The following is a 144,179-nucleotide window of genomic DNA, read 5'->3' as shown; positions in this document are numbered from 1 at the left end:
GAGCCGAAGGCAGCGGCTTAACCCACTGAGCCACCCAGGCGCCCTTAACTTTTTTTTATTAAGATTTTATTTGTTTATTTGACAGACAGAGATCACAGGTAGGCAGAGAGGCAGGCAGAGGAGGAAGCAGGCTCCCCACTGAGCAAAGAGCCTGATGCGGGGCTCGATCCCAGGACCCTGGGATCATGACCTGAGCCGAAGGCAGAGGCCTTAACCCACTGAGCCACTCAGGCGCCCCTATTTTTAACTTTTTGAAGAACCTCCATACTGTTTTCCACAGTGGCTGCTCCTGTTTGCATTCCCACCAACAGTGTAAGTGTTCTCCCCTTTCTCTGCATCCTCACCAACATCTGTTGTTTCCTGAGTTGTTAATTTCAGCCATTCTAACAGATGTGAGTGATAGCTCATTGTAGTTTTGCTTTGTGTTTCCCTGAGGATGACTGATATTGATCATCTTTTCATGTGTCCATTGGCCATCTGTATGTCTATTTATGTCTTCTGCCCATTTTTTAATTGCATTATTTGATTTTGGGGTGTTGAGCTTTATAAGTTCTTTATATATTTTGGAAACTAACCCTTTATCAAATACATCATTTGCAAATATCTTCTCCCATTCTGTAGGATGCCTTTTAGTTTTGTTGACTGTTTCCTTTCTGTAGAGAAGCTTTTGATTTTGATGAAGTCCCAATAGTTTTTTGTTTTGTTTTGTTTTGCTTTGCTTTTGTCTCCCTTGCCTCAGGAGACATATCTAATAAGAAGTTGCTCAGGTTGATGTCAAAGAGGTTACTGATGTTTTCTTCTCTCAGATTTCAATGGTTTCAAGTCTCACATTTAGGTGTTCGTCCATTTTTATTTTATTTTTGTATATGTTGAAAGAAAGTGGTCCAGTTTCATTCTTTTGCATGTTGCTATCCAGTTTTTTTATTTTTTATTTTATTTATTTAATTTTTTTGCTATCCAGTTTTTTTTAAAGATTTTATTTATTTATTTATTTGACAGAGATATATCACAAGTAGGCAGACAGGCAGGCAGAGAGAGAGAGGGAAGCAGGCTACCCGCTGAGCAGAGAGCCCTATGCGGGACTTGATCCCAGGACCCTGAGATCATGACCTGAGCTGAAGGCAGCGGCTTAACCCACTGAGCCACCCAGGTGCCCCTGTTTCTATCCAGTTTTATCCATACCTCTTATTGAAGAGACTCTCTTTTTCCCATGGGATATTCTTTCCTATTTCGTTGATTAGTTGACCATAAAGTTTTGGTTCCTTTTCTGGGTTTTCTATTCTGTTCTATTGATTTATGTGTCTATTTTGTGCCAGTGCCACACTTTCATGATCACTACAGCTTTGTAGTGTAACTTGAAGCCCAGAATTGTGATGTCTCCAGCTTTGTTTTTCTTTTTCAAGATTGCTTTTGTTATTGGGGTCTTTTGTGGTTAAATACAAATTCTAGGATTTTTTGTTCTAGCTCTGTGAAAAATACTATTGGCCTTTTGATAGGGATTGCCTTAAATCTGTAGATTGTTTTGGGTAGTATAGACATGTTAAAAATACTTATTCTTCCAATCCATGAGCATAGAATGTTTTTCCATTTCTTTGTGTCATCTTCAATTTCTTTCATCAAAGTTTTATAGTTTTCAGAGTATAGATCTTTTACCTCTTTGGTTGGGTTTCTTCCTAGGTATCTTACAGTTTTTGGTGCATTCATAAATAGGATCAATTCCTTGATTTCTCTCTCTGCTCCTTCATTTTTGGTGTACAGGGTTGCAACAGATATCTATACATTAATTTTTTATCCTGTGACTTTACTGTATTCATGTGTCGGTTCTAGTAAGCTTTTGGTGGAGTCTTTTGGGTTTTCTACATAGAGTATCATGTCATCTGAAAAAGTAAAAATTTGACTTCTTTCTTACCAGTTTGGATGCATTTTATTTCTTTGTCTTTTCTGACTGCTGTGGCTAGGACTTCCAGTACTATCTTAAATAACAGTGTTGCAAGTGGTAGTTCCTGTCCTGTTCCTGACTGTAGAGGAAAAGCTCTCAGTTTTCCCCATTAAGGATGATGTTAAGTGTGCGTTTTTCATATATAGCCTTTATTATGTTGAGGTATATTCCCTCTAACCCTACTTTGTTGAGGTTTTTTATCATGAATATGATAATGTCAATTTGTCAAATGCTTTTTCTGCAACTATTGAAAGGATCATGTGTTTCTTATCCTTCTTTTATTAATGTGGTGTTATAGGTGGATTGACTTGAGAATATTGAACCACCCTTGCAGTCCAGGAATGAATGATTTTTTTAATGTACTGCTGAATTCAATTTTCTAGTATTTTATTGAGAATTTTTGCTTCCATGTTCATCAGGGATATTGGCCTGCAGTTCTCTTTTTTAGTGGAGTTTTTATCTGGTTTTGGTATCAAGGTAATGTTGGCTCATAGAATGAATATGGAAGTTTTCCTTCCTCTTCTATTTTTTGGAATAGTTTGAGAAGAATAGGTATTACCTCTTCTTGAAATGTTTGGCAGAATTCCCCTGTGAAGCCATCTGGCCTTGAATTCTTTTATTGGGAGATTTTTGATTACTAATTCAATTTCTTTGCTGATGATCAATCTGTTCAAGTTTTCTATTTCTTTCTGTTTCAGTTTTGTTAGTTTATATGTTTCTAAGAATTTATCCATTTCTTCTAGGTTGTCCAATTTATGGGTTTATCCTTTTTCATAGTATTCTCTTACAATCATTTGTATTTCTGTGGTGTTGGTGGTTATTTCTCCTCTCTCATTTGTGGTTTTATTAAATTTGGCTCTTTTCTCTTTTCTTTTTGATAAATCTGGCCATGAGCTTACCAATTTTATTACTTTTTTCAAAGAACTAGCTTCTGGTTTTATTGATCTGTTCTACTGGGTTTGTTGCTGCTGCTGCTGTTGTTGTTTCTATAGCATTTATTTTCGCTTTAATCTTTATTATTTCTCTTCTTCTGCTGGCTTTAGGCTGTGTTTGTTGTTCTTTTTCTAACTCCTTTAGGTGTACAGTTAGGTTGTTTATTTGAGATTTTTCTTGCTACTAGAAGTAGGCTTGGATTGCTCTATACTCCCTTTTAGGACCACTTTTGTTGCATCCCGAAGGTTTTATACCATTTTGATTTCATTTTCATTTGTTTCCATATATTTTTAAAAATTTATTCTTTGATTTCCTGGTTGACCCATTCATTGTTTAGTAGTACATTATTTAATCTCTATGTATTTGTGGTCTTTCCAAATTTTTTCTTTTCAAATTTTTTCAAGTTCCATAGCATTGTGGTCAGAAAATACTTATGGTATGATCTTAGTCTTTTTGTACTTGTTGAGGCCTGATTTGTGACCTAGTATGTAATCTGTTCTGGAGAATATCCCATGTGGACTTAAAAAGAATGTGTACGAACTGCTTTAGGAGGGAATGTTCTGAATATATCTGTTAAGTTCATCTGGTCCAGTGTGTCATGCAAAGTCATTGTTTCCTTATTGATTTTCTGCTTAGATGATCTGTCCATTAAAATAAATTGGGTGTTAAAATCCCCTACTATTATTGTATTGTTATCAATTAGTTCCTTTATGTTTGTTACGAATTGTTTATATTTGGGTGCTCCCATCTTGGGGGCGTAAATATTTACAATTGTTATATCTTCTTGTTGGATAGTCGCATTTGTTATATACAGTGCTCTTCTTATCTCTTGTTACAGTCTTTGCTTTAAAATCTAGTTTGTTGGATATAAGGATTGCTACTCTGGCCTTCTTTTGACTTCCATTTGCATGATAAATGTTTCTCCATCTCCACACTTTCTGGGTCTAAAATGAGTTTCATTTTAAAAAACAAGATGGGTCTTGGGTTTTTTTTTTATCCATTCTGACACCCTATATCTTTTGATTAGAGTGTTTAGTCCATTTACATTCAGAGTAATTATTGATATATATGTATTTAGTGCCATTTTATTACCTGTTTTATTGTTGTTCCTGGAGATTTTCTCTGTTCCTTTCTCATCTTTGTCACTTTTGGTCTTTCTTTTCCACTGAAAGTGTCCCCTTTAATATTTCTTGCAGGTCTGGTTTAGTGATCATGAACTCCTTTAGTTTTTGTTTGTCTGAGAAACTATTTATCTCTCCTATTCTGAATGATAGCCTTGCTGGATAGAGAATTGTGGGCTACAGATTTTCCCATATAGCACTTTGAATATATCATGACACTCTCTTCTGGTTTGCCCAAGTTTCTGAGGCGATATCTACAGGTAGCCTTATGGGTCTTCCCTTGTAAGTTAGGGACTTCTTTTGTCCTTCTTTTAGGATTTTTCTTTATTACTATATTTTGCAAATTTAATTACAATATGTCTTGACCTGCTTTTGTTGATTTTGGTAGGAGTTCTCTGTGCCTCCTTGATCTAGATGTCTGTTTCTTTCCCCAGATTAGGAAAGTTTTCAGCTATGATTTCCTTAAATAAATTTACTACCCCCTTTTCTCTCTTCTTCTTCTGGGTCTCTTATCATATGAATGTTATTGTGTTTGATGGAGTTAATGAGTTCCCTAAGTCTATTTTTGTGTTCCATAATTCTTCTTTCTTTTGTTGAGCTTCATTATTTTTCATTCTTCTATCTTCTATGTCACATAATTATTCCTCTGCTTCTTCCATCCTGGTGCTCATTGCATCCAGTCTTTTTTGTATATGTGCTGCTGAAGCGAGCATGCATCCAGTCTTTTTTGAATCTCAGTTATTGTATTTTTCATTTCTGACTAATTGTTTTTATCTCTTTTATCTCTGTGGTAAGGGCCTCCTGAAGTCTTCCATTCTTTTCTCAAGCCCAGCAAGTATCCTTATGATTGTTGCTTTAAATTCTCCATCAGGCATATTACTTATATCTGTTTTTATTAGATCTCTGGACATGACCTTCTCTTGTTCTTTCCTTTGGGATGAATTTCTTTGTCTTGGCATTTTGTCTAAAGTCTCTGTCTTCACCTTTGTGTTACAAGAATCCATTACATTTCCTCCTCCTGAAAGTAATGACTTTATGAAGAAGAGGTCATATACTGTCCAGGGCCTGGCACTTCCAGGAGTTTTTCTGGTGTGTACTGTGTGTACTGTGCTATTGTGTTTTTGCTGCTCTATCCGTCAGGTCAGTCATCTGCAGAGAAGCTCCTTGTCTGCAGTGAGCAGTATTTGGTTCTTATCCACAATGTGGTAAATTTTAACTAGGTTTCCTCTGGTCTGCTTGTTAAATGAGACCTGATGCTACTTCCACTTGAACCAAATCCTTGCCAAACTTTCTGGTCGGGAGACATGGTGTGGTCAGTGGATTTCTGCTGGTCTTCTGGGAAAGGGGCTTGCTGCACTGAGACTGAGGTACACTTGACCAGCAGTACCAGTAGAGCACAAGGGAGTGGGACCCAGTGTAAGGGTGTGTCAGTGCTGTGCTGTTTACTGAAGGTGTTTCCACATTTATGTTGAGAGGCGGGGGAGGGAAATGGTGCCAGCCAACTCCTTTGTCCCTGGAGAGGGGTCTCTATGTTTACTGCCCTGCATCTATGCTGAGATGTGCAGAAGGAAAATTAATGGCACCACCAGCTCTTTTGTCTCCAGAGAGGTATCTCTGTGAATGCCACACCTCACAGATATGCTCCAAGAAGAAAGAACAATATCCCACTTGTGTGCCACAGGCATTCCTCAGATAGTGCTATCTGTCCCCTGGGTTGTCTGCTTACCTTCTCTCCAGGAAGAGGGCAGTGACCTCAGTGCTCTATCCCAGCCAAGCCCACTAACTTTTAAAACTCAAGTTTTTGAGCCCTGCAAGTTGCAGAAACTCACAAAAATCATCCCCTCTTATTTTCCCAGTCAAAAACTTTAAGGATGTAGTCTCCTTGTGTGTATCCCAATGTGCTCCACTCTCTCTTGCTTTTCTCCTCAACTATGGTTCCCAACCCTCCACAACACCTACAATCTGTTTCTTCCCTAAATCACATCTCTTCACTTCCCACCCTCCTTGATGTGACCTCCTCTCTTCTTCTAGTTATACAGTTTGTTCTGTCAGTCCTCAGGTTGATTTCTTGAGTATTCCAAATGATGTGATAGTTATCTGGTTGTGTTCAAGTGATGAGATAAACCTTGGGTCCTCTTACTATGGACTTTGGACAGTTTTATTATAATGTGCCTCATAGGTATCCTTGGGTTTTTCTTAGTTGAAATAGTTTGAGCTTCTTTAATTTGCATGTTCATTTTTTCCTCAAATTTCAGAAATTTCTGGCTATTTTTTTCTTGAGAAAAACTTTCTGACCTTTCTCTCTCTCTCTTCTCCTTCCAGATCTCCAAAAATGCATATATTAGTCTGCTTATTGGTTCCCTATAGGTCCCCTAGGCTATCTTTACTTTTCTTCATATTTTTCCTTTTTGCTCTTTTCACTCAATGATTTCAACATCTTCAGGTTCACAGATTCTTCCTTCTGCTTTTATGAAGTCTTCTGTTAAACCTCTCTAGTGGATTTTCAATTTGGTTATTGTATTTTTCAGTTTAAGAATTTATATTTGGGTTCTTTCTTATACTTTCTATCTCTTTATTGATATTCTCATTTTTGTTTATGAATCCTTTTCCTGATTTTTTTGGTTGTCTGTGTTCTCTTTTACAATATTAAGCATATTTTAAATGGTTATTTTGAATTCTTTGTCAGGTATTGTATTAATCTCTGATTATTTTGGATCATTTCTGGAGATTTATTTTGATCTTTTGATTGGACCATGTTTCCCTATTTTTTTGTGTACCTTGTGATCTTTTGTTGGGATTTTGGCATTTGAAAAAAACAGTCACCTCTTCCAGTCTTTATAGACTGCCTTCACGTAGGGGAAGACCATGACCAACAAGCCCAGCTGGAGATTCTGGGACCTCTCAAAATTTCTCTGGAGATATGTCTTCTTTGAGTTTGTGCATGTGATTGTCCAGTTAAGAAGTCTTGTTCCAGGGCACCTGGGTGGCTCAGTCAGTTGGGCATCTATCTGCCTTTGGCTCATGTCATGATCTCAGGGTCCTGGGATCAAGCCCCACATCAGGTTTCCTGCTTGGCAGGGGATCTGTGCCTCCCCTTGCCTCTGCTCCTCCCCTCACTTTGCTCTCTCTCTCTCATGCTCTCTCTCAAATAAATAAAATATTTTAAAAAAAGAAAAGAAAGAAATCTTGTTTCTATTTCTTTTCATGAGTCTATAATCTCTTTCTCTTGCTGCTATTTTCCTGAGGTAGTGCGGTCTCCCTAGTGCTGCAACATCTTGACGCTTGCCTTTCTTCTCAGCGGCTTCCAATCTATCAAGCAAATATGCCACTAGTTTGCATCAGCACTTAGTCAAGTGAAACAGTATATTCCCTCAAGGAGCCCTATAAAATCTTCAGACATATGTTCCAATTTTCTTTTTCCTTCCTGAAGGAAAAACTAGACATTGGGAATTTTCTCCCAATTGCACCATGCTGTGGGATGAATGCCGTGGGTAAGGAGGAAACTAGGGCAGGCAAAATGCAACAAACTTTCCTACACCCTTCAGTGCGGCTCTCTGGGCTTTGTATTAGCCCAGGTGCTGCAGCCTCTTAACTTAGCTTTCTGGAGATCTGACAAAAGCAATTTGATCTGTATATTGTTGTTAAGTTGCTGTCTCTGTGGGAACAAAGGCCTCGGGCTTCCTATTTTGCCATCTTACTTTTGTCCCTCCCTCTAGAGCTTTATTTTGAAGTATAATACAATATGCTTTTTTCTGGACTGAGACTAATTTTGCTCACTTTGTGGCAACCAAAAATTTACTAAACCATTTCAATTGCAAATAAGTGATCAAATTGGGGTGTTGTCATTCAGCTTCACAAAGACAATGAGAAATCATTATTTTGAGAAGATACATAAAGAGAATTCCCAGAGAACAGAGTATTTATTTTATGTCTATGTTTGTTGCTGCTGTTGCTTTACAGTCATATAAACTTGTGAGCACAGTCTATCTGGATTCTCTCTCTCTCCCTCTTTTTTTTTTTTTAGGATTTATTTATTTATTTGAGAGAGAGAGAGAACACACATGAGCAGGAGGAGGGTAGATAGACAGGGAGAAAGAGAATCCCAAGCAGACACTACACAGAGTACTGAGCCTGATATGGGACTCAATCCTACAACCCCAAGATAATGACCTGAGCCAAAATCAAGAGTTGGACATTTAACTACTTGATCTACCCAGGCACCCCAGACTTCTAGACTCTTTCCCAAGCTCTACCACTTATTAGTTGAATATTCCTGAGCAGATCGTGTAATCTTTCTTGCTATGGCCTCCTCATCTTTAAAATGATAATAATAAAATACCTGTTTTATAAGGTTGAGGATGAAATTTTATGCTTTGGAAAGTACCTGGCAGAGGATAACTGCCATGTAAGTACAGTTAGTTGACCTCTGAACAAGGTGAGGGTTAGGGGTGCCAACCCCCTACATAGTCAAAACTCCTGACTCCCCCAAAACTTAACTACTAATTACCTACCACTGAACAGAAGCCTTATTGATAACATAGAAAACCAAGTAACAAATATTTTGTATATTATATATGTCATATGTTATATTCTCACAATAAAGTAGTTTAAAGAATGTTATCAAGAGGGGCATCTGGGTGGCTCAGCCATTGGGCGTCTGCCTTCGACCCAGGTCACCATACCAGAGTTCTGGGATCAAGCCCTGCATCAGGCTCCTTGCTCTGCAGGAAGCCTGATTCTTCCTCTCCCACTCCCCCTTCTTGTGTTCCCTCAAACATTATCTCTTGCTGTCAAATAAATAAAATCTTTTTAAAAAAGAATGTTATTAAGAAAAGCATAAAAGTAAATACATTTACAGTACTATACTATATTTATTTTTAAAAATCCACATTTAATTGGACTTTGGCACTTCAAACCCATGTTATTCAAGGGTCAATTATACTTTTTATTGTTCTTGTTACTGTTTTGATTCACACAGAAAAAAAAGTACCTGAAAAAGTGAATTTAAAATTGCTTTTTAACTTGGGGAGAAGGAAACTGAGAATCTGTGATATCCATTGTGTTCTTTTCTCAAGAGTGCTTTTAATTTTAAAGTATTCTCTACACCTAACATGGGACTTGAACTCATGACCCAAAGATCAAGAGTCACATGCTCTATGCACTGAGACAGCCAGGTGCCCCTTTGCTCATGAATTTTTTTTCTTTTTAAATTTTTTTTAAATTTTTTATAAACATATATTTTTACCCCAGGGGTACAGGTCTGTGAATCGCCATGTTTACACACTTGACAGCACTCACCAAAGCACATACCCTCCCCAATGTCCATAACCCCACCCCCCTTCTCACAAACCTCCTCCCACCAGCAACCCTCAGTTTGTTTTGTGAGATTAAGAGTCACTTATGGTTTGTCTCCCTCCCAATCCCATCTTGTTTCATTTATTCTTCTCCTACCCACTTAAGCCCCCATGTTGCATCACCACTTCCTCATATCAGGGAGATCATATGATAGTTGTCTTTCTCCACTTGACTTATTTCGCAGAGCATGATATTCTCTAGTTCCAACCATGTTGTCGCAAATGGCAAGATTTCATTTCTTTTGATGACTGCATAGTATTCCATTGTGTATATATACCACATCTTCTTTATCCATTCATCTGTTGATGGACATCTATGTTCTTTCCATAGTTTGGTTATTGTGGACATTGCTGCTATAAACATTCAGGTGCACGTGCCCCTTTGGATCACTACATTTGTATCTTTAGGGTAAATACCCAGTAGTGCAATTGCTGGGTCATAGGGCAGTTCTATTTTCAACATTTTGAGGAATCTCCATGCTGTTTTCCAGAGTGGTTGCACCAGCTTGCATTCCCACCAACAGTGTAGGAGAGTTCCCCTTTCTCCACATCCTCGCCAGCATCTGTCATTTCCTGACTTGTTGATTTTAACCATTCTGACTGGTGTGAGGTGATATCTCATTGTGGTTTTGATTTGTATTTCCCTGATGCCGAGTGATATGGAGCACTGTTTCATGTGTCTGTTGGCCATCTGGATGTCTTCTTTGCAGAAATGTCTGTTCATGTCCTCTGCCCGTTTCTTTCTTTTTTTTTTTTTTAAAGATTTTATTTATTTATTTGACAGAGAGAGATTACAAGTAAGAAGAGAGGCAGGCAGAGAGAGAGGAGGAAGCAGGCTCCCCGCTGAGCAGAGAGCCCGATGCGGGACTCGATCCCAGGACCCTGAGATCATGACCTGAGCCGAAGGCAGCGGCTTAACCCACTGAGCCACCCAGGCGCCCCCCTCTGCCCGTTTCTTGATTGGATTATTTGTTCTTTGGGTGTTGAGCTTGCCAAGTTCTTTATAGATTTTGAACACTAGTCCTTTATCTGATATGTCATTTGCAAATATCTTCTCCCATTCTGTCAGTTGTCTTTTGATTTTGTTCACTGTTTCCTTTGCTGTGCAAAAGCTTTTGATCTTGATGAAATCCCAATAGTTCATTTTTGCCCTTGCTTCCCTTGCTTTTGGCGATGTTCCTAGGAAGATGTTGCTGCGGCTGAGGTCGAAGAGGTTGCTGCCTGTGTTCTCCTCAAGGATTTGGATGGATTCCTTTCTCACATTGAGGTCCTTCATCCATTTTGAGTCTATTTTCGTGTGTGGTGTAAGGAAATGGTCCAATTTCATTTTTCTGCATGTGGCTGTCCAATTTTCCCAACACCATTTATTGAAGAGGCTGTCTTTTTTCCATTGGACATTCTTTCCTCCTTTGTCGAAGATTAGTTGACCATAGAGTTGAGGGTCTATTTCTAGGCTCTCTATTCTGTTCCATTGATCTATGTGTCTGGTTCCATTGATCTAAATGTCTGTTTTTGAGCCAGTACCACACCATCTTGATGATTACAGCTTTGTAATAGAGCATGAATTCCAGAATTGTGATGCCACCAGGTTTGGTTTTCTTTTTCAACATTCCTTTGGCTATTTGGGGTCTTTTCTTGTTCCATAGAATTTTTAGGATTAGTTGTTCCAGCTCTGTGAAAAAGTTGATGGTATTTTGATAGGGATTTCATTGAATGTACAGATAGTTCTAACTAGCATAGACATTTTCACAATATTTGTTTTTCCAGTCCATGAGCATGGAAAACTTTTCCATTTCTTTGTGTCTACCTCACTTTCTTTCATGAGTGAGTGTTTCTGAGTTTTCTGAATACAGATCCTTTGCCTCTTTGGTTAGGTTTATTCCTAGATATCTTATGGTTTGGGGTGCAATTGTAAATGGGATTGACTCCTTAATTTCTCTTTCTTCTGTCTTGTTGTTGGTGTAGAGAAATGCAACTGATTTCTGTGCATTGATTTTATATCCTGACACTTTACTGAATTCCTGTACAAGTTCTAGCAGTTTTGGAGTGGAGTCTTTTGGGTTTTCCACATATAGTATCATATCATCTGCAAAGAGTGATAGTTTGACTTCTTCTTTGCCGATTTGGATGCCTTTAATTTCCTTTTGTTGTCTGATTGCTGAGGCTAGGACTTCTAGTACTATGTTGAATAGCAGTGGTGATAATGGACATCTCTGCCGTGTTCCTGACCTTAGTGGAAAAGCTTTCAGTTTTTCTCCATTGAGAATGATATTTGCAGTGGGTTTTTCATAGATGGCTTTGATGATATTGAGGTATGTGCCCTCTATCCCTACACTTTGAAGGGTTTTGATCAGGAAGGGATGCTGTACTTTGTCAAATGCTTTTTTTTTTTAATTTATTTATTTATTTTTATTTTTATTTTTTTTCCCAATTTATTTATTTTCAGAAAAACAGTATTCATTATTTTTTCACCACACCCAGTGCTCCTTTTTCAGCATCTATTGAGAGTAGCATATGGTTCTTGTTCTTTCTTTTATTGATGTGTTGTATCACATTGACTGATTTGCGGATGTTGAACCAACCTTGCAGCCCTGGCATAAATCCCACTTGGTCGTGGTGAATAATCCTTTTAATGTACTGTTGAATCCTATTGGCTAGTATTTTGGTGAGAATTTTCGCATCTGTGTTCATCAAGGATATTGGTCTATAGCTCTCTTTTTGGATGGGATCCTTGTCTGGTTTTGGGATCAAGGTGATGTTGGCCTCATAAAATGAGTTTGGAAGTTTTCCTTCCATTTCTATTTTTTGGAACAGTTTCAGGAGAATAGGAATTAGTTCTTCTTTAAATGTTTGAAAGAATTCCCCCGGGAAGTCGTCTGGCCCTGGGCTTTTGTTTGTTTGGAGATTTTTGATGACTGTTTCAATCTCCTTACCGGTTATGGGTCTGTTCAGGCTTTCTATTTCTTCCTGGTTCAGTTGTGGTAGTCTATATGTTTCTAGGAATGCATCCATTTCTTCCAGATTGTCAAATTTGTTGGCGTAGAGTTGCTCATAGTATGTTCTTATAATAGTTTGTATTTCTTTGGTGTTAGTTGTGATCTCTCCTCTTTCATTCATGATTTTATTTATTTGGGTCCTTTCTCTTTTCTTTTTGATAAGTCTGGCCAGGGGTTTATCAATTTTTTTTTTTTTAGATTTTATTTATTTATTTGACAGGCAGAGATCACAAGTAGGCAGAGAGGCAGACAGAGAGAGAGGAGGAAGCAGGCTCCCTGCAGAGCAGAGAGCCCGATGTGGGACTTGATCCCAGGACCCTGAGATCATGACCTGAGCTGAAGGCAGCGGCTTAACCCACTGAGCCACCCAGGCGCCCGGGGTTTATCAATTTTATTAATTCTTTCAAAGAACCAGCTCCTAGTTTCGTTGATTTGTTCTATTGTTTTTTTGGTTTCTATTTCATTGATTTCTGCTCTGATCTTTATGATTTCTCTTCTCCTGCTGGGCGTAGGGTTTCTTTCTTGTTCTTTCTCCAGCTCCTTTAGGTGTAGGGTTAGGTTGTGTACCTGAGACCTTTCTTGTTTCTTGAGAAAGGCTTGTACCGCTATATATTTTCCTCTCAGGACTGCCTTTGATGTGTCCCACAGATTTTGAACCGTTGAGTTTTTATTATCATTTGTTTCCATGATTTTTTTCAATTCTTCTTTAATCTCCCGGTTGACCCATTCATTCTTTAGAAGGATGCTGTTTAGTCTCCATGTATTTGGGTTCTTTCCAAACTTCCTCTTGTGGTTGAGTTCTAGCTTCAGAGCATTGTGGTCTGAAAATATGCAGGGAATGATCCCAATCTTTTGATATCGGTTGAGTCCTGATTTAGGACCAAGGATGTGATCTATTCTGGAGAATGTTCCATGTGCACTAGAGAAGAATGTATATTCTGTTGCTTTGGGATGAAATGTTCTGAATATATCTGTGATGTCCATCTGGTTCAGTGTGTCATTTAAGGCCTTTATTTCCTTGTTGATCTTTTGCTTGGATGATCTGTCCATTTCAGTGAGGGGAGTGTTAAAGTCCCCTACTATTATTGTATTATTGTTGATGTGTTTCTTTGATTTTGTTATTAATTGGTTTATATAGTTGGCTGCTCCCACGTTGGGGGCATAGATATTTAAAATTGTTAGATCTTCTTGTTGGACAGACCCTTTGAGTATGATATAGTGTCCTTCCTCCTCTCTTATTATAGTCTTTGGCTTAAAATCTAATTGATCTGATATAAGGATTGCAACTCCTGCTTTCTTCTGATGTCCATTGGCATGGTAAATTCTTTTCCACCCCCTCACTTTAAATCTGGAGGTGTCTTCGGGCTTAAAATGAGTTTCTTGGAGGCAACATATAGATGGGTTTTTTTTTTTATCCATTCTGATACCCTGTGTCTTTTGATTGGGGCATTTAGCCCATTAACATTCAGGGTAACTATTGAGAGATATGAATTTAGTGCCATTGTATTGCCTGTAAGGTGACTGTTACTGTATATTGTTTATGTTCCTTTCTGATCTACCACTTGTAGGCTCTCTCTTTGCTTAGAGGACCCCTTTCAATATTTCCTCCAGAGCTGGTTTGTTGTTTGCAAATTCTTTCAGTTTTTGTTTGTCCTGGAAGCTTTCAATCTCTCTTCTATTTTCAATGATAGCCTAGCTGGATATAGTATTCTTGGCTGCATGTTTTTCTCGTTTAGTGCTCTGAAAATATCATGCCAGCTCTTTCTGGCCTGCCAGGTCTCTGTGGATAAGTCAGCTGCCAATCTAATATTTTTACCATTGTATGTTACAGACTTCTTTTCCTGGGCTGCTTTCAGGATTTTCTCTTTGTCACTAAGACTTGTAAATTTTACTATTAAGTGACGTGGTGTGGGCCTATTCTTATTGATTTTGAGGGGCGTTCTCTGAACCTCCTGAATTTTGATGCTCGTTCCCTTTGCCATATTGGGGAAATTCTCCCCAGTAATTCTCTCCAGTACACCTTCTGCTCCCCTCTCTCTTTCTTCTTCTTCTGGAATCCCAATTATTCTAATGTTGTTTCGTCTTATGGTGTAACTTATCTCTCGAATTTTCCCCTCGTGGTCCAGTAGCTGTTTGTCCCTCTTTTGCTCAGCTTCTTTATTCTCTGTCATTTGGTCTTCTATATCGCTAATTCTTTCTTCTGCCTCATTTATCCTAGCAGTGAGAGCCTCCATTTTTGATTGAACCTCATTAATAGTTTTTTTGTTTTCAACTTGGTTAGATTTTAGTTCTTTTATTTCTCCAGAAAGGGCTTTTATATCTCCCGAGAGGGTTTCTCTAATATCTTCCATGCCTTTTTCAAGCCCAGCTAGAACCTTGAGAATTGTCATTCTGAATTCTAGATCTGACATATTACCAATGTCTGTATCGGTACTGCCTCTTGTTCTTTTTTTTGTGGTGAATTTTTCCACCTTGTCATTTTGTCCAGATAAGAGTATATGAAGGAGCAAGTAAAATACTAAAAGGGTGGCAACAATCCCAGGAAAATATGCTTTAACCAAATCAGAAGAGATCCCAAATCGTGAGGGGGGAGAAAGGGGATAAAAAGAGGTTCAAAAAAAAGAAAGGAAAAAAAAAGGAATTAAAAAAAGAAAATGAATAAAGAAAAGTATGAAAAAGAAAAATATATATATTACATAAACTAGTTAAAGAACATTAAAAATGAAAAGGGTAAAAGTTTAAAAAAAAATTTAAAAATTTCAAAAGACTTTAAAAAAATTTTAAAATTTAGCAAAAGAAGAGGAAAAAAATGAAAAAGAAAAAAATTACTTTAACTGCAAGACTAAAAAATCACAGGGAGAAAGCCATGAGTTCCGTGCTTTGCTTTCTCCTCCTCTGGAATTCCGCTGCTCTCCTTGGTATTGAAACCGCACTCCTTGGTAGGTGAACTTGGTTTTGGCTGGATTTCTTGTTGATCTTCTGGGGGAGGGGCCTGTTGTAGTGATTCTCAAGTGTCTTTGCCCCAGGCGGAATTGCACCGCCCTTACCAGGGGCCAGGGTGAGTAATCCGCTCGGCTTTGCTTTCAGGAGCTTTTGTTCCCTGAGCGCTTTCCGTAGAGTTCCGGAGGAGGGGAATACAAATGGCGGCCTCCTGGTCTCCGGCCTGGAGGAGCCGAGAGCCCGGGGCCCCACTCCTCAGTGCGCCCTCAGAGAACAGCGCCCAGTTACTCCCATCTGCCTGACCTCCCGCTGCGCTCCGAGCTCACCAAGCCTGCGACCGGTTCAAGGTAACTCTGAACTGCGAGCTTACTGTCGGCTCTGTCTCTGCAGCCAGCTTTCTTGCTCCAATACCCGCAAGCTCTGCGACACTCAAACACCCACGATCCTTCTGTGACACTGCGGGACCTGAGGTCACGCTGAACCCGCGTGGGCTTCACCCCGGTTTAGTTAGCCTCTGGAGCGATGTCCCTCAGTGGAACAGACTTTTAAAAGTCCTGATTTTGTGCTCCATTGCTCCGCCGCTTGCCGGGAGCCGGCCCCTCCCCCCGGGGTTTATCTTCCTGTTGCTTTGGATTCACTTCTCCGCCAGTCCTACCTTTCAGAAAGTGGTTGTTTTTCTGTTTCTAGAATTGCTGTTCTTCTTCTCTTCGATCTGCCGATGGATTTGCAGGTGTTTGCAATCTTTAGATAAGCTCTCTAGCTGATCTCCTGCTAGCTGAAGTAGTCTCAGCCTGCTACTTCTCCGCCACCTTGACTCCTCTGCTCATGAATTCTTAATTTTTTATTTACATTAAAGAAAAGAATGTTAGTATAAATCAAATTGTGAGACAACTGTATATATCCAATTATATTTTATGTAAGCTAATCTTGAAATCAGTTTACTTTGCTTAGTATAAGTTAGTGGAATGGATTCACCAAGAATAATATGCATCAAGGAAGGAGAAGAATGGGTCATATGGTATGAAAATGTGGTTACAATTGGTAGATGTTAATAATATTGTTAAATTCACTAGACGTTCTTTGAGTGTCAATCATTGTTCTAGGTACTTGTGGTTAGTCTTTCAGTGTGACAACACATTTGGGAGTAGATAGTAGTATTATCTCTATTTTTCAGATAAAAGAACTGAGGTCCTATGTGTGTAAACTCTCTGACCAAGATCATACAACATGTCACTGGCAGAACCAGAAAAATCAAAGTATGGATCATTGAGAATTAACTTCTACATGGTGAAGAAAACAAGAATGTCATTAATTAGGAAAAAATCTATATTTGAGGAAATTTAAATGTAATCTAGCCAAATCACTAAGATATTGGTGTCTAGTTGATTATAGATATTTTTCTTTTTTTCTTAAGATTTTTTATTTATTTATTTGACGGATAGAAAACACAAGTAGGCAGAAGTAGGCAGAGAGGCGGGCAGAGAGAGAGGAGGAAGCAGGCTCCCTGCCAAGGAGAGAGCCTGATGCGGGACTTGATCCCAGGACCCTGGGATCATGACCTGGGCTAAAGGCAGAGGCTTAACCCACTGAGCCACCCAGGCGCCCTATGATTATAGATATTTTTCTTCAAGTTCAAGTACATAAATAACTGGATGCATAAAATTAATGCCTTATTATTTCAAAGGGGCTGGGTTTTTTTTTACACGGTATGCGTATTTTTAGTTTTCAGGACAGTTAATATTGTCAAGATAACTTGATATTTTTCTGCAAACTGAGGTAAATACTCCTAAAAGTAGTCTTTCCTTTTCTTTTAATTTTTATGTGCTCATTTATTTTTTAAAGCTGTTTATGTATTTATTTTAAAGTAAGCCCTACACTCAACGTGTGGCTGAAACTCATGACGCTGGGATCAAGAGTTAGCATGCAGTACCAGCAGAGCTAGTCAGAAGCCCTGATAATCTTTCCTTTGAATGGATGTGTTGCTAGTAATATGTCATTTGAATCCTCTGCCCTTTTTTAAGGAGTCCTTGTAGTTGTTTCAGAACAATCCTGACTTCATGTAGGTATGGGAATGTGTGTACATGCGCGATGTGTGTGTGCGCGTGAGTGTGTTACAGAGAGTGAGAGAGAAAGTCATTCTCACCTGAAGGCAACCTCCCATCCAGGGGATATTAGGCAATGTCTGAAGACATTTTTGAGTGTCACAACTTGGTGGAGAGTGTTCTTTGTCAAGAACCATAGTAGAGAGACGCCTGGGTGGCTCAGTTGGTTGAGCAGCTGCTTTTGGCTCAGGTCATGATCCCAGCGTCCTGGGATCGAGTCCCACATCAGGCTCCTTGCTCAGCAGGGAGCCTGATACTCCCTCTGCCTGCCATTCTGTCTGCCTGTGCTCGCTCTCTCTCCCTCTCTCTCTCTCTCTGAGATAAATAAATAAAATCTTTAAAAAAAAAAAAAAAAAAAGAACCATGGTAGAGGGGCACCTGGGTGGCTCAGTGGGTTAATGCCTCTGCCTCCGGCTCAGGTCACGATCTCAGGGTCCTGGGATTGAGCCCCATATCAGGCTCTCTGGTCAGCAGGGAGCCTGCTTCTCCCTCTCTTTCAGCCTACTTGTGATCTCTCTCTCTGTCATATAAGTAAATAAAATCTTAAAAAAAAAAAAAAAAGAACTGTGGTAGACACTAGAGGTGGACATCATTCCTGCCATCATGGAACTTAGTATATCTTTCCCAAGATCTGAATGTTGATGCTTTTATCTGACTAGAACACCCTATTTCTAAGATTGATATTTTTCCCCCAAAAGGGGGAAGAAAATTGGCTCTAGACTGCCTCAAGATACAAATGTAAAATGAAATGAAATCACTTAATCTGCTCATTGTTGGCTTCAGTAGGTTGTTGGGAAAAAATTGGAAATGTCAAGCCACTGATTTTTCTTTTTTCCTTTAGGTAGTAAAGTTTCACAGATATCATTGCTGTTACTAAAAGCAGCAGTCTCTTAGGAATAGTGGGACATTTACATTTGGAATTTGAAAAACGGTCTCTGCCGTTTTAATTTTGTGACAGTGTTATTGTGACTCATAATATGGCAGAGTTAGCCTTATGCATGAATGATTTGAGTACAGGAACTTAAAAACACTCAAAGTATCTATTCCTATCATGCCTGAAATTCCAGCACTTGAGAGTAATACCTTTATGTTAGACATTATGCCTTTAACAGTTTTTCTTTTATTAAAATGCAGGTGCTCCAGAAAAAAAAGAGGGCAGGAGAGAGAAGGTGACAAAGAGTAATGTTTGTAAAAGATTTTATTTTAAGTTTCACTGCTTTGGGGAATTAAAAAAGATATTCATTGTCTTGAAAAGATATGGGGGGATGGAAAGCAGATTGCCATTTACAAAGTGGTGGGTACAATATAAGATATATAATGCGTATAATGTCTATATATGCATATAGTATGTATAATGTATGGTATATAGTACATCCTGACTGTCATGATTATAGGTGATATTTATTATTTGCTCATACATAAATATTTTGTTTCATTTACAGATATTACTTGTCTATATTTGTCGGGTTGTTTTTTTTTTTTACAAAGTTAACATTTCAGGTCAAAAAAAGAAAGCACTGAACCCTCACATAGTTTAGGCTCAGGGTGCTCTGGAGATCTGGGGAGAGTGGGGTGGGGAGAGGTGTCACATTTTAGCAAAAGAGAGCATGTGTGGCCCAGGAAGGGCCTATCACAGAATCTCAGAGATATAACTCTTGACAAATCTAACGTAAAGTTTTACATCTATTTGCTCGGAGCAGGCCATGGAACTTACAAAGGATATAGCACACTGCTAGAGATTGTGATGTGACTGTTTGGAGTTTGGAGTCAGAGGTTTTGTTACATGAGAAGCAAATAATGAGATTGTATGTTGAGCAGCCTTTGGTGGCATTCTGCTCAGCATGAGCCATAAATACACAAACCCTTTTTCAAACCACACTGAAAAGATTTCATGCTCTGTATATGCAACCAAACCAAATGCACAGACATGTGCCAAACGTCATCCCCAACCCTCCTCAAAGAAAGGCTACAAATAGACACGCTTCTATCTAGACCGCTTTTGTTGAGAAGCATCTGTCTAATGGCTGACAGTTTTGCTAAATGGCATACTTGATTCAAAGAAATGTAACATCAGAACTTCAGAATATAGCTATGTTTAAATGATAGCCCATTTTTCAGGTAACCGCTTATAACTTCTCTGAAATAAATCGTGAGGATCGTTCTCTGTTTTGGTGTCATTGTATATGATGTTTTATGTATTTTGCCAGGCATATGTGGAGCACCTGCTATGTTTCAGCTCTGCTAAGTTAAAAGATACAAGATGAATAAGTGATGATCTGGACACAGGACGTAGAGTTTCATGAGGGGAACCAACCAATCACAGCTGGTGATGCTGTGGAGCCCAGAAGAGGCATGCTGGACACAAAAGAGCCCAGGGTTCTAAAAAACTGCTAATAGTTCTAAAAGATCGAATTGGACTTTGGCTTCTGACCAAGATGGATTGAGAAGAAGGTGAATATACCTTCCTTGCATCGGAAACGACTTTAAAAACAGGAAGAATATAAAAAAAGAACTGTTCTCAGTCCCTGCATGTCAGGCAACAGAGGACAGTGATCCCTGAGATTGGGAAAATAAAATGAGGAGAGCCCTGTGATTGTCCTAGCTTACTGCCTGGAGAGAGTTTCCAGGGTACAGTTAAAAGAGTGGGAGTCTGTGTGGGCCATGGGTGTCCAGGGAGGCTCTGGCACCTTGAGTTCTCAGGCAGAGTAGCAGGGAGAAGAGTGTTGCACAGGAAGAAAGTTCCAAAGACCTCCTGAAGGTCCCCAAGGGTCCTCAGCTGAGTACTGATCAGCACCTGTGTATGGAGAAACTATTTAAGGATAGGAGCGGAGGGAATAATCCTTAAATGAAAAGCCTTGTAATTTACAGGGCATTAGGGAGAGTATCCAAAAGAGCATTACCTCAAGTAATGTGGCAAAATTAGCTGGAATAAAGGCTGCTCCTCCTGCCTAACAAAACCTAAAAGAAGCCTTGAAAACATCAAATGATTTCCAAGTGATTTAACCGCTTCCTAGAATAAAGCTCAAGGAAATATTTATAGAGATTAAAACAAACAAACAAACAAACCAAACACCTAAGAAGGTAAAATTCGCAATGTCTGGCATCCAGTGAAAAAGGACCAGGCATGCAAACAAGCAGAAAAATACAATGAATACGGAGGAAAAGAAATCAATCAATAGAAACAAACCCAGAAATGAGGCAGATATCAAAATATACAAAGATAAAATTAGTAGACAAAGACATTAAAGCTGTCATTGTAACTTTATTCCTTAAGTACAAGAATCTAAAGGAAAGATTGAGCATGTTGAGTAGAGATATGGAAGGTATTCAGAAAAAACTAGAACTTGAAAAATACATCTATGGTGAAAAATATACTGAATCGGATTGATGACAGATTAGACAACAGAAGAAAAGAGTAGTTAAGTTGAATACATAGCAATAGAAACTATCGAAAATGAAGCAAATCGAGAAAAAGTGTTAAAAGGAAAATAAGCAGAGCATCAGTGAGTTATGGGACAACTTCAAGCTGCATACATTATAAATCTGTACCTGAGGCCAACGTTGATTGATTTATGGGTGGAAAGTCCTTAACCAAGGACTTTCTTCCTTGGAATTTTGAATTTAGAACCCGAAGAGAATCAAGCCAGTCTCATTCTGTGTGACTGAAATAAGAACATAGAAATCTTCATTGTTTCTCACCAGGTAGACTGAGAAGCAGAAGTTAGTCTGTAACAAGGGAAAAAAGAGACTTACAAAAGAAAGTAGAGTTATAGTCTGGAGAGAGAAATCATCAAGTTTTCCAGGTCCTAAGTCCAGTAGTTTCTGAGTCTAGTTGTATCCCTATCTGTTCAGCTGCTTCTTAGATTCCATGAGATATGTTTTTGTCACATATAATTGAAAAAAGGTCTTAAAATATAGAGAGATGATACATTTGATTTTGGACATATTGAAATGTTATTTGATTTGTGGCTGCATGTTTGGAGTATCTATGGAGTATTGATATAGAATATCAACAAGGCAAGTGATAGACTTTTCTGAAGCTCAGAGAAGAAGCATGTGCCCCGAATTTACATTTTGATTCTATAGAATAAATAGAGCACCTGACTCTATAAGAGTTTGCCTAAATCCTAGGGATTATATGAAATCAGGAATGGAGAATACATAGAGGAGAACACAAAACCAATGATGGAACCTGGAAAACAAGCATATTAAAAAGACAAAAAGAGGGCGCCTGGGTGGCTCAGTGGGTTGAGGCCTCTGCCTTCGGCTCGGGTCATGGTCCCGGGGTCCTGGGATCGAGCCCCGCATCGGGCTCTCTGCTCGGTGGGGAGCCTGCTTCCTCCTCTCTCTCTGCCTCTCTGCCTGCTTGTGATCTCTGTCTGTTAAATAAATAAAAAAAAATTAAAAAAAAAAAAAAGACAAAAAGAGTTTCCAGGGAAAGACTCTGAGAAAGAATGTTTACCAAGTTAAGGTAAGACCTTGATGTTGAGAAAATCAAAGGAAGGGAGAATCTAAAGAAAAGAGAAATAAATAACATTGTCAATTTCCAAAGGACCTATAACATTCCTGACCCTTGGTTGGCTTCCTACGTTTCTAAGCTTACTTCCTTTTTTCTGCCCATATTTACCACATATGAGTCCATATTTCCCTGTTTCTGACCTCAACATGCTAACTTAACCATAGTTATGAATCTCTTTGGGATAGTTTGATTTGGGCTATCTTAACACTACATTATTCCACAAAACCTAATAAGGATTAAAAACTCAATCAGAACAGACCAACAGAAAAGCTTTTCCTTCCAAAAGACAATTGTATGGCAATGTAACTGGGGCAGGCAAGGAAGGAGCTGGAGAAAAATGTATGGTTTTCATAAGAGGAAATGAGGCCTCATCAGTTTATTAAAGTTCTTTTAGGAGGGCACAAACGCATATGGACAAAGCTCATGAATGGTGTCTATTTAGATTTTCAAAAAGCCTTTCACAAAGTTCTACACAAAAGGCTATTTTAAAAAATTGAGTCATCATGGTATGATGGAGACTGGTGTAATGCACAGGGAAGCTGCTTAGAGACAAGAAACAATGGTTTAGGATAAAAGGGTGCTTCTTGGAGGAAGAAGTATAAACATTCTTCTCTAACTTGCTTTGTTTAATATTTCTATCAGTTATTTGGAGGAGGGAAGGCATAATGAAACTAAGTTCTTCAAAGTATGAAAATTTTAAGTATGTGGGGATAACCTGAAGTTAGTATGAGACTATGTGAGTAGGCTGAAAATGTTGAATTGAATGGGCAAAAATAAAGTATTGAACTTAGATCAAAATACTCTAAATTGTGCTGAGAAGATTCATGTACTCATTCACTCATTAAATAGTTAATTGAGGATCGATTATGTGGCCAGATATTATGCCACAATTTGGGGAGGGAATTAATAATTAAGAAGGCACCTCTTGGGGCACCTGGGTGGTACAGTGGGTTGAAGCCTCTGCCTTCCGCTCAGGTCATGATCCCAGGGTCCTGGGATCGAGCCCCACATCTGGCTCTCTGCTCAGCAGGGAGCCCGCTTCCTCCTCTCTCTCTCTCTCTCTGCCTGCCTCTCTGCCTACCTGTGATCCCTGCCTGTCAAATAAGAGAATAAAATCTTTAAAAAAAAAAAAAAGGCACCTCTCCCTGCTTTTAGAAAACCTAAATACAGTAAAAAGATTTTTCCTGAATCTTGAGAAAAGTAAATTTAAGGTGAATAAAGGAAGTAGTTCACATAACAGAAAACACATGGAGCTTAGGTTTCTAACAGGCTGACAAGATTGAAAAACTTAAAGTCTCAATATTTAGATGATTTCATAAAAGACACTGCTCTGTTGGTATTGTTAAAGTAACTTAGGATATTTGGAGCTCCAACAGTAACATCTGGGTATATTAGTGTATTAGGACCATTTTTGTTGGAAGTGACAAAATCCAAATCGAAACTAACTTAAAAAAGAAAGGTAAACTGGGCTTTAGGGGTAGCTGAGTATAGAGAGGCAGGAGATGTCAGGAGAACTTGGTGTAGCTCATTCATTCTTCTTGCTTCTCAGCTCTGTTTTTCCTGTCTGATTTCATTCTAAGAATATTTTTCTCATGGAGCAAAGGTAGCCTGTGTATAAGTATGGGAGATGGAAGAAATTCCAGTTTTCAATGTTCTGCACCTATTTTCTCCCAGCCTCCATGTCAGTTCCTGAAAAGACATACTAAATGACGCATCCTTGAACCACTCACTGCGGCCAAGAATTTGAAGTATTTTTACTGGCCAGGCCAGGGCACCACGGTGCCTCCCACAAAACTTAGGGTGAAGGGCAGTAGTCAGACTTTCAGAGCCACACAGACTGAGAATGAGGAAGAAGTCATTTCCCAAAAAGATAGTAGGCAGACTAAAAACAAGTGAGAACAACTACCCACTTCTCTAAAAGATCATCATAGACTGATTACAGTTATAATAGGAGCCTTAAAGCTACTCCCTCCTCCATGATCCTTACCTTCTGGTGTTCATGCACACTTGTAATCCCCTCTCCTTCAAATGTAGGCTAGATTTAGTGACTCACTTCTAAATAAAAGAATATGATTGAAGTGATGGTATGTCACTTCTGAGTTAGGTTATAAAAGACTGCAGGTTCCATCTTGGTTGTTCTGACTTTCTAGCTTTTTCTTGGATTGCTCACCTTGTGGGGAAACCAGTCACCATGTTGTGAGTCAGTCCCATGGAGAAACTCATGTAAGTGAGCTTGGAAGTGGGTTTTCTTGGTAATAACCAGGTGTGCGAGCTTGGAAGTGGATCCTTCTCCAGTCTATCCTCTACCTGAGACAAGAGACCTGGCTGACAGCTCAACCGCAACCTCATGAGACCTAGAGCCAGAGGCACCCAGCTAAGTGGTGCCAACATGCCTGACCCATGGAAACCGAGAGATCATAAATTTCTGTTCTTAGAAGCCACAAAGTTTGGATGCAATTGTTGAACAGAAATAGTTAAGAAATACACTGGGGTTGGTATAAGAAGGTAATATTTATGGTCTTAGGTACAAATGACCAAAAATAGATAAATACATACAGGACAAGGTCAAAGAAAACCTGTTAAAATGTCAAATGTTATTTCTGCCGTGTTTGAATATTTTCTATGTTAAATGTGAAGAAAACTAACTTTCTGCCCCTAGAAGAAACTATCAGGGATTATTTGTACCCACGAACAGACTGAATACATAATAGCTGCATTACAGCTTATTTATAAAATTTATTTTTTAAGTAATTTCTACACCCAATGTGAGGCTCAAATTCATGGCTCTGAGATCAAGAGTTGCATGCTCTCACAGGCCAGTCAGGGACCCCTAAATTTAAGTCTTAAATGGAGATACAGCAATTATAGCATTCTGTAAGTAGGTAAAATCTAGATTTCATTATTTGTCTATGTTCTTTGCTGTTTTTCTAATTTTTTAGTCATTCAAATGAAGCTTTCAATTGCAGTCTGAGATTTAAAAAAACCATTTTGCCAAGTCTCCTTTGACTCATTGTTTAAAAGACTTGAAATAAATCATCACAAAGTTAAGAACCATATAAGGTCAAAGTGACTTTGTCTTTGAGCTCTGTTTATGTTCATGTTTGTAGGTTACCTAAGTACCTCTCTCCCTGATGAAAAGTCTAAAAAAAACCCAAAAAACAAACAAAAAATACCCCCTCCAAGTGAAAAAGAAGACTAAGTCCAATATCAAAAGGATGTTTATTCAGTTTGAAGGTTACTCAAAAAGTTGAAAATAGGGGCGAATGGTGCAGTGGGTTAAGCCTCTGCCTTCAGCTCAGGTCATGATCCCAGGGTCCAGGGAGCCTGCTTCCACCTTTCTCTGCCTGCCTCTCTGCTTACTTGTGATCTCTGTCTGTCAAATAAATAAATAAAACCTAAAAAAAAAAGTTGAAAATAGAATGACCGTACAATATAGTTATTGCACTACTAGGTATTTACCCAAAGGATAAAAAATATAGGTTCAAAGGAGTACATGCACCCCAATGTTTATAGCAGGATATCAGCAGTAGCCAAACTATGGAGAGAGCCCAAATGTCCATCGACTGATGAATAGATAAAGAAGATATGGTATAAATATACGTATGGATTGGAATATTACTCAGCCATCAAAAAGAGAAATCTTGCCATTTATAACAACGTGGACAGAGCTTGAGTGTCTTATGCTGAGTGAAATAAGTCAGCCAGAGAAAGTCAAATACCATATGATCTCACTCATATGTGCAGTTATGGCAGAGAACAGATGGACATTAGGGAAGGGGATAAAGAAAAAAAGAGGGCAACAAACCATAAGAGACTCTTAATGATAGAAAATAAACGGAGGGTTGATGGAAGGTGGTGGGTGAGGGATGGGCTAGATGGGTGATGGGTATTAAAGATGGCACTTGTGATGAGTACTGGGTATTGTGTAAGTGTATGTAAGTGATGAATCACTGAATTCCACTCCAGAAACCAATATCACACTGTATGTTAACTAAGTAAAATTTAAATTTAAAAAAGGTGTTTATTAAAGCCAATTTTCATTAGCGGCAGCTTTACAATAAAATAAAAGATATTTTAGAGTATATGTGTCTATAAACCTGGGTATGAACACCAGACTGATGTAGCCAAATAAAAAATATTGAGTTGTAACCTATGAAAACTGAGTTGATAATGGAAATGTTGAATCCCCCCAACCAAAGTACTTACACCTGCTACTATAGTCAGATGTTACTAGCTACCCTGGGGCATTTTTAACTTACGTGTAATGTTGAGTGGGATTTTCCTATGATGATTGCCCTAATGTTTCAGAAATTCTAATTAGTAACTAATTACCATGCTACCCTGTCATCACACAGCCCCCACACTGCTGCTGTAACTTCCTTTCTTCAAATATGACAGACAGAGGCTCCAACAAGTTCTGGTAATTATATAACACAGGTAACAACATAACCTTTGCTATTATTTCTGTAAGATACACCTGTATCCAGATAATACGATGCTCAATGTAGAACCCAAAACAAGGTTGATTTGATTATATATTTTGCAATATCATTGTCTCAAAAGTGAGCTAAAATATGCCTCCCATCTTCTTACAGGCTATGCGTTACCTTTTTTTCTTTTTAAGATTTTGTTTACTTATTTGACAGAGAGAGACAGATCACAAGTAGGCAGAGAGGCAGGCAGAGAGAGATGGGGAAGCAGGCTCTCTGCTGAGCAGACAGCCCAACATGGGGCTCAATCCCAGGACCCTGAGATCATGACCCGAGCCGAAGGTGGATACTTAACCCGCTGAGCCACACAGGTGCCCCTATCTTTTTTTCTTTTAAATTGAGGTATAATTGCTATATAACATTATGTTAGTTTGGGGTGAACAACATAATGATTTAATATTTGTGTGCATGACAAAATGAATGCCACAATGATTCTAGTTACCATCCATCACTATACGATTGACCCCCTATACCCATTTCACCCACCCACCCCCGCCCCTCTCTTCTCGGATAACCACCAGGTTCCACATATAAGTAAAATGTCTTTTTTTTGTCTTACTTATTTCACTTAACGTAATGCCCTCAAGGTCCATCCATGTTGTTGCAAATGGCGAGATTTCCTTCATTTTTATGATTGGGTAGTAGCCCATTGTGCACACACACACACACACACACACACACAATAGATTAGTACTTACTGCATTTACAAAAAATCATATATATATGTGTATATATATATATACATATATATATATATATATATATATAATCTTTACCCATTCACCCATTAATGTACATTGAAGGTTTTTTTTTTTTAAGTATTTTATTTATTTATTTGCCAGAGAGAGCTGAGAGGCAGAGAGAGAAGCAGGCACCCTGCTGAGTGAGGAACCCAATGCGGGATGTATGTTAACATTACTTCCACTGGCTATTGCAAATAATGCCACGATGAACTTAGGGGTGGCTAGATCTCTTCAAATTAGTGTTTTCATCCACTTCAGATACTCAGAGGTGAAATAGGTAGATCATATGGTAGTTCTATTATTAATTTTTTCCCGTACTCTTCCACAATGGCTGTGCCAATTTACGTTCCCGCTAAGAATGTATAAGTGTTCCCTTTTCTCCACATCCTTGTCAACACTTATTTATTGTCTTTTTGATAATAGTCATTCTAACAGTTGCGAGGTGATATCTCATTGTAATTTGGGTTTGCATTTCCCTGATGATTAGTGATATTGAATATCTATTTATGTTCTTGTTGACGATTATATCTTCTTTGGAAAAATGTCTAGTTAAATCCTCTGCCCTTTTTTTAATTGGACTGTTCAGGTTTTTTGCTATTGAGTTGTTTGAGTTCTTTATATATTTTGTATATTAACCCCTTATTGGATTTATTTTTTTTTTAAAGATTTTATTTATTTATTTGACAGAGAGAGATCACAAGCAGGCAGAGAGGCAGGCAGAGAGAGAGAGGAGGAAGCAGGCTCCCTGCTGAGCAGAAAGCCCAATGTGGGCCTCGATCCCAGGACCCTGAGATCATGACCTGAGCCGAAGGCAGCGGCTTAACCCACTGAGCCACCCAGGCGCCCCCTTATTGGATTTATGATATGCCAATATTTTCTCCCATTCAGTAGGTTTCCTTCTCATTTTGTTGATGGTTTCCTTTGCTGTGAAGAAGTTTTTAGTTTAGTGTAGTCCCTGTTGTTTATTTTTGCTTTCATTGTCTTTGCTTTTGGAATCATATCCAAACGTTAATGCCAATACCAGTATGTCAAAGAGTTTACTGCCTATTTTTTCTTCTAGGAGATTTATGGTTTCAGGTCTTGCACTTAAGTCTTTGATTCATTTTGAGTTAATTTTTGTATGTGGCATAGCATTTTTTTGCATGTGACTGTCCAATCTCCCTAATATGATTTATTGACTATTTTATCCCCAATGTATATTCTAGGATCCTTGGTGACAAATTAATTTACCATACATGTGTGGGTTTATTTCTGGCTCTCTGGTCTGTTAATCCATGTGTTTGTTTTTATACCAATACAATACTGTTTTGGTTACTATAACTTTGTATTATAGTTTGAAATCAGGGAGCATGATACTTCCAGCTTTGTTCTTCTTTCTCAAGATTGTGTTAGCTATCAGGATTACTTGTGGTTCCATATAAATTTTAGAATTATTTTAGTGCAGAATGTTTAGTATGGGATTTCATAGAATTTGTAAATTGCTTTGGGCAGTATGGACATTTTTACAATATTATTTCTTCCAATCCATGAGCATGGAATATCTTTACACTATTTGTGTTCTTCTATTTCTTTTTTTTAAAAGATTTTATTTGTTTATTTGACAGACAGAGATCACAAGTAGGCAGAGAGGCAGGCAGACAGAGAGAGGAAGGGAAGCAGGCTCCCTGCTGAGCAGAGAGCCCGATGTGGGACTCGATCCCAGGACCCTGAGATCATGACCGGAGCCGAAGGCAGTGGCTTAACCCACTGAGCCACCCAGGCACCCTGTTTGATAAATTTCACCCAGTAAACCATCTGGTCCTAGACTTCTGGATATTGGGAGGTTTTTGATTACAGATTCAATCTCCATACTAGTAACCAGTTTATTCATATTTTCTGCATCATGACCCAGTCTTGAAATATTATCTGTTTTTAGGAATTTATCCATTTCTTCTATGCTGTTGAGTTAGTGGGCATATTTTTGTGTATAATAGTCTTGTGATCCTTTGTATTTCGGTGGTATCAGTTGCTACTTCTTAATTTCTAATTTTATTTATTTGAGCTTTCTCTCTTTTTTCTTAGAAAATCTAGCCAAAAGTTTATTTATCTTTTCAAAGAACCAGCTCTGAGTTTCCTTGATCTTTTCTATTTTTTTAGTCTCTATTTCATTTTTTTCTGCTCATATCTTTGTTATTTCCTTCCTCTAATGTTGCACTTCATTTGTTCTTCTTTTCTAGTTCCTTTGAGTATGAAGGTAGGTTCTTTATTTGAGATTTTTCTTGTTTCCTGAGGTAGTTCTGTATCACTATGAACTTTCCTCTTTGAACTGCTTTTGCTGCATCTCACAGATTTGGGATTGCTGAATTTCCATTTCCATTTGTCTCAAGCTATTTTTTAATTTCCTCTTTGATTTCTTTATTGACTCATTGTCCAGTAGCATATTGCTTATTCAGCACATATTTGTCTTTTTTTTTCCAGTTTTCTTCTTGTAATAGATCCTTAGTTTTACACTATTGTGGTCAGGAAAAATGTTCAATATCTGCTGGTTCATTATTAGTGTATAGAAATGCAACAGATTTTTGCATACTGATTTTATGGCCTGATCTATTTTGGAGAATATTTCATATAAACTTGAGAAGAAGGTGTGTTCATATAAACTTGAGAAGAAGGTGTGTTCTGCTGCTTTTGGATGAAATGTTCTGTATACATGTATTAAGTGGATCTGATCTACTATGTCTTTTAAAGCTAATATTTCTTATTGATTTTATGTCTGGATAGTCTATCCCATTAATGAAGGTGAGGTATGAAAATCATCCACTATATTGATTGGTGTCATCTTCTCCCTTTAGGTCTGTTAATACTTGTTCTATCTAATTTAGGTGCTCCTATATTGGGTACATACCTATTTACAAATGCTATATCCTCTTGCTAGATTGACTCCTTTACCATTATGTAATGACCTTTTTTGTATTGTTTAAAGGTATATTTTGTCTACACCAGGTTTTTTCCATGAAATATATTTTTACATCTTCATTTTCAGTTTGACCGTCCTTAGATCTAAAATGAGTCTCTTGTATGCAACATATAGATGCGTCTTGATTCTTATCCATTTTGCCACTTTGTATTTTGACTGAAAAATTTAGCCCATTTACATTTAAAGTATAACAATCAAAAGATATGCACTTACTGTTATTTTGTTCATTCTGGCTGTTTTTGTAGTTCCTCTCTGTTCCTTTCTTCTTCTCTTACTCTCTTCTCTTGTGGTTTGATTCTTTTCTTTAGTGTTATATTTAGATTCCTTTCTCTTTGTCTTCTGTGTACCTTCTGTAGGCTTTTGCTTTATGGTTATGATGAAGTTCATAAATAACAACCTATACATATAACACTATTTTAAATTGATAGTATCTTAAATTTGAATGCATTCTGAAAACTCTACATTTTTACTCCCCCAACCCACATGTTGATATTTTATGTCATATTTTACATCTTTTTATTTTGTGTGTCCCTTAACTAACAATTGTTGTTGTAGTTAATTTTCTGCTTTGACTTTTAACCATCATACTAGATTTAAAAGGAGTTAATCCAATATCTTTATTGTATATTCTCCATTACCCATGAGATGTTTACTTTCATGTATTTTCCTGTTAGTGCCTTTTCAGCTTAAAGAAATCCATTTAAGGGGTGCCTGGGTGGCTCCGTGGGTTAAAGCCTCTGCCTTCAGCTCAGGTCATGATCTCAGGATCCTGGGATCAAGTCCCGCATCGGGCTCTCTGCTCGGCAGGGAGCCTGCTTCCTCCTCTCTCTCTCTCTCTCTCTCTGCCTGCCTCTCTGCCTACTTGTGATCTCTGTCTGTCAAATAAATAAATAAAATCTTTTTTTTTTTTTTTTAAAAAAAAGAAATCTATTTAGGTGCCTGGTTGGCTCAGTCAGGTAAGCAGCTAACTCTTGATTTTGGCTGAGGTCTCAAGGTCCTGGGATTAAGCCCTGTGTTGGGATCCACAGTCAGCAAGAAATCTGCTTGAAGATTCTCTCTCTCCCTCTCCCTTTGCCCCTCTCTCCACTTACGTGTGCTCTTTCTTTCTCTCTCTTTTGCTGTCTCTCTAAAATAAATAAATAAATAAATATTTTTTAAAAAGTCTCTTTAACATTTCCTATAGGGCTGGTTTAGTGGTGATGAACTCCTTTAGCTTTTGCTTGTCTGAAAAACTCTATCTCTCCTTTAATTCTGAATGATAACATTGCCAAGTAGAGTATTTTTTTTTTGGAAATAGTCTTCTTTCAGCACTTTGAGTATACATCATGCCACTCTCTTCTGGCAGGCAGTTTCTGCTAAAAAATCAGCTGATAGTCTTTTGGGGTTCCCTTATAGGTAACAAGTTGTTTTTCTTTCTTGCTGCTTTTAAAAACGTTTTTTAATTTATTTATGTGTCAGAGAGAGAGAGAGAGAGAGAGTGAGCACAAGCATGGGGAGTGGCAGGCAGGGGAAAAGCAGGCTCCCCACTGAGCAAGGAGCCCAATGGGGGACTTGATTACAGAAACCTGGGATCACAACCTGAGTTGAAGAGAGATGCTTAACTGAGACACCCAGGGGTGCATTTTCTTGCTGCTTGTAAGATTCTTTTTTATCACTTTAATTTTTACATTTTAATTATAACGTGCCTCTGTGTGTATCTCTTTGGGTTCATCTTACTTGGAACTCTCTTTGCTTCCCCGACCTGGATGTCTGTTTCCTTCCCTTGGTTAGGAAAAATTTCAGTCATTATTTCTTCAAATAAGATTCTACCCCTTTCTCCCTTCTCTTTCTGGGACCCCTATAATGCAAACCTTATTCTGCCTAATGTTGCCATAGAGGTCCCTTAAGCTATCCTCACATTTTTATTCTTTTTCTTTTTAGTCTTCTCTTTGGGTGAGTGTGGCTGCCTTGTCTTCCAGGTCACCAATTTGTTCTTCTGCTTCATATAGTCTGCTCCTGAACTGCTCTAGTGTATTTCTCAGTTCATTTATTGTATTCTTCAGCTCTGTAACTACTTTCTTACACTTTCTGTTTCTTGGGGAAGGTCTCGCTGTGTTCATCCTTTCTTCTCCTGTGTTCAATGACTATATTTATGACCATTACTTTGAACTCTTTATCAGGTATATTATTTATTTTTATTTCATTAAGGTCTTCTTCTGTTTTGTCTTGTTCTTTCATTTGGAACAAGGGAGGGATCAATGATGGCGTTTTCCTGCCTATGTTCCCTGAGCATGCCTCTGTAACCTCTAATGTGGGGCAGACTTTCATTTCCTTCAAATGAAACTCCAGGACAAGTAGATGGGCCTTTTTCTCAGGCACACTGAGAGTACATTTCAGCTTGCTATCTGTGCAGTGCCCTAGGTATTATTGCCTGTCCAGAACCATCTTTCTACCTGGCATAGTCTTGTGGGACCCAGAAACAAGAGTTCCTCAGGCCACCAGGGCCAAGCGATCAAGGGGCATCCCCTTTTTGGACTACACTCACACACTGGCTTTGAGAGGGCTGCATGAGTGTGCTGAGGGCCAGGCATGTCCACAGCTTTAAGGAGAATCCGGACATGGAGCTTGTCCCGTGGCTTTAGTGAGGCTATGTCCACACACATCTGCCAGTGCTGGCAAGGTAGAGGAAGAGTGCAAAAATGGCACTAGCCAGTGCCTCCATCCCCAAAGAATGTCCCCATTCATCCCTGCCCCTCTGGCAGATCCTTTATGGTTAGCAAATGAATGTCCTTCACATGAAATCCAGTTGCCTCTCAAGATGCTGTCTTAGCGCTGGTTCCTGGGATGAGGGAGTCTGCATGCAAGCCCCTTATAAGGAATATCTCAGCTCTCCCCAGATTCCCAGTTTCCTAAGTTATAAGCCCCTTGGATTTCCAAATTCAGATATTTTGGGGGTCTCATCTCTGGTACAGATCCCAAGGGTTGGGGTGCTTGATATGGGGCATGAACCTCTCACTCTTCAGGAAGAGGCTCCAGACCTGTGAGATCCCTCCCTATTGTAGGTTGCTGCACGGGTATGTGGTTTTTGGTGAGATTGTTTCTGCCTCTTCTACCTGTCTCAGTGCGGTCCTTTTATCCCTTCTTGTGGAGAGAGCTATCCTGCCAGGCTTCCATTCTCTTGGAATTATCCCATACACAGCTGTACATTTGCTGTCTGTGGAAAGAGGCGAGTTCAGAGTCTTCCTTGGCTGCCATCTTCTGGATCCAGGTTTTCTCCCAAGGGACTGGAAGAAGGACACTTTACTTGAAATTCATTGGAATTCGGTGAGTACTTGGAGTTCACTACTTGCTACCAGTTAACTCATTGGATGGTACAAATTCAGTCGTCCTACGGAATTCTCAATCACGTACGTAGAAAATTCTTTTTTAACATATATTACATTTGATTAAGGTTTTTTCTTTCTTATATAACTTTCCATTACTATAAAGAACTGTTTTAAAGTTATTTAAGTCTTACTGTTGTTTTCAGTCCTTTGAAGCTTTATGAGGAAAACTGTATGAATATACACATGTTCATACAGACATACCTTCTTATTGTCTACACTGTTAAAAACAAAATTTGACTAAGTTTGATGATCTAACTGGCTTCATTCAATGATTCATGAATCCTATTTAGCAAATAGAAAGGACCTCCAAGGAGCTATACAAAATGTAAGGCTTTTATAGGCAGAAGAGGGAAAAGAGTGGATTGTTTCAGGCACAGTTAATTTCCTTTAGGAGACAAAATGGATCCACCAGGTAAATTACTTCACTAGAACTGATCAGGACATTCCAGACTGACTGGTTAAGATTACATCTTTGTGGTGGGGCGGGGTGGGGGGGGCACCTGAGTAGCTCAGTCAGTTAAGTATCTGATTCTTAGTTTCAGCTCAGGCCATGATCTCCAGGTTGTGAGATCAAGCCCCACATTGGGCTCTGCACTCAGTGGGGAATCTGCTTGAGATTCTCTCTCCCTCTGCCCTTCCTTCCACTAGAATACACTTGCTCTCTCTTTCTAGAATAAACAAAAAAATATAAAAACAAACAAAAAAACTACATCCTGGGAGGGGCTGAAACTTCTTTTAGGTAAGGTATTAACTCTTTTTGGCTTGCTGATGTGGGGTTTAGCACAAGTGGTTCCATTTTGGAATCCTAATGTTTCTTTTTTAACACACACAAAGTTATTGAGTACAGGTAGTACAGGTAGTGTGATGATAGATGCTTTTCAGAGAGCATACTACCAGTCTGTAGGCTCTGGAGAAGAAACAGAACTGATGCTCCCATCTTCTCTCCCAGAGTAAAGAACTTTGACATCTGTAGGCCCTTGGGTGTTGTAGGTTGCCCTGGAGCAGTCACAAAGTTAATCCAGTTAATTCCAGTAATTAATCTTATTACAGGGAACTAGAGGGATTCTGTGCGCCACCATCATGACTTCATGTTGAAAAGCCAGGGTTTTTATTCTACATCCACATCATTCCATCAAGAAATGGTTATTATGTGTGAGTATTAGCCTACTTAAAGTAGAAAAGACTTCTATATATAATAGCAAAGAAAGAACATAAAGGGGAAAACTGATAGATTTTGCTATAAAAAAGGGAACATATTTACAAGTTAAAAAAAACCATAAATTAAATTAAAAGGCAAAAAAAATGGAAGGTATTTGCAAACTATATGACAAAGGATTAGAGCTAATGTTTTTAATACATGGAGCATGCTTTCCAACCTCTATAAATAAATTTTTTTCCCTTTTGGAGATAATCTAGAGGCATTCAGATGGTCCAGCATTTGACATACCCCATAAGCTATTTTACAAGACAGTGTCCAACAAAACTAGGCTGCCCTGAACCCCTGGCATTAGAATTGTTTACCGTTATAGCAAGAAAGTGGGACAGTACTAAATCCACCTGTGGCATGTGCCTAGGTCAACTTCAAGGGGTTTGTACCTTGAGAGCCAAAGTTCTTATGAGACTGTCTAAAACAAAAAAACAGGTCATCCAAGCCCGTGGTGCTTCCATGGTTGCAAAATGTGTCCATGATAGGATCAAGAGTACTTTTCTTTCTTTTTTTTTTTTTAATAAGGATAAAGTCTGTAGTTTATTTAGATTTTGAAATGCAACAAAAAGTTTCTGATCACTCATCTAGCTGAAAAAGAAACTGTAGTTACTAGAATTAGTAAACACTTTTGGTTTATAAAATTGTAATGAGCAGTGTTCATTAAAAAGTAATTCCAGATAAAATAAGCAATTAAAATGCCCATTTTTTTAGTTTCTCTGGATACTGTTTAATTATCCAATCTATCAAGATTCTAGAAAGAGAAGGATTAAACCAGGTTTTACAGTTCCAAAGATACCCAATTTCCTTTTATTGCCAAAAATTAAAATAGTCAATTATGAGATGATTATGACACAGCCATACCAAACCTAAAAATCTAATTTTTTTTACTTTGAGAAATCAAAAATACCAAATAGATTCTAAGTGCTCTATGTTAACTGAAGTGTATATGTAAAGTAAAATACAATTAAGCTTTAAAACAAGGAATATACATTTTGTGTAAGCATTATGTTCTTGGAAATGTAATCTACAGAATATCTTTTTACTAAAACTTCAAAACCTTGATACCTGCACATGAAAAATCATAAAAAATAATCTAAGTACAACTGTACAAAGAAACTGACACCAATATGCATACTTCCATAGAGAAGTGAATGCTTTTCTTATTGAGGGGCAGAAAATAATTGTGAAAGTGTTGAAGGCACAAGTATGGAATCAGAAAGCTAGATTTAAAAATGGATCTTTTCTATATATTTTTAAAAATATTTTATTTATTTGAGAACAAGCAGAGGGAGAGGGAGAAGCAGACTTCCCACTGAGCAGGGAGCTTGATATGGAGCTTGATCCCAGGACCCTGGGATCATGACCTGAGCCAAATGCAGATGCTTAACCAACCAAGCCACCCAGGCACCCCAAAAATGGACCTTTTTTAAATAATAAAAAAAAAATTTAGAAAACTCCTACAAAAATTAAGTTTCTTCCCTTATTATATCATGGAAAATGAATGGGCTTATTTTCAACAAGTTTGGAGAGATTTGGAGTGATTTGACTTAAAATACAGCTCATGTATCGTACAAGGAATCCATCTGGGGAGAAACCAAGGAAGTTGGGCAGTCCTACTTTAGAGCACCTGAACTGGTTTAAAGCAAGGCCTTAGGAGTGCCTATTGGGTCAGACATACTAGTAAAAGGCGAAAGATTTATACGATCTGAAGAGAAACCAGAGTATACTAGCGAAAGTATTACTAGTATAAAGACTAGCTAAGACATCAAGTGTCGTGAGATCTAAAAGAGGCAACCCATGTAAAGGGCTGAACTCAATGCCTGGCACACTCATTTATTTTTTTTACTCCAAAAATCTTTATTGAGTGACTGCTGTGTACCAGGCACCCTGTTTGGTGCTAGGGATAAGGCAATAAACAAGGCAATAAATAAGACAACAGCTGTCTTTACCCTCTTGGTAAAGGGTGACTGACACATAGTAAAAAATCATAAAACAAAGCTAACATTATAATATAATACAACACACACAAAATTTAAAAACCAAGATATCTTTTTTCACCTGGTAGATTGACAAAGGTCCTCTGATAAAGGTAAACCTAGAGGTGCGGCCCAAGGGTGTGGGAAAATAGGCCCTTTAATCTCTCTCTGAGGGCTGTATGAATTGGTGCCCTCAGGAGAGCAGCTGATAGTACATATCAAAAGCCTTGGGCGCCTGGGTGGCTCAGTGGGTTAAGCCACTGCCTTCGGCTCCGGTCATGATCTCAGGATCCTGGGATCGAGTCCCGCATGGGGCTCTCTGCTCAGCAACCAGCCTGCTTCCTCCTCTCTCTCTCTGCCTACTTGTGATGTCTCTCAGTCAAATAAATAAATAAATAATCTTTAAAAAAAAAAAGCCTTTACTCCTTCAATTCCACTTCTCTTGATTTATTATCGTAAGGAAATATTTATGGATTATCCAACAATTTCTACATAAAAGGAAAGTTAAGAGGTTCAGAGGCTGAGCGGTAGGTTTACAGGCTGGTTCATCATCTGCTAGCTGTGACTATCTGTCGCTGTGCCATCTTGGGCAAGTTTTTTATAACTTTCAAGCAACATGTTCCTCATCTGTAAAATGGTGATAATGATAGGATTTACCACTGTTGGGTCTGTTATCAAAGGAACGAGACTGAGACAAAGTGAAAGTTATGCAAAGCCTTATTCTACACCAAGCATTAGAAGTTAGACTGACCCGCCGGGGGAACAAGGCTGAGACAAAGTGAAAGTTATGTAAAGCTTTATTCTTTGCCAAACATTAGAAGTCAGACTGACCGGCCAAGGCCGCCTCTGAAGAGAGCAACCCCGCTTTGTTCTTACAGGCTAGTTTTATAGGACACAACCGCAGATCTCTATGTATGTGGCTTTGGCTGATTGGATGTCTCCTGCCTGTGTGTTTTAGTAACAGTTACCCGGAACCGATACTAGTAACTGCGGAGGCATTTATTAAACAACAAAATGGCTACCTAGGCAACATGGGGTCACTATGGCTAAGTAGGCCCAGGCAGGCCCTAGGGGTTTAACAGGTTTTAACGTGGAATCGGCCCCAACACCACACAGGGCACTGTGGGGAGTCAATGAGAAAACGCACATGAAACACTTAGCATAGCGCCTGATACATGGTAAGCCTTCAATCTACTTCAGCAAAAGAGAGAGAGAAAAAAGAAGTATATGCTCAGTGAAGCATTATTTACAATGGTAAAAGGTAAAATAGAAACCACCTTTGAGGGACACCTTGGTGGCTCAATTGGTTAAGCATCTGTCTTTGGCTCAGGTCATGATCCTGGGGTCCTGGGATCAAGTCCTGCATCAGGTACCTTGCTCGGCGGGGAGCCTGCTTCTCCTTCTGCCTCTGCTGCTCCCCTTGCTTGTGCACCATCCCTGACAAATAAGTTAATAAAATCTCAAAAAAAAATTTACCTAAGTGATTAAAATATAAGCAGAGAAGACATACTATACAAATATTGAAAACCAAAATTGAGAGGGAGACAAACTGTAAAAGATTCTTAATCCTGGGAAACAAACTGAGGGTTTCTAGAGAGGATGGGGTGGAGGGATGGGGTAACTGGGTGACAGACATTAGGGAGGGTATAGGTTGTAATGAGCACTGGGTATTATATAAGACGGATGAATCACAGACCTGTAACTCTGAAACAAAGAATACATTATATGTTAATTAAATGAATTTAAATTTTAAAAATGCAGATTAAAAAAAGAAAAAAAAAAGAAAGCCAAAATTGAAAAGCAGATGAATAATTGTATGACATTGGAAAATGATCACAATATGTCGGGAGAAAAAAAGTTGGTTATAAATAGTACATTCAATAACAATTCCAATTTCGGAAAAAATGTAGAAAGACAATACTATGTATTTTCCATGATGAACCTGCATCATTTTATAATTTAAACAAGCCCTACATATTTATAACAGACATATATAAGATTTTGGATGCCCAGCATCATCCCACTTCTTATAATATCCCAGCTTTCTTGTGGGAAAGAGGGTCCCTCCGTGAGGAATCCTGACAGGAGGGCAAGTTTTAGCTCACCCACCTCACACCCGCCTCACACCCGCCTCACACCCACCTGGCACTTACGGAAGCCAGGAGGACTTTGACCTAGGATGGCATGTGACAAGAATGGGAGATCTTTTGGAGGATAGTCTTAGTGTGGTGGTAGCACTGCCAGTGTGGATGGGGCTGGGCTGGGACTTCTTTGACCCCTGCCCCTTTCCCAAGCCAGAAATTCCTCCTCTTAGTGTGTTTATGAGCCCCTATTAGTCTTTCAATAAATCCCTTTTTTGCTTACATTAGCCAGAATATGTTTCTGTTGCTTGCAACCAAGAACTCTTACTTATACGTTGTTTTTCATAACTGGAAAGTGAACCAAGCAAGCTGCACTTAATGCAAAGGGCTGTTCTTTACAGGAATAGTCTAAACACCGATGAGTTTGACTGGGTTCAGAGGAAATGCTAAATGACCTGGCTCTGGTCACAGGATGCCAAATATCTGGTTGGAAACAGGAAAAACTAATTTAAAAATTTACATGTTCCCAAATATCCAATTATTTGACATGTGACAGCAGATGATTATTATTCACTGATCTTTGTGATTTGCACTGACTTAAAATTTAGAACACTATGAATGAATGAAATGTTTAACTTGGCTAAACAAACACCTTAGACATACTGATAATAAACCACACAGATGAATGGAAACAAAACCTATGCCCTGTATGTTGATTGCATTATGAAACCGTAGACCTTTTAGCTAATACACTTTTAAAAGCTGACCCCAGGAGAATGCTATGAATTACAGCTCTGTTGTTATACTTTAACAATAGCAAACATCTGCATATGTTCATTTACATTTAATTTTGGTAGCATGACACCATCTGTTTTCAAAAGTTTCCCTTATGTCATCTGCTATTAAAACAATTGCTGCCCTTGGCATGAGTAAGTTTGCTAGGTCTTAGTCACACATCCTCAGTCCTCATCTTTACATTTCGGGAGTGTTTGTTTCCAAAATCCTTTGACTTGCCTCAATTATTTAGTCCATTTTTCTATCTCTTGTGGAGAAAATACCCTGCAACTGTGAGTCAGACCCAAGATTCGGACAAGTTCTAACACCTAGACAATATGGCCCATTAACAGAGAACAATTACCTAGCTTTCTGGGAACAATTACTCTAAACACAATTTTAGCTCAGTATGCAGTTTTTCATAATTTGTAATTGGTGTTGTTAAAGGCAGTAGGAAAAATTACATGTTACACAATTTTGCTTTAAATCAATACTCTCACATTTGAATATGCATATGAATTATTCTTTTTAAGATTTATTTATCTAGAAGAGAGAATGTATGCAAGGGGAGGGACAAAGGAAGAGCATCCTCAAGCAAATTCCATGCTGAGTGCAGAGCCTGATGCAGGGCTCGATCTTGACCCATGAGATCATGACCTGAGCTGAAACCAAGAATCACATAAGCTTAGCTGACTGAGCCACCCAGGCACCTCAGTATGCATATGAATTATTGAGGGGTGTTGTTAAAATGATTCAATGGGTATTCTAGTTATCTGTTGCACAACAGATCATCCCAAACTTAGTGGTTTAAAACAGCCATTAAATGATTACTCATTTATTTTGCCCACAAAGCTGCAATTTGAGCAGGGCCTGGTAAGGATAGCTTGTCTCCATACCTGCTTAGATGGTTGGATTCTGAGGGTAACTTAATGGCTGGGAGCTGAAAGCATCAGAGTCTGATGGTTGATGCTGGCTGTTGACTGAGATCCTAGATGGGGCTCTTGACCAGAAAGCTCATATGTATCCCTTCCAAATAGTGCTTGGCTTCCTTAGAGCATGGTGGCTGGGTTTCGCCAAGTGTCCCAACAAAGCAAGGTGAAAGTGCATGGCATTTTTATGACATCACCTCAGAAGTCACATAGTGTCACTTCAACCATAATCTACTGGTAGAGGCAGTTGTAAAGGTCTTCCCAAAGTTTAGGGAAGAGACATTGTCCCCACCATTTGATGGGAGAAGGGTCAACTTCACAAAATGTGGAATGGAACATATTGTAGAGGCGATATTTGGAAAATATCTGTGTTGTGGGTCTGGTGGGGCCTGAGACTTTTCTAACTTCCAGGAAATATTGGAGCTGCTGACACAAGCCTGTGCTTCAAGTAGCAAGTGTCTAGACTGCTTCATGAAGCCAAATTTTATTATGTAGATTCTTTGGGTTGTTTTAGAAGTAGACAGAAAACACATACAAGCATACATGAATATTTTAGATATTCTTGAGAGATGACATACAATTTTTCCTTATTATTATTTTGGTTTCATCCTTTTTCTTACAACATTCTTTTAGCCTAATCTCATTTACTCTTCTTTCTCCATAATACCCTTAAAGAAGGAAGAATTGCTTCATAAAGCTTTGGTTAGGTAGATCTATCCCTCACATGTAGAATTTTGTACCAGATATTTCATAAAGGTGGTTGACATTATATTATAGTGTACTTTATTTAATATTTATAGAAATAAATATTTATTATTAAAAGTCACAATCTGTTTCTTTTTTTTTTTAAGATTTTATTTATTTATTTGACAGAGAGAGATCACAAGTAGGCAGAGAGGCAGGCAGAGAGAGAGAGAGAGGAGGAAGCAGGCTCCCTGCTGAGCAGAGAGCCCGATGTGGGACTCGATCCCAGGACCCCGAGATCATGACCTGAGCTGAAGGCAGTGGCTTAACCCACTGAGCCACCCAGGTGCCCCTCACAATCTGTTTCTTAAGGGCAAAATTTGTGAGTTTTAAAGCTAATTAGTTTTATACAAGAAGCAACAGATGTTAGCAAGCATGAGGAGAAAGGGGAACTCTCTTACACTGTTGGTGGGAATGCAAACTAGTGGGGCCACTGTGGAAAGCAGTATGGTTCCTCATAAGTTTAAAAGTAGAACCACCCCATGTTATAGCAATTGCACCATAGGTATTTATCCAAAGGATACAAAAATACTGATTTGAAGGGGCACATGCACCCCGATATTTATAGCAACATTACCAACTATAGCCAAATTATGGGAAGAGTCCAAATGTCCATTGACTGATGAATGGATAAAGAACATGCAGTACACACACACACACACACACACACACAAAGGGGTATTACTCAGCCATCAAAAAGAATGAAATCTTGCCATTTGCAATGATGTGGATGGAACTAGAATGTATTACACTAAGTGAAATAAGTCAGTCAGAGAAAGAAAAATACTATATGATTTTATTCAAGTAAAATATGTGAAATTTTTGAAAACAAACAAACAAACTGATGACTATATGGGAAGAGAAAAAAAGAGAGAAGTAAACCATAAGAGATTCTTAATCTTTTTTTTTTTTAAAGATTTTATTTATTTATTTGAGAGAGAGAGAGACAGTGAGAGAGAGCATGAGCGAGGAGAAGGTCAGAGAGCGAAGCAGACTCCCCATGGAGCTGGGAGCCCGATGTGGGACTCGATCCCGGGACTCCAGGATCACGCCCTGAGCCGAAGGCAGTCGTCCAACCAACTGAGCCACCCAGGCGTCCCAAGAGATTCTTAATCTTAATGATAGAGAACAAACTAAGGGTTGATGGCAGGAGGCAGGTAAGTGATGGGCTGAATGGGTGATGAGTATTAAGGAGGGCTCTTGTTGTGGTGAGCACTGGGTGTTGTATATAAGTGATGAATCACAAAATTCTATTCCTGAAGTCAATATTACACTATATGTTAACTAACTAGAATTTAAGTAAAAACTTGAAAACAACACTAGTTAATTTTAAATCAGTTTATCTTTAGGACATCAATTTTTTAAATCCTGGGAAAATAATTTAATGTAGTCTCAAGGTCATATAGATCCATGAACCCTCCTATGAAATGATAAGATAACTTTATGGGATGCCTCTCTTATGGAATCACTGAAGTGCATTCATTGAGCCAGTGATTACTGAGAACCTTCAATGAGCTAGACCCTGTTCCAGGTGCAAGAGATACAAGAGGAACAATGTTCCTGCTCCTATGAAGCTTACTTTCTGGAGGGGATGGTTGGGAGGAGAAAACGATAAACATGTAAATAAATAAGTCATCACTTCCAAAAGTGTGGTCTATGGACTTTTGAGAATCACTAAGACTTTTTCAGGTGTCTGCAAGATCAATATTACACATGGGTGAAATATCCATCCAAAGTACAAATCAACAGTGCATTTTTTTAAAAGATTTTGTTTATTTATTTGACAGAGAGAGACACAGTGAGAGAGGGAACACAAGCAGGAGGAAGCGGGAGAGGGAGAAGCAGGTTTCCCACTGAGCAGGGAGCCTGATGAGGGGCTTGACCCCAGGACCCTGGGATCATGACCTGAGCTGAAGGCAGATGCTTAACAACTGAGCCACCCAGGTGCCCCTGAACATTTTTACATAACAGAGGACAAAGAGCTCATTGATATATTTTCAGATTCCACACTGCAGCTAACCTTTCAAAAACTAATACTTGTCAAGTTTTGATGTAGTATCAAAGAAGAACATCCAGTTATCTGAAAATGCTGTGTCTACATTTTCCAACGACACTCTTATGAAGCCAGATTAGCTTCCTAAACTTAAACCAAAACAAGATGCTGCAATAAATTGAATGCAGAAGCACTTAGGAGAATTGAGCTTTCTGTTAAACCAGGTTTTAAAGAGACCTGCCAATGTGTAAAGCAATACCACTCTTCTTGCTTAATTTTTTGTCTGGAAAAAATATTTGTTTTTGTATCAAATATGCTATTTGTGTTTGCATATAATGAGTGAGTTTTATTGATGTCTAAAATCAACTGACAAATACTTCGAAGTTTTCTCATTTTTAATTTTGAACATGATAAATATGGATAGTTGTAAACCATGTCAGGAAAAGCTTTTAGAAATACTCAGTAGGGCAAACATTCCCGATGGGGTGTTAACCTTCACACTTCCAAGTTGCATCGCCTGTGCTCTTGTGTTGCCATTTGGGATGTTAGAACCCAATACTCTGCCATGTGGCCTCATCTGAGTCAAGAAGGAGCAGGAACAGGTGGAAACTCTGGGCATGTGGTTTGCCTGTTTACGTAGTGGCAGCAAGAGAGAGCCTTGCTGTCCTAGGTGCAGGACTATGTTGGCCCTGATGGTGAAACTACACACTGAGGTAGAACAGGAAGCTGAGGGTCTGACAGGCGGCTGGAGTCAAGGGAGCTGGGAAGGCATATATTGGTGTGTCTGATACAAGTATATCTTGGTCATCTTTTCATGGCAGTACATATAGGCCTACTCGTTCTTCGAAATAGACATACGGCTTTGTAAGGATATAACGTTTTAAACCAGTTCCCCCCCCCAAAAAAAGTTGTTTCCAACTTTTGATTTATAAATGATGCTGAAATGACCAGATGATGAAATAAACATTGAAAAAAATGAACAAGATAATTGCAGTAGTGATTAGTGCTTTGTAAACAGTCACCAGAATATAAGCCTTGTAGGAGTAAGGATTTTTTAAAAGATTTTATTTATTTGTGTGTGTGTGTGTGTGCGCGCGCGTGTGTGTGTGTGTGTGAGCATGGCTGGGGGGAGGAGCAGGGGGCAGGAGAGGGAAAGAGAGTCTCAAGCAGAGCCTGAGCTGAGTCCTAACCTTACATGGGGCTTGATCCCATGATCCTAAGATCATGACCTGAGCTGAAATGAAGAGTTGGACACTTAACTGACTGAGCCACCCAGGCACTCCAAGAGTACGGATTTTAGCGTGTTTTTTTCACCACTCTATCCCCAGCAGTTAGAATGAGGCCTGCCATATAGTAGGTGCTCAAGAAGTATTTGTGAAAAGTTTGGAACAAGGTATGATAATGATTGGAAGCAGCCCTCAGGAAACATCGCATTTAAGCTGGGACCTGAGTGAGGGGAGAGACCAGCCTTGGGAAGGGTAGGGTTTCCAGGGGTTTTCAGGCAGAGGGAAGAGGCTGTGCGAAGGCTGAGATATGGAAACCTCTTGGCATATTTGAAAAACAGAAAGGTTCATGTGCGGGAGGGTTGTGAGCAAGGGGAGAGTGTCAGAGATGAGGTTGGAGAAGAGGGCCATATGCTTAAAAATGGTTAAAATGGAAAATTTTATGTTAGGTATAATTTACCCCAATTCTAGATGTGTTCTCAATAAAAGTTTGTAGAGGGGCATGACTGGTTGTCCCATCAGTACCCCTCCTTCTTCCTGACCGTATCTGCTTTCTCCTCTCTCCTTCCTAGCAGATTATGACTTAGTGTACGTTTCCACTCCCTCTCCTAACAGCTGGAAGCTCTAGGAGAAAATGACCCAGCCTCTCCTTTGGTGATAAGGCAGAGCAGTTCCTAATATGCAGCCAGAGACCCTGGGGTTTCTGAGACCCTTTTCAGGAGTCTGTGAGTTTCTCCCTTTTCTGGCTACATATCTGAATGAGGCTGGATTTTTTAAAAAATGCTTACTTCTACCAACAGATTCCAACAGATTGAATGAATGCAAAAGCATGTATGAGAATCCAGCTGCCTGACACTAAGCCAAATAGTAAGGTATTTGCAAAAATGGAAAGCAAGTCCACTGTTCTCATTCAGTGCTTTTGCTACAGCTAACAACAGAACTTCCATATGATCCAGCAATTCCTCTTCTGGATATAACACCCCCCAAAAATGAAATCAGTATCTTGAAGAGATATGTGCAATCCCCTGTTCACTGCAGCGTTATTCACAAGAGCCAAGACGTGGAAGCAACCTAAGTTTTTGTCAACGGATGAATTGATAAAGAAATTGTGGTATGTACATTCAATGGAAGATTCTCCAGCCTTAAAAAAAAAAAAAAATGAAACTTTGCCATCTGTGACAACATGGATGAACCTGGAGCACATTATGCCAAGTGAAATAAGTCAGACACGGAAAGAAAAAAACTGCATGATCTCACTTCTATGTTGACTCTTAAAAAAGTCAAATACATAGAAGCAGAGAGTAGAAAGGTGGTTTCCAGGGACTAGAGTGGGGGAAATGGGGAGATGTTGGCCAAAGGGTACAAAGTTGCAGTTATGTAGGATGAGTAAGTCTAGATCTAACGTACAACTGTATTGAATATTGGAAATTTGTTGAGAGAACAGGTTTCAGGTGCTCTCATCGCACACATGGTAACTATGTGAGGACTAGCAATGAGTGTGATTGTAGTAAGCACTTACATGTATATCAGATCATCATGCTGTACGCCTTAAATACACGCACTTTTTATTTTAAAAATGCTTTTGCTTTGGAAAATATAGCTATGTTAACTTATGTTAACATTCAGTGGGTTTATTGTTGTTTTTAATTAATAATTATTTAGAAATTTTAGTAATAGATACAAACCATAATAATAAAAGCCCTTTGAAATCCTTAATTTTTAAGCACCTGAATTGGTCCCAAGATAAAAAATGTTTGAGAACCACTGGCCTGGAGTATTGTCATTCCCTTTGCTGGGGATTTGTGTGGGAAGGCTTCATGGACCCCAGAAATGTCCAGTGAGAACAGAGAAGTCTATTGGAAGCTTACGGGAAAAGTTTTTCTAGTCCTAGAAGTGAGGCCCCCAGAAAGCCATTCTCTTCTTCCCCTGGATGTTGATGTGTCTGGATGTGATGCCTAGGTCTGCTGTGGCCACCTTCCTACCACCTTGAGGAGAAACACACCACCAAAGATGGCAGTGATGTTTCCAAATTTCATGATTACAGTAATTCAGCAAACATCTTTCTACATAACATATCTTTGTTTGAGTATTATGGTGGAATTCTTAGAATTGGAGGTGCTGGATATCATTAAAATACACACATTTAAAATTTTAATACTGGTTGTTGGTAAGTGGTCTTCCCCTGAGTTTTTACCAATAAAAATGTCTACCAATATTTATTTAACAAGAACTTATGTGAAGTTTACTATGTGCTAGGCAACTGTTCTAAGGTCTTTACAAATATTAACTCACTAATAGTATATGTGAATGCATATTTCTCCATACTTCTGATAAATTATTATTTATTCCTCCTTATCTGAGAAGCAGGAAATATCTCACAATTTCAAGTTTCATATCTTTGCAACTTGCAATTACTATGGTTGAACATTTTTTAAAATGTTATCTTTAAATGGTCTATTCATGTCCTTGGTCCAATTTCCTTCTGGGTTTCATCTCTCTTTTTCTTATTAAATTCTAAGAGCTCTGTTAGGGATAATTGCCCTTCAGTGTCACATGTGTGACATCTAAAATTCAATAATCGCTCATTCACAATTCTAACATCTAAGAAGCTCTTAAGTTTCTTGTCAATTTGGTGCAAACTCATTTGATAACAAAATGTGACCTCAGCCGACATAAGACTATTTTAGCTTTTGTATATTCCACTTAATGTAAACAGTGGTACATTTTGCCGAAGAAAAAAACTGATTCTAAGGCACAGGCCTAGATCTCACGGGTGGTGATATTTTTGTACTAGGTATTACCTTTTCTAAGTTTGGTAAAACTCAGAATTCCATGAAATAGTTGTCCCCAGGGATTTCAAGTAAAAAGATGAGGCAGTTTATTTACACACATAACTTTTGAGAGTTTTTTAGTGCCTGGGAGGTCTTCCACTGGATAAGGTCTGCATGCTGTTGGATATAGGAGTTAAAATTCAAGACAAAGATCAGGGTTAGAGAAGGAGATTTTGGATTTATCAGCTATGGAGGATGATTGCATTAGAATCATGAGAGCTACATGTTAGAAACCATGCTTTGCCAGAAAAGCAATGGGGGCATCTGTGTTTAAGGGTTGAATGAAGAAGCATGGAGAAGCAAGCAGGAATTGGACAGAGCAGAGGTGTGATTGTTCTGGAATGTGACCAACAACGGGGACCATGCAAGACAGCGCAGTTTCTTTCCTCACTTCAGAGTCTCAGTGGAGTTATTGTTGGGTTTCAGAGTGAACTTAGCCTTCTGGAACCTGGGGGTCGAGGGGTGGATGGGGCAGGAAGGGCTCGTGGTTGCCTCTGTGTCCAGGCTCAGCGATGTGGCCTCAACACTCCTAACAACCCAGTATCGTTCCATCAGTCTTCTTAAGAAGGGTTACACAGGATTCCTCTCCCATAAATGTTCTGTGAAAGGGTCTGCAGCACTTTCCCAGCCCCATTAGCTCCATTCTCTGTGGGCCCCATTCTCTGTGGCTCAGACCTTAACATGAGCAAGCTATTGCAATAGTGGCCGTGGGAAGATGTTGATCCTTGACACTAATACTGGGCCAGAGAGACCAGAAGGAGGTTCCATTTCTTCCTGTTTTTTCTTTCAGATAGGCCTTATCATCAACCTTGGCAGGAGCAGTTAGAAAATACTTGCTGATGGGGTGCCACTTTCAAAGACAGGACAGCTGGAACCTTCTAACCTGCCCGCTGCACATCAGTCTGTAAACCAGTTATGTCTTATGGAAGAAAATTCCGTTTTTCCTTTTCAGTTGAATGTTCTCAGCCTTCAAATGTATGCCTTTTGTTCATTCTAATTCGCCTACATCTGCATAAAACAAAAGTTCATTTTCAGAGCAGTGTGGAGAGAGACTGTGCACAATTCTAGTTATTGTATAGAAAAGCTGTGTGCCTAACTTTTTATTCAGCGAGAAAATAATATATCCAAGATGTTAATGTGGGTGTTTTCTGTAGCTCATACTGGTGATGTCTTGTCTCTCTCTCTCAAGAAACAATGGGCATTTATTTGGGATTGCTTAGATTTAGTTACATTACTTTTTTTTTTTCCCAAATGGCTCCCAACTGTTAAGTGGGTGAAAAAAACGAGTTAATTTCTTGAATATTTTAAATAGTTGTCATCTAATCTTACCTACAGTGGAAACATTTGAAAGTTTATAATGTTAACTTTATTTTATGAAGCTAATATGAAATGAGCAACACTAAATAAGTATTTTGGTATAGAACATGACACAATTCCAATCCTGAGCTAATTTTTACATACATTTTCTTTAAAAAGCACTTCTCTTCCAACACCACTGAATCGTACACCTAAAAATGATTAAAATGGTAAACTTTATGTGTGTTTTACAATAAAAAAAACTTCTAAATTTTTAAAATTTGGAAGCATTTATTTAATACGGAAGTACTTTCTTTTTTTTTAATATTTTATTTGTTTATTTGACAGACAGATATCACAAGTAGGCAGAGAGGCAGGCAGAGAGAGAGAGGAAGGGAAACAGGCTCCCTGCTGAGTGGAAAGCCCGATGCGGGGCTCGATCTCAATACCCTGGGATCATGACCTGAGCTGAAGGCAGAGGCTTTAACCCACTGAGCCACCCAGGTGCCCCAGGAAGTACTTTCAATAAATGTTTACTTCCATTTGAGAGAGCTTGTGGATTTGTTTTTGTAGATATAGTCCATGATTATGAAGGCTTAATTTGAAATAAACCCTTCACATGTGAGATATTTATGTATCTATTTATATTTGTATATATAATATATTTATTTGAACTCAGAGAAACATCTTAAAATATGGAATGCTTCATGAATTTGCATGTAATCTCTGTTCAGGGGGTCGTGTTAATCTTCTGTGTATTGTTCCAACTTTTAGTGTATATGCTGCTGAAGCAGGCACCCGATGTTATATTCATAAGTCTAGAAAAAATTACTTGGGATCAAAGAATGTTAGAGCAATAAGAGATGGAAGAGTCACCTTTGAGGTTTTCAAATGACAACTCGTTGTTCTACAAATGAACAAGTTAAATTCTGTTAGGTCAGAATTCTGGTTCTGAGTGGCCAAGCCACTCAGAATACCAAGATGAGCCCTGAAAAGTCAAACATGCTCTAGAAAACTTGTTTCAAAAAGCGGTAGTTCCCCCACCCCCAAATTCAAAATAAAACTAAAAAGCAGTCCCTGCCCCACCTTTCTTGTTTTCCACTCTCCAGAACAGCCACTTTCATTTTTTTCATTTCCAAATCCCTGACTCTTTTTTTTTTTTTTAAAGATTGTATTTATTTATTTGACAGATAGAGATCACAAGTAGGCAGAGAGGCAGGCAGAGAGAGAGGAGGAAGCAGGCTCCCTGCCGAGCAGAGAGCCCGATGCGGGACTCGATCCCAGGACCCTGAGATCATGACCTGAGCCGAAGGCAGCGGCTCAACCCACTGAGCCACCCAGGCGCCCCAAATCCCTGACTCTTGATAATTCAATTCATGGTTAAGCACTATCAGTTGCTACTATGGAAGATGAGGCATGAACCCTCTTCATCACCACATACACACACACACACACACACACACACACCCTAACCCTCTTCCTCTCAGTAAGGTAAGACTTTTTGTTTTCTGACTATTTCTTTCTTATGGTCCCTTGGTTTTGTTTTGTTTTGTTTGTTTTTAAGATTTTTTTTATTTATTTATTTAACAGAGAGAGAGAGAGAGAGAGAATCACAAGTAGGCAGAGAGGCAGGCAGAGGGGGGTGGTTCCCCGCCAAAAGCCTGATGTGGGGCTCGATCCCCGGACCCTGAGATGACCTAAACCGAAGGCAGAGGCTTAACCCACTGAGCCACCCAGGTGCCCCCTTTTGTTCATTTTTTAGTGGAGATAAACTTTTTTTAACAATTTCAAAACCTGAGAATATTAGTGGTAGCTCTTTAAAATGTTCTCTTCTCCCTTCATAGACCCACTTTTCTCCCTATTATTTTTAATTTTTTTTTTATTCTTTCACTTCAAAGGCTTTCCTCGAATGCTGACGATCCATTGCCGTCTGCACATATTTAAGATGGGGACACAAAGAAGCTGAATGGGAGCAATTGGTTCATATAAGTAGGATTTGTTGACTGACATTTCTAAAACTGCTTCCCTGGGTATCCCCAGTATCAGCTGTCAAATTTTTCACAGAAGAATCTTATCTTCTGGATGGGGACCATAAGCCTGGCTGCCAGCATGCAGATAGCCAAGTGAGGGGGAAAGGGCTGAAGGTCTAAATATTCTTTTATTTTTTTTTTGGAGATTTTATTTATTTATCTGACAGAGAGGAGAGAGAGCACAGCGGGGCGGTGGGGGGCGGGAGCAGCAGGCAGAGGGAGAGGGAGAAGCAGGCTCTCTGAGCAAGGAGCCCAATGCGGGGCTCAATCCCAGGACCCTGGGATCATGACCTGAGCCAGTGGCAGACGCTTAAGGACTGAGCCACTCAGTTGCCCAGTTCTAAATATTCTGATCATAAACTTTCTGTATCAGTCTTGGTCCAAAGGGATTAAGTATAAATGGGTACAGACAACTTTAAAGAACACTCTAGGGCTAAGGGAGAGTACCCAAAAAAGAAACACACTTAGAAGGCCTCCCTGCACCCCCATGTCTGGGATTCAGATCTCATTGGTGAAGGTGTGATTGCAGCCCACTGGATGGTGAGGTTTGCTAGGCTTCCCAGGCGAGCAGGAACCATCCCTCTGGACTGTAGTCAGGGCAGAGCTGGCAAGCAGGGAACCATGACTGGGATTGAGAAGAACCATGTATCACTGGGATATAAAAGGGGTGAGCCTAGAACGCTCCTACTCGGGAGGCTAGGTGAGTAGGAAATGCCTCTCTCCATGAGGCTGAAGGGTAGGTTCACAGAGGGAGTCAGGGCTTTGGAAGCCCATCCACGGGCCAGAGGCAGTCATGTGGTCAGGGCTGCAAGCTCTCTTAGAGACTGTGCACCCTGCGGCTACGAGCCACTGGATGTCTCCACCCAAAACCACAACAAACACACCACTAACAACTGGGTGGTATTAACAAGGAAAAGCAAGCTAAGGCATGCCAGCTAAGAAAGGAGAAAAGCAGAAACGCGGGAAGGGTCCAGCTCAATATTGTAGTGTAGCCAGTTGTATTAGTTTGCTACGGCTGCCATAATTAAGGTCCCCCAGCCTGACTTCCTAGAAATGTATGGTCCAACAACTGAAGAGTCTGGAAGTTCAAAATCAGGGTGTTTGGACAGAGTAGATTCCATCTGAGGGCCGAGGGAAGGATCTGTGCCAGGCCTCTCCTTGGGTTGTAAATGACTGTGTTCTTCCTGTGTCTCCTCACATCATCTTCCCTCTGTGTCAGATTAGTCTTTTACAAGGACCCCAGACATATTGGATTAGAGACACTCTGGTGACCTTTAACTTGATTACCTCTGAAAAGACTCCATCATCCAAGTAAGGTCACATTCTAAAGTATTACGGGATGGGCCTTTAACATAGGAATTGGGTGAATTAAGGGTGAATATGAGGACGAGAGGCAATAATTTAATACCTGGCATGCTCCTTACTCCTCAGTAGGTCACTTTACCCTCAGCTCTTCTTGGTGTTTCCTAGTATAGAGACCCTCCATTTGACCCCTTCGAAATCACCACACAGGCTTGTGTAGGGACGTTGGAGAGGCAGTTGCCAGACTGTGTAGTACTGAAGGCCCCATCTGGGGATCGAACTGAAAGTCCTAAATACTTTCAACTAATGCTATATTCAGGCTCCTTCTGCTGGTACCTGGTATCATATTCATGAACATTGGGGAGTACCATGGGGGGACATTGGGTTGCTTCTTGGCATTCCCCACTGTTGGCTTAGGAGTCAGGTTTTTGGGGTCTGCTAAGTTTTGCTTTCCAGCCTCTAGAATGTTATTGTTGTCATCTCCGTACCTTGTGGCTTTATAAATTATTAAATAAGGCTATTATATCAGAATAATTTTAGATTTATGAAGTTGTAAGGGTAATAGAGGGGATTCCCTTATACCCTTTACCCAGTTTCTCCTAATGTTAATATCTTACATCAGCAGTGCATCAGAACTAAGAAATTAATTGGTATGTTACTTATTCACCAGGTTTTCCACTGATGTCTTTTTGCTCCAGGATCTAGTCTTAGGATACCACACTGCTTTTACTTGTCAAGACTCCTTAGTCTCCTGTGATTTGTGACAGTTTGTCTTTCCTTGCTTTTCATGACCATGGCACTTTGGAAGAGTACTGGTTAGCATTTTGTGGAGTGATCCTCTAACTGGTTTGTGTGATGTTCTTTTCACAATTAGACTGGAGTTAGGAGTTTTGGGGGGAGAATAACACTGGTGAAGTGCCCTCCTCACATATGAGGAGTACAAGATACCCACATGTATTATTGGCAATCACTTGGTTAAGGTAAAAAGTTCAACAGTGGCTCTCTTCTATAGGGTAGGACTGATACCTGTCATAGAACTAGATTCACTGGTAGCAGTGGGGGGGGATGAAATTCTCCCCACCTTCTCCAATATAAATGCCAGGTGGTGATGCCTACCATAAGACAGATGGATATAATTATACTGTGCAACAGGGGGCTGGCCTGGCAGCCAAGGAGATGGACTCACAGAGAATTATAGATATGACTAATAGAATACAGTATGTGTAGGGCAACATATATGGGCAGTTTCTACCATCAGAATATTAATGATGGAAGATGACAGGGAAGCTGAGGGTAGTTGCCCTAATAAAGTCACAATCCCTTCCCCAGTTAGCCAAGCTAGTTTTCCAACTCAGAACACACAAATAAAAGGTTGAGAACCCAGCAAGAAGGATCTGGAAACAACATAGCATGCACAGACTAAAACACTTGCCTATCTGGCCCCAAAAGGAATTAAGGCCATTTATTCAGAACTGTACAATGGAGAAAGGGGAATAGCCACATATTTTGAGGGAGGGCTATCAGACACAGGTAGGAGTTGATACTGACACCCAGAAATCTGAAGCATCATCATGGTGGGAGGGAGGGGTTCATATATAGGTACAGTAATAACTTAATAATAATAATTAATAATAGGCACAGTAATAATAACAACTTAAAAATAATAAGTATTGGCCAAATTATAAATGTATATATAAGTGCTCATATTATAACAGCATAAGCTCATGGATTGGAAGAATATTGTTAAAATGTCTAGCTACCGAAAGCAACCTACAAATGAAATGCAATCCCTAATTTTGATAGGGATAGTATTTTGAACTAACAGCATTTTTCAGAGTTAGAACAATTCTATAATTTGTATGGATCCACAAAAGACCTAGAATAGCCAAAGCAATCGTGAAAAAGAAAAACAAAGCTGGAGATATCACAACTCCAGACCTCAAATTATATTACAAAGCTGTAATGATCAAAATAGTATGGCACTAGCATAGACATACAGATCAATGGAACAGAACAGAAAACCCAGAAATAAATCCATAATTATGTGGTCAGTTAATCTTCAAAAAGGAGGAAAGAATATGCAATTGGAAAAAGACTGTCTCTTTTACAGTGTTAGGAAAACTGGACACTTTTTGTCACCATACACAAAAATAAACTAAAAAATGGATTAAGGGAGAAGCAAGATGGCAGAGGTGTCCCAGGAATTCATGGGGTCCCAGGAATTCAGCTCAATAGTTATCAAACCATTCTGAACACCTACAAACTCAACAGGAGATCAAAGAAAAGAGCAGCAATTCTAGGAACAGAAAATCGACCAGTTTCTGGAAGGTAGGACATACAGAGAAGTGAATCCGAAGCGATATATGGGAAGAGAGACTGCGGGGGTAGGAGCTGGCTCCCAGCAAGTGGCAGAGCAGCAGAGTCACAAATTCGGAACTTTTAGAAATCTGCTCCACTGAGGGACTTCACTCTAGAGGCTAAACACGGGTGGGGGTGCGGGGAGGGAAGCCCTCACAGGGACAGTTGTGGCTCAGGACTCTTAGGGTCACAGGAAGACTGGGGATGCCTGAGTGTGACAGAGCTCCCAGGTATCAGAGAGGGGAAGCCGGCTGCAGAGATGGACCTGAGGAGTAGCTCTTAGCTCAGGGTTGCCATGAACTGTGATCCCCGGCACTGTCATGCCACTACTCTTCTAGCAGGGACCCCACAACTGGCAGATATAGGGAAACTCACCTTCCTTCCCTGGGAGTAGCAGCACAGGAGCACACTGCAGAAATTGGTTGGGTTTGAAGACTCCAAGCAAGGCTGTGCACCAGAGATAGAAACGCTCAATCATAGGCTGGATGAGCAGAGTGCAGCCAGAGACCAGGGAGATGGGAAGGATTGACAGCTTTCTCTGAGGACTCACTGAAGGGTTGGGACCCTGAGCGCTCAGCTCCTCTATGGCCAGAGATGGGAAGCTACCATCTTCATTCTCATCCCCCAAAGCTGTATGGAAAGTGATCAGGGAACAAAAGCTACCAAGAGCAAAACTGAACAGATTACTTAGCCTGGCCCCTGGCAAGGGCAGTGCAATTCAGCCTTGGGCAAAGACAAGTGAGAATCACTGTAACAGGCCTGTAGCTCAGAAGTCAACAAGAACATCCAGCCAAGACCAAGTTCACTGATCAATGAGAATTGCAAAACTTCAGAGCAAGGGGAATATAGCACATAGAATTCATGACTTTTTTTCCCCATGATTTTTCAGTTTTTCAAAGTTAAATTTATTTTAAAAATTTCTTATTCTATTTTTTAATGTTTCCTCTTTCCTATTTTAACCTTTTAAAACTATTTAATCTTATCAATACCTTTTAAAAAATCTTTTAAAATTTTCATTGTTGTAATCATATTCTATCCCTTCATTGTATTTAATCTTATTTTTTATATAAATTTAAGATTTTCTTTCTTTAAAATTTTGGGATACAGTTTCTTCTAACATATCAAAATATACCCTAAATCTAGTGTATGGTTTTGTTCTAGTCTCTAGCCTGATCTTTTTTTTCTTTTCTTTTTTTCAAACAACTTATCAATTCCTTTTTAAAAGTCTTTTTAATTTTCCTCTTTACAGTTATATTACATTCCTCCATCATGTTTACCCTTATTTGTGTGTGTGTGTGTGTATGTTTTTCTTTCTTTAAAATTTTGGGAGGCTGTTTCTTTTTTTTTTTTTTTTTTAAGATTTTATTTATTTATTTGACAGATAGAGACCACAAGTAGGCAGAGAGGCAGACAGAGAGAGAGAGAAGGAAGCAGGGTCCCCGCTGAGCAGAAAGCCCGACACAGGGCTCAATCCCAGGACCCTAGGGTCATGACCTGAGCCGAAGGCACAGGCTCAACCCACTGAGACACCCAGGTGCCCCAGGAGGCAGTTTCTTTTAACGGACCAAAATACAACCAAAATCAAGTATGTGGCTCTGTTCTACTCAACAATCTTAAAAGAAAAAAAAATATATATATATATATATATTTATATAAATATATAAGTACATATATATTTTTCTTAATAAATAAGAAATATATATTTATTATAAATAAATATATGTTAATATATTATAAATATAAATATATATATATATTTATTCCCTTCCTCCTTTCTTCTCCACCTGGTTTCGGGTCTCTTCTGATTTGGCTAAGGTATATTTTTCAGGGGTCGTTACTACCTTTTTAGTATTTTATTCTCTCATCATCTGTTCTTCTCTGGCTAAAATGATAAGGTGGAAAAACTCACCTCAAAAAAAAAAAAAAGAACAAGAGGCAGTACCAATGGCTAGGGACCTAATCAATACGGACATTAGTAAGATGTCAGAACTAGAGTTCAGAATGGTAATTATAAAGATGCTAGCTGGGCTTGAAAAAACCATAGAAGATACTAGAGAATCCCTTTCTGGAAGAATAAAATCCCTTTCTGAAGAAATAAAAGAACTACAATATAACAAAGTTGAAATAAAAAATAAGCTATTAAGGAGGTGCAACTAAAAATGGGAGGCTCTTACTGCCTGATAAATGATAAACTGATAAATGAGGCAGAAGAGATAATTAGTGATATAGAAGACCAAATGATGGAGAACAAAGCAGCTGAAAAAAAGAGAGACAAACAACTACTGGACCATGAGGGGAGAATTCGAGAGATAAGAGATACCACAAGACAAAACAATACTAAAATAATTGGGATCCCAGAAGAAAAGAGAAAGGGGGGGCAGAAGGTATATTGGAGCGAATTATAGCAGAGAATTTCCCTAACCTGCAAAGGAAACAAGCATCAAAACCCAGGAGGCACAGAGAACCCTTCTCAAAATCAATAAAAATAGGTCCACACCCCATCATCTAGTAGTAAAACTTAAAAGTCTCAGTGACAAACAGAAAATCCTAAAAGCAGCTTGGGACAAGAGTCTGGGACATACAGCAGTAGAAATATTAGACTGGTGTGAAATATTCAGAGCACTAAATGAGAAAAATATGCAGCCAAGAATACTATACCCAGCTAGGCTGTCATTGAAAATAGAAGGAGAGATATAAAGCTTCCAGGACAAACAAAAACTAAAGGAATTTGCAAACACCAAACCATCCCTACAGGAAATATTGAAAGGGGTCCTCTAAGCAAAGAGAGAGACTAAAAGTAATGGACCAGAAAGGAACAGAGACAATAGACAGTAACAGGCACCTGGCAGGCAATAAAATGGCACTAAATTCATACCTTTCAATAGTACTCCAAATGTAAATGTGCTAAATGCCCCAATCAAAAGACACAGGATATCAGAATGGATAAAAAACAAGACCCATCAGTATGCTGTCTACAAGAAACACATTTTAGACCCAAAGACACCTCCAGATTTAAAGTGAGGGGGTGGAAAACAATTTACCATGTTAATGGACATTGAAATATTCTTAATATTTCAATAAATTCTTAATAAATGGACATTGATACATTCTTGTATCAGATAAATTAGATTTTAAGCCAAAGACTATAAGAAATGAGGAAGGACACCATATTATACTTAAAAGTTCTGTCCAACAAGATCTAACAATTTTAAATATCTCTGCCCCTAACATGGGAGCAGCCAATTATATAAACCAATTAATAACAAAATCAAAGAAACACATCAACAATAATAGCAGGGGACTTTAACACCCTCCTCACTGAAATGGACAGATCATCTGAGCAAAAGATCCATTAGGAAATCAAGGCTTTAAATGACACACTGGACCAGATCGACATTACAGATATATTCAGAACATTCCATCTAATGCAACAGAATATGCGTTCTCTTTAGTGCACATAGAACATTCTCCAGAATAGATCACATCCTGGGTCACAAATCAGGTCTTAACCAGTACCAAAAGACTGGAATCATTCCCTGAATATTTTCAGACTACAATGCTTTGGAACTAGAACTCAACCACAAGAGGAAAGTTGGAAAGATCTCAAATACATGGAGACTAAAGACCACCTTCTACTAAAGAATCAGTGGGTCAACCAGGAAATTAAAGAATTAAAAATCAATTCATGGAAACAAATGAAAATGAAAACACAACTGTTCAAAATCTTTGGGATACAGCAAAGGCAGTCCTGAGATGAAAGTATATAGCAATAAAAGCCTTTCTCAAGAAACACAAAGGTCTCAAACACACACCCTAAAGGAGCTGGAGAACAAACAGCAAATAAAGGCTAAACCCAGCAGAAGAGAAATAAAAAGATCAGAGCAGCGGTGCCTGGGTGGCTCAGTCGTTAGGTGTATGCCTTCAGCTTGGGTCATGATCCCGGGGTCCTAGGATCGAGCCCCACATTGGGCTCCCTGTTCTGTGGGAAGCCTGCTTCTCTCTCCCACTCCCCCGTCTCTATCTGTGTCTCTGTCAAATGAATGAGTAAACTCTTAAAAGAAAAAAAATAAAGATCAGAAATCAATGAAATAGATACCAAAAGAACAGTAGAAAAGATCAACAAAACTAGGAGTTGGTTCTTTGAAAGAAATTAATAAGACTGATAAACCCCTGACCAGATTATCAAAAATAAAAGAGAAAAGACCCAAATTAATAAAATCATGAATTAAAGAGGAGAGCTCAACATCAACACCAAAGAAATACAAACAAATATAAGAACATATTATGAGCAACAATAGGCCAGCAAATTTGACAATCTGGAAGAAATGGATGCATTCCTAGAGATGTATAAGCTCCCAGAACTGAACCAGGAAGAAACAGAAAACCTGAACTGGCCCATAACCAGTAAGGAGATTGAAGCAGTCCTCAAAAATTTCCCAGCAAACAAGAGCCCAAGGGCCAGATGGCTTCCCAGGGGAATTCTACCAAACATTTGAAGAAGAATTTATACCTATGCTCCTGAAACTGTTTCAAAAAATAGAAATGGAAGCAAAACTTCCCAACTCATTTTATGAGGCCAGCATCACCTCGATCCCAAAACCAGACCCCATCAAAAAGGAGAATTACAGACCAATATCCCTGAAGAACATGGATACAAAAATTCTCACGAAAATACTAGCCAATAGGATACAACAGTATATTAAAAGGATTATTCACCAGGACCAAGTGGGATTTATTCCTGGGCTGCAAGGTTGGTTCAACACCCACAAATTAGTGTGATACAATACATTAATAAAAGAAAGAACAAGAACCATATAATACTCCCAGATGCTGAAAATGGGTTTGACAAAGTACAGCATCCCTTCTTGATCAAAATTCTTCACAGTGTAGGGATAGAGGGTACATACCTCAATATCATAAAAGCCATCTATGAAAAACCAAAAAGCCAATATCATGCTCAATGGGGAAAAACTGAGAGCTTTTCCCCTAAGGTCAGGAACACAGCAGGGCTGTCCACTATCCCCAGTGCTATTCAACATAGTAGTAGAAGTCCTAGCCTCAGCAATTAGACAACAAAAAGAAATAAAAGGCATACAAATTGGCAATGAAGAAGTCAAACTCTCAGTCTTTGCAGATGATAGGATACTCTATGTGGAAAACCCAAAAGACTGCTGGAACTCATACAGAAATTCAGTAAAGTGTCAGGATATAAAGTCAATGCACAGAACCAGTTGCATTTCTATACACCACCAATAAGACCATAAGATATCTAGGAATCAATCTAATCAAAGAGGCAAAGAATCTGTACTCAGAAAACTATAAAGTGCTCATGAAAGAAATTGAGGAAGACACAAAGAAATGGAAATACTTTCCATGCTCATGGATTAGAAGGACAAATACTGTGAAATTGTCTATGCTACCTAGAGCAATCTACACATTTAAAGCAATACCTATCAAAATACTGTCGACTTTTAAAAAACGGAACAAATAATGCTTAAACTTCTATGGAATAAGAAAAGACCCCGAATAGCTAGAGGAATGTTGAAAAAGAAAACCAAAGTTGGTGGCATCACCATTTCAGACTTAAAGCTCTAGGCAAAGCTGTAATCATCAAGACAGTATGGCACAAAACAGACACATAGATCAATGGAACAGAATAGAGAGCCCAGAAATAGACCCTCAACTCTGGTCAACTGATCTTCGACAGAGCATTAAAGAATGTTGAATGGAAAAAAGACAGCATCCTCAACAAATGGTGTTGGGAAAATTGGACAGCCACAGGCAGAATGAAACTAGACCATTTCCTTACACCACACCCAAAAATAGACTCAAAATGGATGAAAGATCTCAATGTGAGACAGGAATCCATCAAAATCCTTGAGAACATAGGCAGCAACCTCTTCGACCTCAGCTACCGCAACTTCTTCCTAGAAACATCGCCAACACAAGAGAAGCAAGGGCAAAAATGAACTCTTGGGACTTCAAAATAAAAAGCTTCTTCACAGCAAAGGAAACAGTCAGCAAAACCAAAAGACAACTGACAGAATGGGAGATTTTTGCAAATGACATCAGATAAAGGGATAGTATCCAAAATCTAGAAAGAACTTATCAAACTCAAAACCTAAAGAACAAATTATCCAAGAAATGGGCAGAAGACATGAACAGATATTTCTGCAAAACAATGCAAGCTGGTGCAGCCACTTTGGAAAAATGGAGGTTCCTCTAAAAGTTAAAAATAGAGCTACCCTACAACCGAGCAACTGTACTACTGGGTATTTACCCTAAAGATACAAATGTAGTGATCAGAAGAGGCACACGCACCCCAATGTTTATAGCAGCAATGTCCACAATAGCCAAACTATGGAAAGATCCTACCTAGATGGTCATCAACAGATGAATGGAAAAAGATGTGGTGTGTACACACACACACAATGGAATACTATGCAGTCATCAAAACCCCGAAATCTTGCCATTTGCAATGACATGGTTAGGGCTGGAGGGTATTACGCTAAGTGAATTTAGTCAATCAGAGAAGGAGAACGATTATATGCTCTCTCTGATATGAGGAATTTAAGAGGCAGGGCAGGGGGTCCTGGGTGGGGGAAGGGAGGGAAAAATGAAACAAGATGGGACCAGGGAGGGAGACAAACCATTAGAGACTCTTAATCTCAGGAAACAAACCGAGGGTTGCTGGAGAGGAGGCAGGTGGGAAGGATAAGACAGCTTGGTGATGGACAATGGAGAGGGTATGTGCTATGGTGAGTGCTGTGAATTGTGGACGACTGATGATTCACAGACCTGTACCCCTGAAACAAATAATACATTATATGTTAATAAAAAATGGATTAAGGATCTAAATGTGAGACATGTAACCATAAAAATCCTAGAAGAGAGAACAGACAGTAATTTGACATTGGCCATAACAACATCTTTCTAGTTAAGTCTCCCAGGGGAATTGTCTCCCTTCCTAACCAAGGGAAATAACCTTTTTAGCACTACACCAAAATAAGCTTCTGCACAGGAAAACAAACAGTTAACAAAACTAAAAGTTCATTGAATGGGAGAAGGTATTTGCTAGTTATATATCTGATAAAGGGTAAGCACCCAAAATATATAAAGAATCAATACAGGGCACCTGGCTGGCTCAGTTAGTTAAGTGTCTGACTCTTGATTTCGGCTCATGTCTTATCAGGATCTTGAGATCGCACACTGCACTAGGCTCCGTGCTCAGTGGAGTCTGCTTGAGATTCTTTCCCTCTGCCCCTTTCTTCCCACTTGCTTGTTCTAAAAATAAATCTTAAAAAAAAAAAACAAACCCACAAAAGAAACCCTATATAACACTTAAATAATCCAACTTAAAAACACACAGAAGACATTTCTCTAAAAATGACATCCAAATGGCCAACAGACCCAGGAGAAGATGCTCAAATCCCTCATCATCAGGGAAATAAATACAAATCAAAAGCACAATGAGGGATCACCTTACAACTCTCAGAATGGCTAAATTCAAAGACAAGAAAACAGGTATTGGTGAGGATGTGGAGAAAAGGGAATGCTCTTGCACTGTAGGTAGGAATGCAATTTGGTGCAGCCACAGTACGGAGGTTCCTCAAAATGTTAAAAATAGTACTGTGCTATCATCCAGTTGTACTGTTGGTTTTTATCCCCAAATTGCAAAAAAATTAAAAAATAAAAAATTCAAAGGGCTACATGCTCCCTTTATGTATTGCAGCACTATTTACAATGGCCAAAGAATGGAAACAGCCTGTGTCCAATGACAGATTAATGGATAAAGATACTGTTTGTGTATGCACATGTATGTATTACCAATCCATAAAAAAAGAATGAAATGCCATTTGCAACATGGATGGACCTAGAAAGTATAATGCTAAATGGGGTCAGTCAGAGAAAGACAAATACAATTCCACTCATATGTGGAACTTAAGAAAACTAATAAAACAAGGAAATATTAGAGTGAGACAAACCAAGTAATACTCTTAACTAGAGAACAAATTGATGGTTACCAGAGGCAAGGTTGTTGAAGGGTGATGGGGATTAAAAAGTACACTTACCCACTTACCAAGAGGAAGAGTAATGTACAGAATAGCAAAACAAAAAAAAAAAAGCATATGCTCTGCAGACTCGACCCTTGGGTCATTTCCCTATTTCTGCAAGTGTGACTAGAACTGACATACTCCGTAAGTGGCAGGACTCCCCACATGCAACTTTGGCCTGCAGGACACTGGCTATGCCAGAGCCAAACAGAAGCCTCTGAATCTGCGGTGCCCTCCTTTCCCACACCTACCAGCCAAATCAGTATGCAGTGCGCTTTCAGATTACAAGAGGACCAAAAGCAGTTTACGTTCACATGTAGCAGACAACAAACATGTACAATTTTGCTCCACGGCTGTGTTAACTCTCCTACCCTCTATTGTAAGTTTGAAGCAATCTGAGTATCTGGTCATTCCACAGAACATCACATCGATACTGTTAAGCTTATTGAGCTGGATGAGACAGAAATGGCTAGCACTCCGAGGCCCTGATAAGACAGACTGCATCAGCGCCAGTGTGGGAGATAAACCTTATTAAGAATCTGTTTCCATTTAAATCTCCCCATGAAAGGGAAAAATGACTTGAGGCTCATAGAGCACTCTTTTTTAAAAGATAATAACCAAATAACATACAAAAAACAAGGAAAAAAGGCACAACTGGTCACCACTATCAGATGATAATGAAATAATTTTGAAACTTTCAAGTAAAGGAAAAGAATCAATCATTTACCGTTTTTCCTATACTAACTATACCACTGGTTAACCAAATAGTAGATGAAGGCAAAGTTCTCTATGACAACTAACAAATAATTATCAAATTAGAATAGTGCCAACCCCTAATAAATTGATAAAGGGATTGATCATCAATGGCAGTTAATAATCCAAAAAGAGACTAGACATTATGTGCCACCTGATGGAATACCACCACTTATGAAATAATGCTGCCCCCTACGCCAACAAAAACAACAATCTGAATCTGAAGTCTCTAGATTCAGGATAAATTTACTTTCCAAGGAAATACAAAGGACGGAGGCGTTAGTATTAAAGGAATGCAATCAGCAAAATATGGGAATTTCTACAGGACAAATAACCTGTTTTCCTCATAAACTAATTACAAGGGGAAAAAAATGAGAAAGAGAAATGGAGGGGACACAACTCTAGTATATGGATTATAATTGGGTCTTGATTCAGAGTTTATAAACTATTGAAATTTTGTTTAGGAAACTTTTGTATGTTTTAAAGAGTATGTATTTTAATATATATGCTGAAATACTTATGAATAAATGCATATGACATTTGGGAATGAGTCCAAATAATAGGGGAGAGGGGACACACAAGTGTGATTATGGATGGAACAAGATTAGCTACGAGCCAATTAACTACTGAAATGGAGTGATAGGTACTTGAATCTTCATCATTTACTACATGCTTTTATATGTGATTAAACATTTCTATAATGAAGAATTTAAGATTATCCCTCTCCCCCACCCCCAACAAAAAGCCAAATCACCACCAGAATTCATGAATAGTCTTTCTTTAGTTTTCTTCAGCTAGGTCTGAATGACCATTAAGGACCAGAGTAAGTACTGAAAAACAAACACTTCTTATACAGGTTAATAAAACAATCGGGATCAGATGAACAGAACCATGCAGGAAGGCTACACTAAAGTAACAGGTGAGATTGAGGATTCACTTCTGGTTCTTAAGTTTTTAGCCTACATACTTAATACCCACTGTCCAAAGAGTATGCAATACATTAGGAAACAAAATATAAACAAATATAACATTTTAGTCACCACCTGCAAGACAAAGGCCACTCAGTCATATGAAATCAACCTGATACTTCACTAAATAAGTTTTAAGAAAGTTACTACATTTCAAAAAAATTTTCTTCTTTATTTAAACATAAAACACATTTACAGCATGCAGGTTAACTTAAAACTTAAAGATTATATGGCGTCTTCCCAAACCAATGATCTTTGAGTGTATCTTCAAGCACTGAAAATAAACCAACATATTCCACAGGTATATTCAGATTCTTTTCTGTCACCTTCTATCAAATTGAAAGTTATGAACAGTAGCTTGCTTAAATTAGACAAATAATTTAATTGATCACCATGAATAAATATTACTCTTTTATTTCATTGAGTTTCTCTTCTGAACCATTTATCAATACCATTCAGAGGAACGTTAATAGTCAAAAAAAAAAAAAAAAAAAAGACACCGCAAATTGAAACAAGTGTCAATGTTTTAGATGATCAGAAATTTTATAAGAGTAAATGTTGTGTTTAATGACCTACCATAGCAAAAAGAGCAATTCACTGAAAAACTAATTTATGAAATTCTTTGTACACTTTGTGAAAGTCTGAAATTATAAATATAAAAGAACCATTTCAGTATTTTAAAAAACCCTAACATTGTGAATTCTGAACCACACGCTAATTACAATTGTTTGTTACACAGCACCAATACCCGTGATACATCTTACAAGAATGAAACTACCATAATGTTCAGATAAAAGAGAAAAAAAATTCTGCTTCATTTAAGAATACTGCCAAAGAAGCAAGCTTTCTTTTGAAACAAAATAATGTCTATGTAAATGCAGCCCAACAGTTCTCCATTTAGAAAACTATCACCATAAATAGGCTATAGCACTTTCTTTTTTTTTTTTTTTTTAAAGTCAACTGTATTACACTTCAATCTTGCTGCACACTAAGTTTTCATCTCAATTTCTGGAGTGTTTCTTTTGACCAATCTGAAAAGCAACACCATCATTTTGAAGGTTGCAGACTACAACAGCAAGGACTTTTGACTGTTAAAAAAATAAATAAATAAATTTATCTTCTAAATCAAAACTATTATAAAAGTGGAAATTACAATAGTTAAATAGAAAAATAAGCCAATTATGATCTGAGTCTTCTGACTATGGCTCCAAATTTAATACAAATATCTGTGTATAAAACTTTTTCAAAAAGTTAATTCTGCCAGCCAGATCCTAACACAGAATTTTCCAACTTTCTCTATTGACTGAATCACCTTAAAATCATCATTATCTGCAAATTTCTGCTAATATAAGTATAGTCAACCCACAAACAGATGAGGCAAATATTTAAATCTCCCTCCCTACTACATTTTGAACTTCTGAAAATAAACTTTTGACGTCGTTTGATAAGCTGAGGAAGAAGTGGCAAAAATGGATACACTTAGTACAAATTACCAAATTATGGGCTATAGCCAACAAAATTTCTTTGAGGATTATTAGTGACTTGCACTTTGGTATTTCTAGACTAAATAAGAAATAAATTATAGTGTATGACTTAATGTAGCAGGTTAAAAATACCTCAGGGATTTCAGACCAAAATTCACCTATAGATTTATAAGCTCACCATTAAGTTCTCCATAATTTTTCTCAATTTCCATTGGCTATAAATTTAGATCAACCAATACAGTAGTTAAGAATATAAATGCTGTTTAATCCTGTAGTATCTTACTTCATTTCACTGTAAGAAAATGACAAACCAGTATCTGTCTAATTCTTACATTAATTAACAGGCTCATCAGAATGAAGCAGAGTGTTTTCATTCCATCCCACCATGTTGATTATAGAACTGGGAAGAGAAATAGAATTCCTTCTCCAAATCCTCTTTCTTAAATGGAGATTTGCTTTTGGTATTATAAAATATTTCTATTCAAGATAATTCAGCAACAGGCATTTCATGAAGACAATTAATTAGCCGTGCTCAGTCTCAAATGCCTTGTTACGCAGTTGTAAGGTTTCAGTGCTCAAACAGTAGTTTTCAGAAGCAAACTTCAGACACAGTACAAATAATTTAAACTCTGAAATCATTTCAAGGGATTTTAAAGTACAGTACTGACCTGATATATTTTGTGGGCATGTAGTGTTTTAGGTGGTGAAATTAAAGACATTTAATCTAAATGTTCCATTTTCCCTAAAGTAAGGAAGACATTTTATTAAGAAAAGAAAAGTAAGAAGCAGTAGCAGCTAGGTAACTTAAACTGAGATTAAAAAACAAACACAAACAAACAAACAAACAAACAAAAAACAAGTACAAAAAGCACAATCCTATATGGTACAATTAGCTTGGCACAATGAAGACTAAATTTAAGACACAAAAGACAAACTGTGTAATAAATAGAACCACAGTTGTAAACTGTCATCTTTTCCCCTCCTAAGACGCCAAAATTGCACTCTAGTTGTGTTGGGAAGCAGCAGAGTTTACAAGAAGAGTGGGTAGGAAACGGCTGTACAGGCCAGGTATAATTTATACATTAAAAAAGGGTTATAATTCTACAATTCCCAGGGGGTAGAGGTTATAGTCACTGAATGACTCTGCTTGATATTATGTCCTCTTCATTCTTCAATTATTTTCAACACCTGAAAATAGATGCAAAATTATTTATATAAATTAGTTTAAAATAATCACGAAAAGAATGAAACAAGTAAATAAAACATAACAATAGATTTAAAAACATTTTAGCCTATAGCTTAGACCACTTGCCCCCAAATGATTTGATCGCTTTTCTTTTTATTTAGCTTCTGCTTCGAAGAAGCTCTTTGTTTTGATCTCCCCAAGAGAGTTATGAGTGAGCATATGTAGGAATTACATTTAAAAAAAAAAAAAAAAAAAAAGATGGTTAATAAAATGGTAGTCAGTGGACGGTGTCAGTGACATTCTTAAGCCAAAGACCATGATTTATATTCATGGTAGCTGTAAAAAAAAAAAAAAAAAAGACAAAAACACCAAGAAGTGTGGGTTGGAGAGAGGGATAGGTAAAAACAAGATAGATACAGTAGGAAAAGAGAAGCAGTGAAATAAACAACTCCAGCTGTTGTCACCTGGAGGCATTCTTGTATTAAGCCACCTATTTACCTGTGTGTTTAGGAAAACTCAACTTGTTTTTTTTTTTTAAAAAAAAAAGATTTTATTTATTTATTTGACAGACAAGAAATCACAAGCAGGCAGAGAAGCAGGTAGAGAGAGAGGAGGAAGCAGGCTCCCCACTGAGCAGAAAGCCCAATGCGGGGCTCGATCCCATGACCCTGGGATCATGGCCTGAGCCGAAGGCAGAGGCTTTAACCCACTGAGCCACCTAGGCACCCCAAAACTCAACTTGTTGAGAGTATTACGGAAGAAAGACAAACAGACATGTAAAACTGGATTGTAACAGAATCGGTATTATTAACACGTTGCTGTTTTCCCCAGAAATAAACCCAGTGTTTTGAAATGTTTTGCCTAATATGTAAAAATAATTTAAACATTTTTCTATATATTATTCAACTTTTCAACAGTTTATCACTTATGAAGCTCATATACTCCGCAATCATGGTTTAAGACTGAATGATCCAAGGCTTTAAAAAATAAAAACCACTATCATTCTGGACCAGCAATGAAACAAATCGTGTAATCAACTATACTTCTATAATTACTACTTCAAGTCTTCAAAACCTAGTCTGGCTAGGTTAGCTATCTCCCTCATGTGCTAAACTGCTGTCATTACACTGGGATCAGCATTCTACTTTCTAGCTAAAACTTAAGTTATATGTAACAAAGGCCCTGGTCTATCCTCTCTGCAAACAAGGTAAGTCAGAGTTTACACGTGAATTCTAATGTGAGGACAATACCCAAAAGGAATAAACTTTTATCTGTACCTCTATTTATGCTGTGAAAATCCCTTTACCCACCTACACTTCCAGAAAAGGCAGCCTGCCTATTACCGAACAGCTGCTCTGTACTAGGTAACAACATTTTAACTTGCATAATTCTCAAAAGTGACTTACATTTCACTAACAAAGGGGCTCAGCAAGTCATTACTCCAAACAGGGAAAAACAGAGGCTGTCTCTAATTGGCAGGAAAGCAATCTACTATATGTCTACGGATGTGACACAACACATACTAATTTATTTGGTAGTCTTGTTAAAGATGCTTATGCCCCACATCGTAAAGCTTTCATTATATAGGGAATAGAGAAATAAGGCTATCACATATAGAAACACACCCAGAGGAGGCATATGCTCAAGGTAACTGGCCTAGTCTCCTCAGTAAACCAATGTCATTAAAAAGGGGGGATTTTTCTAGATTAAAAGAGACTTCAGAGGTCTAACTGAATGTAAACAGTGGTCATGGATTATACCGTGGTTTAGATAAACCAGCTATAAAGGACTTAGGCGGGAAAAAAACAATTAGAGAAATCTGAATATGGACTGGCATTAGATAATATTAAAAATATTTTGTTGCATGCAATGTATTGTGGTTATGGAAAAAATGTTGTTTTATAGGTACATTAGTTTTAGACCATAAATACATAATTTATTTTCATGCTTAAGAAATTTAAAGAAGTAAAAAAAAAAATAAGAAATCAAATACTATAAAAAGTAATATGCTGATGTTCATAAAAATAGGAAAGTTGGGATTTAAACTGTCACTTTTCTAAACAACAAAAAATTGGAGTTTCTGCTATATGATGGAATACTAGCAGCTTACTACCTAGTTGTGTTGTACAAGAAAATGTTCAGAACATATTACTAAGTTAAAAAAGTAGGTTACAAGGGCGTCTGGTTGGCTCAGTCGTTAAGCGTCTGCCTTCAGCTCAGGTCATGATCCCAGGGTCCTAGGATCGAGCCCCACATCAGGCTCCCTGCTCAGGGAGGAGACTGCTTCTCCTCCCACTCCCCCTGCTTGTGTTCCCTTTCTCACTGTGTCTCTCTCTGTCAAATAGATAAAATCCTTAAGAAAATAAATAAAAATTTAAAAAGCAGGCTACAAAGAAACATATGTACTAGGAGTAGTAGAAGAGTCTTCATCAACAATTTAAAATTAATTTTTGAAAGATCTTATTTGTGAGAGAGAGAGCACAAGCAGGGGGAGCAGGAGGCAGAGGGAGAGGGAGAAGCAGGCTCCCCACCCGAGCCACCCAGGTGTCCCTTAAAATTAATTTAAATAGTCTAATATGCAAAGAAAGCACCAGAAAGATACAATGTATTGGATAGTATCTCTGGATGATATATATACATATATATATCCTACTTTGCAGTAAGTCTTTATCCTCCTACAAGGAACAATCACTCATGTGATCAGAACAGATTAAGACAAATCTGTTAAGAAAATCATTTGCAACAGATAAATGGAAAGGACAAAGAAATAACTTAAAAAAAACGAATCCAAATTCTTATTTTTTTTTTTTTAAGATTTTATTTGACAGACAGACAGAGATCACAAATAGGCAGAGAGGCAGGCAGAGAGAGCGGGGAAGCAGGATCCCTGCTGAGCAGAGGACCCTGAGATGGTGACCTGAGCCAAAGGCAGAGGCTTAACCCACTGAGCCACCCAGGCACCCCCGAAACAATCCGAGTTCTTAATAAATCAACAAGATGTTTATTTTGGACTATTAAAACAGAAGCTTAAAAACTATTAATATTCAGGGACACCTGGGTGGCTCTGTCGGTTAAGCATCTGCCTTCGGTTCCAGTCATGATCCCATGGTTCTGGAATTGAGCTCCACATCGGGCTCCTTGCTCAGCAGGAGCCTGCTTCTCCCTCTCCTTCTGCCCCTTCCCACCACTCATGTGTGTCCGCTCTCTCTCCCGTTTCTCTCTCAAATAAATAAATAAAATCTTTAAAAAAACACAAAAAACTATTAATATTCCATTCTGGCGAAGATGCAACAAAATGGACAGTATCCTTGGCTAATATGCAATTTGACCCAATCTTTCTGGCGAGCCATGTATTAAAATGTATCAAGAGCCTAAAAAGGTTCACACTTTCTTGGGATGCCTGGGTGGCTCAGTGGGTCTTGCCTTCAGTTCAGGTCTTGATCTCAGGGTCCTGGGATCAAGCCCTCCATCGGGCTCTCTGCTCAGCAGGAGCCTGCTTCTCCCTCTCTCTCTGCCTGCCTCTCTGTCTACTTGTGATCTCTCTTGCTGTCAAATAAATAAAATCTTTAAAAAAAAAGTTCACACTTTCTTTTAAGTCCACTTCTGGGAATCTTCTGAAAATAATCTAAAAGGTGAGGGGACACAAAAAGGTATTTCACACTTGAAATTCTCCAAATAGAAATTTCCATATATGAAATTTGAAATGTGACACATTTGATAATATAGAAAAAAATCAACTTAATTAAATGTCCAATAAAAGGGAATAGTTATAAACCATGGTATATCCATTAGACAGAATATAAGAGCTTTTACAAACAATCCAGTATCTTAGTATCTTACACATTAAAAAAAAAAAAAAAACCAACTAATATGAAAATCCAAAAAAAGTAGTATTTTAATAATTAATGGCTGAACATTTCCATTTAGAGCTATAATTTAAAAGCCAGATTTAAACTACACACCTGTAGTAATGTGTAAAGATTACACTTGTTTGCCTCCTCCACCTCGAACTGCTACTGGCTGGCTGTTCTGAACAAATGCACCTCCTCCACGAATTGCACTTGGATGAGTTGGAGAAGCTGCTGGATGTTGCCCAGGACGAATAGGCTTAGCTAATATGAAAAAGAAGAACTGACTTTAGAATAAATCTTAACACATGACTGTAGTGACAGTTTAGGTCTCTTCTTTTCATTCACAATTCCCAAATGTGGTTTTTCTTTGCTATTCTGTTCCTCAGAAAATTTTCTTTTTGGTTATGACCTTTTCACCAGGACCTATATAATCCCCAGCCTCTTAAAAACCTTATTCCTATATGAATGATTACTCTAAAGCATGTAATATTATTACTGACAACTTGTTTTCTTGCAAGTCTCTCTTTGCTTTAGGAATGCTCTCTATATAGTTTCACCACTTCTGACCGCTCCTGCATGTCCATCTAGTTCTCATTTATTTTCTTGTCCTGTGAATGTAGCTATCCCTCAATCTGCTCTTTATGCCCAACAACGCCACTCTTTGGTAAATTAGAAATACAAATACCTCCATGACAACACATAATCAATCAATCAGATTATGTTTTCAAGTAAATAAAAACATTCAAACCAAGCAAAGTTTAAAAGGTTTTAATGTGTTCTACTAACCAATTTGTGCAGAATGTCCTCTTCTGGCCATATTCTTTGACCTGACTGCTTCCTTTATACGATCTACTTCTTGCTGATAGCGTTTGCGATCACGAGATGCATTTTCTTTGGCTTCTTTCAGTGCTGACTCCAAAGCTTTCACTCTTTCGGCTGTAGCTCTAAGTCGCTTTTCCAACTTAGGAAGTTCACAGCGAAGATCTGCATTATCACGTACCAACTACAAGTACATAAAGAAAATAAGTAGTTTAGCTTTAACAAGATGATTTGAGAAAATACAAACATTTCATAATTTCTCTTTAGAAAAAAATGTAAAACTACATTTTATATTAACATTTTCCATTTAGCCAATTTAACTTAGGCAGCAACACACAAAGAATACATACATCCATGCATATAATCTATATATGTATTTCTCACAGATATAATTTCACTCAATTCAGGGGGCACAAGGGGAAATTATTTTGTTTCCTCACTAGGCAATGACCATAAGGTATAACAGTGTTAGGTCTCTTTAATAAGGTACTAATCTGGTAAATACCATTTTAAGTGTTAAAGTAAGTGTGGAAAGCAAAACGGCTAAAAATTCCCTTTACTCTAGTACAAACATCACACTTATACGAACAACGATGTGCAATTCCGTATGCTAAAAAACTTTAAAAATAATTAAATCACATAAGCCACAAAAAAGCAAAACAACAAAAACAAAGACCCACACAATAAGCACAGTTTAAAAAAAAAATGAACTGCCTCATTATTTCATATAGTTCACACTCTGGGGCATTAAATGACAGACAAAAATTACTGTATTTTAACTGCAAAGTCCTATTTACTCAAGATTTAAAAATTATCATGAATAAGTACGAAAAACTGACATGCCTGAAATCCTAGAAAATAAATACCCATTTTCATTGGCCTCTTGATAATAGGGTTGTTAAAAACATTAACTTCCCTAAAAATTGCGAGTGATTTATTTCTATAATTGTTAGATAAAGTAATAGAATAGCTCAGGGCATGAAAATTCCTTAGACCTTGGAAATACTCAAACACTTGCCATTCCTCAATTTTTTTCTTATAATTTTGCAGTTACCTGCAAAATAGATTCTTTGTTACCTGTTTGTGCACTTTAGTGAGTTGTTCAAGGTTATTTTCAAGAAAGGAGATCTTTTGCTTTTGAGCAGCACTGCCTCCGGTGTCATCAGAATCGATCTCGGCACTCTAAGAAAAGAAGGTCAATGAATACTATGAAAACACTGAAAGTTAAAAAATTCTAACCTGAACAATACAAAAATTGTTATGACAACGTAAAATTACTCACTTACAGATATAAATAATTAGACATAGTAAGCACCACTTATATAAATACCCACCTCAGTATTATCTTATTACCTTTTTAACTCTGGTCGCGAGGTCCTGAACAAAGAGTTTCCGCAGGTTGTGTAAAGTCTGAAGTTCTTTTGCCTTGAATTAAGAACAGCAATGTTTTTGGAATTTGGTCTTTAAATATTTAGTATAACCAAGGGGAAACCCATAAAACATCCCACCATCTTATTTATTTTCGAGCTTTTCTTACCACTGTCTCTTCCAAACCCTTCAAATCTTGTCTTGCTTGTTCTCGTCTATCTTGCATGACTCTAAACAGCAGAATATACATATTTTCAACTCTGATTCCATGAAGTTAGTTTTATTTTCAAATAAATTTTACATGCCTTACAATCTCCTTCTAAATCTATAGTTTATTAGACAAAAAACTTACTACTACAGCAGTGTAGAGATGAAATAAAATGTAGCAGAATTCAAAGAATTAGGAAGGAATGGTTCTTGTATTTTAGAATATACCACACAGAACACACTAACTACTATTTATCCAAAATAATTCTGCTTAAACTGGGAATTATAAATTAATGAAGACTAAAACATTTTTCGTATTTCATATTAAAATTATTCTAAACAGAACTATGGTTGAGATTCGGCAGTTTGTGTAACACCAACTCTGAAAGCTGGTCCTGACATGTGACCGTACTAATTAAGAGCAGTTCCATTTGTAAATCATCTGTCATAAATTCAAGAAGTGAGAAGTTATAGTCATGAGTTTTCTACCTGCTGAGATTTTAGAAAACTGAGTACTGAGTAGTACCCCAGGTAAAGGAAATGAGGAACACTTCTTTTTAAATTTCACAGAAGGCTTTTGTGGCAGATCCTGAAATCTTCTAAATGACTTAATGATATTGAAGGTATATTTTTATAATGAAACCCTGACAGAAGTCTGGGCCTGCCATCAGTGAAGAATATAGGACCTTGCCAATTTTAAGGTATATATTAAAATTCAGAAGGTTTAAGAAAAATATTCTTTAGCTGATAAAAACTTAAAAATGTGTCCACTGGGTACATCCAAGAGCAATGCCTGCAGTCCTCTAATTTACTTTTGATTTTGTTTTTTTTTTTTTAAGATTTTATTTACTTATTTGAGAGAGAGAGAGAGTGAGAGAAGAGAGAGAAAGCATGTGAGAGCAAGTAGCAGACTCCTGGCTAAGCAGAGGGAGCCTGACACAGGGCTCAAGCACAGTCACGACCTTAGATGAAAGCAGACATTTAACCGACTGAACCAATCACATGCCCCCAGTTATTAGTTTTTAAATTTGAATTAAAACATTTACTCACGTAAGTTCATGTAGTTTTCTGCTCTTTTCCTGATCTGTAGCTTTCAACTTCTCATGCTCTACTCTTAGACGTTCCTGCTCTAACATCATTTTCTGGTTTTGGCTGACAAAAGGAAAAACGTAACACAATATCAATATCAAAAAAACAGTATCAATTTTCTGAGTGGCACCATTAAAATTCTTTCAAATTCTTAAATTCCATCCTTTCTCTACTGAAATACTCAAGACCACCTGTAATCCTGTTCCCCACAAGGGAAGGAAGAGGACCTGGCTACTTTTAGTCATGAAATATTTCTCATATTTTGGTTTGAAGCCATGAATCTCATTCTGTATTTATCATTAAGGCATTAACATTAAGACCCACATATCAAAATTTGTCATCATTTTTTGTTACTCTCCTCTGGTTCCTACTCAAATCATGATTTAGTTGCAGACCTCCAATTTTTATAAATTCTAGGCTATGTATACATACAGCCATGGAAACACAGAAAATGAAAAACCAAAAATACAATTTTTTTTTAAAGTTCTTGAATTAAAATAAAAACTTAAAAAAAAACACAAAAAACCCAACCTTCTAAAACCCACATTTCCAAAAATTTTTCTCTGTTAGGGAATTTTTAAAAAGGAAGTTGATTTTTAAAATCCTTTTTTAAGATTTTATTTGAGAAAGGAAGAATGAGAGGGAGAAACAGACTCCCCAACTGAGCAGGGAGCCTTGACATGGGGCTCAATCCCATAACCCTGAGATCATGACCGGAGTCAAACTGAGCCACCCAGGTACCCAATTTTCTAAAAATTTCACCTGGAACTTAGAAGTTATGCTCTTAACTAAAAAGATTCTTTACGTGCAAGGCAAAATGAAAATTTTCAATGAAAAATGGAGACTTCTGAAAAGATAGTATTTCCTCTTGCTAAACAATCTTTCTGAGTTAGCTTCTAATATCACAGAGGGAAGAAAAGTATGCTTACTCTTGAAGATCAGTGATGAGTTTTTCTTTTGCCTCAACTTCATCTCTCAAACTACTAATCTGTTTTTGATGTGTTTCTCTGTGGCTTTGGATCTGCTGTTCAACCGCTTGCTGAAGTTATTGGGAGAAAAGGATTTAAATCAGATTAATCAAGATTAAGAATAAGAACAATGGATTAAAGTCGTTAGAATCCAACGTTACAGCAAACTTGCCTTAACTTCATTTGCAGTCTGAACCTTATTTAAGTGCTCCTTTTCCATCTCATGTACTTTCTCTGTTTGGGTAGAGAGAAAATAGGGAAGAAATAAGCCTTAAAGTTCTTCCTATAAACCAAGGAGCCAAAGGTTTTATGAAAGATCTGTTGCTTGGCAGTACTTGACTTTAAAATTATCTAAATGCTACATAGTAAATCTTGCTCTCCGGCCTCAGAACATGTTTACTAATAATAACATAGTTATATCCTTTATGTTGATATTATAGCTTATTTTCTTTGCCTAATCCTGGAACAGATGGGTTAGGGCATGGTAGGGGCTAAGATAGCTTTCTCTATCGCCCTATGTTAAGATTTATACACCGCCCCGACCCCCCACCACACACACCCCTCATAACTTTGTGGGAAATTCCTAGATTGGCCACTTCCATATTCAAACACAATTTTAAAAATAGGTTTCAAAACCATTTTAAAAAATATTATTTCTGTTCTAAGTTATCCATATTCCCACTACTTTCAGTGTAAATTTAATTTACTACAATTATACTAAAGAAAGAACCAATATACGTAGAACTCATAAAAAAAATCAAAAGTTAATACCTTGTGCTCGAAGCTGGACTAGTTCTTCACTGAGGGAATCAACTGATTCCTCTAGCTGTCTTTTCTTTTGCTCCACATTTTGAAGGTATTCAGTCAATGATTTGATTTTGGCTTCATGCTTTTGGGAAAAATATACTGATATGAAGTGCCAAAAAATAAAAATCTCATGCACATTTTTCTTAGGGATAATCTGAACTTAGCAGGTTTTCTCTGTATATCTAAACATGTAATATTACAATGGCAATTTAATTAAGGAAATGGTCCCCTGTATAGCTTACAACACTTGCAAACTATGGTACTGAAGGCAGAAATATGCGATATCCTTACTAGTATCTCCGTCTAACATTACTCTTTTTCCCTACTTCTACAACTCCTTATCTTGGTGAATGGCATCATCCATTCAGTTGCCAAAGCCAGAAAAATGGTTCTGTAGTTGTCTACCCCAGAATTCTTTTAGATTTTTCAAGAGCCAAATCAGTCACATTTTCTAGCAAATTTCTATATATAACATATACATGTCACTAAATATAACCCAGTTAAATTCACTCATATACTGCAGTGAACAAAGGAAGAACTAACTGACCTTTTTACTGTTATCCAAAATAACCCACAGAAGGTCATTTTCCTTAAAATTTTTATAATCAATAAAATGTATACATGTCTGTTCAAAGTGAAGAAACTTCGTTCTGTTATACATACTTGAGAGATACGAAGCTGGCATGCTGCTAATTCCTTTTCATTTTCTTCCATTTTTTTGTTGCTCTCAGTTTGTGTGCTTTCTAACTGTTTGCAGCGTTTCACCATTGTTTTTACTTCTGACTTCATTTTGCTAATGTAGAGCCTTGCAACAGTGAACTCTTCATCTATCATGCCAGTTCCTTCAGGCTGCTGTAAGAAAAAAATAAAATAAAAAATTAAAACCAAAAGTGTCCAGTTTGTGGTTACCTAATTAGACTCTAAAATCTTTTAACAAATTAAGTATTACCCACTATTCATTAAAAAGTATGGAGTTTTTCTTTCATTAAATATTGTTCTTAATAAAGGATAAGTAAACTTAGCTTAATTTTTACTTTCTTGTTTTCGAAAACTTAATGTTAATACATGCTTACAAGGGAAAACAACAAATGCAACCTAAAAACAAACTGAAGACACACACTGCCTCTTTCAATTTTTAGATTTCCTCTTCACTGATAATCATATGTAAGCCCAGTATAAAACTTAGTAATGATGTTTAGGGGCAGAGACAGGATGACTTTTAAGTTCAATAAAGAAGAACCATGGTGACTGTGTATTCCCTAAGTTTCATTAAAAATTCCAGTACAGTATTCAATGTCAAAATTAAGTGGAGCTTGAGAAAAAATAAGACTGCCTTTGTTTGTAGAAGACAGGATTGTTTAAAAAACAACATCTAGAAATAGTAAGCCATTATAGTTAATATTGCAGAATACAAGATTAACTTAAGTCAATTCTTATACCAGCAATGAAGAAGGGAATGTGAAATTAAAAAAACAGTGGGGGCGCCTGGGTGGCTCAGTGGGTTAAGTTGCTGCCTTTGGCTCAGGTCATGATATCAGGGTCCCGAGATGGAGTCCCGCATCGGGCTCTCTGCTCGGCAGGGAGCCTGCTTCCCTCTCTCTTGCTCTCTGCCTGCCTCTCTGCCTACTTGTGATCTCTCTGTCAAATAAATAAATAAAATCTTTGAAAAAAAAAAAAAATGAAAAGAAAAAAGTAATACTTAGGCATAAATGTAATATAGCAAATATAAAATCAATATGACAAATCAATGAAGAACTAAACAAAATGGGAAATACTCCATATTCATGGATAGAAAGACTCAATATTAAGATGTCAGTTCTTCCCAACTTATCTACGGATTTAACATAATCTTAATAATAATAATCCCTGCAAGTTTATCAACAGACACTAACTAAAGTTTAAAAGGAAAGGCAAAAAACCTGAATAGCCAAACACTACTAAAGAACAAAGTCAGAGGATTGCTACTACTCAACTTCAAGATTTATTATAAAGCTAGAGTAATCAAGATGGTGTGGGACTGGCAAAAGAACAGATGGTAACTGGAACAGAACAGAGCCCAGGAACAGACACACACAAATACAGTCATTCCATCTCTGACAAAGGGGCAAAGGCAATTCAGTGGACAAAGGACAGTTTTTTCAATGAGCTGTCACAGAAAAACTATCAATCCAGATGTAAATAACAAAGCTTGACAGACCTTATACCTTACAGAAAAAAGAAAACTCCAAATGGATCACAGACCTAAATGTAAATTATATAAAACCAAAAATCTCCAAAACAGGAGAAAATCTAGGTGACCTTGGGTTTGGACATAAGTTTTAGATACAATGCCAAAAACTCAACCCTGAAAGAAAGAATTTGTAAGCTAAACTTTATTAAAATTAAAAACTTCTGCTCTGTAAAAGACACTGTTAAGAGAATGAAAAGATAAGCCACAGACTGGAAGGAATATGTGCAAAACACTTACCTGTAAAGGACTGCTACCCAAAACATACAGAGATCTCTTTAAAACTCAAGATAAGAAAATAAACAATCCCACTGCAAATTAAAACAGTAAGATAATACTATACATATACATCTCAAACCAAAAAACTGATGACCTCAAATACTTGTCAGCATGTGAAGTAACAAGAGCGCTCATTCGCTGCTGACAGGAATACAAAATGCTACAGCCACTTTGGGGGTTTCTTATAAAGCCAACTATTAACATATGTTCTAGCAATTATGCTCCTAGGTATTTTTACCCAACTGAATTGAAAAGTTATGTCCACAGGAAAATTTGCATACAAATGTTTATGGCAGCTTTATGTGTAATGGCCAAAGACCTCAAGTAACCAAGATGGCCCTTGATAGAGGAATGGATAAACTGGTATCTCCACACAGTGGAGTATCTGGTGATAAAAGAAATGAGCTATCAAGCCATGAAATAACTTAACTGCATGTTGCTAAGAAAAGCCAGTTGAAAATGAAAAATACTGTATGATTCCAACTATATGGTATTTTGAAAAAGGCAAAACTACACCAGAAAAGATTACACTGGCTGTTCAGGGGAGAGGGGTTAATAGGGCAAAAAGCACAAGGGATTTGTAAAGGAGGTGAAAACTGTTCTCTCTCTCTCTATATATATAAAACTATACTGTAATGGTGGTTTTGTAACATGCATCTGTCAAAATCCATTAACCGTATGACACAAAGAGTGAATCATGATGTAAAAACCACAAAGTTAATAAAGCAAAAGCAATGCTTAATGATGATGTTAAGAGGAAAAGAATTCCATACAAATGACAAAAATACTGAGAGTCCTTTTTTGTTTTTAAAAAGAACCTATTTGCGAGGCTGACTTAGATCAAAATGCTATAATGGTATAGTAAAAAAAACAGTCTAGGAAGTCAAGGAACCTGTATTTTATCAATGGTGCTGCCACCGGAAAGAAACAATTCCTTCTCTTTTCTCTCTATTTACCACTTTTTCACTTAAATTAAGACTTAGTTGAACATAAAATGGAAAGACTTTTCTAAAAAGAAGCTGCAGGGCGCATCAGTGGTTCAGAAAGCTAAACATCTGTGTTTGGTTGAGGTCATATCTCTGGGTTCTGGGATTGAGCCCCATGTCAGGCTCCTGGCTCAGGAGGGAGCCTGCTTCTCCCTTTCACCCTGCACATTCTCTCTGTCCCTCAAATGAAATAAAATCTTAATGAATAAATAAATAAATAAAAAGAAGACGCAAATCTATAGAACAAATTTCGAACACCTATCTCGTGTTTAATGATATGAAGTAAATTTACTTTTTCATCCCCGAAGAGTCCCACATAGCTCTATCATATTAGTTCACCCTCAATGTTCAGATGGAACATTCTGGAGGGAAGAAAAAGTCAAGTCACCCAGTATTTAACATTTTTCTTTTGTTTCAATGGCATGAGCCAACATTAAAAAATGATTAGGAGATGAATCCTTGTCTCCATCAACACACAGCAGCTTTGAATAACAATTAACAAAAGGAATGTGTACTCCATATTGGAAACTTTTATTTCATTTTCAAATCTTGTTAAACTGGGCATCTTATTCTTAGTAGGCTGTCACAATAAACCCTAGTGTAAGTTTGTTCTTTGTTACATAATTAAGCTTTAATCAAGAAGAAAAAGTCCAAACAAATACCTACTGCAACATACAAATCTTTCATATTATATACATGTGTTTGCAGTTAAGAGTTTTAGTTTGCTTTTTTTGGTCTAAGTTTTAAAATTTACCAGGTCACTAATCTTTCCTTCTTATCACATGCCCAGTGCTAACATAACCAATGTTAGCATCCTAAAAAAGATTAGAAAGAATAAAAGACATATAAGTACTGCAACACTTTGATTACTAGTAACTCTGAAGTTCAAGGTATTATTCTCTCTACTGTTACAGGTCTGAAATTTTTCACAGTAGAACTTTAAAATTAGTAGTGCTCATCTTTTTTAATCTTTTCAAACATTTAAAAGCAACCACAGGCCAATTCATTTATGAGTTAACTCCCTGAGCTAATCTTCACTGTTGCCCCAGTTACATACTTTCATGTACAGTAATTTATTAACATGATCTCTAAATGTAAAATCTTTACATGGTAGAGAAAAGAACCAAACAGGGATCCAAATAAATGATACTGCTTTTGAGCATCTCATATTCTCTTCCTCTTTCCTCACCTATTTAAAATGAAATTAATAGCTACATCTACTACACATTGTTGTTTTGAATGAGATAATGGGTATGAAAAGAACTTTGTAAAAGTTAAGTAGTAAACAGAAGTATGAGTTCTCTACTGATAATCATACTTAGTATTTGGTTAGTATACTTACCTTTACGTCATTATTTCCTACAGCAATTCCGATTTCTGCAAGGTCTTTTAGTAAAGATGCCATCATCTCAGCAGCTCGTTTCTTCTGGTGGTTGGTCATTTCCTTAAGTTTCTGAAGTTCAGCATCTATACTTGCTAAGGTTGCCTAACAGAACCCAAAACAAAAGGCACAGTTAAACCTAGTAAGTGAAAGATTACTTCAAATATTGACAGGTATTTCAGTTCACCCAGGACTCACAAAAGCATTATTTTCTACTTTCAGTTTTTTGAACTAACTGATCTACTGAGTTCTGGGATAGCTCCCAATTTAAACTTAGAAAATATTTTAGACCTAGCAACTCTGTAAAGTAGCCAGATTATGCTCTTTGAAAACCAGATAGTTTGTACCATTTCACTATATATATTTTTTAAAGATTTTATTTATTAAGTTGAGAATGAAAGAGCACGAGAACACAGGCAGGGGGAGTGGCAGAAGCAGAGGGAGGAACCCAACATGAGGCTCCATCCCAGAGCTGAAGGCAGTTGCCCAACCAACCGAGCCACCCAAGCAACCCCCCATTTCACTAATTTTTGAGACTGGGTTATGTTTTCTACCTAAAAGTGAGAAACTTCCAAAATAATTAGATTGAATTTTCTTTTCTTACCATAGTATATGTCTTATCTTTGGACACAGAGTGTGAGCAAAATAATGTAAGAATAGAACTGAATTTTCTAGATGGTTTGTGTGTTTTATCTATTTTCTACATACACAGTCACTGAGAAAGTCCACTTGATAATTACTACTTCTTTGATATTATGACATAAGCAATTATCTAGGAGATAGTGATGAAGTAGCATTACTGAGTTTAATTAAGTTTAAAATAATAGCTGCTTTACCAGCAAAAAAATCACCATAATTTTGAAAAGTCCAGCCCCATTTGGCATATTAAAACTAATCATTATACCACAGGTCAGATATTAAAAGTCAGTAAGTTGCATTAAAAATTGCAGTTGCGGGACGCCTGGGTGGCTCAGCTGGTTAGACGACTGCCTTCGGCTCAGGTCAGATCCCAGAGTCTCGGGATCGAGTCCCGCATCGGGCTCCCAGCTCCACGGGGAGTCTGCTTCTCTCTCTGACCTTCTCCTCGCTCATGCTCTCTCTCACTGTCTCTCTCTCAAATAAATAAATAAAATCTTAAAAAAAAAAAAAAATTTTTTTTTTGCTTGGGGCGCCTGGGTGGCTCAGTGGGTTAAAGCCTTTTGGCTCAGGTCATGATCCCAGAGTCCTGGGATGGAGCCTGCATTGGGCTCTCTGTTCAGTGCAGAGCCTGCTTCACCCACCCCCGCCTGCCTCTCTGCCTACTTGTGATCTCGATCTGTGAAATAAATAAATAAAATCTTGGGAAAAAAAAATGCAGTTGCTTTTAATAAAGATGCCATTATTTCGGTTTGTTGTTTCTTCTGGACATTTCCCTAAGTTTCTGAGTACCAGTAGTGTGTCCACCCAGTTTAATCTAAAATACCAGGCATACCTTTCAAGTCTCATAAGGTAGTGTATATTAATATCTAAATCACCAGGTATTTTCTCTAACAACTGAGTAGCAATGCTGTACACATATAAGAAGATACAGAACACTGTAAGGATTCTCACTTCTACTACCAACGTAGTGCTGACAGATTCAGCTTTGTAACTGAGACACAGAGAGAACTGTCATAAAGACTGAAACTGGTGACTGAAGACCAACTTACAGCTTAGAGTTGTAAGAAATTCCTGTTGTTCTTCCAAACAGTAATTAGATGCGCTAATAATGCAAACTCGGTAAGAGTTGTAAGGGCACCTTGACCTCCATGCTATTAAATTGTAACTTTGGAGATTAACAGGGAAAAATGAATTTCTCATCAGGGGCATGAAACCTTTATGACTGCTTTTCTTTAAATAGGTGAACATGGATAGGGAAATAAGTAGTGAACACTGACACTGAGTTCAACTCTAGATGTGGTTTCTGGACAGAAGTTGGTATTGACAGTAATAAAATGTTAGTAATAAGAGAGCTCTTCCATCCTACTGCAAGTATAGTAGTCACAATCACAGTTATATACTACCTTTGGCATCACTCTAGGAGAGTGGCAAATCCTGTTTTATAGCAGTAATAACAAATAAAGATCCTTATTTATTGCAGAATCGCAAGGAAGAGCGTTCACTGTGCTACTAGGTAGGCTCTGTGCCAGGGGCTGGGAATATAACAGTAAACAAAACCCAAGTTATAGAAAGTTGTATCTCCTTCTCTTATTTTTATGTGCACATTTCTTACTTAACAGTCATCTAATAACACTACTGAACAATCAGAAGTTAAACTTATTTTTCCTTTAACATTAGACTATTGGGAATAGCCAACAAGTCTTCAAATGGCATTTTAATTACCTTTTAACAGATCTTCAGAAACTAAAAGATAACTCTCTTCCTTCACCTCTAAGGTTTTATATAAAGGAGGGACTGAAGTTGAGGCTTAGAATGCCTTAAGAACAGATACTATCAGTACTAAGCTTACTAGAAAGAAGTTAGTTAATTTCAATTAAGAATGCTTTTACTAAAATATTAAGAAAACAGAATTATAACCTACCGATTTCTGATTTAGTTCATCACTAAGCAATTCATATTCCTTAGTTTTATCTTCAACTTCCTGAGATTTCTGATCATAATTGACAGCAAGCTCCTCTAAGGCTTGCAAAACTTCTTTTACTTCTTCTTTAGAGGCATCATTTTCTGCTTGCAGGCGATTCAGTTCAGCTTGCATGTTATCTTGATCCCTTCTCGTAGATGCCAAAAGCTATATGAAAGAATAAAAGTACACAGGTTTTAAAAAGGTATACAAATTTAATAAAGAATAAAATGTGGATGCTATTAACTGTGTGAACACTTATTCATTCAACAGATTTACTGACTACTATATGCAGGCACTGTGATAGACACTGTGGGAGACAGCAAGAAAATTAAAAACTTTGTCTTTGAAGAATCTAGTAGAAGAAAAAAAGGTACATAAATAGATGCAATACATGACGGAATGTTAACTAAGCCATAAAGGAGGGAGTGGACGTGACAAAGTGCTTGGCAGTACGTATGTATATGTTTATTTATGCCTGGTAGTATTTAAAACAGAGTATTTCTGTAGCTTATTCATGAAGAAGGTGGCAAGAATTGGCCAATTTTAGTCATGTGCAAATTAATTTAATGGAAAGGAAAAGGTATACTAGGTTCATGAATAATGAGCATAGAAAAAGAAATTAGTAGATGTCTAGAAGACATGCTTTAAAGTTTAGATTTTCTTTGGTCAAAAAGGGGTGGCACCTGAGCTATGCCTCAGGAAAACTTAGCATCAACATACAAAATTTGAACTGCAGAGAAGCCAAGAGGCTAGTTAGGAGAATACTGCAAACGTCTATGGTCAGTGGCTTTTAAGTGGGAGAGGCATTTGGAAATTTGTAAGAGTACTTCTAATGGTGCAGAATGCTAATGGGACTTAGAAGTGGGGCCATGCATGTTAAATGTCCTATAACAAACAGCACAGAATATTATAATGGAGAATTGTGTAGATGTTTATTAGTGACTTTTCTGAGAAAACACGCCATAACTGAAGTACAAAGATGATGTGACCAGGACTAAGCTGACTGATGGTGGCTATCTCTTCCTTATTGAAACTATATAATCTTTGCCCCCATCTCCAAAACAAACCTTGAATGAAGTACCATTTTTTAATTATCCCCCTGTTCTGCCAGATAAGATAAACTGAGGATCTAAACTAGGTGACAAACTAGAGAAGAGGAACTTGAAAGAACTATTATCAAAGTAAAGAAGGCAAAAATGTACAGGTTTGATGAGGCAGACATGGTAGGAGGGGTAAAAATGTTTCATTCAATGACATTCTCAATCCCACAGTCATACCTTAAATTATACAATTCTTAAAGACAGGTCCAAGCAATTCAGAGATAAGTTATTTTCTTTCTTTAATTATCCCTTTAAACCTGTATGTGTGTTTAAGTGAGGAACAACAATACAACATTGTGTTTTTAGTATTTCTTCCTTCATTTACATGTGGAAATACTCTCCACAAAGGGAGGAACAGTCTAAAGTTATCCCAGCCCAGTGTAGTAAGTCTTTCTGAAGAATTAATAAGACATGTTTCGGGGGAAAATAAGGACGTAAAACAGCACTGTACGTCAAGCAAGGAAAGTAGAAGACAGAGTTAAAAACTCCAGTAGAACTATATGAAAAGAATACTGAATAAAGTTTCCTCTCCCCTCCAGTTAGAACTCAAACTGAAAAAACCAGAAAAACCTTAAGAGGAAGTGAATCTCTGCTTTAATCCAATGATGTATCATATGCACAGTGAAGCATGGGAATATTAAAAAAACTTGTTGATGTACTCCAGTATATTCTAAGCTCTGTAGGTTCTTTTATGTTTAAATAATAGTGACAAACTATAAAGCTTTTTTGAAAGCAGTACATAAGGTATTCAACTTACTTCTTCTTGATCCAACATTTGTGTCTTCAGTTTCTCTACCAATTGGCTCTGTTGATTAATTTCTTCATCCTAGAATTTTAAAGTAGTAAGTTAATGAAGCAGCTCACAACCAAATTCTATTTTCTAATACGAATAGGAAGATTACTATTCCCCCAACCAAAATATTTCAAAACTGTTTCTCTAGATTCAGCCTAGCTTATTTCAATCTCCTAGAAAAAAGCTGAAACAGCTGGAATTTCTTTCAGTTAATAACTGTAACATCACCCAATTTAAAAAGGCTTGTTTATTAAAAAAAACAGTTTAAAAGTAAAAACAATAAACATTTAAATTTATTACTGAAAATTATGGCCAGGCAGCTATTCCAAAATTGCCATATCTGTTTAAAATACACATAAGGGGCACCTGGGTGGCTCAGTGGGTTAAGCCTCTGCCTTCAGCTCAGGTCCTTCAGTCTCAGGGTCCTGGGATCGAGCCCCACATTGGGCTCCCTGCTCAGTGGGGAGCCTGCTTCCCCCCTCTCTCTGCCTGCCTGCCTCTCTGCCTGCTTGTGATCTCTGTCTGTCAAATAAATAAAATCCTTAAAAAAAATTAAAAAATTAAAAAATAAAATAAAACACATATAACATATCACCTAAAACCAAAACCAGAACAATTTACTTCTCGTTTCTCCACTGCTCTTGTTTTCCCCCTCTTTTTCTGGTTCATAATTTATTTATTTATTTATTTTTAAAGATTTTATTTATTTTATTTGACAGATAGAGATCACAAGTAGGCAGAGAGGCAGGCAGAGAGAGAGGAAGGAGGAAGCAGGCTCCCTGCTGAGCAGAGAGCCGGACGCAGGGCTCGATCCCAGGACCCTGGGATCATGACCTGAGCCGAAGGCAGCGGCTTAACCCACTGAGCCACCCAGGCGCCCCGGTTCATAATTTATTTTTCACACTACTAACGGACATAATCAAAATAGGAAAACACTATTTCCACTTTATTTTGTTCCCTCTCTAATCTCCTGCATCACCTTTGAGTCCTTAGATCCCTGATTCTAAGAAATCGTTTCATTAAGGCTCTCCAATGACCCAATGCCAAATTTTCTTTTGAAAATTCTTTTAAAGGGAAAAAAATAATTATGTCTCACAGTTTCTGCATTAAAACAGAAACTGTGATTTTGTATTTTTATTAATACAGATGACCCGTGAACAATGTGAGGGTTAGTGACACTGACTGTCCCCCACCACAACAGAGTTAAAGATCCACATATAATTCCTGACTAACCAAAAACTTAACTCTTACTAGCCTGCTGCTGAATGGAAAGCTTACCAATGAACAACTAATACATATTTTTTGTTAATATATTATATAGATTTTAAAATTATTTTTATTTTTACATTTATACTTTATATTTATAATTATATATTTTATAAAAATTATTTTATATTTAAATATAATCCATAATTTTTAATATAGCAAGCTAGAGAAATGTTATTAAAATCATAAGAAAAATATATTTATATTACTGTATTTATTGTAAAAATCCATATCTAAGCGGATCCATGCATTTCAAACCAGTGTTATCTGAGGGTCAACTTTACAAAGATTTTCATAAGGTTAACAGAAACCAAAGATGATGTATATAGGTCCAGGGGACCTATATACATTAAAATTAAAATTAAAAATAAAAATACCTATGCCATAACATTCTAAAACAAACTAGAACATGAACAATACCTACCTTGTCATCAAGTTGTTTGTACAATTTAGCAATTTCTTCTTCACACTTTCTTCTTTCAGCATCAGTAAAGTTTCCAGTAACTCCAATTGTAGCTGCTGGTTTATCATTGGTAATAGTAATATCCTTATCTACTGCAAAAGCTTCCAAGTTGGCTTTCTCTTTGTCAAACTGCTCATCAATAGGCACTGTCTCTCCTAAAATAAGAGAAAGCATAGATAATAAACTATCCACCTGTCTAAAATGAATTAAATTTTATTCAATTTCAACAGCTCTCACCAACTTTCTTATCAGCTAAGTCTGAGATTTGAGAAGCTGCAATTACTTTTGACTCACCTCAATCTTCTAAATCCAGTCACCAAATCTTACAAATTTTATTGCTTCACCCTACTGTAGGAACCTTGCCATCTGTGACTACTATAGCTTCCAAGATGGCCTCTGTGCCTCTATTTATCAATACAGATAAAATTAGGATTTAAAAGATTTTATTAATTTTTAATTGATGATCCCTAATTCTTAAAAAGTAAAAATGGGTATGGTTTGTTATTTTTATTTATATTTGTTATTAGTCTCAAATTTATAAAACAGCTTTACATTCATATTCAACAAACTACAAATGACATATTCATAAATTATTACCATTACGCCATCGGTTGAGTTCATTTTCAAGCCACTGAATGGTATTCCGTAGGGTCTTATTTTTTTCCTTTTCTCTTTCATATTTCTTTTTCCACTGTTCTGCGGTTAATTCTACATTTACACAAACTGTGTTCTTAATTGTTTTGGCCCTAAGAGAAGTAATTGCAGGAAAAAAAAATGTAACTAGAATTAAATATTTTCAATTGATATCCATAGGTGTTACATATATATGAAGGGGTGTGTGTGTGTGTGTGTATTTTTGGTTATGCAATTTGACTATTCTTGTTAATTATCTTTATAACTAAATACAAAGAACTGTAATTACTATAGTGCTTATTCACAAGCTAAGTAAATTTGTGTCAGTTCTCAAATTTGTGAATAGCTTAAAAAAACAAAAACAAAAACAAAAACAAAAAAACCTGATGAGGATAAAAAAACAAGGGCCCCTATTTTCCCAATTCATTTGCAAGGATAAATTAATAAAAAAAAAATTACTGTTGAAGGTCAAAGATAAATCACAACTACCGACTTTCCTAGGTTAAGCAATTCATATTTGGCTATCCCATTATGTGAACCTATCACATATGTCAACAGGCTAATACAGGATTATATTTGTCAAGCTTTTCTTTATTATCTAATTTAAATGCTTATTTTCTTAATGCTGAATTAAAGCTTCTCATATAAATTTGACTCAAGTTAACATTTGACTTTGATATGTACTAAAACTTAATTCAAATCCAAGCAGCTTTAAAAATGGACCTTGTTTACATTATCTCTCAATTAAAAAGCTGCCTAGCATATTACAAAATGCACTGATTTGAATAATACCTACCTGCATTTTCCTAGACTTAATAAACAAAACACCTGTCATTTACACTTTGTATTTTAACAACTAACCTTTGACCAAACAGGAGTGTAGATTTTGTTTCAGATTCATTGTACGATGATGGAGAGCAGCAAATTACAATAGTGGTTCTACAGTTGCCACCTAATGAGTCTTGAAGGATTCTTGTCATTTTACTATCTCGATATGGAACATATGTCTATGAACATAAAAAACATAGAAGACCAATGGGTTTCTAAGGAATAAAATTTGTTACAGAAATATGTTACACTTTAAGTAAGTTACAAAGGGATTTTGGTTATTTTAACGGATTAATACTAAGAGGAGAACTAAGATCTACATACTAATACTATAAATTCCTGTAAGACAACTAATTGACACACACTGATTCAAACACACTGAATCTTTCACTCAAACATCCATGCATCTACACATATGAATCCCCAGAAGACAACAACAAGGAAAGAGAAGATGTGCACTCACGCTCCCCTCAGCCAGAGCAGAAATGACATTGCCAAGAGCAGAAAGGGACTTGTTGATGTTCTTCGCTTCATCCAGCACAGCGCCTTCAGCTCCAGTTTTACTAACCTACACATACGATTTCAAAAGAATGAAACAAAATTTTAAGCTTCTTCAAAATTTCTAAAATGTTCAGGTCATCAATAGCCAACAAACAACAGCATGAAAACCTTCAAGATTTTATTTGCCAAGTATTTATTCTAAGCTATCACTATTTCTTGAGCATTAGACTTCTGAGAACTTGGTCAAGTAACTAGGTACATGACAAAATGTCAATAAGGAGACAACAAATTTTATTTCAAGTTTGTGCTCTTGAAAATAACAAATTTACATGTATATTTGCCATTTACTATTAAACCCCTTTGCTTCATTAAAAAAGGGGAAGCTTTTAACATTTGCTAAAGTATAATGTTGATACTGTAACTATTACAGACTGAATTTAAATATAAAAGCAAACTTCTTTTAAAAAGATGTGAAAAAAAAAAAGATGTGAAATACATATGTTAAAGATAGAATAAAATAGTATGTTAACAATACTGGCTGAAGAAAGACCTCTCAGAATTCATAAAAATCAAAGACAGGCTTTGAAGGATGTATTCAAGACTTAAGTAAAAGGGAACAGGCATGTCATTTTAATCAGAAGAAAAATTAGCAAAATGGCCAAAATTGTTACAGAGATCAATTATTATAATATTTGAACTTATTTTAATTTTCGCATAAACTAGAATCAGATTGGTATATGGTATAGTGTGTAATTATTAAATAATCAACCAAGGGAAAGAAAGGGGTACAACCAAACCAGAGACTAATGGACGGCTACCAGTTTTCACAGGGAGCCCCCAGGCAGTATGGTAAGGAAAAGGATACCTAATAAAATTTATAACAATATATGCTAAAATAAATTCTCAATAAAATCATACACCTTAAGTCAAAGGTAACACCTATTGACTGAACTGGACTATGGCACAAATGACAGTAATTTGGAACTGGTTAAGCATTGTCATCAAAGCTTTTAACTCTCAGAAGTATTAGCAAATCCAATTTTATAGTTTTTAATATGTTAACAATGAATAATGTCAAAGTCCAAATTCAAGCAAAAGTTTTTAAAAATGCTTAAGTATCTACCAGAATATAAAGATTTTACCTTTTCACTACCAGCTAAATCAACCAGATAAAGTTTTCCACTCAGCTTTTGTTCTGTTTGCGTGTTCTCTTGTTTTACATTAATAAGAAATATACTGTGACTCCTAGAGCTATGTTCATTCATATCTGCAATGAAATAACACAAACAACTATAAACAAACATGGCTTTCCCTTACTAATAAGTTCTAAAGCATTACTTTACATAGAAATCTAATACAGTTAATCAACTTCATAAAGACATTTAAATGTCATAAGACACTTAAGGCAGCTTTGTACCTTAACTAGTGTTAATAAACATCCTACTTACTTGTAACTGCTACATGTCTGTTGGACTTTCCTTCGTCAATGGTATCCATAACTTCATCTGGACTACATACAAAACGCTCTGTGCACCCCTATAAAATATTTTTTGAAGTATGTCAATAGCCTTAAAATTGTTTATCACAGGGCTTTTCTAAACAAGCGTTCTGTATTATTTTATAAGTACCTTTACATAGGGAACTCGATTTTTATCTTCATGAACTGAAAGGTTGGTCTTTGAAACTGAAAAAGAAAAATGAAGAGTATCAGCAACATTCTCCTCAACTCAAAAACTAGCTATGAAATAGCTTATTCAATTGATTGTTTCCTTTCCCAAGTGACCTAATAATAGATAAATTTTAAAAATACAACACACTGATGGGGCGCCTGGGTGGCTCAGTGGGTTAAGCCGCTGCCTTCGGCTCAGGTCATGATCTCAGGGTCCTGGGATCGAGCCCCGCGTCGGGCTCTCTGCTCAGCAGGGAGCCTGCTTCCCCCTCTCTGCCTGCCTCTCTGCCTGCTTGTGATCTCTCTCTCTCTCTCTCTGTCAAAATAAATTAATAAATAAAATCTTTAAAAAAAAAAAAATACAACACACTGCTATTAAAAAAAGACTACAGAAACAGTAGGGGATTTAAATAGAAAACTAATTGAGCAATATAGAATTTTAGGTCCAATGCAACCTCTACCACACACATTTGAAAATAACAATAACCCAAAGTGGTTTAATAGTCTGTCTGAGGGCAGTGAATCTAACTGACAGCAGACAGAAGACAAGGACTCACAACCTCTAACTGTAATTCAATTCTCTAATTACTACCTAAGAAACACAAACACCCATAAATATGTGCTTTAAGTAAGTTATTCAACAAGTCAAAAGCATTCAACTAACTTTAAAAGAACTTTAAAGTATACCTGTTTCCTACAATTTAAGTCAATTTCATATAGGTCTCTTAGAAATGATTTCATATCTACTATTAAAAAAAGGTAACATGCTATTTTAAAATGCTAAGAGCAAAATTGTAACTTACCATCTAACAGGTCCCTTATCTTATCCAAATAAATTTCAAAATATGAAACCTGAAGGTAAAGAAATGAAGGAAAAAAGATTAAAAATTTAAAATAATTTATTCACTTGTTCATTAAAGTTAACAGGGTCCAGACTAGGGGATAGAGTTATCAACAACTCAGCCACAGCTCATGCTCTACCGGGAAGATATGAACTCTCTAAACTGCTCATGTAACGAAATAGCAATTTCCATTATGTATCTTCATCTAAAATGAATTAGACTCATGAGAACAGTAAGAACCTTTGAGTTCAGAGCACCTGGGTGGCTCAGTCAGTTAAGCAGCTGCCTTTGGCTCAGGTCATGCATGATCCCAGGGCCTAACAGGATGTCTGCTTCTACCTCTGCCTCCCTGCCCCCAACTCCGCTTGCGGTCTCTCACTCTCTCTCTTAAAAATAAAAACTTTACCAGAACAGCAACAACAACAAAAGCCTTTGAGTTTAGTAACAAACTCCTTCACTTTCATAGAGAAGGAGGTGAAGACAAAAAAGAGGTTTTGTGACCCTGTTTAAGGTCATCTAATGGTATGAAGAACCCCAGTTCACTAACCGTAATGATATTTCCACTGTAACTGTCCAAAGAACTTTTAAAATATTTTTTAAAAAGGAAGAACATTTATTATTTCTTGGAGTAAAATTATTCTAGGTGTAAAACAGAACACAATCTTTCCCCAAGTCTTATACCTTAATATGAAATTCCAAATTTTCGTCCATGGAGTAAATGTAATTAAAAATATCTTGCACTATTCTTGGAATAATCCCCATGCCTTCTGGATCATGAAGTTTACCCTAAACAGAAAATGAAATGAGACTCAAAGAAATATGAATTAAAAGTAAAAATTTTCAATCTACAATTTGCAGTAACAAGGGACAGTAATTGTAATTGTGGCCATTTTTTGGTGAAAACAGCTCTACAAATACCCCCAAAAAATCCAATTCAAGTATTACACATTGGTATTTTAAATACTGCATGTCAACAATAAGGGTTACCAATGGTTCTAAGCCTTTTATTTTGGATTTAGATTATCCATGCTTGTGCAATAAACTTATTTTCGAAAGAGGTTTTAGTCTGTTTCTTCCCACATATCTTTATTGTTCCTTCAAGTCAAATCAACACACATGCTAGAAATGTCTTCGTTCTCTGTAACTTTATGGAATAAGTAATATGAATTACACTAAAATAAGCAGTCATTTTAGACAGAATGCTCAGATAAATGATAAAAGCAGATGCTTTGTAGCAGCAGCATAAGATCATTTTCTAGATCAAAGTTTAGGCAGGACCACATCTTACTAATAACAGCACCAAAAACTGTGGAGACATTCTTATTAAAGAGTTCAGATATTTGGAGAGAATTAATTGCTCTGAACAGAAATGAAAACATATGAAACATTTAAAATTTCAAATTTCTATTATAAAGTAACAGGAAATTTCCATTAATTCTAAAATGCTCATCTTTTGTGGTTATGCTAATAAAACAAAGTTAAGATAGGATTTCAAGTATATAATGTCATTATTTGAACTCCAGGACTGATTAGATTACAACAATGAAGTTATCTGTATATTATATGTACCAGAGAATCCAATAAAGAGTAAATATGTTTAAGCATGATAAAATAATTTCACAAATAGTGAATGAATGCACACTCTATTCCGTAAACTACATGGTAAGTACAGATTATAAAATGTTACCTCCATTGTGTGTGTCTTCCCAGAGGACGTCTGTCCATATGCAAATATTGTTCCATTGTATCCTTCAAGTACATCTATGAGAAAATAAGAGATTTTATACTTCAGTGGAATTTTTTTCCCTCTAAAAGAGTCATAAGAAATTACTTAAGAGTCTTAGAAAACACTGAAAAAATTCACATAGATATTAACTGTTTCTCATCCATGCTTAATAAAATCTGCACAAGAAAATATCGGGGAGGGGGGTGCCTGGGTGGCTCAGGTCATGATCCCAGGGTCCTGGGATCGAGCCCCACATCGGGCTCTCTGCTTAGCAGGGAGCCTGCTTCATCCTCTCTCTCTCTGCCTGCCTCTCTGCCTACTTGTGATCTCTGTCTGTCAAATAAATAAATAATAATAAAAAAAAAGAAAGAAAGAAAATAGCTGTTGGAAGAATGATGAAGAAGATTCAGATTTTCTTTACACGAATATGAAAGACACCATAAAAGTTGAAGTTTAGTTCATGAAATATTTATAAAGACTGAAGAGAAATAAGAATATATTAATAGTAATTTTCTTAGTGATGATCCACCTAAGCAATTACTTTCTCTCCAGCCCAGATTACTTTCTGTCGTCAATGAAACACAAATTTTAAATTTCATTGTTTATGATCATCTCTTACATAGTGCACATCTCAAAAGTCTTTACGCTGTATTCCAAGGCTTTATGTGATCTCAAAGGAAAACTTTTCTGCAAATTTACATACAGATATGAATTCATCTTTACAAATAGGATTGCTGATTAATGGTTAACTGGTAGTTAAAGCTTACAAACCCATACAATAGTCCTCCTTATACAAGCATCAAGCCCAGCTGTACCTCAAAAATAAATTTTCAAAATATCTGTGAAATTAAAAATAAAACTGTTCTAGCCCTGTATGTACTCCAAGATCTATCTTTAATATCTAAGTATCTTCCTTTACTAGGCTGAAGGGGAAAAAAAAAAATGCGTAACAAGGTGACCTTTTGGTTTTCAGTTTTCAGGGATTTGGTTTGTTTCTGTTTTGGTTTTGTTGACAAAAAGGTACTATGAAATTACACTGTATTCCAGAGGAAGCCAAAGTAAAAAGAGAAGCCTCTGTTGGAAACAGCACATGCTAAGTAAATTAGTAACCAGGCCAATTCTTTTTTAAAACTTATTATTAAAAAAAAAAAAAAAAACCTCAACACTGGGCACAACTAACTAGATATTAGCAAATTTCCTATAGGCACATTTATTAATGAGAAAAAGAAGGTACTTATTTCCTTGGGAAAATTTTAAGAGAACTCAAATCACATTTAAAATAGGAGGCATTGGGGGTACATGGGTGGCTCAATAGGTTAAGCGTCCTACTTGACTGGCCTCAAGTCATGTCTCAGGGTTTTGAGACTGAGCCCCGCGTCAGCTTAAGACTCTTCTCTCCACCTCAAACCCTCCCCCAACCCACCTTTAAAAAAAAAAAAGAAAGAAAGAAAAAAAAATAGGGCTCCTGGGTGGCTCGGTTGGTTGGGCGACTGCCTTCAGCTCAGGCTGCAATCTTTGAGTCCTGGGATTGAGTCCTACATAGGGCTCTCTGCTCGGCAGGGAGTCTCCTTCTCCCACTGACCTTTCTCCATTTGTGCGCTCGCTCTCTCTCTCTCTCATGCTTTCTCTCTCCCCCAAATAAATAAATAAAATCTTAAAAAAAAGTAAGATGGCACTGCAGTATTTCTGAACAAGAAATTATCTGGAGAACGAAGTACAGTCTCTTTCCAATTCACTCCCTTTACACATAATTGTTTTCAGTATATCAATGCCATACCTTCTGCTTAAGGATGTTTTTATCAATCAAATAAAACCTAAGGAAAAAATCCAAATTTTTGTTATATCCATAAAATACTGGTGGGTGAATTAACAAGTGACTCTCTCAAAATCAACATGTAGTAGCATATACCTATATTATAGAATAGGATATTACAGTATACCTGTGGTTATGTGAAACTGTATTCTATGAGGGCACCAAGGACAGCAAATGCATGCATTTGTTTTCGGGACTTCAAGCATAACCTTAAAAATTTCACATGATTACAGAGATTATGGAATATTCAACACTCAAATACTTACTGAGCACCTGCCATGATCTATACTCCGCTCTTGGTGCAAGAGATACTAACAACAACAGATTAGGCGATTTCCTAATGCCACCTTATCACTAAGTAGTTTGACACTTTTAACAATTAGGAAAATAATTTTTGCCTACCTTCAAATCCATCCCTGACTTTATTTTCTACGCTGACTTATTCCCAACAAATCTAAACATACAGATAAAGGGAATACATTTTACAGTGTACATTCCTATAACCTCCACCAAGACTCTACCATTAACACTTTATAATTTTACTATTTAATCATGTATCTATTCATTCATCTCATGTTTTAATGTATTTCAAAGTAAACTAGACATCAGTATACTTTCACCTAAATACTTCACCACGCAGGTATCTTTAACTAGGATTCATTTTCCAGTTTTATTCCTGAGGTAAAATTTATATACAATGAAATGTACCTATCTTAAGCATGGATCTTTAAAAAAAAATTATATTCATCTGAAAATCCGAGAGAGCATACATCTGTAATCAGGTAAAATTAGACACTTTTTGTCCTGCCTCTTATTTGCCACCTCCCACCATCCTTCCTCTTACACTGCTATTTTGTGTTGGTCAAAATGATCAAATCTGACAATTTCACATTCAACTTCAGTTACACCATAATGTATGCTGCTCCCTACATTGTGATACTCTTCTCATGTGGGTATGCTTTGGTCCATGTGTCATCTCTACCAGGAAGGCAACCTTCTTTCCTTCCTACTCTGTGCATCCTTTAAGACTAGCTTAGACTTTGCTTTTTCCTCCAACCCAACTATATATAAAACCAGTCACCTCATTCTATGTGTTCTTACAGTATCTACATTTAAACATTGTATTTATAGCTGCACATTGCAACTGTCAATTTACTTATCTGCCTTCTTCACCAGCTTTTAAACTCCTTGAGGCCAGGGTTGTGCTTAACTCCTAGCACAGTGCCTGGCACTTAGTAGGAACTCAAATGCTTGCTGAATGATTATTGCCATTACTAACACAGAGCATCTTTCTAAAGCCTCCCTCCTTGTTTAAAATATACTTTTGCTGTTCTTGTGAGAAACAGAGATGGACAACTATGGGTATGTACTACTTCTCTCATACTTTGTAAAAAAGAAAAACATTTAGTAAGCAAGACAACAGCATAACACCTTCGAAAAGTCACCTCTCTCTGAACTTCCTCATGAGGAAACGTCCTCATCAACAAAGGAGAAGGCTTAATTAAGAGAAGGCTATGAAAATTAGAAGTCCTCATATAAAATTATTACTGCTAACATATGAGAACATACAATGTGCCAGGCTCTTATAATTTTTCATATATTAATGTATTAAATCCTCAGCAAACTCTATGAAAGGTACTCTTTGTAGTCCCACTTTATAGATGATGAAACTGAGAAAAGAGATATTAATTTGCTCTACTTCCACAGCTAGCAAGATGGAGGTGGGATGCAGACCTAGACAATCTTGGTTTTAAGGACATACTCATAACCACTGCACTGTACTATCAAGGAACACAGGAACTAAAAGAAACCTATGGCAGACCACATCTGTTTAAATTAAAAGTAAATGCTGTGGCAGCCAGTTCAGGTCAGGAAGCTATGGTAGGAAATCTATGAAGACCTGGTATGATGAGGAATCTATGAAGGCCTGGTATGATGGGTAGCATACAGCAAGCACGGAGTAAGTGACAACTACTTCATACATGGAAGTAAAAAGATATCACTCAGATTTGGAATTCACTAGAGAATACCAGTGGGTTAACCTCATTCAAAATAAAGAAAACTTATCTAATGAAGCTACAGAAAGGAAAAAGGAATAACTCTGTACATAATAAAGTTATATGTGTGTGTGAGCATATATATACATTCACATACACACAAACTTTTACAGAAATTCATATTATGAAACAGTGCTCAGCCAACTGACAGAGGAGCCCAGACAGTACCAGTTGCTTCAGGTCACCCTTGGCAGCTTGCTCATCAAATCTACATCTCAGAAGAAATACCTACTCACACATCATTTTGCTGATCGCTACCTACCAGAAGTTTCTAACCTTGGTCTTCCAACAGGTTTGTTTGCCAATGACTGTCCCAACTCCACCCTGCCATGTATTTAATTGGTTTCCCATCCTCAGACCTCACCAGAAACCCACCATTTACCTCATTTCTTTCCTTATATCCATGTTTATTTACTGGTAACTCCTCCACATTCATAATCTTGTCCTGGACAAGTCCCACTACCTACCACATCCAGTCTCCTCCAAAGTGGTTGAGAGCATTTGGATGAAGACAGAAGGAGTTAAGTCAGATGACACTTTTCTAATATAAATTTCTGTGGCAAAGCTGCCACAGAAGCTGGATACAGTGACAGAGCTTTCTACTACAATAGTTACTTGAAGTCTAATTTTGTTGAGTGAAAACACTGTAGGCTATGAATTATCCCAAGCACAATTATTGTTGATTAAATCACGAAAGTAATTTCTTCTCTCAGAATAGAAGAAACAAGCAGCAATTGGTATCTGTTGTGCTTGCTTCTTCATACCAGGCCCTGGGTAAAGTTCTTTTACATGAATCCTCTTTTTAAATCTTCACAGACCCTTATTTTGCAAAACAAGAAACACAGACATAGAAAAGTTAAGTAACTTCCCAAAAGTCACAGAGCTAAGAAGTGGCAGAATCTAAATTCCAATCTAGGTTTATCTGATTCCAAAGCCTATCCACACAGCAAATAAAGGAACTGCTATTCATTGGGGCGCCTAGGTGGCTCAGTGGGTTAAGCCTCCACCTTCTGCTCAGGTCATGATCCCAGGGTCCTGGGATGGAGCCCTGCATCAGGCTCTCTGCTCAGGAGGGAGCTTGCCTCCTCCTCTCTCTCAGCCTGCCTCTCTGCCTACTTGTGATCTCTGTCTGTCAAATAAATAAATTAAAAAATTTTTTAAAAAGGGAACTGCTCTTCAGCATTCAGTTCCAAACAGTAAAGCAGGAATTTGCTGTGAAGTAAAAGGACCTGAATTTTGATGAGGGAAATTTCACTAAATGAATGATGTTATCTTAAAAATTGTAAACAGAACAGAAGGTAATAGAAACATATACCTTAGGACTTTAGGACAACAGATTTCAAAGAGTTCTAAGAAAGGTAAGATATGAGACCATTATTAAGAGACTATAGGGCATGAGCTTTTTAAAAATATTCAGAAAAAGACTAATGTCTGAGTAGACCTATACTGCCCAGAAAATAAAATGTTAACAGACAATATAAGACAGAGGGTAGTCCCATTTTATTAACACCTTCTTCAATATTATCCTGAAAATGAAACAACAGAATAAACAGTCAAGAGAGACTTCAAGACTGAGGTGGGTAAGACAATGAAAAGAACGGTTTTAAGTGAGCTCAAGTTTCTAATTATAAGAGAATATTTCATAGATAAAAATTTCCCAGCTACCATAGCTGATTTTTAAAAGCCACAGAGAACAAAAGCAACAGAAGATGACTAACTTGTAAATGTTATACTCATTTTCAAAAAGGAAAAATGATAGATTATTTTTGGTACACCAAAATTTCACTGAGGAAAACCTATAGTTGAACTAAACTCATTTCCTGTACCATGACTTCATAAAAGGACCCAAGTTTTTCATAATATTCTTGTTGACATGCTGACAAAACTAAAAACCAGCGGCGAACTATACAAGAGAATCGGAAGTTGGCTGACTACCCAGTGTGACTTTTAGAAGACTAGGTTAAGGACCACAGCCCATTAAGCATCTTAATAAATGATTTAGAGTAATATTTTTCAAACAACGTCTATAAATAAGGAGTTTAGCAGAATTCCAAAATCCTGCTGGATTTGGATTAATTTCAATAATCCAAATAAGCTGAGAGCCAACACATATCCCTAATAAGATAACCATAAAAACAAAACTCAAAATACAATCAAGAGGTAAAACGAACAACAGGGAATCCGCACTTTAAAAGCTTACAGTCAAGGGCCCCTGGGTGGCTCAGCTGTTAAGTGCCTGCTTTCAGCTCAGGTCATGATCCTGAGGTTCCTGGGACTGAGCCCCACATTGGGCTCCCTGCTCTGTGGGAAGCCTGCTTCTCCCTCTCCCACTCCCCCGCCTGTTTCCCTCTCTTGCTGTCTGTCAAATAAATAAATAAAATAAAATTTAGGGAAAAAAAAAAAAAAAGCTGCCAGTCAAATTTAAAAAACTTCAAGTATTGAATGGGGTTTAATTGGCTCCAGCAGATGTGAAAAAGACCTGAAACACTTAAATTGCTCTCGAGCTCATGAATCAATACCTTAGTATTTTTCAAAAAGTAATGTAAAATCTTAGCCTGTACTGATGAAAAAAGTACATCGAAATACAAAGAATGTAATATAATTGTGTTCTGTAACAGATCCACTTGGAAAACTATTTGATGCCTACAAACAAAAGATGACACTGCCTGTTCTTCTTGCAATCATTTATAGAATCAAGTTAATTCTCCAACAGCTTCTATGAGTTTTTCAGCATCCAGTCCACTCTCTCACTAATACCATTCCTGTTCTAATTCTTGAAGGTTCCGGTGTCCATGTAGCAGATGATCCTACTAAAATACCTAGTTTTCTCCAGATGCCAACTAACCTCTAGACCTTTTCATTACTACCTACACTGCCTTCCTAATGTTAATTATGTACCTTCCTCCTATTATTCCTTCTAGTACCCCGATTTCAAAAAACATTCGAGCCCACAAAGACTGTAACAAACTAATCTTACCACTTCCTTTCACTGTCCCTCAAACCCATTCCCCCCAGCTGTATTCTCCTTCCTCTCATTCACCTTAGATTCCATGGTTCACTATTATCATTCTCTTGATTCATTCTCAATTGTTTTGCCCTTCTCTCCCTCTTTTATAATCACCTGGCAAAACCCAAGTAAGGTAAATTCAGCTCTTCTGGCAGCTAACCTCAAGTGGGCCCTTGGCAATGCTACCTGGCAATACTGCCACATTTCTTTAATCCATTCCCTTCTACTGCCAGACAACTTCACTCCTTCTCTTAGAATTGCCTACCCCATCTTCACTCTGGGCTAACTTTGTACCCATGATCATAGACAAAATAGAATTTTGAAAACCTGTATTTTTCTTCCATCACACCTATAGACTTAGTTCTACCCAAAAACTCTACCTCTTCTCTTACTGGATGAACTGTTCGTGCTTCTACTTAACCCTAACCTGTCCACCCTTATACTGAATTCCATCCTCTCCACTCTAGGGAATGTTACAATTTTTGCCACAATCTAAGAAGTACTTTCTAACAATTAGAGCTGACAAAAAGTAGAATAAATTATATCACAAAGTAATGGCTATTTAAGATCCATTTGACAAAAGGGAGTTATGTAGTAATTGGAAGTCCAAATAATCACTCACACCCTCTCAGCTCCAGGGTTCTATGGTTTTAGAAAGTATAAACTTGAAAAAGCTTAGTATAAAGTAATAGTATTAACTGGAACATACGCACTTTTCTCACCCTTGGTAACCTCTGTTAAATTCTTCAAGTGTTTTTCTGTTGAACACAAGAGGAGTCTTTGGGGGAAGAAAGAACAATGGAATGGAAGAATGACCAATTTTCTACTACTATTTAGAAACCCATTTAACCATTCTGTAATCATTCTCAAACTGCTGCATTTCCAGAACTGCTACCTTAAAAATTCTCTTGGGAATATCTAATAGAACTGCATCTTCCAAGAACAAGTGTGTAATTCTAATATTCTTATACTACCTTTCACTAAGTATTGTATATAAATTACATCATGGAAGGGTGCCTGGGTGGCTCAGTCAGCTAATCAGTGCCTTCAGCTCAGGTCATGATCCCAGGGTCCTGGGATGAAGCCCCACGTTGGGCTCCCTGCCCAGCAGAGAGCCTGCTTCTCCCTCTCCCTCTGTCTGCAGCTCTGCCTACTTTGTGCTCTCTGTCAAATAAATAAAATCTTTAAAAAAAAAAAAAAAAAATTAGATCATGGAATTTGAGCCATAATGTGTTTACTAATTGTATCTGATCTTTTCATTATTTAAACAACTGTCTTCTACAATTAACTAAAAAAAGGAGTGCATTAAAAATGAAAAAATTGGACAATGAGAAAGATCACAAAATTTTACTTACTGTTAAGACAACAGCATGTTAAATATATTTACCTTTAACAATCTTCTTTGCACAGTCATTATACACTTGCTCTTGAGAGGTGTTTGACTGGAACACTCGGTCAAATGCATACGGCTTGGACTGAAAAATAGAAACAAAGATTTCAACTACACAAAGTAAAGGCGAACGGCCCCTTCTAAGTTCCTTTAAAGATGGCATTATATATTTAACCTTCTAAATAGAGTACCTACTATATATATTACTTCGTGTCACAGAATCTTGTGGAAAGGACCTTAAGGATCACAAAGTACAAATCCAATAGAATGAACTCCACAAAACCAAAAATGTCTATTTTTGTCTTTGTTCTATTTCCAGGGCTTACCACTACTATAACAAGCACTCATATATTGCTGAGTGAATTTTATTTAATGACTGTCTACTCTGGCAAGCACTAAGACTATACTTTCAATAATAGTATCATTTTGCCAATAAAGAAACTAGAATCCTGAAATGTAAAAAAGGTATTAATGACAAAATTAAAATTTAAATTAAAATCTCCCACCAATTCAGAGCTCCCTCCACTACTTCCATTAGGCTTTTCATTTTACTGCAATAGCTTTTCAGTCATTTCATTCATTTAAAAATTTTTATGGAATGCCCGATATACTAGACATACATCTCACTAGAATGATGACCAAGACAGAGACATGCTTTAGTGGAGGTTAAGTAATAGTGGGGCAGACATTAGACAAATAATTATGTGACTAGCATTCTGACTCATGCAACAGAATGCTATGAGAGCATATAAGAGAAGAACCTGAATCTGGGAGAAGGCAGAAGAATGCCAGGGAACCACTCTGGAGAAGGGATATTTAAGAACTGAAAAAAAGAGTAGCACCTAGCTCATTGCTTGCCTCTTCAATACTAGTCAAGGGAGGGTGAATGCAGGAAGTACCCTAGGTACTGGACGCATAAATCCTAAGGCAGAGGGCTCCTGGGCGGCTCAGTTGGTTAGCTGCTTCTGCTCAGGTCATGATCCCAGTGTCCAGGGATGAGCCCAGGATCTGGCTTTTCCCTCTCCCTGCTGCTCCCCCTACTTGTGCACACTCTCTGTCAAATAAATAAATAAAACCTTCAAAAAAAAAAAGACCCTAAGGCAGAAATGAAGCTGCAGAATGCAATAAACCAAAAGTTAAGCTGGAAGTTATGGAGCAAAGCTCCAATGTGACAACACAGTAAAAAGGCAAATAACATCAATATTATTTTGAAAAGTTCTGACCTTGTGGGTCTCCTGAAAGGATCCTGGGGACTCATTTAAAGAACTGACACAGTCTGAAGTTGAGCCAGAGGGATGAAATGAAAAATATTAGAGTATAGCATCCATGCAAGTGAAGGAAAAATTATTGAGGGAGTGATTGTGTCAAATATAGCTGTGAGGTCAAGGCAAAATTGAAAAATAGCCATTTAAAAAGGTTAGCGTGGAAAGAGATTAAAAAAGAATGGGAAGAAGCGGCACCTGTGTCTTCACCTCAGGTCATGATCCCAGAGTCCTGGGATCAAGTCCCATTGGGCTCCCTGCTCAGAGGGAAGCCTCCTTCTCCCTCTCCCAGTCCCCCTGCTTGTGTTTCCTCTCTTGCTGTGTCTCTCTCTGACAAATAAATAAGTAAAATCCTAAATAAATAAATAAATAAATTAAAAAAAGAAAGAAAGAAAGAAAGAATGGGAAATAAATAAGTAGAGAAATCTGGCTGAGGGTCTAAAGACTTTTTTTTTTAAGGACAAGATCTGAGCAAGTTTAAATGCTGGCCGGAACAATCTAGTAAACTAAAAGAAAAAATAACATATACGGATGTAAGAGGAGAGCAAGGAGGTCTAGTATTTGAAAGTATATGCTTGCTCTCTACCCTTTCTTAAAGGAAAGGAAGGAAGCTAGACCTTAAATACAAAACAATCATGACCATCCAAAAAATCCTTAACTTTATAGAATACTTCCTAGGCCTCTGCTAAAAAAGACCTTACTTTTTAGGAATTATGCTTCACAATCTCCTTCCCCAAAACTTGGAATAACAGTTAAAATGAAAAGTACAATGAAACAGATATTCCTAAATGGCTTTCCAAAATCATTAATAATTCTCCTTCCCTTTGCAGCTTCCCATTACATAGGCTGGGAAGCTAACTACCTGATAGCCTAGTCTCCTTGCAACCAGTGGCCACATGACCCATTTCTAGATACTACAAAGTAAGTGACGGTCTGCTGAGGGGTCTTGGGAAAGGGTTTTGTTTTTTTTTTTTTTTTGATAAAAAGGACCATCTCAGCTGTAGCTGCCCTTTCTCCTTTCTGGAATGATGGAGCTGTAGCATCCATCTTAAAAACATGAAGAAAAATCAATAGCTTAAGGATGACAACAGATAACAGATTCAGTAAGCAGCAGCACTAGGGGCCTATCTCCAGACTTTTAACATGTAAGAATAATAATCTCTTTAAATCTCTTTGTTGTTTGTTTGCCCTCTGCAGCAGAAAGCATTCTTAAAGGATATACTATGATGACTTCACTTTGGCATCAATTAAAAGTTGGCATCTTAATGTCTATTCTTTGCCTGTGAGACAAACATAAAAGTGTCCTTTAAAAAAAAAAAAAAAAGATAGATTGATTTATTTGGCAGAGAGAGACAGACAGACACACAGACACACACAGAGAACACAAGCAGGAGGAGCCAGAGAGGAGAAGCAGACTCCCCACCAAGCAGGGAGACCGATGTGAGACTATCCCAGAACCCTGGGATCATGACCCGAGCCGAAGGCAGCCACTTAACGACTGAACCACTCAGGCACCCCTAAAAGTGTCCTTTTGCTAAAATTCTACAAAGACATTAACCTTCAATTTTACAGGTGCAACGAAAAAAGAGGCAATCTATTCTTTTAGTGATTCTACAAGACGTATTTGTGATGAACAATTTCTAAAACACAAGTACATTCAAAATAACAATCAGCAGCCAGAGATAAACCACACTAATTTTTTTGATGTGAAAAGAAAATAAATTTTCCTCTTCATGTATCCAGAAAACATTTATTTAGCACCTGTACGGTATCAGAAATTGTAAATGAGTACTGTAAATGAGAATTTTAGAAATGTTATTTAATTAGTACAGACTATAGGGTTCAAAGAACAGAAAATAAAACTGGGTAGAATCTTGAAATATACGGCTCCTGGGTGGCTCAATCAGTTAAGCATCTGCCTTTGGCTCAGGTCATGATCCCAGGGTCCTGAGATCAAGTCCTATGTTCCTGGAATCAAGCCCTGCATCAGGCTCCCTGCTGGACAGGGAGTCTGCTTCTTCCTCTACCCTTCCCCCTGCTTGTGCTTTCTCTCTCTCAAATAAATAAATAAGATCTTAAAAAAGAAAAAAATCTTGAATATAAAGCTAAGAAACTGTGTAAAATAGGATCAAATAGTGGTTCAGTAATGTTAACAGAACTGAAATGGAAACAACCTCTAGCATTAAAGAACTCACAATTCTGGCAGAGTCAAGAACAGACTACAACTAGCCAAAATACACATTTAATAAAATTGCATAAAAATATACTATGAAAAATTAAAAAATGATTAACTCAAACTGTGCTTGCAAGAAGCAAATTAATCAACAGAAAATAGGCAATAGCATGAAGACAACTGCATCCTTCCAAAAGAAGTAATAACATACTAAAATAAACATTTAAAACATATAAAGAACAAACACCACTGAGCTTGAAGTTATCCCATTATTACATCAGTAAAAAGAGTGGTCATAAACCATTTAGAAAGAAATATACCAAAAATAATGGGTAATAGGGACACCCAGGTAGCTCAGTCAATTGAAGCATCTGCCTTCAGTTGAGGTCATGATCCCAGGATCCTGGGATGGAGTCCCACATCGGGCTCCTTGCTCAGTGGGGAGCCTGCTTCTCCCTCAGCCTGAGGCACTCCCTGCTTTTGCACATTCTCTGACAAATAAATAAAATTAAAAAAAAAAAAGAGGGTAACAGTAAACTTGCCTAAAAAGTACTTTATGCAGGTGTTTACTATGGCATTCCTTACAGTAAACATGCAAACTAAAAAATAACTAAGCTGGGATTAAGTGTTATGTTCTATCACTGTTCAATCAAAAATTAAGTGCTAAGCATTAAGTTGACAAAGATCTTTTAATTCCAAAACTAAACTATAATTTTGGTATGTAAGGTAAATGTTTAATTAGAGATCTAGTCATGAAATTACTAACTGATAATAGCTTCCTGGAATGAAAAACAAGACTTATGAAATATAAAAATTACTTCTAATAGTCTACAATTAAGGGACATCTCCTAACCAAAACTTTTCAAATAAATTAAAGAAAGGAAAACATTATCTGGACATCCGTATCTTAAAAACCTGGTTCTTGGCCTTGAAATGTATATTAGGTAGTCTTACTTCTATGAACCTTCAAAGATACTTCAACTCATAAAATATATTCACACCTGACAGGCTTCAAAGGGACAAAACCAAATGGGAATAAGCTTATTTGAACTGCAACCATAACTTAGATTTTTTTTTTCTTTTTAAGATTTTATTTTAAAGTAGTCTGCCTAACATAGGGCTTGAACTCACAACCTTGAGGTTAAGAGTCACAAGATCCACTGACTGAGCCGGCCAGGGACCCTATATCTTAGATTTCTTAAGTGAAGTGGCTCCTGTCTGTATCTGGAGAGACCAGACTGAACACCAAATCTGGTTATAAAGGTCACCCTCCTAAGCAGGAATATACCTTTCTCTGGAATTCTGAATAGTGACCCTCAGATCACATGAGATTGTATTTTACCAGACTTTGCTTAGTCTGACAATGATTGTTAGTTAACGTATCATAATTGTACAGGTATGTGAGGAGGGCTTCTTTCTCTAAGATTTATTTGAGAGACAGAGAGCCCGCCTGTGCATGCACATGTGTGAATGCTCATGCAACCTGGGTGAGGCGCAGGGGCAGAGAACCTTGTGGAGCCTGAGGCAGAGCTCAATCTTGGGACCCAGGAGAACATGACCTGAGCTGAAAACAAGAGTCAGCTAGGCAGGCTTCTTCTCTTTCAATTTTCACACTTATGGTAATGAGGATCAAACACCATAACATCGTTCATTTGAAAAGAGAAATCCTGTGAGCTATAGACAAGAACTAGACAAGATGATCTAATTAGGTTTTACTTTCCTTTAATTTCAATGAACTGCAACAGCCTGTTGTTGGTTCTGACAGTCTCTTCGGTATACCATATAAGGAACCATGATTGGTCAAGATACTTAACAATACAAATATGCACGTTCCACTTTTACAGTTCATAAAAGAGTAACTTTTTCTATTGATTTTTTTTTTTCCTGGAGTTTTCGGCAGGCTTATTTCAACTACACAAGGTGTTACCCTTGTCCTCTTTTGTGGATAACAAGTTCTCTTATTTAAAGCAAATTCTATTTTTATCAAGTAAAGGTTTTCCTTAATTCACTTACTTCATTTTTGTGATGTGGTATTTATACCTCTTCAACAAGCACTTAATACCCTAAAGAGTTGTATAAAGACTGTAAAACATAGAGCAACACTACAGGATTACAAGATTTGCCTGCCACAGGACATATTAAAGTCTCTGATGTAACAAGAATAAAAAGTTTTGACAAAAGTGAACTTAGATGAAAGTGAGAATCCTCAGAAATTATTTTCTACAGGAGCACAGACTGTATCTATAATTCGATCACATTATAAACTAAAATACTTACCCTTTTACATTGTGATTTAACCAGAAGATTGTATACAAAATGTTTTAAGATCACGTTTAAAATAATTTAGTTTAAATTCCACACTGCAGCAATCCTTTCTTAAAACTGTTCATTTGAAATCAGGATCCAGTAAAATGAACAAAACAAATCTAGAGATTTTTAAAACTTTAAAATTTCACTCTCCCAGCTATCCCTCATAAATTTTCAACAGCCTTTGAAAAAATTCATTAAAAAAATTGAGATGTCTTGTAACCAATAACTTAGTATGTGCAGGATTAGCTTTTGAAAATAATGAAGTAAACATGCTGCCTTACATTTCTTAAGGCTAGGTGACTCTGCCATATTTCTGCCTAAACTTTAAAAAAAAAAAAAAAAAAGACTAAAGATGCTTACGAGTTTACCTAAAGGCCAACTGTTTATTACAGATTCACAACTCAATCACTTATCCATTATTTCTATTATTATGTATATTTATTTACATTGTTCAGGAAACTTAAATAAGAACTTATAAGAACTTTATTCAAAGGAAACAACCTAAAATACAAGTGTGCTTACTGTGGTAACTATTTTAACTCTTTCCTAGTTTGTCTTATTTGGGCAGAAAGCTGCCTTCTCAATGTATTTTGGGAATCCTATCATTCCAACAAATGAATCTTGGTAATACTTACAGATTTGCTTAAACACACACAAAAATCTGCAAAAATAAGATATTCTTTATACAAGTCTAAAAGGAAAATCGTTTTGATGTATCAATCACTGTTGAGCAGCTGAATAATCACAAAAACTATGAGAAACTAGTAGCCAGTTTGCCAACTAATCCAGGCCTTGCAAGCTTCCTCTGATTCCATGTCAGAGATATTCTAAAGGAAAAGGATGACTACTGTGCTTAACTTCGTAGTTTTACCAATGTCATTTATCGTTTATCTCATGAACTTGTTAACAAAAAAAAAAAACAGCCCACACAGTAGTAGCTGGCAGTTGTTGGTAATCTAATGACTTCTTTGCCAAAAGCCTACAGAGCAACAGAGAGCTATGACATTCAATTTCTAAAGCTGAACTTTGCAAACTTTCACATAAAAATTCTTAAAAGAACTTCAATCCTGTCTTGTAGGTCAATGCTCTTCACCAGCAGTGTCCCATCTCCTATGACCCCCTTTGTTGTTTTTCCAAACTAAACTGTGCAAACAATATGCTAAATATGGAATGGCATCAGAGAAAAAAAAACTAACATTTAGATTTTGTACCATGATAGCAACGTAGAAAAAATTCTGCCACAATGGCATTACCAAAAAAGATAGATATATTTTAGTCACAATTCACTCTTCTGTAAGCAGTGTCCTACTACCCATTTTAACCTTCCTGAACGGGGGTTGTAAAATATTTGCAGATACCTTTCAATACCAGAGATCAGACCTAAAATAAAATAAGTTAAAAAAAAAAAAATCAACCTTACATTCTGGTTTCCCTGACAATAATCAACCAACTCTGGTCATGTTTTATACCACAAAGGACACTACTTCGCCATCCTTGAGATTTATCAAAATCGATTTTTCAAGGTAGAAGTAGGGATCTAGTACTAACAAGAAATCCAATTTACTGATCAAATTTCTTTTCTTTTTAAAGCTTGCATTTGTAATACCCTGATACAAAGTTAGCACTCTTTGCTATACTGCTACCCCCTAAAACCCAGTAAGAGTATATAGATCATTCTGGGCACCTATTTGACCCAGTCTGAGTTGGCCAGATCAGCTAGAAAACTGAAGAAAATTGATCACTCCTATTTCAAAAGAGAACTCAAGTCTTTTTACAGTCGTCGATTCGCAATTTTTAATAGTTAACATGAGCATTCATTCATCACTCCAAGGACGGGTGGGTGAGCGTAAGAGACACAGATATATTTGCAGTCGTTCGATAATTTTTCCTCCTCCCGAGAGAGAAATATGGTTCATCACGTAGCTGTGTCTTCTGTTTCTATACAATTAGGTATGTTTACTACTTAAGGTACAGTAGGGCTGGTCTTGAACCTCAACATTCCTAGCTGAACTTTAATCCTGCACGTGTTACAAATGGTAAACTTGGGGGCAGTCCAAAACACCAACAGCAAGTGCGCACACACGAGCAGAAACATAATGCAAATAAGCGCTAAACTCTCCCGGGACAGTTCCTCCAGCGCCCCAGGTGGGGGAGTGTCCCAGACGGAGACTAGGCGCCTCCCTTCTCTCCGAACTTAAGACCCGGTGAGGGCGATCCAGGAACACCCGTGGAGCTGCGCAGTCTCCCTCCCCAGGGTTATTTGAACCGGCAAACTCTACCGGGGGGCGGGGTTGGGGATACCACTGCTCGTTCTCAATTCTGCACCCCGCCACTTCCCAGAACTCCGGGCCCAGCCAGGAGCAAAGGAGCAGGACGGGGGGGACCGGGGTCACTCACCGCAATCATGACCGTGTCTTCTCCCTGAAACTTGGCGATGTACTTATCGCCGCGGTTCACCTCAGACTCGTTGAGAGGTCTGAAGCGACACATCACTTTGATGTTGCACTCGGCCGGGTCCGCCATCTTTCTCGCTGCCGGGGCCGGAGGCCGGGAGCCACTCCCCGCCGCTCAGTCTGGAAGGAAGCGGGCCCGAGCTGAAAGTAAGGGTCGCGAAGGTCGAGAGAGTCAGCAGTCTGCAGCGCCGCGCTTCCCCCGGCGGGAGTGGCCGGGAAACCCGGACTCGAAGCACCGGTGCCGGTAGCCGTCGCCCTGAAGCTCACTTCCGATCCATCATGGCAGCCATGGCGGCGGCGGCACGGGTGGAGAGTCCGCGGCTCCTCAGCTTCTCTCTCCTCGGCCTGGGCAAACTACAGGGGCTCAAGAGGATTCCAGACCCCGGGAAAGTCGCCCCCCTACTTCTTCGGAGACAGCAGGCCGGGCACACCTTTTGCTCGCCCGGCTGTCCGCTCGCCGGCTCGCCGGCAGCCGCCCTATCACTCCAGAGGCCGCAGACCGGCGACTGGGCGTCGGGATGGGCGGTGCGCGAGGAGCACGGCGCAAGCGCGGCGGGTCCCGGCTCCCTGACAACCAATCCGCGGCCGCGCCCGGCCGCGCCGCCGCCCTACCGCCACTCTTCACCCAGGGGTCGCGGATTCAAGTTTTACCGGACACTCACTGCCAGAGGTGCCTTCGGTTACGCCACTGCCTGACCTGACCGCTGGATTTCCCAGAGCGAAGGCAGATGCGTTTAGCTTTCTTTTCTTCAGGGCTCAAGGGATTTGTTAAAACTTACGTTGTAGTTTATTTAAATACAGTACTGTATTCCTAATAAGGAAGTGTTTGCTTTCTCTTTGGTCTGGAGATAAAATTGGTTCCTAGTCCGCCTTATTAGAGCGCCTTGCCAGAGAAAAGATTTGAATGAAGGGTGACACGTGGCTCTCCAGTGGAAGCGGTTACTATTTCCTGAGAGAGTGGGCTGGCGAGTCAAGAAAGAAAAAGGAAATTTATCCTAAGGAATGAAGAAAATTACTAAACGAAGGTGAAAAGTAGGGTGAGCGGGGAGAAGGCCCTCAGTCAGTCAGAGGTCCTACTTGTCTGGTAATAAATATATGGAACTCAACCCATATATTGAGGAGGAATGACTGGCCTGAGTCATTCCTGGATAAAAGGCCTGGATAAATTTGTGGATTACATGTCTAAGGGAAACCACTCAGCCGTTGAAGTTTTTTTTAGAACGGTGGATAGAATGGTAGGTAGAACCATAATGGCTCTCAACTGGAAGTCGCTCTGAGGTACTGTGAAAGGAGAACTTTCAAGACAATCAGGAACCCTTCGTGTAGGTCTCAATTATAGTTTGTAAAAAGAATGATTGCATTATAAAAACCTCCAGGGCTCTCTGTCTTCGCTCAAGACATGCCTCCAGAAGTTAACCCGTAGCTCAACAGATAGAGGTTTGTTGATCCCCAGCAATAGAAAGCTCACAACTGAGGAACTGGGGGGCAGCTCAGCAAAGGAAAAGATGGAGTTACACAGCTCTGGAGGAAGTGTGGGGTTAGGGCAAAATTTTGATGAAGTTGTGTTTCAGTAGGCTCTAAATAAAGCAGAGCGTTGACATCACGTCTAGACTACAAGTGGACCTTAGGTCCTGTTTCTCTGGGAACTACAAAATTAAGGCAGATGTGGAATGTTGTCTTCAGTAACCCCTGTCCCAAATCTCTGCACCAGGCTTGAGAGTCAATCAGTGCTGCTTCTCTAGGTCTTAGATCCTCCAAGCAAGGGTAGGATGTTTTGTTTATACTGATAAAGTTTCAAACAGTGATTCTGATAGTCTGTAATTTTAGGGAACAAAGTTTTCAGTGAACAAGAGACTAGCAGTCACTCAAAGGAGGAGGTCGTGGCACGTGGGCCACTAGTTTTCTACCTTTGCTGCAGGATCTCTTGAACAACCTCTCCTCTTCCCTCTGCTCTTTGCTCTGAGCCCATTTCTTCAACAATTGCTTGACTCTCTTATCTACAGACCTGACATTCCCATTTCTCTAGCTGCTTACAGGCTACCTTGTTTAGGATGCATGTCAAATTTGACATTCCAGAGACCAAATTAATTATCCTCTTCTTCCTGCCCATACTCAGTTCCACTTTCCAGTTTGATTACCAGCCTCAGCATTCTTCTGCACTCCCAGGTTAAAGCAGTTCCAGTCACCTATCACTCCACTATTACTTCATCTTCTATACGTGAAGAAATGGTAGTCTGTCTCTAAAGTCCCTCAGCTTCTATTCCAGTATGTTCGTGTGTCTTCAGCTCAGAAGGTCCGGGGAATTATTGGTCCAGAGCAGTGATCTGCAAATTCTCCATGGTGTAGGGGTTCCAAAAAGGTGACTGGGGATTTCATGATATGGGGAAGGAAAGGAGATTGATGGAAGGGCCAAGGAATTAGGCTCTGGAAACAACTGCTATTCAAGGCACTTCAGTTGCAACTCTTGCCTCTTCCTTCCTTCTGCACAGCAGATATGGAAGCTCAAACTTTATGAAAACAAAATCCAGAAAGGGAAGTGTCTTGCAAGAGCCTTCTGCTTTCAGATATGACATACATAACTTCTTCTGGACAAGGAAGCATAAAGAGTCTGACCCTGCACAGGATCAAGAAGGAAAAAAATACTATGTGAAAAACAAAATATTTCTAATAGTGAGGAATAGTGGTTTTAAGCAATAGGCTTTAAGAATTATTTTCATAGGGTCCCCTGGGTGGCTTATTCAGTTAATTGGCTGCCATTAGCTCAGGTCATGACCCCAGCTTTTTTTTTTCTTTTTTTAAAAAGTATTTTTATTAGCATATGATGTATTATTTGCCCCAGGGGTACAGGTCTATGAATTGTCAGGCTTACACACTTCACAGCACTCACCATATCCCATACTATCCCCAGTGTCCATAACCCAACCACCCTCTCCACACCTCCCTCCCCCCAGCAACCATCAGTTTGTTTCGTGAGATTAAGAGTCTCTTACAGTTTGTCTCCCTCCCAATCCCATCTTATTTCATTTTATTCCTTCCCTATCTCCCAACACCCCCACTCTACCTCTCAAATTCCTCATATCAGGGAGATTATATGATAATTATCTTTCTCTGATTGACTTATTTTGCTCAGCATTATACCCTCTAGTTCCACCTATATAGTTGCAAGTGGCAAAATTTCGTTTCTTTTGATGGCTGTATAGTATTCCAGTGTGTGAGTGTGTGTAAAATGTCTTCTTTATCCATTCATCTGTTGATGGACATCTAGGTTCTTTCCATAGTTTGGCTATTGTGGACATTGCTCTATAAACATTCAGGTGCACATGCCCCTCTGGATCACTACATTTGTATGATCCCAGCTTTTTGAGGAAACTCCATGCTGTTTTCCACAGTGGCTGTACCAGTTTGCATTTCCACCAACAGAGCACAGGGTTCCTTTTTCTCCACATCCTCACCGATACTTATTATTTCTTGTATATTTGATTTTAGCCATTCTGACAGTTATGAGATGATATCTCATTGTAGTTTTGATTTGCATTTCCCTGATGATAAGTGATATTGAACATCTTTTTATGTGTCTGTTGGCCATCTGTATATCTTCTTTGAAGAAATGTCTGTTCTTGTCTTTGGCCCATTTTAAAATTGGCTTGTTTGTATTTTGGGTGTTGAGTTGTATAAGTTCTCTAAATATTTTGGATACTAGCCCTTTATCATTTGCATTTGTCATTTCCTTCTTCCTTCTCCCATTCAGTAGGTTGCCTTTTAGTTTTGCTGATTGGTTTCTTCACTGTGCAGAAACTTTATTTTGATGTAGTGATAATAGTTTATTTTTTATTTTATTTCCTTTGCCTCAGGAGACATATCTAGAAAAACATTGGTATGGCCAATTTCTCTGATTTTTAGGTCCTTAATCCATTTTGAGTTTATTTTTATGTATGCTGAAAGAAAGTATCCAGTCTAATTTTCCCAACACTTTTTGTTGAAGAGACTGTCATTTTTCCATTGTATATTCATTCTTCCTTTGTTGAAGATTAATTGGCCATATATTGGTAAGTTTATATCTGGGTTTTCTGTTGTATTACATTGATTTATGTGTTTATTTTTATGCCAGTGCCAGTTTTAATTACTACTGCTTTGTAATATAACTTAAAGTCTGGAGTTGTGATACCTCCAGTTTTGTTTTTCTTTTTTAAGATTGCTTTGGTCAAGTTCTTTGTGGTTCCATGTAAACTTTGGGATTGTTTCTTCTAGTTCTGAAAAATGTACATTGGTATTTTGATAGGGATTGCATTAAATCTGTAGATTGCTGTGGGCAGTATAGACATTTTAACAGTATTTGCTTTTCCAACCCATAAGCATGAAATGTCTTTCCATTTCTTTACATCATGGTGAATTTCTTCTATAAAACACTGAAGAAAGACACACTTCACAGCACTGAAGGAGTTCCAGTCACCTATCACTCCACTATTCCAAATTGTTATTTGTTAATAACAAATAACAAATTGTTTTTGTTGTTTTTGATGCAATTGTAAATGGGATTGTTTTTTTAATTTCACTTTCTGCTTCGTTGTTGGTATAGGAACACAACAGATCTTTTTTTCTTTTCTTTTTTACTTAAGATTTTCTTTTCTTTTTTTTTTTTTTTAAAGATTTTATTTATTTATTTGAGAGAGAGAGACAGTGAGAGAAAGCACGAGCGAGGAGAAGGTCAGAGAGCGAAGCAGACTCCCCATGGAGCTGGGAGCCTGATGCGGGACTCGATCCCGGGACTCCAGGATCACGCCCTGAGCCGAAGGCAGTCATCCAACCAACTGAGCCACCCAGGCGTCCCTAAGATTTTATTTTCAAATAATCTCTGTACCCGATGTGGGGCTCTAACTCATAACCCGGAGACCAAGAGTCATATGCTCTTCCAACTAAGCCAACCAGATGCCCAGGAATGTAACAGATTCTTTCTCCTCCTCCTCTTACCTCCCCCTCCTCCTACTTCTCCTCCTAAGATTTCATTTATTTGTCAGGGAGAGAAAGAGAGAGAGTGCGCGTGCACACAAGCAGGGGAAATGGCAGGCAGAGGGAGAAGCAGGCTCCCCACTGAGCAAGGAGCCCGACCCAAGACTTGATCCAGGACCCTGGGATCATGACCTGAGTCAAAGGCAGATGCTTAACTGACTGAACCGCCCAGGTGTCCTGCAACAGATTTCTTCTGTACATTGATTTTGTATCTTATGACTTTACTGAATTCAAGTATCAGTTCTGGTAGTTTTTCTAGTAGTTTTTCAGTTCTAGTAGTCTTTCAGGTTGTCTCTAGTTTTCTTTCCAGTCACCTGCAAATAGTTTTACTTCTTCCTCGTCAATTGGATGCCTTTTAATAATTTTTTTTTCTTGTTGTTGTTGTCTGATTGCTATCACTAGGACTTCGAGTGCTATGTTAAATGGAAGTGGTAAGAGGGGTGCCTGGATGGCTCAAATGGCTGAGTGTCCAACTCTTGATTTCAGCTCAGGTTATGATCCCAGGGTCATGATATTGAGCCTGACTTTGGGATCATTAGAGAGTCTGCTTTAGATTCTCTCCCTCTCCCTCTGTTCTTCCCTCTTCCCCGCACATGTGAGCTGGCACATGCACTCTCTCTCTCTAAAATGAATAAATCTTAAAAAAAAAAAAAAAAAGTGGTTAACATGGATATCCTTGTCTTATTCATGACCTTAGGGGAAAAAACTCAGTTTGAGGTTTGAGTATGATGTTTGCTTTGGGTTTTTCATATAAGGCCTTTATCATACTGAGGTATATTCCTTCTTAACCTACTTTGCAGAGGATTTTTTATCATGATGGATGTTGAACTTTGTTAAATGATTTTTTTCTACATCTTTTGAAGTGATCATATGGTTTTTAGCCTTGCTTTTATTGATGTGATGTATCAAATTGATTGTTTTGGGAATATTGAACCCCCTTGCATCCCAGGAGTAAATCCCACTTGATCATGATGTATGATTTTTTTAATGTATTGTTGGATTTGGTTTGCTACTATCTTGTTGAGGATTTTTCCATCTATATTCATGAGCAATATTAGCCTGTAGTTCTTTTTTTGTGGTGTCTTTATCTGGTTTGGGTATCAGTGTGATATTGGCCTCATAGAATGAATTTGGAAGTTTTCCTTCCTCTTGTATTTTTTGGAATAGTTTGAGAAGAATAGGAATTAAGTTCCTATACAGATTTCAAACACTGAATCTCCATTGTGGAAGATAGCCACCAAAAATGGTCCTCCAGTAAACCATGCATGTCTGGGTTCAGACTTCTCTCCTTGAAGGCTGGCCTTTTCACTTACTTATAACCATATAATGTGGCAGAAGTGTGACATACTGCATGCTATCTTAGACGAAATGAGAAGAAGTCTTATAACTTCCACTTAGGTCTCTTGAAACACTCTTTCAGGGAGGTCTAAGGCACAACATAAAAAGACCAGCTCCCCTGAGAATGCCATGCTAGAGAGGCCATACTTATGTAGGTCCTCTAACCCACAGTCCCGGATTATCGCAGCCTTTCAACCATCTCTACCCAGGCACCAGACTTGTAAGGGAGGCCACCTTGAACTATCCAAACCAGCACACCCAACAGATGAATATCAGTGAGTAATCTCAACTGACAACCTTGGAACAGAAGAATCACCCAGCTGAGGCCTGCCCAAATTCCTCACCCATAAAATCACGAGATGTCATAAAATGGTTATTGTTAAAGAAACTCAGTTTTGAAGATTTGCTACATGGCAATAGACAACTGGCATAATAACCCACAACTTAGAGCTTAAAATTTGTCTCCTGGAAATGACTCTATAGAATGTTACTTATTCATACTATATATACTTAGATGAGACTATATTTTAGATTAATTATAGTTGGAGGGGGCCTAAGAATATAACCCTTGCTTATAACATTATTATTATAAGAAAATCTGTTTTTAATTTAATGTGAAATGACTTTTTAAATGGGCATTTAGAACGGGAAATTCTAGTCTCATTTTTTGAAATGTGCACAAGAGGGGGAGTTAAGCGACCCAACTCACTTTCCACTCAGGTCATAATCTCAGGGTCATGAGATTGAGCCCCACCATGAGCTCATGCTTAAGATTCTCTCTCTCTCTCACCCTCTATGCCTGCCCCTCCCCCTGGTTGTTACCCCTTCCTAGTCCCAGCCTTTACTACTATATTCCTGGATAACTATAGCGGTGCCCACCCAGCCTCTTTCCCATTTGTCATTCAGTATGTATGGGTTAAGCTCCTACTTTGAGCCACACACCTGAGATACGTGCTGGGGATACAGTAGTGAAAGAAACCAGGCAATTCCCACCCATGTCCGCTATTTCATGTGCAATAATTTTCACATTAAATTTCCTAAAACCTTGCTTTTATTACATCATTTCATTGCTCAAGAACCTACAGAAGAACCTTTTTTCTTACTTAATCAAATTCTTCCGCTTAGAAGAATTTGATGCCTTTTATCATCTGACTTTCCCTTACTTAAGTAGGATTTTCATACTGTTGAATATCTTACTTTCTTGACACCTGGCAACTGGCCCTTTCACTGCCCCTTTTATTTTGCTAATTTCAAGGTCCTGTGATCCCACCCTGACCTTTTTTTTTTTTCCCCCTGAACTTCTTTACCTTATGTCCATCCAAATCCTATTATCTTTCCCCAAATCCCACCTTGTGCAGTTCGTTTCCCAGACTAGAATTCTTTCACAAATCAGACAGAAAACCTGGGCACTCTATTTGTTACCATATTTTAATTCTTTAGAACATCCTTGTAAAATGTTTTTATCAAAATAACGCACATCCATGGTTTAAAAAAAAAATTACAACAATGAAAAACAGAAGTTCTTGCCCCCCCCAATCCTTATTTCTATTCTTCAGAGCAATCACTTTAACTCTTGTAGTTTTTCTGATATTTATCTCCATGTCCTAAATGACATTTTTTTACTACTACTTTTTGATTTATTATTCTTCTTAAATGAAATTATAACTCTTTTATACTGCCCCTCATCTGACTAAACACACATATTTTCTTCCCCTTATCTTTCCGACATATTTCCAGTGTTAATTAGCATGCAATTACATTCTTCTCCTTTTTTTTAAATTTAATTTTATTTATTTTGAGAGAGAGCTGGAGCAGGGAAAGGGAGAAAAATCTCAAGCAGACTCCCCTCTGAGTGCGGAGCCCATACTGGGCTCCATCCCATGACCCTGAGATCATGAGCTGAAATCAAGAGTTGGTTGTTCCGGGCGCCTGGGTGGCTCAGTGGGTTAAGCCGCTGCCTTCAGCTCAGGTCCTGATCTCAGGGTTCCGCATCGGACTCTCTGCTCAGCAGGGAGCCTGCTTCCTCCTCTCTGCCTGCCTCTCCGCCTGCTTGTGATCTCTGTCTGTCAAATGAATAAATAAAAATCTTTAAAAAAAAAAAAAAAGAGTTGGTTGTTCGGTTGTTCACTTAACTGACTGAGCCAGCCCGGCACCCCCAGTGTTTACATTCTAAGTAATTATTATTCACAGCTTAGCTGAATTGTGCATTATAATTACATTGCCTTTCTTTTGCAACTTTTTTTTTTTTAAACTGTTTTCTCGCTTCTCTTGTTGTTGTTGAAAAGTCTGATTCCCTCTGGCCCTGATCATCTGTATGTGATCTGCATTTTTCTTCCAGGCAGCTTTTAGTTTTTTTTGTTTTTTTTTTTAATCTATACTTCTCTTGTCTTTCTTATTTGACATCTCTGAGATTTGTCCTTCTCTTTGGAAGATTCTTTCATGTGTATTTTTTTTTTAAAGATTTTATTTATTTATTTGACAGAGAGATCACAAGTAAGCAGAGAGGCAGGCAGAGAGAGGAGGAGGCAGGCTCGCCGCTGAGCAGAGAGCCCAATGCGGGGCTCCATCCGTGGACCCTGAGACCATGACCTGAGCCAAGGCAAAGGCTTTAACCCACTGAGCCACCCAGGCACCCCTCATGTTTATTTTTAAGTCTTATCTTGGTTATTTTATGTGTGCATGTACACATATATGTGATAAAACTTCTTGGAAATGCTAATGTTTTTGGTATGTTGATCCCAGACTGAAATTTATGTGTGTGTGTGTATACATATGTGTATATGTGTTAGTGTGTGTGTATGTTTTTCTGAATTTGTATTCTCTAAATGAATGTTTTAAATTTGTTCTTGCTTCATAGAACAATATCTTCTCATCATTCTGCAGAACTATTTTGTTTATGTTTTAGTTTTCTTCTGTTTTGTAAATTTTCTCTGTGGTTTGTTTTCATCTCTCTCAAATGTGTGGTGACCCGGGTGTTCTAACATCTTTGAGTAGGAAACTAAAACACTTATTGGAAGCTCTGTGCATGTAGGTTGTATTTGTAGGTTAATGGCCTCACTGCCCTGTGATCAGGCAAGATCTAGCAACCTCCTTAGAGAAATTATAAATGTCATTTTGCACAGACATCTCTTTTGGACTGGTCAGTTTCCCCACAGAGGAATTCTCCAATTTCTTGCAAGATAAACGTTAGTCTGGTGGCCAGTTTTCTTTGAAGTGAATAGGATTGGCTGATCTCAGCCTTCAGTTTGTACACTTTCATCTCCCTGTTTTCAGTAAGGCAACTCACCTGCAACATCAGCTGTGTCTGGTGTCCGTGAATCCACAGCCTCTCCCGTTCAGCTTCTTCAGGGAGTAAGTTTTCTTCCTTCTGTTGTGCTGGGGAGGGAGGCAATCTTCTGGCACTTTAGTAGGGGGTCAATTGCATTTTAACACTGCCTGTATAATCTTTCAACTAAATCTTCCTATTTTTCAGCTCTACCCCTGCCTCCTGGTGTCTACAATTCCTGAGGCTTTTTGTATTCTGTATGAAGAGCTGTCTTACTTTCTGGCTTTCTGCCCTGCAAGCTTAGGTTTTAGCATTCTCTAGCCTATTTAAGCAGTTACACATTTTTTTTTTTTAGATTTTATTTATTTATTTGAGAAAGAGAGAGACCATGAGTTGGGGGAAGGGGTAGGAGGAAGGGGATAGAGGGAGAAGCAGACTCCCCGCTAAACCAGGAGACCTATACAGGGATGCAGGCTCAATCCCAGAACCCTGGGATCATGACCTAAGCAGAAGGCAAATGCTTAACCAACTGAGCCACCCAGGCGCCCCTAGGCAGTTACACATTTTTAACACTTCACTGAAATCCTGTTTGCTGATGATTTTCTTTCAAGTTTTCTTTTCAGTTGTGGCTTTAGGACTTTTGTATTTCTTTACTATTATTTTAATGGAGCATTAGGGGGATCAAAGGTATATGTGAATATTCAACCTGCCAAACTTAATTGGCTACTCTAGCTGTTTAAGTATGTTTAACCCCAAGAATATAATAAATTCCTCCAAAGCAGTAAGTGTAACTCATTTTCTCCAACGATGTTTAGCTCTGTGTCCAAGATCTCATAAGTGCTAATAAATTCTATACTGTTTGAAATTGGAATTCAGTGAGTGACTATTAATTATGGTGCTCTCCTCAAGAGGTGGTGGGATACAAATGTGGGTAATTTCTCATTGAGGAAGTCCTAGTCCAGTGGAAGAGTTAAAATAAGTATAAATCACAGGGATAGATTCTATAAAAGCAGTTCCATGAGAGCACAAAAAATGGATGTTTCGGAGAAACTCCCTGACATTTTAAAAGTGAAGTCAGGGATGACAGTCAAGATCTTATCCAAAATCTGTCGCTCATATACAAAACGCTGGGTTGGATGTACTGTGGTTTGACCAGGTCTACCTGGTCATGTCTCCAATGCCCAAGGTTTCATTCTTATTCAGCTAAGATCCACTATTATATATAATAATATATATTTAATACATTAAATACATAAAATAATATATATTGTATGTAACCATCACAATTATAAGGAGACTGCACATAATTGAGAAAGTAGAAACTCAAAGAGTTTCTTATTTACTCATGTATTTACTGTGATTTGGCAAGGTTGTTAATTATTTTTTTTATAAAAAACCAGATGTGTATTTTCTACAATTTTTAATTTTTTTCAGACTCCTTTTATTTTTTTAATTTTTTAAAAGATTTTATTTATTTATTTGACAGATAGAGATCACAAGTAGGCAGAGAGAGGGGAGGAAGCAGGCTCCCCACTGAGCAGAGAGCCCCCAGACTCCTTTTAAATAAACATTTATGCAACCATGGGGCACCTGGGTGGCTCAGCAGGTTAAGCCTCTGCCTTTGGCTCAGGTCATGATCCCAGGGTCCTGGGATAGAGCCCCGCATGGAACTCTCTGCTCAGCAGGGAGCCTGCCTCTCTTCCTCTCTCTCTGCCTGCCTCTCTGCCTACTTGTGATCTCTGTCTGTCAAATAAATAAAATATTTTTTAAAAAAACAAACAAAAAACATATATGCAACCAGTTCTCCCTAGGAACAGGTAGGGTGATCCACAAGAAGAGCAGCAAGAATTTTACTGCAGCCAGTCCATTTGCTCAAACCAAATTAATAGAGCAATAATCTACAATGACATAAAAATAGTTCTTTTTAAGTCTGCCAAAAATTTTTGCCACATGTCTTGGGTTGGGTTTGATGGGAAAAAGTCTCTAAGGCTGAAATTTGCTTGCAGAAGGTTAATTGGGGTGTGCTCTTGGCAACACCGCCTGCAGGAAAATGTGCAAAGCAGCATTAAGCAGAGAAGTTGAACCGTGATGAAGTTGCAACAGAAACCTCAAATGATTTTATGGGAAAGCTCCAGAGCAGGATGACCCATTAGAGTTGTTCTAATTGAGACAAAAGACTAGTCATTGGATGTTGGCTACCACTGGTGAAGGGACATGATCTTCAGGAAGACAGCTCTTTTCCATGGAGGGCAATTCCCAGGGAGGCTGCGGGTCACCACCAGCCTTCATCATAAATGGGGGATTCGGGAGTTGAGTGGCATGTCACAAAATCGATTAGACCAATATTGCAGTTCACTTAAGAAGTCTTTATATTGTGTATCTCTGCAAAGACTTGATTTTTTAAAAAAAGATTTTATTTATCTATTTGACAAAGAGAGACACAGGAAGAGAGGGAAGACAAGGAGGAGGAGTGGGAAAGGGAGAAGCAGACCTCCCATCTAGCAGGGAACCTGATGCAGGGCTCCATCCTAGGACCCTGGGATCATTACCTGAACCAAAGGTAGATGCTTAATGACTGAACCACCCAGGTGCCACAAACTTGATTTTTTTTTTAAGAGTTTATTTATTTATTTGAGAGAGAGAGCACAGAGGGAGAAGGAGAAACAGACTCCCAGCTGAGGAGAGAACCCAATGAGGGACTCAATCCCAGGACTCTGAGATCATGACCCAAGCCGAAGGCAGACGCATAACAGACTGAGTCACACAGGCACCCCTTGATTTTTAATAGACTAAGAACTGTCAGTCTATGCTCTTTCATCCACTGCTGTTTTCTTTACCAAAAAAAAAAACAAAAATTGAAAGGTAAACAACTTCAAATTCATTTTCAGTGAACACCTTCCCAGAGTTCAGGCACTTCTAGCTTTTCTAACTGTTAGGCATAATAAACTCCTTCTAAATGTGGTTTTTTTTTTTTTTTTTGATTTCTTTTTTTTCCCCTTTTTTTTCTTTTTTTCTTTTTCTTCCCCCAATTTATTTATTTTCAGAAAAACAGTATTCATTATTTTTTCACCACACCCAGTGCTCCATGCAAGCCGTGCCCTCTATAATACCCACCACCTGGTACCCCAACCTCCCACCCCCCCACCACTTCAAACCCCTCAGATTTTTTTTCAGAGTCCATAGTCTCTCATGGTTCACCTCCCCTTCCAATTTACCCAAAAGCATATACCCTTCCCAATGTCCATAACCCTACCCCCCTTCTCCCAACCCCCCCTTAAATGTGTTTCTTAATGTTGAACCTTTGAAAGCTTGAACCTTGATGTGTGTCACCACTGCCCACCCACCTCTCAGCTCTGTCCATTACTATCACTCCCTAAGATTTAAAGGCAGGACAAAGCTTATTTAGAAAGGTAATGAAAAATTCTCTTATTTTGGAGGACCTGAGGTATTATCGATAATATAATTGTTAATAATTATAGTCTGATGATTTATCATAGGCCTCAGTTATAGACAGGATGAAAGTGAAAGACTCTTCCAGTCAAGAAGGTGAACTTTCTGTCATCCTCATCCTAATCATGTCGTAACATGTCCATTCCAGGTAAGCTTTCTGCTTTCATCCAGACCATGACATCCTCACCTTTGGGTTTCGGCTGTACAAATATGCAACATAATCAATTACTTACTGTGGCAAAGCTGTGTAAATACAATCTTAATAAGGGTTGTGCTCTTTTTTCAAGACCCTGGAACTGTAAATATATCATTTATGGGGAGTAATTAAGTCATGCTGGCAGTGAAATACTGTTATAATAGCTTATCTGAGAGATGAACCTATTAGGCACCAAACCTCTTATTCACACTAGAATGGATGTGTTTGTTCGCTGTTTCTAAAAGTGGTTTGTACTCAGCACATTTGTGGTTGGTGGTTCTAATGCTCATGAAAATAAAGAGCTGTCTTTACTATTGATGAGTGAGGAAACCACTAGAAAGAAAATGTGTTGTTAAAATTGAGAAAAACTGCAGATCTATAGAGCACTTTTATTTGGGTTATTTCTTTGACTTTCAAGATCTAGTCAACTTACAAAAATGTTAAACTATACTAAAATATAAATACTAATGTTTTTGATAAAATGGAATAAAATACAGATTGATTGATTTAGCAAGTCAAATGGAAACTCTAAGTAGGGTATCTATAATTCACACACAGCTTTTCCTTTTTGTCGTTGGTGTGCTGACAATAAGCACATGACTTACCAGCATCAGAGTACAATGTGTGTCCTGACTACAAAATCTTCAAGTCAATATAGGAAAGTAGTTTAAAGTATCTTTTGCCAAATTTGGCTCACTGTAAAATAACTCACTGTCCTTTTTCAGGACTTTAAGGAAAAGGTAAGATCTGGCTAAGCTCATAATAGAATTCTTTGTTATCTCTTTACACACACACACATTCACACACATACGTGCAACATAGGTACATGCATCTATAATACACATATCTGTGATATATATTTTATGTATATATAATCTGTAACTTTGATATTAAGGCATTTATTTATTTATTTATTTTATATTAAGTCATTTATGTCTACCTTATTATTTCCTCCTCACTCCCCTCAAGTCAAATCCTACCTACTCCCCTGTCCCACTTGTTGTAGCCTTAGGAACGATAAATAGAGACAAATTCTGTTCCTGCAGGTCCTGAAGGGAGCTCTACCAGTCACTGAATGAAGTCTAGAGCAACCTCAGAACTCATCCTTGAGCTTGCTTTTTGCAGTCAGGAGTTGGTATGACAATTGTTTTAGCTCAGCTGATGAGAAACAGGCCTCAAGACTCAGCTCTCTGGTTTCTACTGCCAACCCTTGGCCACAGCACAGCTTACAGGAATCCCACAACCCACAGTACTATCTTCCAGGTCTAACAGCCCTCATTCCTTTATTCTTCATGTGACAAATATTTATGGACCACCTAGTAAACATCAGGCCTGGCAGTTACAATAGAAAGAAAAAGAGCTAGATTAGTTCACTAGAAAAGGCTATAGAATTGACTGAGGTAAGAATCAGTGTTTTTACGGACAACTTCTTTTCCCAGCACTATTTATTAAATGGTTAATCATTTCCCCACTACTTTATATTACTACTTTCATTTAGAGATCCCATACCTCCACGGGTATGTTTCTGGGCTCTCTATGATTAAGGATTCTATTGATCTATTTGTGTATTCTTTCACCTTCAATTTTTAAATTTACAGAAAAAATAGAAATAAAAATTTAAACTTACAGCAAAGTCGAAAGAATTTCATAGCAAACTTCTGTTTATCTATCACCTAGATTCCACATTCATTAACATTTCACTATACTTTATCATGTATCCATTCAGTATCCATTACTCTATCCATTAATCCATTTTTTTGGTGCATTGCCAATTAAATTCAGATATCAGTACACTTTTACCTAAGTACAACACTATCCTTTATAATTAATTTTAACTAGAGGTGGCTGGGTGGCTCAGTCATTAAACATCTGCCTTTGGCTCAGGTCATGATCCCAGGATCCTGGGATCAAGCTCCACATTAGGCTTCCTGCTCACCGGGAAGCGTGCTTCTCCTTCTCCCACTCCCCCTGCTTGTGTTTCCTCTCTCTCGGTCTCTCTCTCTGTCAAATAAATTTTTTAAAAATCGTAATTATACAGTAAATATATAGTTTCACTGTTATCACAACTGAATTTTTCAATTGTGTATCTCGAGAATTTTGATATTTTAAAATAATTTCCTATTAAAATGATGAAAAAGAACCTTGAAGACTTGCTTAGCCAGGGATAAAGAGCTTATGACCCTCTCAAGGCTGGGCTCTCAATTCTAGACCAACTGAAGGAGGGGAGCTTGGATAACTTCACCCTAATTATCTAAGTTCTGGGATCTTTAAAACTGTGAGATACTTATAACTTCAAAGATTTGGCTTCATGTAGTGAGGAGAAAGCTTAAACATCTCTGAGAGCAGATGATTCCCTTGTTCCCTGTTTTTAGAAAAAATATGTTGATGGACTTTTTGGTAAAGATTTTATTTTGTAGTAAAAAAGATCCAAGAAAATGGGACGCAATACTGTTCTCACAAATATTTCCAACATTTGTCTACACTGCAGGAGTTAAGTCCCTGCAAATTATTATTTCTTTGGGATAATGTTTCCTTCTTAAATATGGATTTGCTTCTTCTGTCCTTGAAAATTATTGATTATTCATGCAGATATATATAAACAATGTGCGTGTGTTCTTGCTTAAGCTAAGATCAAAGTACCTGGCATATAATAAGTATTCAATAAAAGTTAATTATTATTAATAAAAATACTGGCCATCCATCAGTCAAACAGGATGGAGGCTCAGACTATTCATATTTTGACATAAAAGGGAGTGAGCTCCTGCAAGGCTGAGACATTAGACATATCTGAGTTACAGATTACCGCAGAACATTGTTGCTTTGGTAATTATTGTGGTTATTTAATTTTCCAGAGAAATGAACACTAACTAGCAGGAAATTATTGGTTAGGAATTCCTACTTGAAGCTAAACAGATGGACAAAGAAAACCTTTGAGAGGTGGACAGAGAATTATGGGAAAAAAAAAATTTAAAAAAAACCCACAAAAAACCCAAAAAACCTCTGATTTCCCTCTCTTCTTCCTGCCATGTATCTCCTCTGCTTTCATCACTTAGATGCTCTAGCTTTCCACCTCAAAAATCTCTCCGTGGTAGAGGTTTTGAACTTAGTCACACAGTAAGGCACAAACTATAATCTTAGACAGTTGAAAGGATTACCTCTGCCAGGGTTATTAGCATTTTAACTGGGCTCAGTTTTCATTTAACCCTTCTAGGCTGCTTCCAGGGGGTTAGGCAGGTAACATAAATGAGCCAAATGGCCTCGTCCTGGGCCACAGGGTCTGGTGCGGGCTGGGTAAAAATTCAGGTTTTTAAAATGTTATTTGCCAAACAAAGCCTGTCAAAGGATCAGATTCAGTCTGCAACTTGCTGGTTTATAGCTCATGAGTTACAATCTAAATGTGAAATTATAATTATTATTCAGTGGGAGGCTGAAAATAGTGTGCATGTGGGGCTTTTTTAAGAAGGAAGCAGGGAAAGGGCAGAAGAAGCAAAGGGTTTAATAGTTTTTCCAGGTATACATACAGTTCCAGGTATACATACAGTTCCTAGGTGGTTCCCTACTTTTAATCAATGGAAAAAGCCCACGTTTGCAAGACCGTGTAGCTCTGGTCTCAAATTCCTATTGGGTGTAGCCGCTTACTTGCTTAGAGTCTTGAGCAAGTCGCCGAAGCTCAGCAGTTTACTCATCTGTCCAATGAGAACGGTCCTTTACCCTTTAGGCTGTTGAGAGGATTCAGTGAGAGAACACAGAAAATGCCTGCCTCGTTAGGTAGTGCCAAGCACATTTAATCAGTGGCTGTTTACTGATTCCTAAACCTGTCTGTAACCATGGTAAATAACACAGACATTTCCCTTCCCAATGAGGAATACAGGCTTTAAAACAAATACTTAGATAAATAGACATCCCATAATTATTAGAGCTATTCTAGATTCATATAATAAGCGGTCCACTCAATCATGTGTGTACACAGATACATTTTATTTGTTGACTCACGTGAATGAGAATAAGTTCCATTTCCCTTGAGATGTTTCATTCTTACAGTGGCATCTATTGAAAAAAAAAAAAACAACTTTGTTTATTTAAAAAAATTACTTAATTTTAATTTTAATTTTAAATAAAATAAATTTTATTTAAAAAATAACTTTGGGGCACCTGAGTGTCTCAGTTGGGCTTCTGACCTTTGGTTTTGGTTGAGGTCATGATCTCATGGGTCATGAGATCGAACCCCAAATTGGGTTTTGTGCTCAGCAACAGTGGAAGGGGGGTCTGCTTGAAGATTCTCTCCCTCTGCCCTCCCCCAATTCAGGTGTTCTCTCTCTCAAATAAATAAATCTTTAAAAACAAAATAACTTTTGTGGCTATTATTAAAGTAAGCTCCAGTGTGGAAAAATGCCTTCATTCCCCCCCCACCCAAATCAAATAAATAAGACTCTAGTCAAGGCAAACTGATCAAGAAATAATTATTGTACTTCAGGTAAGAATAATGCACAGTGTTGCACACCATGGGGGATACAAAGAAGCAAGAGCTCTAAGATCTTCAGTTATCAGGTGTTTTTTTAAAAAATAACCTGTTATTAATATCTGACTTGGGCATGTTTTGGTTTTCTTTTCCCTGGATGTGGGTATGAGGCGTGTTATAGATCTGGAGGTTGATGTGCACGGTGCTATGGAGATTTGCAGTCTATACATTTTACAGTGGAAGACTACCTGATAGCTAATACTGTTCTATCTTATGTAACTATCACCTTCCACAACATAAACAAATATTGTAACCAAGGACAATCTTAAACCTGAAAATCAGTTGGAATGAATTCTAACAGGAAGAGAAGTGTCCTGATACCCACCAGCAGCCCATCTGTGGCATCTCTCCAGACTTCTAGGGTTTTCTTTCTTTCTTCCATCCTTCCTTTCTGTTTTTTAAAGATTTTATTGATTTGAGAGAGAGCACATGAGCAGGGGGCGGGCAGAGGGAAGGGGAGAAGCAGACTCCTCTCTGAGCAAGGAACCCCGATTCCGGGCTGGATCCCAGGATCCTGGGATTGTGACCTGAGCCCAAGGCAGAGGCTTAACTACCTGAGCCACCCAAGTGCCCCTCCTATTTTCTTAACTTCTCCGAGTCAGTTGTTCTCTGTAGAGCAAGGGCAATATCCTCTCCTCCTCAGGGACTGGGAGAATTAAAAGAGACGATGGGTGTGAACGCCAGCGATTTAAGTTGTCATTGTCTTTCTCCAGTGTAGTTTGAAATCACTCCTGTCAACCCACTAGCTCTTTGTTCAGACTCTGGCCTGTTCTTGCCTGGACTTCTGCAATCGTCTCTGCGCTGATCTCATCCCCAAACCATTCTCTATCCTGCTGCTAAAACGATTTTCCACAGCCACTTACACAACAACTTAAGAGACTTTCAACATCTTCCCATTACCTTTTTCTCTTTTACGAGGTATTATTTACATACAGTGATGTTCACACGTTTTAAAGTGTTTGATGAATTTTGGTGATTGTGTACAGTCCTGTAACCATGACCACTATAGCCCCTCTGCCTCCCACCAACTGTTCCTTTGCGGGTGATTCCCTCTCCCTACCCCGACCTCCAGGCAACTTTGTCAAAACATTAAAAACTCCATCAGTTGGGATGCCTGGGTGGCTTTGTTGATTAAGCCACTGACTTTGGCTCAGGTCACGATTCCAGGGTTCTACGATCGAGTCCCGCATGGGGCTCTCTGCTCCGCAGGGAGCCTGCTTCCCTTCCCCTCTCTCTGCCTGCCTCTCTGCCTGCTTGTGCTCTCTCTCTCTTTCTGAAAAATAAATAAATAAATAAAATCTTAAAAAAAAAAAAAAACCAACTTCCATCAGTTATAAAGGTATAGGAAAACAAAACAAATAATAAAATTGGGGTGCCTGGCTGGCTCAGTTGGTAGAACATATGACTCTCCATCTCAGGGTTGTGAGTTCATGCCCCACACTGGCATAGAGCCTACTTAAAAATAAATATATAGAAATTTTTAAAAATCAGTGAAACTAACATTTAGTACATTGTAATTTAGCACATTAGAAACATTAAGATTCAAGCATTTTATTTCTTTATAAAAAATTTATCAAGAATAATTTAGATAGGAACACCTGGGTGACTCAGTTGGTTAAGTGTCTGCCTTCTGCTCAGGTCATGATCCCAGGGTCCTGGGACTGAGTTCCACATCAGGGTCCTTGCTCAGTGGGGAGCCTGGTTCTTCCTCTCCCGTTGCCTGCCACTCCCCTGCTTGTGCTCTCTCTCTCTCTCTTTTTAAATAAAATCTTTTTATTTATTTATTTGACAGAGAGCGAGAGAATGAGAGAGAACATGAGACGGGAGAAGGTCAGAGGGAGAAGGAGACTTCCCCGGAGAGCTGGGAACCTGACTCGGGACTTGATCCTAGGACTCCGGAATCATGATTGAGCTGAAGGCAGTGGCTTAACCAACTGAGCCACCCAGGTGCCCAATAAAATCTCTTTTTTTAAAAAAACAAAACACAATAATTTGGAAATGCTTGCCTTCTTCTTGTCATGTAACTTGCAATATGGAGCAAGCAACTCTTCTACGCCTGGATAAATTGCCACATTTCTAAGTTCTAATCAGGTTCCAACACTGTATCCTTTGTGCTTTCAGTGTGGTGTGGTGTCTCCATGAATTCCTTCAGTGTGAATTTTTTGCCAGCCTCACTTCCTCTGGTACCTCTTCATTCTTTTGGCCACGACCCCTTTCCCCATTTATGTTGACACGCTGTCTTCACTGCATTCCTTTGGCTGCACCTCTGGAGGCGACCCAGAGAGGAGGGTCGCTGTTTCCACTGTTAGCTCTTCTTCTATAACTTAGGTGCTCTACTCAAGTTTCACTTTTACTTTATCTCTTTTTGCTTCTTCGCTGCACTTTCCTCTTGTTCAGCTGATTCCTTCTATTACTCACTTTTTTAAAGTGTTTATTAATTTATTGAGAGAAAAGCGGCAGCATGCATGTGCTGGGGAGGGAAAGGGCAGGGGAAGAGGGAGAGAAGCTCAAGAGATTCCCCACTGAGAACAGAGCCCAACACAGAACTCGATCTCACGACCCTGAGATCATGACCTGAGCCAAAATCAAGAGCTGAGTGCTTAACTGACTGAGTTACCAGGTACCCCTTTATTACCCATTTTTGTAGAATGTCATGTGAGTTTAATTGCTGGGATACAAAAAGGCTACACAGCTCCACACTTTGCTGTTTGTGCAAAAACTGAACAGCAGATGTGCAACAACTGACAACTGATAGATTTGGGGAGAATTGATGTTGTGGCCACTGATTGTATCCACATCTCTTATGTGCACAGAGATTTGTGGACTGAAGACATAGTAGCCATCAGTGTATGCAGTTACTCTACACCGTGAAGTATGGTGACTGATTTTTGAATTATATTGTTGGAGAACTGGTGTTGCTTACCTAAACCATGGTAACCGAAATTCACGCACGCAGAAACTGTACAAAGTGGGGGCTGCTTGTCTAGACGGCGAGGGGAAAGACTTCCACTTAAATGCAAGTTATATTTAGCCACTTTCTAGAGTGCTTTGGAAACATTGGACTGAAATGCTAAGCACCATGTCAGTGGAGGACAATTAGATGCCATATAGGGAAAGGAAGCTGTAAAAAAACGGTAGGAATTAGGCAGATCCTGGTATGTTGCTGGGTGCTCAGGAAACAATTGAAACAAGAAGACGGGTCAACTTTGTGGAATTGTGACCAGTAGTCACTGTTATTGACACTGCCTGTCCTTTTCATATTTGCCTGAGAATCAAAGGCTATGATGTACTCAGAAGTATCTAAGAGAGCAGTAATAGCCAGAAGAGTGGAAAGTGCTTAACATCAAAACACTCTGCATTTAAGGAGCCATTTCTAGAACCTTGTTTGCTCTGTTAATTTAATGAGTATGCATCTCTAATGGAATGATAATAATTCTCCCTTCTCCAGGGATGAGGGTTTTTTTAAATTTAATTTTATTTATTTTTATTTTTTATAAACATATAATATATTTTTATCCCCAGAGGTACAGGTCTGTGAATCGTCAGGTTTACACACTTCACAGCACTCACCATAGCACATACCCTCCCCAATGTCCATAACCCCACCCCCTTCTCCCGGCCCCCCTTCCCCCAGCAACCCTCAGTTTGTTTTGTGAGATTAAGAGCCACTTATGGTTTGTCTCCCTCCCAATCCCATCTTGTTTCATTTATTCTTCTCCTACCCCCTTAACCCCCCATGTTGCTTCTCCACTTCCTCATATCAGGGAGATCATATGATAGTTGTCTTTCTCCGCTTGACTTATTTCGCTGAGCATGATACCCTCTAGTTCCATCCACGTCGTCGCAAATGGCAAGATATCATTTCTTTTGATGGCTGCATAGTATTCCATTGTGTATATATACCACATCTTCTTGATCCATTCATCTGTTGATGGACATCTAGGTTCTTTCCATAGTTTGGCGATTGTGGACATTGCTGCTATAAACATTCGGGTGCACGTGCCCCTTCGGATCACTACGTTTGTGTCTTTAGGGTAAATACCCAGTAGTGCAATTGCTGGGTCATAGGGTAGTTCTATTTTCAACATTTTGAGGAACCTCCATGCTGTTTTCCAGAGTGGTTGCACCAGCTTGCATTCCCTCCAACAGTGTAGGAGGATTCCCCTTTCTCTGCATCCTCGCCAGCATCTGTCATTTCCTGACGTGTTAATTTTAGCCATTCTGACTGGTGTGAGGTGGTATCTCATTTGGTTTTGATTTGTATTTCAGAGATGAGGTTTTAATTATTAATTACAAAAAAAGTACTGCAAGATCTCGGTGTTAATTGGAAATTTTCTTTAGGAGATACAATTAATTTAAAAGCCACTAATTTTTTTTTAAGACTTTACCCATTTATCTGACAGACAGAGATCACAAGCAGGCAGAGAGGCAGGCAGAGAGAGAGAGAGGAGAAGCAGGCTGTCCACCGAGCAGAGAGCCCGATATGGGGCTCGATCCCATGATCCTGGGACCATGACCCAAACCAAAGGCAGAGGCTTTAACCTACTGAGCCACCCAGGTGCCCCAAAAGCCACTAATTTCTCAAGGTCCTTTTTTGGGGGGGAAGATTCTGAGTATCACACAGGAAGAATCTATAAATAAAATCTAAATCCTTTTTCAAAAACTTGAGTCTGGGGCACCTGGGTGGCTCGGTCGGTTAAGGTCTGCTTTCAGCTTAGGTCATGATCTCAGGGTCCTGGGATTGAGCCTCTTATCAGTCTCCCTGCTCAGCAGGGAATCCATTGTTTTTCCCTCCCCTTCTGACTGCTGCTCCCCTTGCTTGTGCTCTCTCTGTGTGTCAAATAAATAAAATCTTTTTTAAAAATGGTAAATAAAAACTTGGGTCTGTTTTGCCTTGAGAACTCCTTGACAGCTCTGCTGAACCTTCCTTGCACTATACAGTGGGGTAGATTCCTCTGTGCAAAATTTACTCTCTCTCCATCACTTGGGGTCAGAGGTGCATGTCTGGTGAATGCTCCCCAGATTTACTTGAACCCTTCCCCACTTTCCCGCACAGCATCATTTTCCTTAATAAAAACCTTACATATTTCATCCTGTCTCAGTATCTGCTGCTCAGTGCATCTGGACTGACACATCTTCCTAACGGCAGTTCTATTTCTATTCTCATTTCTGTTCTCTTAGTTTTCCATGAGCCTATGTCAGCCCATTAGAAAATATGGAAAGAATGTGAAGATATTGGAATTTCAACCATCTGGAAGAATTTTACTCTAATCATAAAGGATTGAAGCAAGCATTCTCATTAGAAAACACTATACAAATATAAAAAGACAAATATTTTTAAAAAGACAAATATAAAAAGACAGCTGGGTGCTTAGAGATTTGGGAAACGTGGATATGAGGAGTCCTATTTTTAGTGGTTCCCATATTATATTGGTATCAAAATGACGTTGTGTGTGTATTTAATGCAAATAACTGGCTTCTCTCCTCCACTCCCCAAGACCTATGAAGACAATCTCCAGAGATGGGGCCCAGGAATATGCACTTTTTACAGAATTTTTTTTTTAAGATTTTAATTTTAAGCAATATTTATATCCAGTGTGGAGCCCAAACCCATAAATTTGAGAGATCAAGAGCTGCACCTTCCCCTGACTGAGCCAACCAGGTACCCCTTACAGAACTTCCTTATGATTCTAATTTACCCCAAAGTTTGAGAATCATTGAACACCACTGCCCTGTTTTTGCCCCAGAAGTTCTTTTCCTGGAAGTAATAATCATTCAAGAGCTTGTGACCAGTTTTCTCCCTTCCTCATAGTGTTGTGCCTCCTGATCCCTGTGTCACCTGATCCTTTGTAACCTGAGTTTTTTTTTTTAAGATTTTATTTATTATTTGACAGAGAGAGAGATCACATGTAGGTAGAGAGGCAGGCGAGGGGGGGAAGGCGCCGTGAAGCAGACTTCCCACTGAGCAGAGAGCCCGATGCAGGGCTCAAACCCAGGATCCTGAGATCATGACGTGAGCCAAAGGCAGTGGCTTAACTCACTGAGCCACCCAGGCGCCCCTGTAACCTGAGATTTTTAAGACAGCTGAAGTACGGAAAAACTTGGTGTTTCTTGACTCCTTTGTTCTCAAAAAGCTATAGATACATCTAACTGTCTTAAATGCAAAGGTAACCCATCTTTGTTTAACTCTGTCTTCAGATTTCTATGTCAGATTTTCCTAAGGTGAGACCCACATGCATGTATTTTCAAATAGTTCATACACGACACTGGTGCTGTACTTTGGGCACATAAGGTTCTAAAGAAACGGTTACTCTGGGTTCTAGAAATTAACTCGGTCTTCTTATCTTTTTACAGAGATTGCCACATTTAGGGTCTTAATAGAGGTGGAAAGGAAGAGAGAAGTTCTAGCCAGTTTCTGCGTTGACTGTTGAATCTCGGTGGATAACTGATAAGGACTCCAGACCACACACTTTCTGAGGAGGAGGAATGGAAATTCACTAACTCAGTAAACAAGGAGCATCAGTTTTCCACCAACCTTTCCTTCTAACCTGAGAAGACTAGTATTTTGCACAACAAATATTCCTTTTGGATTACTCAAATATAGTGTGTATAGTTCCTTTTTTTAAAGTGTGAGCTCTCGCATTAACTTAGTTTTTCATTGGGGGTACTGTTTTCAGTGTATTTGTAAGTTGTTTTTTTTTTTTAAGATTTTATTTATTTATTTGACGGACAGAGATCACAAGCAGGCAGAGAGGCAGGCAGAGAGAGGGGGGAAGCAGACTCCCCACTGAGCAGAGAACCTAATGAGGGGCTTAATCCCAGGACCCTGAGATCATGACCTGAGCCAAAGGCAGAGGCTTAACCCCTGAGCCACCCAGGTGCCCCTGTAAGGTCTGTGGTTTTTTTTTTTTTTTTTTAAGTAATTCACAGTGGCTTGATCCCTTTTAGATAGAAAACATCCATGATAGTATTACTACCCGAGCAATCTGCCTTAAGCAAGTCTCTGGTTATGACATTCTGCTCAACCACCTTCTGTGATTTTTTTGTTGCCTTAGGTCAAGCACAAATCTCTCATCACGGTATTTCAGACCCTCTGCAATTTATTCCCAACCACCTTTGTACGTCTTGCTCCCTCAGCTCTCCTACGTGTGGTCCAGTGGGCCTGCTTTCTGTTTCCACATGTGTTGTGGCCTCCCACCTCTGCATGTCTGTGAAATGCCCTCTCGCAGCATTTCACTGTGGGATGGGGGATTCTATAAATACGAGTCATGTGACCGCTGTATCTGCATGACTCTCCATGACACTTTACCGCAATAGGCCTTCTAGTAGCATAATGTGAGGATTTGTCATACTCGGTTAAATTAGATTGAACACTTTCTGATCAGGAATCATTTCTTATCCAAACTTTAGGGTGCAGGGACCAGCCCCCCTTATTACCAGCTTCTTCAGTTAGATTGAATAACTTCAAACAGAGCCTCCAACCAGTGGTGATGGAATCAACAAATGTATTGGAACTCTTTAAGAAAAGTATCTGTTCTTAAAAAGTATCTGGTTATTAAGAATGACAACTATAGATTTATTATTCGGGTATTTGGGTGCAAAAACAGAAAAAGGGAGAACATCACTTTTGAGTACCTACTGTATACCACGCATTATTATGTCTTTTATCTAATTCATTCATTCATTCATTCATTCATCTATTCTTTCTTTCAACAGATATTTACTGGGTACCATCAGTACTCTGCTAGGAGATGGGAAACAGATAAAAAGCCACTATTCTTGTTCGTAAGAACCTAACAGTCTAGTTATGGCAAGTACATCAATGAATTCAGCGTAGCATGATGGAGGGGACAGTAGATGGATACATTAAGTGCTTTGGAAACACAGAAATGAGGTAGATAAATTCAATGATGTTGGCAGCCAAGTTTTTCCAGAGGAAATATTCTTGAGGTGAGATTTGAAACATCTGAAGTTAGTTGGATAAAGACGCGGTAAGGGCATTCTAGAGAAGGAAAACAGTAGGTATAAACACTATGCACGGCAACAAATGACAGCACAATGCACGGGTTGCACATGTAGGCGATGGCAGGAAGGGAGCTGCGGAACGAGGGAGGGTCCAGTCTGTGAAAAGCCTGGGAATGAGCTCAAGCTATTCTAAAAGCTGGAGGAAATCTTTGAAAGCTTTAAAGCAGGAGAGTGCTGTGATCAGATTTGCCTTCTGTAAAGATATTACCGGAAGTAATATTGGGGAATGCAGTGGAGGGAAGACAGGCTAGTTGGGATAGACTCGTTAAGAATCCCTTGCAATTGTCTTGGAGGGAAGTGATGACCCACAAAACAGAGGAGCAATGAGAGAAAGGAAGAGTAGAATCTATGAAGTTTGGAAATTTTTAGATGCGTGAGGGGGTTCAGAATGAGGGATCTAGGATTATTCCCAGGATTCTGCCTTGGATGACAGCGCAAATTACAGAGAGAGAAAATGCAACCAGTGCCGAGACCAGAGTGAGGAAGTGAGGCACTTGTCTTAGGCATAAATGAAGGGGGATTCACAAAAACTCAGTAATCAAATAAATAATAATGCATTTTAATGTACTATTTTAAAAATCAAAATTAATGCAAAGAAGTCCATGATGAACCAAATATCAACATTAAAAAAAGAAAAAAGATTTATCTATTTTTAAAAAGAGAGGGAAAGAGTGAGGGTGTGAGCAGGGTGGGAGGGGTAGGGGAAGGGCAGTTGGAGAGGAAGAGAGAGAATCTCAAACAGACTCCACTCCCTACTGAGTGCAGAACCTGATGCCGGGCTTGATCCTACAGCCCTGACACCATGACCTGAGCCAAAATTGAGTCGGCCACTTAACCAACTAAACCACCCAGGCACCCCACAAATAACATTTTTAGGTAAAGAAAGACTCTGATTCTGTACTTTATTAACTGTCTTACTCACCTCCCCCTAATCCTGGCCCTGAATACAACACCCCTACTAACAAAGGTATTGTTAAGCATTTTCACTGAGAAAACTGCAACCCAGAGGAGGAAAATACTTAACTGAAGGTCACAAAGCCAGCAAGTGCCAGAAACCAGAGGCCCAACCCAGCTTATGTTGGATTACATGGCGGTGCCTCCCATCTACCACAGGACCCTTGCAGAGCTGAGACATCCTGGGGGGATGCTGTAAACATCTGTGCTGTTTTCCTGTATTTGGTTTCACTTTTAGCAAATAGTGACTATGTCTAAAAGGAGAAATGTCCCCAAGCCCCATCATCTTAGAGTTGAGTTTAGCAATAAAAAAAGGGGGGAGGATTATTACAAGATGAAACAGAGAGGTAATACTACAAGCTACCAAGAAAAAAGAAAACATTTAAGAGCCAGTGTGGATCAAATAACAAACATCAAATCTTGAAGTTTCTGAAAGTATGGAATCAGCAAATACAGAATTGATTAACTGAAATGATGATCCAAAAGTTTCAATACACATGCATTAAGGATAGTCACTTGGAATCAATCCAATTGGAAAGAGTGAAGAATTCTCTCAGGTTCCACTTTGCCACTAAACCTCAGGGGTAACTAAGGAAACAACGTAATCTTTCCTAAAGGTAGAGATTTGGGGTTCTTGATTACAGACATGAGAAAATCCCAGAGATTTTGAGTTCTTGGTTCAGGCATGAGCCCTGCCAATGTCTTCTAGGCAGAGTTTCCCTCTGAAGGCCACTACGGAAGAACTCATTTTAAGTAGCTTTTAGTAACAAAACTCCTGGTGCTGACATTAGCCCACTCGGTGAGCTAGATAGACCACAATTTTGAGCTTGTGTATATGATAGCTTTGGCCCACTGCAAAGTTCTGTGTAAAGGTACAGATTGTCTCTAGACCTATATGTTTCATTTGAAAAGATATATACACCCCTATGATTATTGCAGCATTATTAACAAAAGCTAAGATATGAAAGCAACCCCAGTGTCCCTTGACAGATGTATGGAGAAAGAAGATGTTGTATCTATATACAATGGGATATTACTCAGCCATAAAAAAAGAATGAAATCTTGCCATTTGCAACAACGTGGTTGGATCTAGACAGTATAATGCTAAGTGAAATAAGTCAATCAGAGAAAGACAAATACCATAGTGGAATTTAAGAAACAAAACAAATGAGCAAGGGGATAAAAAGAGTGGAACAAGAAACCAGACTCTTTACTATAGAGAACAAACTGGTATTGGCCAGTGGGGAGGGGAGTGGCGGGGAAAGATGGGTGAAATAGACAGAGGGGATTAAGAGTACACTTAGCATGATGTGAGCACTGAGTAACATGCAGAATCGTTGAATCACTCTATTGTACACCTGAAACTAATATAACGATGGACATTAACTATACTGGAATTTTAGAAGTTAAAAATAATTTATTGGCAACTTGCTTGCTTAACCTGGCAAATGAAACATTGTGCAGCAAATGTTTTCCCACAGAATAGATGTAGTTTTTGAGCTGAGAGTCTGCAGAGGCACTGTGACTTAATTCCTGGGAAACATATTAACAAACTCATGAAAATCTAAGACATGTAATAAGTTAACAAAAATGTAATGGTTAATGCCATTAGAATCAAATGATACAGCTAAATGCAATGCAGTCATCTAAATTGACCAGTTGTTTAAACAGCCTTTTTGGTGGGGGGGGCTGTAGTTGACACATAGTATTACATTAGTTTCGGGTGCACAACATAGTTATTTGAAAAGTTTATACCTTATGCGGGGCTCACCACAAGTGGAACTACCATCTGTCACCATGCATAGCTATTACAATATCTTAAAATAGCTTTGGACTTGTAAAGTTCTGCCTCCGGAGTTAAGATTACAAGGTGTGAACATTTTTCAGTGTAATTTGAACCAATCTAGCCATTCATTTTGGATTAAGACCATCTTTCTTATGAGAGTTTCTCTTCCTTCAAGTATAATTATAAATTTGTTTTTTATGAAATATTTCAGCACAGAAGAATGTATGGAATATAATGTTGTAAACTCCTCTTTGCCCACAAGCCCAGTTGAAGTAATAAATGTGGTACAAGGAAGGCCTCCTGCCCCCTCCCCATCCCAGTGCCCCCTCCCTACTGAGCATTGCCGTCGGTCTAAGTGATTCCTGCCACACATCACCCCTCCCAATCCTTATGTTCTTTAATGCCCAGGAGCTTTGGGACATGAAAAGGAATACTCACAACTATTTAAATTTTGTTTAATGCTCAGATTGTTAAATGCCTATATCTACTTAACTATGACTGAAAAAACTAAATTTTTTGAGCATCTAAAAATCAATTTAAAGGTGCCTGGGAGGCACAGTCAGTTAAGCATCTAGCTTTTCTTGGTTTTGGCTCAGATCAGGATCTCAGGGTAATGAGATCGATCCCTCCATCAGGCTTCCCGCTCGTCACAGAGTTGACTTGAGGTTCTCCTCCTCTCTTCTGCCTCTCCCCCTGCTCATGTTCTCTCTCTCTTCCTCTCTGTCCCCCCCTAAAATAAATAAATAAATCTTTTAAAAAATCAATTTAATTAATTCTTTCAAACAATTACAGACCTATGTATTAACATTGCTGATTTTTAAAAACATTTCGAATCCTTCAAACAGTTGACAAAGCATACACAAATGATTATAAAATGTATTATCACACTGAAGTTATTTCTGAGACATCGACAAAATGGCCCTCTCCTAGTTCTTCATTTTCCCCCTCTACTTGTTTTTATACTGTTTTCGGGCTATAGCTATTTTTACTTCAATATCTTTCTAGGGTTTTCATTTTGTCATTTGGACACTTTCCCAGGATTGCAATAATCTTAGCAGACCCAAAAGCATATTCCCCAAACCAGACCATTTATAAGATGGGGCTTATCACTTCATTCTTGGTCAGAGCATGGGAGTTCCTTCTGAGCCCCTGGGCCACAGGACAGAGGTCCTTGCTTGAGTCCAGTCAAGGACCTCTTGACAAAGGTCCAGTCAAGCTCCACTGATCAGCTCCTCCTACTAGTAAAACTTTTCAAGATCATTTTTAGTGTATGTTTTAGTTTTTTTTACAACTTGGTATCTTTCTTCAAAATGGTTTACTTTTAAAGTCCTCCTTGGCTAATGATAAATAACATGTTTTTCCATGATGATATATCCCCATTGTCTGTTACCATTAATTTTTTTAAAGATTTTATTTATTTATTTGACAGACAGAGATCATAAGTAGGCAGAGAGGCAGAGAGAGAGGGGTAAGCAGGCTCTCTGCTGAGAGCCTGATATGGGACCCTGGGATCACGACCTGAGCCGAAGGCAGAGGTTTTAACCCACTGAGCCACCCAGGCATCCTGTCTGTTACCATTATTAAAACTATATTCATTCCCTTCTGGTATTTCATTATAACTAGTAGGACCAGCAAGAGGCATAGGTACCTTCCCTTTAGGATATTTGGCCCATTTATCACTGTTGAACTTTTTTTCTGTAGTGGTTTGATGTTAAGCCCCTTTCTTCCCCATTTTTATGTGTGACCACTAGAAATGAGTAGCCCTTCCTGTCCTTGTATAGCCTCCACAATTTCTGGGACTTTTCACAGTTGCTTGTATTCACTGTTTTTACCCACACAGATAGAAGCAAGTGTATATCCATTCTTTATAAATATGCACAAATTTAATGAAAGAAGAAAAACTTACACACTTTCATTTATCACAATTGATACAAATAAATCATATCCTCTTCTGCTTCCTTGTTTCTGTACTACAATTACCTGACTCTTTTTTTTTTTTTTTAAAGATTTTATTTATTTGACTAAGAGAGAGGAATCACAAGTAGGCAGAGAGGCAGGCAGAGATAGAGAGGGAAGGAAGCAGGCTTCCCGCGGAGCAGAGAGCCCGACACGGGGCTCGATCCCAGGCCCCTGGGATCATGACCCGAGCCGAAGGCAGCAGCTTTAACCCACTGAGCCACCCAGGTGCCCCTGCAATTACCTTTTGTATAATACATGTTAGTATTTCTTTTAGAGTATTATAAATTCATGACCTTTCATAGATTCAACTTGTCCTAATTACATTAACAATAACAGTTATTGTTCACTGAGGCTCTATTTCAGGGCAGGAGACTATTCAAAGTTTTGTTGCCCTTTACGCCTGCTTCTGGAATCCTTAGAGGCATTCTTGCTTTTTCGCAAGATGTGATGTTCCAAAACCATCCTGATTTTTCTTGCCCCAAGACGTGGAATGAGATACCCTGCATGAGTCCCTTCTCCTTTCTGTGGAGAATAATATCAGGGACCAAAAGTTGTGATGAGTAAGTCTACTGCTCTTGTCGTGGTGGTGAGAGCAAAGGTTTAAGAATGCTAGAGCTAGAAAATATGTCTTTTTTTTAAACTCAGAGTTCATTCTGATTCTGCCATTTTAACATAGGATGTGACTACTCTACCCTCCTTTTGCTATAGCAGGGACTTTCATCATCTGCCTAGCTGAGAAAACCCACTCCTTACAGCCAGAAGGAAAATCTCATTCTAACTGCTAAAAATTCTATTCTCTAAATCCACCCCTAGGAAACATTAACCCCTCCAAAGTGACCCGTTTTGACTTATTATTCTATTTAAGGAAAGTGGTACATAGCTGAAGCCTTGGAGCTCTCTGGGGCTGAGGATCACCTCCTAAATCATGAGTGCTGTCCATGTTGCAAAAAACATGCTTTAATCATTTTCACTCTGTTTTCTTGGGACCCTGGAGCACAAGCAACAAAGATTTTTTAACTTGTTCAAAGAGAATTCCGCTTCATTTAGGGGCTAGTGTTGTAACCATATTGGGTTTTGGGTTGGTTTTTTTTTTTTTTTTTTTTTTTAAAGACTCCATCCATTTATTTGACAGAGACAGAGGAAGCGCACAAGCAGAGGGAGAGGAAGAAGCAGACTCCCCAATATGGGGCTGACCCCAGGACCCCGAGACCATGACCTGAGCTGAAGACAGACGCCCAACCGGCTGAGCCACCCAGGCGCCCCAATTTTGGGTTTCTGAATCATCCTAAAACTGAATGCTCTGAGTCATTCCATTATTTCTTTCATAACATTAAAAATTGAACACTTTCATTTTCAGAGCAAGCAGTTTACTTTTATTGAAATTTTTTGGGTAGTCTCCAAATCCTCAGGCAAAGCGACTTATCTGAGAGATCCCAGTCACATTCTGAACTTGTGCGCTCCACTTCTGTGAGCTGACCGGAGCGGGGGTTCTACTCAGTATGACCACCCACATTAATTGAGTTTTTATCAAGACACTCCACCCAAAGATATACAAAAAATAGAACTTTGGAATGAAAACCATTTGTTTCTTTCCTTTAAGCTGCTTCCAAAAGCTAGTCTAGTCTTTTCAGAGCCAAGGATTCAGTCCCACGCTATTCTTCTAAGACGACCTGTTCAACGCCTGCGTTCCATGGGAATGGGGACAGTCCTAGAGATGATTCATGGTTTGAATCTGGCCTAAGAGAGTTCAACAGTGGCCATGATTCTGTGTTTGTTCTATGGTGCGGGAAGAAATGTGGGGGAAATGCGGAGGAAGGAGGAAAATCAGGGAGTAATAGCACCATAGACTTCCAGATCTGCCTCTAGGATGATCCCTTTGACAACTTCAAAACAGACTCAGAACCCCAAAGCAGGAGCTCTGATCGCATCCAGGATAGGCCGGTTTGTAACTGACTGATCTGTGACTCATCTCACTTCATTCCATCCTGTATCAGCCCAGGCAGCTGCTCCCAGCAGGACTGCATTTTTCCTGGGATCAAGGACTGTGACTATCCACGACAAATGTCTGTGTGTTGGAAGTCTTTAGGTAGCAACTAGGAAAACAATTATTTCTGATATCAAAGAAATCATGTTTGGTGATCCTGAAGAGATTTCGGCATTTAATTCCTTTGGTATCTCCACACTTTGAGCTTCTCTTCCCTTTATTCATTCCTTTATTAATTCATTCATTTAGCACAATATTTATCAAGATCTTCATGCATACAGAGCAGTCATTAAGAAGCTCAGAGATTACAAGAGCCACATGTACTCTGAACATAGGCCACCGCAGGTATTGTAAAGTGTGACGGACCCACATTTTAGGACGAGTTTTGAAAATGACACTCTCTGGATTTGAAGTTCATTGGAACAAAACATAAAGTACAGAAGATTAGGCATCCACAGAAGATACTCAACTTGGACGATAGAATGTATCCATGTCTCCTGACAGATCAGTGATCACTGTATTTTATGACTTGGGGAAACACCTTATGAGGTTATGTTATAATGCTGTTACAAGAGAAACATTAGTGTCTGGGAAGAAAAGATTGGAAAAAAGAAGTACTGCCCAGTGTGTCTCGAGTATTGTCCAGGGAATAGAAATAACCAATACTCATCATCTAGAAGGAGATACCTCCAGAGAGAAGGCTAATAACATTTGCATAGCTTTGGTTTACAGAGTCCCTCCCTGGACATTAGCTCTTTCAACGTTCTGAGCTGCTGCATAAACTCAGGGTCATTGTCATTCTGGAGGAAATAGAGTCTGGGAGGCTAAGTGACTTCCATGTCCCACTGCCAGAGAGGACTGAGTGATCTAATTTGAAAGTGAGCATACTTTCCTAAGTTGTCTAATACCAGTAGAAAACCCACCCGCTTAAAAAAAAAAAAAAGAAAAGAAAAGAAAACCCACCCGCTGAAATTAGGGGGCCCAAAGAGCTTCTCGGCAACAGTCACTTTCCTTTATCTGTCGTCTTCTTCTTTTTTTAAATTACAAAATGTAATTGACATACAATGTTATATTAGTTTCAGGTGTACAACACGTTGATCTGACAATTCTAAGCATTACTCAGTGCTCACCATGATAAATGTAGTCTTTATCCGGCACCATACGACATTATTACAATATTCTCGATTGTTCTCCCTCCCCTGTATGTTTCAACACTGTGACTTACTTATTTCATAACTGGAGGTTTGTACCTCTTAATCTCCTGCACCTCTTTTGCCCTTCCCCTATTCCAGGCATGAGAAAATCCCCTTTCCCTCTGGCAACCACCAGTTCTCTATATTTAAGAACCGTTTCTGCTTTTTTGTTTGCATTTGCTTAGCTTTTTGGATTCCACATTTAAGTGAAATCATATAGTACTTACCTTTCTCTGCCTTAAAAACGAATGAGATCTTGCCATTTGTGACAAATGGATGGACCTAGAGGGTATCATCAAGTCATCTTTTTTTTTTTTAAATGTATATTCTTTTTTTTTGTTGTAAGATTTTATTTATTTATTTGACAGAGAGAGATCACAAGTAGATGGAGAGGCAGGCAGAGGGTGCGGGGAAGCAGGCTCCCTGCCGAGCAGAGAGCCCGATGCGGGACTCGATCCCAGGACCCCGAGATCATGACCTGAGCCGAAGGCAGCGGCTTAACCCACTGAGCCACCCAGGCGCCCCATCAAGTCATCTTTTGATCAGTAATTTGACCTCTGGGAAGAGGCACATCTCCGGAAGATAATTGTTACACTCAGGATGAGCTTCATGGATGTGCGACCTGTGGAGCTCTACTGGGCCCCCTGTGCCAGCTCTCTCTCTTGGTTTAAAGCTTTCCTGTCACTGTCTCGAAATTTTAAATAATTTTTGAACAAGTGACCCAGTATCTTCTCTCTTCCAAGATTTTATTTATTTATTTATTTATTTAAGAGAGAGACAGAGAGTGAGAGAGAGCACAAGTAGGGTGATGGAGAAGCAGACTCCCTGCTGAGCAGGGAGCCTGATGCGGGGTTCATCCTGGGACTCCAGAATCATGACCAGAGCAGAAGGCAGACTGAGCCACCCAGGCGCCCCAGTCCAGTATTTTCATTTTCTCACCAGGCTTTGCAAACTCTGTAGCTGGTACCGATGGCACGGATGATGGCTAC

General features: G+C 38.3%; 1 protein-coding gene and 1 non-coding gene across 2 annotated transcripts; both read right to left on the bottom strand.

Annotated features, from left to right (window-relative positions):
• Window positions 1-49,198: 49,198 nt before the first annotated feature.
• Window positions 49,199-49,303, bottom strand: LOC122892820. The gene has a single exon (XR_006381500.1). It is a non-coding gene; the product is annotated as a U6 spliceosomal RNA (small nuclear RNA).
• A 14,818-nt stretch (window positions 49,304-64,121) lies between these two features.
• KIF5B (kinesin family member 5B) lies at window positions 64,122-110,017 on the bottom strand. Its single transcript, XM_044228719.1, has 26 exons — window positions 109,459-110,017; window positions 101,314-101,401; window positions 93,011-93,084; window positions 92,005-92,109; window positions 91,285-91,333; window positions 90,441-90,496; window positions 90,261-90,348; window positions 89,955-90,079; window positions 88,775-88,879; window positions 88,345-88,490; window positions 87,448-87,596; window positions 86,812-87,005; window positions 85,086-85,154; window positions 83,187-83,393; window positions 80,588-80,731; window positions 76,417-76,605; window positions 75,718-75,835; window positions 75,119-75,180; window positions 74,908-75,017; window positions 73,940-74,041; window positions 72,852-72,912; window positions 72,668-72,739; window positions 72,392-72,496; window positions 71,282-71,498; window positions 70,607-70,756; window positions 64,122-66,646 (listed from the first exon to the last, which is right to left on the bottom strand). Exons 1-25 carry the CDS (start codon window positions 109,582-109,584, stop codon window positions 70,626-70,628), a joined length of 2,892 nt encoding a protein of 963 aa, XP_044084654.1. The 5' UTR covers window positions 109,585-110,017; the 3' UTR covers window positions 64,122-66,646; window positions 70,607-70,625.
• Between the last annotated feature and the right edge of the window lie 34,162 nt (window positions 110,018-144,179).

This window comes from Neovison vison, chromosome 12 (genome assembly GCF_020171115.1).
Source record: "Neovison vison isolate M4711 chromosome 12, ASM_NN_V1, whole genome shotgun sequence".
NCBI classification, from domain to species: domain Eukaryota; kingdom Metazoa; phylum Chordata; class Mammalia; order Carnivora; family Mustelidae; genus Neogale; species Neogale vison.
This window is presented reverse-complemented; position numbering and strand designations above follow the sequence as displayed.

Coding starts and splice junctions, on each gene's coding strand:
- KIF5B (XM_044228719.1), bottom strand. CDS start 109,584: ATGGCGGACCCGGCCGAGTGCAACATCAAAGTGATGTGTCGCTTCAGA. Junction 93,085..101,313: donor TGCAAAGAAGATTGTTAAAG/GTAAATATATTT, acceptor ATTTTCTCATAG/ATGTACTTGAAGGATACAAT. Junction 92,110..93,010: donor GGAAGACACACACAATGGAG/GTAACATTTTAT, acceptor TTTTCTGTTTAG/GGTAAACTTCATGATCCAGA.